We start from the raw sequence: 109,735 nt of genomic DNA, 5'->3' as shown, positions 1-109,735 counted from the left end.
AAAAAAGGCACCCTAACAAATTGGTTCTATAAGAACAAAATCAGATACACAGACGCTACCCAATATTTCAAAAAACAAATGGAAGAAGAAACAAAAAAGTGGTACACAGACCTGGGCAGGGATAAAGGGAAAAAGTTTATGCAATTCCAGAAAGTTTTCAAAACTGAACTATGGCACAAACAGGTTAACCTAAACGGAAACGAAATAAAAACAATTAACAAAATACTGGCAGGACATGATCTTTCCGAATACTGGCTTCATAAAATGAAAATAGTCGAAAATGGAACCTGTGAGAAATGTCAAGTCCCAGAAACAGGACGACACAAAATTTTTGAGTGTCAAAAATATAAAAGACATAAAGACATCTCTCTAGACACTTTACACGAAAAATGGATGGAAACAAGTGGAAATACCTGCAAAACAATTTTAGAGTTCATCAAAGAAAACAATATTACGTTATAGTACTTCATCACACACATTTTCAAATAAAAATAAAATTAAATAAAACTTTTTTACACATTCCCTATATATTTGCCTATATAACTCACAACAAAGAGACTGCACTCAACACTTCAGCAAAAAGGATAGCAATAGGACAAGTACTCACCATTTATTTATCTATCTATTATAATTATTACATCTATTGCATTTATTATATTTATTACATTTATTCTATTTATTCTTTCTATTCTATTTATTATATTTATTACATTGTCTGTATAACGAAACGTTATCTCATGTTTTTTTTTCCTATTTATTCAATTATTTAAAACTATTTATTCAATTATTTATCTGTACCTTATTTATTTATTTATTTATTTAATTATTTAATTATTTATTCATTGGTTTCTGGTATTACATATATATATATACATAAAACATCACCTAACTGAACACTCCAATTTCAAACATCACACCACAAAAATAACAAAAAAAAAAACCCGACTTCACACGCATCAGGGCCTCCTAAGGTTGGGTACTCCGTTTGTTCTGGCAAACACGAGAAATCCAAAGACATCCTTTTCTATCACTAGAGGATAGAAACAAGATGCCAAAAGGACCAACTGAAAGGGCCTTGTAACAAAACCAGCACACTCACAGAAAACCCTTTTCAAACTTCACAAAACAAGCCACTTCAAAAAAAAAAAACCCTAACACAAGAACAAGAACCTGTACAAAAAAAAAAATAATAATAATAATAATAAATAAAAAAAAAAAACCTCATCCTCTCTCAAGAAAAAAAAAATATACATATAAATACATATACATACAAACACCACAAAGAAAAAAAAAATTGAAACCCACTAAACCACAAGCAAACTTAAAGAATGGAACAACACTATCTTTTGAATACAAACTGAAAAGAACACACAAACTATCAAAAAGAAAAAAAAAACGATAGGTGATTTCACGAAAACCAACACACTGTGCACCAATCAGAAAGATCTCAACCACAACATATAAACATCAAAGAAACAGCAATATAAACATCAAAGGAGAATGGATGATTTCCCCTCCAAAAACTGGTAGTTAAACCTCTGATTATACCTTCAAAAAACGGATCGTATAGGAGGCCTCAACCTACCAACTCTATTAAGAAGAAGAAGAAGAAGAACCGTTTTGGAAAGCCCTAACTTGAACCGTTTGGCAAGGTCCAGGATTAAAAAGTGCTGCAAACCGTCTGTGGTTTTCGTCATCAATGGTATCGATCGAAAGCCAATAATTAGGTGACAACAGATACAGTAATTCTGTCGTCATCTACTTCTACTTCCACGACATAAAACGTCGCCGTAGCTCATATCCATCCTTCTCCCCCATTCGACGCAATATACTTGGCATTGTTTCGCAAGGTTACAACAAACGCGTGACGCGCGACCATTTTCACGTTTACGTCGGCATGACTTGCGCTCCACGCCACTCCACACAGCAACGTGCAGGTGAAGTGGAATCAGCAAGCGAACTCCGTTGCTAAGGTGTCTACGTGCCTTGTAATCAAGCAACCCGACCGATTGAGTGGTGTCTCATTTGATCGCATGAAGCTTCATCAACAAGTTTCAACGTATTTCCCGATCCCGAGCAGATATTGCAGTGAGGATTATTAGCCGTTTTTTGGCTCTTGCTGAAATCTAAATTCAAACTGCTGGTGCAATTGTTTGGAAGATGAATTTTCAATTTCAATACATATCACCGAGCTCCCGGGTAATGGTAAACAACATCCTCGCTTCGACCTTACATTCCCGGTACACGCGCGCGTGCCCTTGAAAACTACACACCCCGTACGGAGCACCGAGGTAATAACAATACATCGATACCCTCTTATCTTAAGCTTCCCTTCCCCGACTCGTTCCACTATCAGCCGATGGAGTGGAGGAATAAACTTTCCGTTGGCGTTTTGGTATTTGCGTTTCGGCTTGCTAACCCACCGCCCAAGACATAACCCGAGAATCGAACGAATAAACATCCATCCCCGAACGAGAAACTGCGCAATAAAATCGCAAACATAACACACAGCAGCATGGCTGTGGCGCATAAATGCTCTTTCCATACAAGCACACATACACACACACATACACAGAGTCACGGGGTCTTTGTGTTCTGGGGATGTGCTATGTTTCGGCTCCAGCATGGGAGCATGGTGCTACAAAAATTGGCAAGTTACTGCGCAGTTTCCCCAGTTTCAGTTCTCTCTCTCTATTTCTCTCTCTCTGGCTGAATTTGGTTCCAAAATCGTTTCAAAACATGCAAAAACATGCGAACGAATGTCACATTGAACAAACGGCACTCAAGCAAAAGCCGGTCATTAACGTGTAAAGCATTTCCATTTCTACCTTCCCCGCCCGCTATAAGGGACGGCACATCCGGTGCGTCGAAGGAGCGTGAAACTTAAGACATTTTGCTCATTCCACCACCCGGCTGCTCTTCGCTAGTCCAAGGATACCGGAACCCACTACTCGGGGTGTGCAAATGTAAGGAAGAAAGTATAGCTGGTTTCCAAATATAGATTGGCTTCCCCAGGAACAGCCCCTACGCAGCCGGGACAAAGAGAGAAGCCGAGAGAGAACACAACAGGTTCTTTCCACCTTGAAGTGCCCTGCTGACGTACGTAAAGTTGGAAGGGATGGTAGCAAGCAGGGCAATAAAGCTGTAAAACCGACGTTTCAACGGTTCCTACGTTTTGGGAAGTTGCTGGTTGCTGTAGTTTTGTACTCTCTGTGTGTATGTGTGTGTTTTTTTTTTTTCAAAACTAGGAAGTCTTTCAAACTAACGTGATTGCCCTAAACGTACACAACACACGGGAGGCGGGAGTAAACAGGGTAACACAGCGCATTTTCAAATATGTTCCGTGTTCCGCGTGGGTTGAAACTAAAAATAGTAACACCCCGCGTCCGGATCGACGACGCACTATTGCCAACACTACTCTACCCGCTATGGGACCACTAGAGCGGGGGGAGTTTGCTCACACCGTCATCCAATCTCGACCGATTTCTCACGATGAAAATTCGTTTTCTACGATTATACAGGCAACAGAGGTTAAATAGAGGTTCTCCAGGAGTTAAGTGTTGATTTCACTTGACACTACTTTTCCACAGCCATTTAGAGTTGTGCTAAATTATGTGTACAGTGTACTTCGCTTGGCTTGATTTGCTAATTTCGTCATGGCATACTGAGCTGATTACAAGCAGCAAAGAGCGTGTAGGGAGTTTAGTATTCGAACTGAGATTAATATTTCAACTGTACCAACACAGCTACCGCGACATTATCTAGGGGATGCACATAAGTGCATTTTAAAAGTAAATCCTATATCAGCTGCTGCATCTTCCGATCCTTTTAAAAAAGGCATCCTTGTGCTTGTTGCTCGTCATATTGCACACTACTGATTGTCGTGTTATCAGTTAGCTAAGAGCATAAATATAGAGAATAATAGTAAAGCACCCATGGGAGCTCTAGCGGAGGGTCAACTCGGTGGGTTCACGTTGATAAGCCTGCATACGTGTTTGCTGCCTATTATATCACCATGCCCCCTTGGTAGTCGTTTTTGTTTGATATAAATCCTCCCTGGGGAATGAAGGGGGGGAGTTGTTTACAAGCAATCTTTTGTATGGTAAACATCTCGTCTCATCTCATAATAGACAAGGATGAAGAGAGATTGTGCTCTTCCATTTTTCCCTGTGTGGTTGCTGTTGTTTTTGCTCCGTACTAAAGTAATCGCAGTATTTACCAATTTATTTCCGAGCAGGCAAAACTACGCTTCCCTTATCATCCCTTGTGCCTGGTGCGCGCGTTCGGTTGTGGTTTTTTTCTTTGCTGCTGATGGTGGTGAGAACAACACAACACACGCAAAAGCGATAAATCCACATCCGTTACTTCGCAGTGCCAGTGTGTCTCTGTAATCGCCCAGTGCTTCGACCTGTGCGAACAACAACCATCCCGGGGTTCATACAAACAACACAAACCGCCAGATATGGTATCGATCGTTTGCGGCCGCGCATGCCGCCCCTCTTTCACAGGCCACCCATCGGCCCCACCACCCTCGGAGGTCGGAAATTCTTATCGCAATAGCTCATCAACGCACACGGTGCGCGGCCGCCAACAAACGCGTCACCCCGGCCGTGTGTCACGCAACACGGGAACCAAAAATAAAACCTCTTTAACGTGTACCACAACACACCACCTTGCCCTGCCGCACATCGAGGACGCACAGCCGACTAGGTTGAGAGGGTTTGAGAGGGCTCAACGTTCAACGGTCGCGTTCTGGTTTGCTGGCCCCGTCGGGTGGATACTGAAGAACCGTGTTCGCTTACTTTGATGGGGAAACAATTTTTGCTGTCATATAGACTACCGCGCGGCGACGTATCGAGAAGACGCCACAACGCTGCCTCTATGCAAGGGAAATATTATTGATTTTTGTGGGTTTTTTTGTTTGCTTCGATTTCTTTCAACACAAGCAGCCAAAGCCAATGACCGGGCGGGGCGAATGGTTTGATGTGTTTTTTTTTTTTGCTTTGTTGTGGAAATTGTATCGTAAAAACTGCGTCGTAAGTTCTTTGTCATGCTAAAAATTTTGAAATTTCTCAAGAAAGCCACCTTCAAAATAAATTCTCCCTACATCCGTTCGAACGACGTTGTTCGTTGTTCCGAAACGCTCCTCGCAGGAAGAGTTGGTCTTGCGCGGTCGCCACAAGAAAACATTCCCTCTATATTTGTAAACATTTTATCCAGCGCACAAAGAAATGCACTTTACGATGCACTCTCTCTCTCTCTCCTCCCCTCCTTCTTCATGCGGGCACGTTTTTCTTCCTTCGCGTTGGTCTCTGCTTTCGTGTGGTTGGTCTATTCTTAGCCTCGGCGAATCACAGAAACGACCGTACCGAAAAGACCGTTTGAATCGCAAACGAGGGACTGTGAATTGCTTGCTCAACGCTTTTTGCATCCACGATGGTAGGAGGAGGAGTCTCGATGCATTAGACTCGGCGGCGAAGGTAGTTAGAGCTGGTCGTTATGGAAACCACCCCGCGATCGTTAGGTCGAATGTAATCTACAGGATGATCGTGAAGAAGGTTTGTGTAACGTCGAGAGACGAGTTTATGAGAAAGTGGTAGATATAAATGTAACCCATTCAAGTACATGTGTGTTTAATTCATGTTATTGTACCTTGTAGTAGTGGTAAACAAATCAGCAAAGAACACCATACAATAGCTGGACAATAAATGACCAAAAACAGGTACAAGCAGTTTGGTTGGTTTATCTGTATTTTCTAATAATATCCTGATCCTTCCCTATTATCTTCTTAAAGGGATCGTGTTTCGTACTTAAAAAAAGCTCAATGAAACACTGTCCGTCCTGTAGAGGGCTCAAATGGTTTGTGTGTGTGTGTGTGTGTGTGTGTGTGTGTGTGTGTGTGTGTGTGTGTGTGTGTGTGTGTGTGTGTGTGTTTTATTTCACCGAAACCCTAAAACAACGGGAAACCTTTTTACGAGACGGGTTTAAATCTGTAAAACGAACTATCCTCGATGATGCAGGTACTTTCGTATATCTCTCTCTCTCTCTCTCTCTCTCCTTTGTTTTTTCTGTAATACTTAAATCCGGATGGCATTTTTGTAGTGTTTGTTTGTTAAGCACCTTCCCTTATATGGTGCATTTGGTTCCCTTGAATCTGTGCCTTTCACTTAGGACGAAAAGCATCAAATTAAATTGGAAAGAATTGGTATTTCAAACTACCTGAGCCACCGAGCGGGTTCGATCGAGATGAAGCAATATAGCAACATCAAGTCGCCTTCTAACGTTTTCCAAGGACATTCGACGCCCCAAGCACGAAGCAAAGCTTTGTTTGAATTCGAATGTGTTAGAAGTGCTGCTGGTTGTCTGCATTACACGCGGATTGTTGTTTTTTTTTTTTGCTTCTTCAAACACAGCCCGAACGTGACCGTCAGAGCTTTAATTGATTCACAGCGAAACGGCAAAGTGGCACGACGACACAACCACAACAAAAGTCACTCGGTTGGCTGTGTGTGAGGCAGCAACAACAGTAAGCCAAAAAACGTGCCAGGGCCAGTGAAAACACGAGACCCGTTCGTGGGCACGCTATTATTTGTGGTCGTCTTGTTGCTAAACAACGCCACCCAACCCATCATCACCAGTTGCCACCACCAAAAAACCACTGGACTGGTGTTTAATTGGATTCAAATTCTCTAATAAAATGGATCGTATTTACGTATTGCAACGTGTCGGCTGATAATTCCAGCATCGAAACTAGCACCGGGCTGAAAAAAGGGTAAATTAAAAGCGAAAACGAATGGTATGTGTGTGTGTGTGTGCAGCTAGAAATTCATTCAATTTTCAATATGAACCTAACAACAGTAACTTAAAAAAAAAACCCTCCCACCCAAATGGCGTATTCGTAATCGTTTGCCAACGTCTTTTGGGCGGGTTGACGTTGGTGTTTCGATGGGTTGAGAAACAGTCTTCCCCCCGTCCCGTCCCGTCCGATCGGGTATCGGGTTGTAACGTACCGGCCTTTGAGTGCGCTGTCGGTCATGTCTGCCATCGAAAGACCACCGCCGCCCCATCCAATTTCCATCATCTCGCGCACATATGCATGCAATGTGGCCTCGCTGGTGTCGTTGACTTGCAGTGCGCACCCCAAAGGGAGAGCAGCGCAACAGCGACGAACGAGTCGGTTTCTAATGATGGCGTGGTGGGGTTGCTGGTCATAGCGTGAAGGTTTCGGTGTGTGCAGAGCCATGGCAGCAGCAGCAGATACCCTTCTTCCAAACTGCTTTAGAAACACTTCTGAAAGCGAAACGAACCCCTTCTTGTGATGACGATTTCGTTTTGTGCACTGAATCTCTGTTATGGAACGTGAACATATCACAGCTGAAAACATTCAAGTCAAGTTTGTTAATAGGGATACCAAAAACTAGTGACGAAATACAGACGAATCAGTATAAAACGAGAATTCTAGCAGTTCAGAAAATGTCTTAAAACCATGACCTACCGAAAGTCATTATTGCTTTCCATCCAGCAAAAACAGGGACCTTTAAACCAGCAGTCATCATGTTTTAAATGAGACTTGTTTCTTAGAGGGGGTATAGCATGGGAACAAGGAACAACAGACACAGCACCGAAATAGTTGAAAGCAGCAGGGGAGGGTATATATAACAGGAAATGTGGCGAGATAAACAGAACGGCACAAAACGCTACTCCACACGCTAACCAAATCTCTCGCGAGAATATACAGGAGTGTAACAGAAAGGTACTTCCTTCGTGGAGGACACAAAGAAGAACCAGAGGCCCGATTATTAAACACAAATTGTAAAGACAAGTTGTCAAAATCGGAAGATTTGTATTATGACATCCGTTTGTGTTGTGTGTTGGAATTTTTTTTGACGAAACACAAACTCACAAGCATACTGCCAAGATATGTATTATGAAACACAAACGGAAATCCAAAATTGTCAAACTGCTTTCCGTCAGCTTTTTGTCACGGAAAGGCGCCAATCTCAGATTGTTTCACCGACAAAACACAACAACAGAGTTGTTTCTGTTGCTTTCACGACAAAATATAAGTATTTTATTTCATAAATAATCAAATTTTATCATTTTAAATAAAAATATGTGTACTGCCATATCCATACAAATGGCGATAAGCTGGAGATACTGGTAACGTGCTGCTGTTTTGGGTTAAGAAGCTGCTGGTATTTCCTTCCTCTGTTGTTCTTCGATGGTAGTCGAAAGATGAAGGGCTCACGCACCTGGTTTGCGTTCAACAGCATAGGATTCCAGCAACTTCTTCAGTGAGTGGCTGCTTCAACAACCAACAGCATACGCACATGAAATTATCACATCTAACTGCATACACTTTTAGTTATAACAAATATTCGGAGGGCTCGATCTCCGCCAGAATGTCAAGGAAAATTTCCTTTGACACTCGATTTTTTTTTTCTTAAATCTGAAATTAACAACCACGAAATGAAACATGTATAACATGGTTTGCACAAATGATCCGTATGCTTAACTCACGCTTGGTTATAAAGCTGTAACGGGTCGAAAACACTTCGAAGCAGTCGGCGCTGTTTTGCCAAATCTACCGTTGTTTCTTCTTCACTGCCGCTATCGTCACTTACGAAGTGGGATAAAATCATTTCGATGTTTTAAACAAGGATTGTTAGCTTGATAAACGATCGTGTCTTAAATAAACTTGTTTACGTTTTTTGTTTTGATTTTGAACATTTTGACACATCGACACAGCTTTAACGAAAGAAAAAATTTAACGAAACTTGTCTGTCACAAGAACGGTTTCAAAATGCATACCTATTTTCCGTTTGTCTTGACGCACTTGTCTTGTGTCATTTCCGTTTGTGTTTAATAATCGGGCCTCAGATGTCTTTCGGTGAGGTCCCAAAGCGATGATCGAATGAATGGGTAAGTCAACCGTACATGAACACATGCACGTTGTTTACGGCCTTTTTCTCGTTATTGATGATCATCATTTACATTTGTGGTACACACTTGAGATCAAACACGACAATCGGAGATGCCGAACCGCTGTTTCATGCATCTGTAGATTAGATAGAAGGAGTGTTTAAATGATTATTTTAGTCGTCAAACAGAAAGATCGGATACATTGATTGTAGAAAATGTAGAGAAAGCATGAGAAGAAAAATGCTTCGTTGATCGTTTGTTGAAATGCCATTCGCAAGTAAAGTAAATTTGAAACACGACTTACTATCTCTTATAATGGGATATTTTATAAACATTTATTTCTTTTCTTATACAAACGTAATACACACACTGCGCGATCGTGTCATGCTGTCCCGTCAGTCAGGCAACTATATTCCTGTTTGATACTACGTAAAGTAAAGCGAGGAGGAATCAGGAGTATTTATATTGATAAATAAAAAAACCATATATATATATACATTAAAGCAACATTTAAAGAACATTGTGAGCTTTCGGATGTAGCTATTATACTTTATTGATCCATGATATCTTTTATAATGCTACTTACCTCTTAAACCATGAGGTGGTCCGGGATAAGCTTCGGAGATGCATCTACACTAGCCCAATGCTGGCCTTCCACATCCAGGCCGTTATTTCCGATGCTTCCTTACTTCGAACTCGAAGCATTGGTTCGTCCACAGCGGGGTACACCCGAGGAACAGATTCGTTGCGACCGCTCGTCGAAGGAGACGGCCGTTTCAAGTGACACACAACACTCCGATGATTTCGTTTGATTGAATCGGTAAAGTAGTTCTTTTATCAATACATTTGGGTTGGTCCTCATGGCAGGGAGGGATGGATATTGGATCAAAAATTGGAAAGGACGCCATGAGGGCCGGGGAATTGGGGATTTTTTTCTTTAAAGGGATAAGGGACTATTATCAGGGAAGGTATGAATGCGGGAAGGAGGGGTGAGAAATGAGAAATATTCTTTATTTCTTGTTTTATCTATCGATGGATATTCTTTTTTTTCGATAGTAATTGTTGTTATGTTGGTGGCATCATACAAATGCTCTTTTGTAAGTTGTTGGTTGTTTTCTTTTTTTCTTTTGATTGTAGGATTTTGCGAAGTAGAGCATTAATGTGCTATTTTTTGTTTCTTTTTGTTTTGGTACTCTACTTCGATCTTTTCGTACAAAATTTGAAAAATGGAAATTTTACAACTGAGTTTTGTGTGTGTGTGTGTGTGTGTGTGTTTCTTTCTAATGTTTCTTCCTCGTCCGTTTTCTCGTGCTCTCTATATATGCTGCAAGATCTGCTATTATACTGCATATTTTTCTTTGTATTAATCAAAAACACCATTCATTCTACGCTTTCGTCTGCTTCCTGCTCTGCCTATTGCTTTCTCGGATTTCTCCTGAGCGTATCATTACTTGCTGCTTCTTTGTGTTTCTGGTTCCCTAAAAAAGATTTTGCTTTGATTGTAAGGGGGGGGGGGGGGTTGGTATATGGATGCCGCGCAAATATTCATATGACGACTGAGTGGAGAAGGAGGGAGAGTTTGATTTAGAAAACACGGTTTATGGAAAATTAATACGAAACGAGTCCAAACACTCTTCTCTCGCTCTATGTTTGCAATGCGAAATCCTGCCCGTTTGTTATTTCATTAGCGTTTTAGTGTGTTTCTGTTTATATTTATATATTCCATGATTTTTTGTCTAAGAAGATTAAGAAAAACGCAAAGAAACGAAAGAATTTTAGGCACAAAGAATCTACCACAAATGCATCGGGGATGTTTGAGAGCCAAAATGGGTGGGTGGGAAATAAAATCACGCTACTCTATTCACTGCCACACCACGCGGCGCGGCTAACGTGAAGTTGTTACAGAAAGGACGAAAGCGTCTCTCACGCCGAGATCAGGGTGGTGTTTGCTACTATCGAAAACAGGTTGGGATTTCTAGATTATTTGGGCTGCCACTCACAGACGACGAGCACGCAAATGGACCGTCCGTCGTCGGCATTGGCTTGTGGAGCTGTTACGAATTTGGTCGCTTTTTTAGACATTTTTCCAAGCAAAAGGATTGTTTAAAGAGAGAGACGGTAAATTTGAACAATTTGTGTATACATTTCAGCCGATTATTAAACACTACTAGTTGTTATAAACACATCACACCTTACAGGGCGGCGGCAGAGGGAAACCGAGCGCACAATTTGTCTCTCCTCTGTGGGTGGTAGTTGCGCAGTGGGTGAGCAGTTTGCCTTCTCGCCCCACCGGCAGACACACAACACAATGTATTTGGCGCTACGTCGCCCTCCTTCGCACTCTCCTTTTACGCTCCCTCTCTCGCTGCTTTACGGCGCGAGCACGGGCGCGGTTTTGTTTCGATTCTCTACATGCACTTTTTAATTTGGTTAATTTGACATTGAAACTTTGGAGCAATGGTTTTTTTATCGTTATTCCGTGTGTGATGAGTGTGAATGTGTTGCTATTTGTGTGTAAAAGTGTGGTTCTGCGATAACACACCGACTTCGGTGGCCAGCCCCGACCGTGGCACGTAAACGTGTTATTTATTGAAAAATGTGGTACTTTTGTATGGATAATATTTGAATATGACTTTGGTGGATTATAATTTTTAGGTAACAAAAGCAGTTTAAATGTATGCAAAAGGAAAGTGAGAGAGAAGCAACAACAACCTAAGCAGTTATTGCTCGTTGCGAAAGGTATTGCAAGACCAAAATACTAGCAGTTCAAATTGAGAATGCACGTGGCCGCCGGTTGGGCGCCTAGCCCTGGTGTTAGCAACAGAAACCATAACCTCTAACTGTGTATCTGTGGGTGAGCGCATTTATTGCAGGTAAGTTTTTAAAGTTTATATGCTACAGATTTGACGTCACCAGGCGGGAGTTCTCTTCGGTAAAAGGTATGTATGATATCACGGTCAAAAGGAAAAGGTGATGAGCTGATGAACAAGAGTGTGATTTGTTGTGTGGTATTATGCCACCATAATTATTTGCTGCATAAAGATATCCCGTCTGCAAACCCCATTTTACGGCATTTTGGTGCGTATCCTCTTTTTCGTACAAAGTTTCACATTCAATTCGCTCCAATTTTCTGTGTGTTTTTCTTCTTCTTCTTGTTACAAAATATGATTGCAATGATGATCAAGTATAAGGTTTTATATGTGTAGTGTTGATTTTCCTTGTTATTGTTGTTTCATACAATTGTTGTTTCTTTAAATTGATGATGATGGTTGAGCTGCCTTTTTGATCCCGTCTCCCCTTTGAGCGTACAACACTCGGTCTTCCCTCCCTTGTCTATTTTGTTTTACCTATATTTTCACAACTATGTTTTCTTTAAAATGCACACACACAGCCACACATATACATACAGATGTACGGGCAGGAAGTACAGGCTATACAAACAGATGTTGACACCACGTGCGTGTGGTGTCTGTCGCGTGTTGCAAAGAACCGTACATTCCCGCGCACCCTGTATGCTGTTGAGGGACATATGGCGAGGATGCACATCCCCACCAACCCACCCCCTCTGTGCTGATTGTGTGTAGTGTTTGGATCTTCACTTTCTCGCCCAAGCGGGAGTCGGATCAAGCAGACAGCAAAACCGTAAATCAGTTAAAGGGGGATCACAGAACAATTACAAACATTTCTAAATCTTGATTTTACGGTTATTTTCGCAGTTTTGTTTTGCTAGTACTTAGCTCGAACCCTGTGTCTCGAACTTCGAGGCTCTACTACACTTCCTGTTTAGTTTTGCACACACGCACACGCAATGATATCAAATCGTTTTGTTTGCTGCTTTTGACTGTACAATTGTTTCCTTAGCCTTCTTCTCTGACTCCTTCTGTGTTGTTTTTTTTTGTTTACTCTCACTTCTTACTCTCCCTTTACCACTCTCTATCTCATTCTCTCTCTTTCTCTCTTTCGCTGCATAGCCACTGCTGCAGCTGCTGCTCTACTGTCTTCACTTATGCTTAGTACCACCCACTAGCAGTTTCGAATTTAACATTAATATTATACTTCTAAGACTCGGTCGGTTTTTGTTGTTGCTTGCTTTTATCGTTTCAAATACACTTGGCATGCACAATATACACCGTCGTCATGTGGAGTTGTATGTTTGTGTGTGTGTATGTGTGTGATGGGTGGGTGTATCAGTTTTGCTCTATTTTACTGCACATAAGATACGTATATCATCCGACCCACCCATCCGTTTTGTTGGTACTATTGAATCTTCTCTTCGTATGTCTATTTCTCTTTACGGTTTAGGCTAAAAATTGGTTGCAACGGTGTATGTATGTGTGTGGTGGTGAGCGGGTATAATAGAGTTCTTTTCTTTTGAGGGCTCTATCCGTAGGATTATAGTATGTTGGTTCGGCCGAAAACTGCCCACCTTTCCCTGTAGCGCGTTAAGTGTGCCCATTTTTCCAACGAAGGCAAAACGGCCCGCTATTTTGTATGGCCGCTTCTCTCATCAATGGAAATCAATGTCTCAGTGCGATTCTCCCACAAAGGGAGTGATGCACTACTCCCTCCGGACCGGGGACAGCAAGCCCGGGCACGAAGCGCCTGCGAAACAGACGGTTTAATACTTGGTCAATCGTTTCGTTCTTTTTCACATCGAACATCGAAATCGAAATCGACTTTCCCCGCGTATGTGGCAGATGTTGTCACTTTCTCGTACGCCAACAAACCGCTTCACCGCTAGGAGCCCGGAAGGACGACGACGATCCCCTAATTCAAGGGGGAGTTGGGAAACAGTCCGTTACGGGACTGCAAATTGGGTAGGCCCTCAAATTCAGTACCACGAAACGTTCGTTCCCTTCCAGCAGTGTACCTCCTTACGCGCTCTGTAATATACAGAACGAAGTACTCGAAGCCTTAAGGTTCTAAATTCTAAATACAAAACAAAAACCATAACGGAAAAAATGCTTCATCTGCTTCGCAGGTTTCGGGCCCGGTCTACCTTGGTCTTGTGGGGTGTGGACCATGCTGGGCCGAAGAAAGCCAACAGCACAGTTACGACACACAAAAACACACACTAAGGTGTCGGGGGACACACCACAACGCAACGACAGTTCTCAGCGCGCTCAACGACGCACTCTCCCTCTCTGTTTCTCTCATTCAACTTATCAAGCGAGTTTCTCCATGAGAACCATCATTATTTTCTAGTGGCACACAACCGGATATTCCATTCAAAATGTCCTTTTTCTTCTCTTCTGGCTTGGCGGCTTCGTTTGGTTTTAGTTTTTTTTTCAAATCCACACTCTACTAAAGGTGTATATTTATATAATAGTGTTGTCCATTCTCTCTCCTCTACACACATACACCCACGTGCGCGCTAGACTGTCTCTCTTGGTTGCTTTGGTAATACGTGCGTGTACCATATTACGTTCCGAGTGATAAAATCATTATAGTTTCTTCTCCTCGTCCCTATTTGGTTCGCGCAAATGTTTGTGTAACGCCTTTTTACCTACAAGGGTTTTGTGCTCGCGATGGACACTAGCCTGTTACTCGCTCGCCCAAAATAAGGAAAAACGGTTACAACGAGGAACGTTGATGAATTTAATAAAACAAATAGATACGGGTCCTCTCCATGCCGATCCAATCGTTGTGTGTGTGTTGTTAAAAGCAGAATTTCATGGAAAACGATCAACTGTTTTTTTTTGTATTTTTTTTCAGTCCTTTATAATATCTTTGAAAATGAGATAAATGAACTAGAATGGTTGGAAAAATAAAAGAATATGTGTATGGAGATGAAGATATTTTCCAATGCAAACGATTAAATAGAATGGCACACACTCAGGCTTAGCCATCAATATTCAGGTACCGGCAATTCAGGAATTAAAAAAAAATATGTTCAACGCAAGGAATAATGAAATGAAGATCGACCTAAAAGTTCCAGTTTTACATATCGAGAAACTCGACTACAAGCAAGTCCGCCTTTTAGTGGCAATACACTATTGATATGTTTTGTAATGAAAGTAATAGTAATGAAATGTAATTAAATGAATAGTCATGAAGAAAGGAAGGAAAATGAGCAAAGCAAATAATAAAAGAACTATATAAAAAAAAATATTTTTGTACTTTTTTACTTGATTCGTTGCGATGAATATTCTGTCAACACAAGGCAAGGATGTTGTTGAACCGGCATGGAGATGACGGTAAGGAGAGAAAACAAAATGAAAGCGTAAAAAAAAAAGACGTAAGAACTATTACATCTATGAGGCGCGTGTGTGTGTAAATGAAAGAGGATGTACGAAAATTATAGTTAGAATTATAAGATAACAAATAAAAAAAAAGAAGCAAAACATTGTATGATCCGGACTGGTCACTAAGAGGGGCGTCTTTTTTCTAGCGTGTCTTTTTTATGGTAGCGGTATTGGTGGTTGCGGAAGCATCACCACACTTCAAACGAGCTGGACGCGAGGATGCTGGGCGCCGGGAAATGATACTTCTCTCCCTGCTGCCAAGATTCTTCCTTCAAAACCCATCTTCCAATCGATCTTTTCAGTTTTCTAGGCAATAGAAAAATCGATACCGTAACGTAGATTGTTTCTCAAGCATTCTCAGGCACAAAATTTTGTCATTCACAAAAGCCATCTTGATTTCGTTGATGGTGTTAATCGCTTCGAGTGATTATGCTACATTAAGATGTTTGTATTGGCACACCGAGGTTTGTTAAAATGTATCAATTTGTGTATGTATCACACACTATTTGATTTAACGCGCAACGGTGTATCAACACATCCCAATCTAATAGCACAACTTACGAGCGATCGTGAAAAAAACACTTAGATTGAACTGATCGTCTGTTCGCGTCCCAGTATCGTTTGAAATGTAAAATGCTCCCTCGTCCGTTCCCGCGGCAAAAGTTCATAGTGCGCCGAAGGGTGCAATTTACGCGAGAACTGCAGACTGGAATGGAAACCGTAGCAGTTCCCCCCCCTCCAGGCACGCATTTGGGTGTAATTTGAGTTCAAAGCTGCCTGTTTCTTATTTTACTAAAAATGCTTCGTCTGTCTGCAGTCTCTTGATCCTTCTTACTATTTTTTTCTGCACTATTCGCTCTCACAACTCGAGATAAGCTTTACCCCTACCGCAAAAGACAACACTGTTAACCGCCGACGCACACCACCTCCATCATGGTTTAGTTTTTAGATCACAATCAATTGAGATCACGGGGATGTTGTCTCACAGCTTGTGCGTTGGACAACAAATGGGCCCGAAAAATAAAAGAAATTATTATTTTAATTGTGTATAATCAAAGTATTGCAATCGAATGAACAAACTACGACTACGGGAGGATAAAGGACGCAGTAGCTGGGGGTGAATTTTACCTAACACTTCCAGAACTTTAGGGTTGTGTAGAAAAGGACCACACACGGGTGGAAGAAAAGCTTGGAATTTGTTCTAATTTTTGTGTTGGAGACAGGAAGCAGAAGCATATTGGGGGGATGAAATTGCACTTGATACTATATCACCTTTTTTGATTCGTTAGAGGAAAGAAGTTTGGGGGAAAAATAATTTTAAATAAAAAAAAACGATAGAGCGAAGAAAGGAAAACTAAGCCTTCTAAAGGAATGAACCAAACGCCACCCAAATGTTTGAAAGATTGTTTGTTTTAACACAACAGCAACGCTCTTTTACACACCGTTGTTTTGACCCTTTACGAACTTATCTTCTCATCCTTTTGTTCGGCGAGAACAAATTAAATTTCGTTGTAAAATTGAATTTCTACAGTGTGGCCTAACAATGTTAGGAACGTAACTGGGGGAGGAACACGATGGTATGTTCCATAAAGACCCGCACACACACACACACACGCACATACGCGCACCTGCTCCAACTATCGTTTTACATCACAAATTTGTCCTCCCAAAGGAACTCCCGCGCTTCCGCTCGGGGGGGCTTCGTAAGTTCCTTCAGTTCAGCATGCATTTCCTTTCTGTCTGTTTTCAGTAGAGTTAATTTTAACACGGACCACAACACACAGACACCAAGCAATTTGAGTAATAACAACACACTTAGTGCCTCCAATTCATTGCAGATGGGGGGAGGGGGAGGGGGGGGCGATGGTGATAATCAAGAGAAAGGGAGGATATGGGAGTTATACTCCAGGACCTAAAGTACACCAACACAACAGTTAGTCGTTAGTGCCGACTCTGCTCCTTCATTGCATACTCATTGCATGATCGTTGCATCTCTAGAGCCCATCCAATAACACCCAGCACCACCCGCTCCTTACCACCACGTATTCCCCCCTAGTGTAAAACATACAGCGCTTAGTGTTGGTTTAAGTTTTTGTACTGCGATTGCTGCTGCCTCTACTTTGCACTGTGCATCGAGCAATGCGTTTATCCTGCCCCGTTCTTCGATGTGTTTGGGACTGGATGGGGTTGGTTGTGGGTTTTGTAGCGGAGTTGTTCTTTTCTCTCTCTTTCTCCCTCTTCATTTTGGTCACGCTGCACGTATTATTTGTATCGTCCAATTAGTGAAATCCCGATGGGCAAAATTTGATATGCGAAAGGTACGCATATCACACAAAACAAGACAATCTATGTAGAGCTTTAGATTTAGATTTAGAAGAAAAATGAAATTTGCATCTCAAGGGCGCGACACTAATACGAATACGATTTTTGCACATGTCGATGCAAAAAAGGTATTGCCGTACCAAAAGGAGCCAGATACATACGTATGTACCAAGTTGTTGCACCACTTCATCTGGGGTTATAGTTATTTACGGAATGAAAAGATATTGCCCAAAAGGGTAGATTTTTTTCTTCTTCTGAAGTAATTTTAAATATTTACAGGTACTTCTGCACAAATGCAAACGATATCTATAATTTCTGCATTGCAAAACAAATTCGATGGACATTTTCAAAGTCAGCCAAAAAAAGTTCACTAAGTTCTCAAGGCTGAATATCACAAATAGAGCAAAAACGGGTATACATTTTGCCATGAAAAAACGAAATGTGGAAATTCCAATTTAATAGTAGCTGTACCCGGTACCACATTCTGCACCTTTTTCCCGCCACGATAGGAGGCGAGATGATGGTCAAATGATTCTACGTTACAGCTTTCAAATTCGCCAATTTTCACCAGTTTGGTGGTTTGTGAGCTAATATGCCCTGGTGTGTTTACATCTCTTTCGCCCAAACAAACGCCCACTTTGCTGCCAATCCCATCGAGAACCTAAGAACCAACCAACTCAGGATTGCCTCAGTTAACGACACAGCAAACAACACATTACGACTGTTTTCTCTCCTACAGTTTTTACCCCCTCGGTTCGACTCTTCCGCTGCTGTTGATTCATCTACATCTTCTGTCTCTGAATGTGTGCAAATTTTGTTTGTGTTTTTTAAATGTATATATATATATATATATCCTTTGTACAATTGAAACTGGTTTCCTTCCTCACGTCAGATAATATAAACACACCCGCGCGCGCAGCAACACTCCACCATGTATCCTTCATTCTAATTTTACACACACCGAAGTGCACCGTAATACACCTGTGTGTGTAAGTGAGTCTGGTTGCTGTGCGTGAACGGACGCGCGCGGGAGATCCTCTCATCTTCATTAGCATAGAAAATCTGTTTCTTAAAATTCAAATTTATATCACCGTTTTTTTTTTCTTAAAAAGAGAAGCAAAAACAAAGAAGACAACAATCCATTACCCTCTGCTGTCCACTTATTATCGTCATATTATCGATTACGATCCGTTGGACAGTTGTGTGCGTGGGTGTGTGTGTGTGTGTGTATGTGGGTCTCGGTACTTTCCAAACTGACTGACTGACTGGAAAAAAACTACTTATATACTAATTTGTAAGTGTCCAAAATGAAAGAGAAACAGGAATATCCCCTCCCGTGTCCCATTATCATAGTGTACACGCCCTGGGTGGTTTATGTTTCCAACTTTGCCAAATTATGCTCCATACTCTACACATCGCTGCTGGGCGGTGGGCTTACAGAAGTACAAATTGAAGGGAACAGATATTCGCTAATGGGCGATAATAGTACGAATATGGAAGGAAGGTACGTTGCGGCAGAGAAAGGCTCTGAAACACGTTGGAAGTATGTTTGCATTGTCCGGCTATTAGCCAGGAAACAAAACAAAGGGAACAATTGTGTGAATCCCAAAACATGTATCGCCTCGCTTCGCTTGAGCATAACTGTTGTGAACAATACACGATGCACACACACTCCACCACCATCACGGAGAACCTTCCGCTCGGAATGATGCGCACGGATGTGTCCAGGCATTAGGATTGAAGGGATCGCCAAAACATTATTGCCTTCGTTGTTCGCCCCCAAGGGGTCGTGTAGTAGTTTACAAAACAGACAAAAAGGAAAAAAGTTATAAATGTTAATCAAAATTTTAACAGTCGGCTGCTTAAGCCGACCGAAAATCACAATGCTTGGCACCAACTCAATTTGGCGTACAAAGTACACGCACACAGGTAGTACAACTAGAATAAAACGCACTAAAAGTATAAAGGTTATATCTTATGCAAAAGATAATTAAAAGAAGAAAAAAATTCAACAATGTTTTCGCTGCACAAACGTCTGCGGCCGACATTCTCTTCCCCCGTCCTTAACAAGGAGGCGAAAGAGAGAGTATGGCAACGTTATGCAACGACGGAAAACGTCGAAGTTTTAGCTGCATTGGTACAGCAGCCAATATCCCAAACACCATGTGTTTGCGAAAGAAAAAAAAACCCACCACACCCACACACGATGATGATTGCTTCCTTTCAGAGGCTTGAGTGTGCCTATTGCTGTGCTCTGGAGTACATTATCAGGACTTGCCTCTTCTAAAAAAAAAAACCATACGCACTTTTGGTCTCTTGTGTGCCTCGCGTCTCACCTACTACTGGCACTAATAGCTGGCCCTACTGATAAATTTCCGTGTTTTATCACTCCAACCATGCACCATGCACCATCAGTTTTCCTCTCTTTGTCCTAACCCTGTCCTTCCGCGAGACACTTGCACACAAATGACGAATGCTTTTGTCTATATACCGAAAGCTCTTCTTCATTGTCTCTCGCTCTTCCTGCTCTATCGTTGTGTACTTTTAATTTCGCACTACCCCATCATCCGTGTTTAGCGAGACACACACACAGCACACTGCTATTAACGCATGTCCTTTGCTGTTGCCCTCAACTTCAACCTCGTCTGCCAGTGGGGAAGGGTTGTACCATTTATCTTTAGTTCCCTTTCTTCTGTCATTTATAATTATCGTACGACTTTTATCGCGACATCGTAATGGATCGTTCAAAATAAAAGTTTTAACTTGTGATCATTATATACCGCGAAATCAGAACGTTCGAAACAAAAAAAAACACATATAGTCATAAGGATTCCTTTACATACATACACGTAAGACTACTCCTACCCTCTCCTATCCTTCCCTACCACGCACTCCTACCTTGATTTCCTCCTTCTGCGGCTGCCGATGATTCTCTCCTTTCTTACTTCCTCGCAGTCAGGCGCAGGCGGTAGATGCAGCATTTACAACCTCAGTGCAAACGACGATCGTACACTGATGATGATGATCGTGTCGACAAATTTGCGGAAGGCGACATACGGCGGCGACGGCGGTGACGGTTACGATAGCAACCAACGCAACCAACATCGGTATCTTCATGCATTAGCAACAACACAGCACCACAAACGGTGCGATGAGCACACTTCTCCCATTCTCTCTCTCTTCAACGTTGTATATCGATGATAGAAAGAAACCACAAGCCAGATTTCGACAGGAAATTACACCTTCCCAAACCGTCCGTTTACTAGCGCTTGAAAAGGGTTGACCCCCTTTCAGTGCAACAGAACGGGGTTTGTATTCTCACAGCATGTGAGACGGCCGGGTGTTCCCTAAAAGGAAGAAACTGTCACACAATGACACAACGGCACATCTGCAGGATGACCCTGCGCGCTTTGCTCTCTAGGGATGAGTGGTTGTGTCGTGGAGCTGATGGAACCACTCACTTTCTTCCAACCATATATCCACGAACGGGCATTATTTCCCTTCTGCGCAATCCTTTGCAGGTCACTGAATGTTGATTTCTCGCCAGTTTCTCTCACTATCTTTCGGTCACAAATTAGAGGGGGATGAGGATAGTTGGGCACATTTACTGCTGCTTCACATCTGTCGCTTTCGCGGGCAGCTGGTGTTGCTGCTTAGCTTTCCTCCGTCGATTTCGTTTCCGCTGGCGCACCACCGAGAGCGGTGGCGCATCGTCAGTTCGCCGTATCGTCGACAGCTCCTTGTCGCTAGCGCCTTCAACGCTCGTCGTCATCGTTATCGTATTATCATCATCTTGCTCTCGCGTCACTTGCTCGAGACTGTTTCTGCTACTGCCACTGCCGCTACTCTGTCTGCCATTGCTGCTGGCTGTTACGGTGACGACGGGTTGTTAAGCCTGCACGTTGAGAATCGTTTTCAGATTGTGCGTGAAGGCAGCGGCATGGCGATTGCTTGCCTTGGCCGCAGCCGATGCACACGATTTCATCGCCTTGCTCCGCAGTCGCGTCTGCTGCTGCTGCTGGCTGTGGTACTGCTGCTTCAGCCCCACGTTGATGGAGGAGGATCCTGCCGCCCCCTTTCTATTAGCGCCACCGGCCATCGAAGTGTGGACGGATGAACCGCCTCCGACGGCGCCGCCACTCGCCATCATCATCATCGACGAGAAGGAACTGCTAATGCTAGTAGTGCTGCTGCTGCTGCTGCTACCATTGCCGCCACCGACGGTCCAGTGGACTGGTGGTTTCGGCAGCGCGGTGGGTGCGGGTGCATCATAGCACTTGCTGCCCGCAAAGTGGGAAAAGTTTGGCGGCGAACCTGATACAGGTCCGGCGGCCGTACCAGCTCCCATCGGCGAGGACATCATCATCGGGAAGCTGCCGCTACTGCTCGGACTGGAGCGCTGATTAAAGCTGTTTGAGCTGTTGCTGCTGTTGTTGCTATGGCGACCACCACCACCTCGTCCACCGGTGGGTGAATACGACGGTTGCCTTTGCTGCTGCTGTTGCTGCTGTTGTACTATCGGTATTGTGTTGGACGAGGAGAAAATACTACGGAAGTAGTTCGCACTCGGTGACCGCTGACTGCGGCCTCCTCCACGCTGCTGCTTGCCATTGCTTCCGGTGTTGCCACCATGCTGCTGCTGCTGCTGCTGCTGCTGTTGCTGCGTCGAAGGGCTCAGCTGCTGCGGGCTGTGGTTGTGGAAGTACCGCTCGGCATGGTTACCACTGCCAGCATTGCGGCCGTTACGATTGTGCGAGTTTGTCATCGCGCCTGGAGTAGTCTCTCGTTCTCTTCACAGCTCTCTCTTGTGGGTGGAGGTATGGTTCCTGCCGTGTTTTTGCACTTTCACTTTTTCGACCGTTTCGGACGTGACGTCTATTTACACACATGCATATACACACACGACAATTGCGCGTCGACTCCGCTCGCTATCATGCGTTACAGAAACAGAAACAAAATGAAAATTAATCACTTACAGGCCTTGCTCGCTACGTAACTTTACGACTGTAGATGTGTATGGTATGGTGCGTGCGAGTGTGTGTGTGATCGCTCTTACAAACGCACTTTCTATTTTCCTAATTCTCTCTTTCGATTAGCGACAAAAGAGCAGAAAAGAAACGCACTTTTTGCTTCATTCGTATATTCGCTTTGTCCACTCGCTTGGCTTCTCACTCACTCTCCCAACGGTCGTATCGATACTGATTCGCTTTCTCGCACGCGGGGCACACACACTGCAGCTGCACACACATACACACATACACAATACGAAATTTATGGTGGCAACGGTCGACTTATCGCTGCTGCGTTACTTTCACGAAGGGGGAACTCTACTTTGCGTTCAAAATGCAATTCTAAACGGTGTGCTACACGCTTTTGTCTTCACTCGTACCTGTTTCGCTCCTGCCGTACAGCCAAACACAATTGTCTTGTGAAAATGTTACCCTCGAGGTACACCGAATGCGCCTTCATATAAGAACAAATGCACTGTGCATCGACGACGAGTGCTCCTAATGCAGGCACGCAAAATGCTCACGCGTCGTGTACGTATACACACACTCACACACCTCTTTGCTTTTTTCACTGAACGATGAAAAGAAAACTAGCGCATGTAGAGCACTGTTGCGTTTCGCACTGTTTCGCGATTAGTTGGGGCAATTCGCTTACTATCACAGAATATATTGAATGGAATAAGTAAAAGCCACCACCGTTTACACCTTTTCTGAAACACACACACTGAGGGTGAGGTGGGCTCGCGTTTCTGTTCGATCTGAGCACGGCGCTTCCGAGAGATGATCGTTCAACCAGCGCACATCCGCGAATGAGAGAGGAGAGAAGGCTCGAACGTCGCCTTTCGCCTAGCCCCTGTGGTTCGTCCGTTGTTAGCGCGTCTACCCCTCTAAGGGTGGAGGGGACGGGGCGATGTTATGCTTTGGTCGTTGCACAGCACAAACGGTTGCTATGTGCAGCTGCCGTCGCTCTTTCACAGCACTGTTGTTTCTGACCCCGTTTGCCTCTAGCCCGTTGGGAATATTCACACAGCCGCCGCTGCTGCTGCTGCTGCTGCTGCTGCTGCTGCTTGCCTGCTGTTTTGTTTCCCCCTGTGTATGTGCGCGCTGGCGAGATTGTAGACACCGATGTGCCTCGCGAAAAGGGACATCCACACAAACACGCGCGCGCGAGCGAACACAATACTCAACAATGGGGGAAAATACTTATTGCTTCTGCTTCTCTCTCACTCTCGCTCCCTGTCTGTCTGTCGTTTGCTGAACGCTTTTTTGCAACGATTTTTTGCTTCGTATTCCTTGCTTTGTATTCAAGAAAATGTGCCAAATACGCGAGCTGGTGGTAGTTTCATTACTACACTACTAATAATTTTAACTGCTAAAAAATAACACTATGTTTGTTTCTCTCTCTATCGAGCGATTTTCGTGCATTATCCACGGCACAACATCACACAAGCTGCTTGTTAGCTTCCCTCAGCGCTTCACTGCATAGACACGGTTCCGTCTTGTGCCCAAATCGACGCCTTGGACCTTGGAGCCTCTCGTCTACACAAACGCTGGAGCGAATGTCCGTATTGCTTCTGCAACGACGACAATAACAAAATTGCGTGCGTACGTGCGTGCGTGTCTGTATGCTCACAACGCGACAATCGCTTTTCCTTACAATTATTATTGGTGTATAAGTGGGCGCCGTTGTTATACTCTGCAAGAGAGAAGGAAAAGTATAAATTTACACAGTGTCATTACCAAAGAAGGTACGAAAACTGAAGGGAGAGAGAAAGCTGGGTGAAATGAGAGAGCACCTAAAAACAAATTCATTTGTCAAATACATTGAATAACAGTTGCCTTTCTGCCATGTTGTAGATGGTAGCAAAAAAACAGTTTTATGTAACGGAAAAACGTAGCAAAATGTGTGGTTTTGGCTTGAAAATACACTTCCTGCTAACACCCTACCACTAGATGTGTATTTGAAACGTTTCGCGCATTCACACACACCAACAAGCAACGGTGTGTAGCCGTTGTACATACGTGTGGCGTACAAATGAAACCACAAGATGGCGGCGGTGTCCTCACACGATACAACGCAATACACTTTTTTGCCTTCAACAATGTGTAACGTATTGGGTGAGTGGTGCAAAAAGCATGCTGTCGGGTGGGGGTAATTCCCAACCATCGTAAAATTCAGTGTACTGTGTTGTAACACACAAAAAATGCTTTCAGTACGGGTGAAACCCAACACTGCGAACACGAACAAAGTCGCGCACTACTACATCTATCGACTCGTTTTCGAAGGGGTTGTTATAGTCCATGGCCACACGTAGGGGAGCGAGCCAGGGCACGTTAAAAGCAAAGTAGTGCGATTCTAATCTTTTTTTTTTGTCTACTGCTTAGCATTGCAGTACCGAAAAAAACACGCACAAAGAACTACACGCACGAATTCATAGCTATCGACACATTCAAGCACAAATGGATTGTGCGTACGTGACGATCCACAGCAAACACAAAAAGAGAGCTCTACTATTCGTTGGGCGTAATGCGTCATGGATGTGAAGTGTTGCGCACACAATGAAAAAAAAACGAGGAGCAGCCATCAGACTCTGGAAAATTCCAACCTAAACGTAACGATAACTAAGTGCCAGCAAACAGTAACTCACGGAAAAGGGGTATTTTTCCACTTCACAAACACGGCTACCAGGGATTTTCTCTTCCTGCACTCGTGCGCTTTGCCTTTAACTTTTCTACTTCACACTTCTGCTCACTCACACACTCCTCGCGCACTTCCACTCTCTGACTCACGGTCTCTGACGAACGATCCGTTCACATCGAGTTTGTAATTCAAAATGATTCTTTCGGGTGCTGCCCCAGTTCAGACGGTCCAAGGCCGTGAGCTTTCGTGAGCTTTTCAAGAAAGTTGGATGCCAAGCAACATATTTCAAGCAAATCCGCCATGTCGATTTCGAACGTTTGTCAAATGTAGTTATCCACATTGTCAGGGTAGAGAAATGTGTGCTTCATTTTCGTCATAGAAAAGGTTCAATCGATAGTTTTTTTAATTTAAAGGTTGTTAATCTGTTCTATAATTCTCGAATTAGTGTGAATCGTTGGAGGAAATAAAAAAGGTTCATATTTAACGTTTGATGAAAGATTTACAGATGTTGCAGTGTGACCAGATTATTTTGGCGGTTTTCGGTAGGCGCATCAAAATTTTATCGGTAGTTTTCGGTAGGTTAAAACTCGAAACTTAACTGAGTTAAAAGAAGTAAACGCGAAAGAAGTGTTAAGCGAGATGGAGGGGGGAGGGGGGTGCTAATGCGCAAAATGAAAGTTCCATCTCACGAGAATATGCATCCTTTATCTGGGACATGGATTAGATTTGGTTCAGCGGTTACACAAATGAAGGTCTTTCTGAAGTGTCGATGTGAAAATTGTACTGGGAATTCTAAGCCAAAGAAGAACTAAGATGCACATTTTTTTCTCAGTGGTGGCAAGTTCTTTTTCTCGGGGCTCCACCCGACCGCTTAGGGCCGCAGCAGTGCTCCATTGGATACAACTTTATCGTACGTGCTGTCATTAGATTTTCGCTGGATTATTTAGATTGATTTAATTGTTTGGCTGAGTTTCATAGTTCAATGATTAAAAAATTGAGATTTTTTCCTTCAAATCCTAGGTATAGATATACATCAGTATTTCTGGTCACTTTGCTCACAGGGCAAGGCGAGCTTTTTGGCGGCCACCGTCGCAAAACCGTCGCAAAACGTCAAAACCGACGTCGCCAGCGAGCGAAACTCGCAACGATTTCGAGGCGCTGGCGACGGTCGTTTTTGACGTTTTGCGACGGTCTTTGACCTTTCGAGCGAGCTTTTGCCCTGCGAGTCAGTGTGGCCAGATTATATTGGCAGATTTCGGCAGGAGCACTGTTGAGAACGCAACCATTTAAACTTAATCAATTATTTTAACGATCAATTTCGTTTTACCCTACTAGCAAAGATAATGAAAAAGTGTGCGAATTTTATAAATAATGTGTGTGGTTTGAGGCAAGATTGAGTGAAGCTATGAATTAAAATATGCTTTTGTTTGCAATAAAAGTGATAAAATATTTATAAATGTGTTATGTGTCAAAGTTTTTCTTTTGATTCGGATGCACCAAGTCCGTGTGAAGGGAAGCGCATAGCGTGCTAAGAAAGAAATGATCGGGAGGGGGTTTCAGTCCAGCGCAGCGCAACTCGCTGGAATCAAGTAGGGTACCAGTTCAGCGCAGCGCAAGGCGAAAGAAACTGAAAGGAAGGGGTTTGAGGAAAATACAATGCAACAGCGCGAGCGTTCTTTTCGGTGGCACTCACTGGCGCTCTGCCTCGTGCATTTTAAAGGCATGCAATAGAGCGCATTCTCTCCGTAAAGGCGCTCCATCCGCCATTTTTAATTTTCAGCCCAAAACAACGGACTTCGGATCCGATCTTGGGCCGGACCCCCACCGTGTGTTTGTACCTACCCCTCGACTGAAAATTTAATTCTCTTTGTCTGTCAGGTGAGCTTAAACCGCGGACAGTGAGATTCAAATCCCATTTTTAAATAATTTTCTTTGACGAGCAATTCTCGGAATCCCCACAACTGACACGTTCTACTTATTAGGAACATTAAATTTTAACGGATAAAACTAAAAACTGCCAGGCAAACAAAAGTGCATCAGCGCGATAAGTAACAAATGAGGATAGCGATCCTTGAAACAGCAACCCAAGCGCCACAGATTAAGCTTAAACGACTGAAAAATCAAATATCTGTGATTTTCAGTAGGATAAATGGAAAATCGGTAGTTTTAGGGCGGTCATCTGTGAATCGGTAGGAATACAGATAAATCGGTATTTCTGGTCACTTTGAGATGTTGTTGGCCTTTTCTGCGCGCCTTCTTTCGAGCCACCGGCTTTATGATTAGGCTTGGCTTTCCATTAGATTATCTCCTTTTCCACTATCAGTTCAGCAAAGGTTATTGCTTATTTCGTGTTACACGTTAAAGAAAATGAGTGCCAGTGTCGGAACTAATGTAAGTTGAGCACTTTAATTCGCAGAGTGGACATATTTTCCCACAATGTAAACTAATAAAACTTTCTCCCCAGAATGCCGGATCGTTGCTGTTGGACTGCTACTGCTACTCGGTTCAATCGGGCGAAGAAACGTTCATGAGCTATGTGACCAAGCATAAAGCCGACCTTATCAGTGCGGTTCAGCTACTGCCGAAAGAGGAAGCAACGCAGGAGATAGAGCTGGCTCTCTGCTTTATGCAGCACTACATGCATCTGGAAGATGACGGCCTGCTCGATCAGCCCAATGCCCAGCACCGGGTGCTGATCGATCGGCGCAAGTCGCTGTTCGAGATACTGCTGGACCTGCACTCGTCCATGCGTGCGACATGTGTCGGCTTCAAACTGTTCTTCTACGGAGAAAACCCGATTACAAGCGAATTTATACAGCTGCTGCTTCAGTACCCCCTCTTTTCTACCGTGGATGGCGAGCAGCTGTCGCTGACCGCAGAAATTCCACTGCACATGGCCTACTGTACCATGGTTGTGTTTGATTCTTGCGATCTCGAATCGGCCAGCGATCGTTTGGCGCTGGCGTGGACTACCAACGCGGTACCGTGGGCCATCCGGAATGTGCTGGTGCAGGAAAACGTAAAGGACGAGTTCGTACAGCTCGTTAAGGCGAAGCTGAAGCCTTTTAGCGACAGCCAAAAGCAATACCTGCGCGCACCGTTCGAACAAGCGCTCGCTGCGGCCAAGAGCTACGGTGCCCAGCTGGTACAAAGTGACTCCGATGCGAATGACGTTAAACCAATGCTGGCATTCGTCCCGGGCGTGCAGTACCTGCTGTCGAACAATCCCACTGCCGTACAGCCCAGCCCGATAGTGGCAGTAAACGCTTTCCGTACTGTGAAGGAAGCCCTTACGCTCGCCAACAGCAACAACGGAGGCTCCGTATCGCTCTGGACCGAAGAGCTGTCGACAACGTTCGAAGCTGCGTATGGATTGTGCAGCCAGACGTTGTGGGTGAACAGTTACGCCGAGTTCAATCCGGAAAGTCCGTACACGTTCCGGGCGGAGGATTTCTGCTACGGCTCGGAGTATGCCGTGTGCGAGAAGAAGGTAAAGACCGTGTTTGCACCCACGGTTGCCACACCAACGAACGACGCGGAGAAGAATCGTACCGCGATCAAGAGCCTGGGCACGTACGTGGCAAACAAGCGCAACTACCGTGGCAGCACGCTGCTGGTGAAGTGCGGCATTCGCTACGAAACGCTCTGTTCACCGGCCGAGCTGGAAGCTTACGGTGAAGGGCATCGCCTGTGCGTGGTGGAAAACTTCTGGGACACGTACGTGTCGCTGGATGCGTCCGACCGTCATCTGCTGTTGGATACGGTCCACAATCAGCGCAAAGTCGTTTGCATTCCGTACGGTGTTACGCTCGGTAACTGAAGTCGAGCACATTCCACCCCCTTTTTGTGGAAGTGGAGCATGTTTTTGAAAATGATATTTCGGTACGACTTTAACGAACGATGTCATTCCAAGTAAGTAAAGGGCACTCTCACTTTGAAAGGGTTCTAGCTTTTCTCATATTAAATGTCAATATCGTTCTTAACAGGAAACCATTCTTTTGAATCTTTCAATAAAGTGTTATTGTTTTATACGAATAATCCCTCAATGGTGGGCCATTTTCTACCAGCAATGAAAAAAGATACGGCATAGGAAGCGATCACAAAAGTTCACATTATGATGCTGCATTTACCTCCTCCATGCTCCATGCGTGCCATGCTCGAAGGTCACTTTTCCATTCGCTGTAGGTCTGCAATTAATGTTGAAAGCAACAGTTGGAAGTATGTTAAACATTGGCGGGTAATTATGTACCCAAGTGCGAACTGTGCAGACGCACAACATTTTGGTACTAATTTATGGAGTGTCAAGGTAAACAAATGGCTACAGCCACAAACGCCAACGAAGCTGGTAGCCATTTCAAATCGTTTTGTGATGCAGCATGGAAGAGAAAGATTTGTTACATACAAAACACTCGATAACTAAAACTCAGTTTCAGTGACGGTTAAGCAAGATGTAAAGCAAGCACTTTGTACCTAAGCCGCACCAGCATCCCAGCTGAGCTGAACAACGTGCCCAATGTGAGATGGGTTTTTTTAGTCATCGTTTAGCTTGTAGCATACAGTATAGCTAATTGGCAGTCCCTCAGCTGCACATCGGCACATCGGCTATTGCTTGGGGCCTACCGTTGATGATGCTAAGCACTTTTGGCACGCTCATTAATCCATCGATGGCTGGCGTAGCATTCGGGCATGCTATTACAAAACAAAATTCGCCTTTTTATTACAACACAGTTTCTGCAATGACTTTAATGTAATTGACAACGACAAAACTGTCTATTTGTTTCAGGAGTGGGTAAGTATTTTCCTGTTAAAAGTAAACTAAAAAAAATGTGTGAAATTAACACACTACGAATGGCATTCGATCTCCGTTTATCACACCTTTTTTGGCCATCATAGTTTAATTTCTTTGTTTGTTGATATTTCGGTAAGGACATTTATATGAAGCGTGAATACCTTCTGGATGATCTTGAAATATGTGTGAATAAGCTAAGGCGCATAAGCAGCTTACACAGCGTGTATCGTTTGTTCTGTTTTTTTTTGGTAACATATAATTAAGTTTTTTATTACTAAAAAACCGTTAAAATTTGGCATGGTGGACAAGCTAAGCTGATGCTACGTCTCCGTATCCGGAATCCATTCCCGGGCCGACCGTAGGGTGAACAGCCGACGGTGTCGTCGGAATTGTTTTTTCTTCAGAAACTCGTCCGCCGTACCGTGCACGATGTCCCACAGTCCAAAGTTGCCGTAACACTGGTTAAAGCTATTAGAGGTGAAAAAAAATTGTCCCACGAAGGTTAAAAGCCGCCCATCGACGATTGTGGCTCGTAAAGTGAATTCTTCTTTGACCGTTTTTTTAAATCTTGTGATTTGTTTTGCCCACACACGAATTCTACTTACTTCAGATGATGGTAGTCATGAAACTCGGAGCTGGCCAGAAACGGCAGATGGTAGTCGGAATGGTCGGCCAGGGTGTCGATCGTTACGTACGTGAACCAAATCAGTATCGTAAAGACGTGACTGCGCATTATTGCCGACCCGGCATACACGGGCAGCAGATCGCTCAGGACAAACTCCACCGGATGGGAGTACATCGCGGCCAGCGCAACCGGTGCACCCCACTCGTGGTGCTGCTTGTGGAAGTGTCGGTACAGCAGCCGGCTGTGCAGCAACCGGTGCGTGTAGTAGTAACCGATCTCCCAGCACAGGATACACACGAGCAGGTCCTGTGCGATGGTGTAGAGCGGAGGAAGTATCCGCACCGGGGGTATATCGTCGGTCATCCACAGTTTGCGACTGTGAAACACTAAGTAGCTGGTCGGTATGCCGTACAGGAGCTGGTTGCGCAGCACGGTCAGGACGAGCTGCCTGAACCGGTTCCACGGCAGGGGCTCATTCTTGCCTGGCTGTATTTTGTACCTCCGCAGGCACTGTGGTCGCCCGGTTAGGTCCATCGTGACGAACGCCAGGCCCACGATCCAGAACAGACCGTACACGTAGGCGATAAGAAACCATATGTACAGCACATCAGGATCTTCACCTGGTGTTGCGTGGACAGCGACATAGCACAAACATTGAATTAACAGCGAATCATCTCATCTCCCAGTTCGTGCACGATTTACCTATCACATCAAGCAGACAGTTCCACGTGCGTTCGAGGTAGTTGAAAGCGATCGTCGGTGATACACTCGTTGACATGTTTGCCAGCGTCAACGGGGCCACCTGCAGATGCGTGTCCGAAAGGTTTGTTGCGTACTCCATGCTGTTGCTAGTCGCCAAAACTTCAATATTTCGCGGTGCAGCAGCTGATCCCAACGTTTGTCGCACTAGCTCACCTACTAGCCTGCCAGCCAGCTGCACGATCGTACGTCTGGGGCTTTACTGACTGACTGACTGCCGACAGTGGAGACAAATTGATATAATCGAAACATTTGTCGCACATCCTTTCCTCCGCGTTCGCAGAAACGCTGAAGGTCTCGATTGTGTGTAATATTGACCTGCCTTAATGAAAGTGCTCTGCTCGATTACAAAGAAAAAGGAGAAAAGATCGCACAGAAACCAAGAGTTCCAAAAAATCCATGATCGTGAGGGGGGGTTTTCCCCGCTACAGATTTATGGTTTGTTTGAAAGGCATCGTAAAATTGCTTTATATCGTTCCGACGAAAGATTTGATCGTGCTTTGATAGTGATCGCCATGTTTTTGGGGGGAATTAATTACACATAAACTAAATTATAGTACCTCAAAGTTAAACTATAAATGTGCCGTTTGGGCTTTATTTAGCCGGGACTAGCTCCCGGGCAGATTTGAGACTAAAAATTCGATAGTGCCTTTGGTATTGTTTCTTCTTCCGAAACTCGTCATTCGTACCGTGCAGCCGATCGCACCAGCCGTAGTTGCCGTAGCATTGGTTGAAGCTGAAAGTAAAGAGGAAAGAAATTTAACTGTAAGAATGCAGCATACCATGTGAGTGACGTGCATTAGTATTAATGAATTTACTTTTCCCTTTTAATGCCCTAAACTTCAAAAATCTTATGCTCAAATCCTACGCAAAATTCGTGTCCCAGATAACGGAAGTTTCTTCGGTGAAATTCAATCAAATGACAGGGATAGGGAGTTCCATAAACCGGTACCCAGAGTCAGTGCTATGATCGCGCTGGTTGTTACTAGCCCCTACTAAAAAGCTTTTTTAGATGTACAAGTCAGCGTTTTGTGCCCAACCGCTCAATCAAACGAGCTGTTACAACATCAAATCCTATCCAAGGGTGGCTTTGTCTTGTAATATGCTCAAGCTAGCCGAAAAAGTTATTTTAGCTCTCCCAGATATGAATGCAAATGACTGATGATGCAAATCAAATGGACCATCGATACCGCACTATTCAGTGGCGGCTGTCGCTGGCTTAGTGGGCTATCTAATGACACCCTTTCCCAACGTTAATACGATAAAGCGTAATAGCTGTAAAACTTTTGGTACTGTGAATAGCTGTAAAACTTACGTCATATGATGGTAGTCGTGCGATTCCGAGCTGCCCAGAAATGGCAGATGATAGCCGGAATGGTCGCCGAGCGTGTCCCACATCACGAACGTCAGCCAGAGCGTGAGCGTAAATATGTGACACTTCATAAGGGCCGGCCCGAGGTACACCGGGAACAGGTCGCTGATGATGAATTCGAACGGATGGGCGTACATGGCGGACCAGGCAACCGGGGCCGGCCACTCGTGGTGCTGCTTGTGGATGCGCTTGTAGAAGAAGCTGGTGTGCAGCAGCCGGTGCGTGTAGTAGAAGGCCACCTCCCAGGCAACGATGCACACCAGCATGTCGCGCAGGATAACGTCCAGCGTCGGCAGGATCCGTACGTTCGGCACCTCGTCGGAGATGAGCTTGCGGGCGTGATAGGAACAGTAGGTCATCGGGACACCGTACACTAGCTGGTTGTAGGCGACGGTTCGGATGAGCTGTTTGCACCGTGCCCAGCTGAGCGGCTCGTTCGTGCCGGGTTGCGTTTTGTACTTGCGCATGCAGTGCGGCCGATTCGTCAGGTCCATCAGCACAAACAGTCCACCGAGCAGCCAGAACAGACCGTACGAGTACAGCATCGAGTACCAGACGTACAGGTTGTCGGGATTATCCCCTGTTGGACAGTAAAGCGAAGCAAAGCTTTTAAAATATGCACCATTTTCATTTACACTTAGCTTTCTATATTAGGTGATAGAATGTAAGTAAGGAAGTAAAATGCACTCTTTATCACCAATCATACCGATAACATCTAGCAATGCGTTCCATTTGCGTTCGATATATCCATCAGTCACGCCACCGAGCTCAGGCGTTGTAAATTCTTCAAACCGAGTTTCTACGGTGAAATTCACCTCCGTTAGCGTTATGTTCATTTTGTACACTGTCTATCTTTACGAAACATGTAAAAATGTAAGTGATTTTAATTGTCTCCTATTCGCATTACACTGTAACGATTTCCACAGAAAAATCAATCTCGTGTCTCACAATAGTTTAAAGTCAAACGGTTTTAAAAACGTGACCGTGCCCGCCAAAGCGATGCTGCTCCAACGGTGGTTGAGGAATAACTTCAATTTGAATATCTTCAACGGGCAGGTTTTGATGCAGATGCTGTCGAACATAATGAACAAACGAGAGAGAAGAAAAAAAAACACAATCCTCCGCTGCCCCGAAGGTGCATGTGAGAGATCGGACGCTTTTCGGCCGTTGTTATGTCCTTTGCTTCGCTTGTGTTTCGATGTGTCGTGCGCGAGATGAAAGCGTTAGACGAAAGCATTATAATTAGGACCATTATATTACAGCATTCGACCTTGTCCGATCAGCGTGCTCTTCGTCGTCGCCGTCGTCGATCGAATGGCACACGGCTCACGGTGAATGCGTTTTCGAACTTTTGGCAGTTTCGCGGTCACATCGTCCAAACCTACCACAATAAGTTGGGCGTTAGGTCTGTCACGCCTTTCACATGTGATAGCGATGTGCTGGCACTGGAATTGGTTCGATGATAATGAATGCATCTATGACGATAGCGTCGTTGGGGTTAGAGATGGATTTATATGTTCGGAAACGAACGGAAGGCAGAGCACGCATTCATATGTCACACGGTGAACGGTAGTTGCGGCGTTTGTGAATGTGCACGGTTGCGAATTTTTCACTGAATTGTGTCATTGTATCAAATAGTAATAAGTGGTAAATGTAAGCCATCGAGGGGAAACAAGGAATAGTTTTGTACTCAAAATCTGTTGCCCTCGGCACCACTAATTCAGGATTTGTATTAAACAATAACTTTGGAATTGTTTGCTTTTTTTCCTTTCCTTGAATTGTTAAATTCTTTATTTTATAATTGCAGAATAGATTAACAAGGCAAAAATATCATAAAATAATTTAAATGTAATGATTGATATCAATTTGACTTTAATTTGATTTATGTAATAAAGTTCTAAGACATCCTACGTGATTCAGCTAGTTAAATATGTGTTAACATAAATATACAAATTTTTGCACACAAAACAGTCGACATGAGCGTATTGTTGTAAATATAACATTAACATTAAATAATTTTTAAATTTGTAGTTTACTTACGAATGCAGTTGAGTTAAAAAAAGTATTAATTGAATCGATGTGTTTTACCACCCCTGATCACTGAGCTTTCGGCCGAAAAGCTCTTGCGCTTCTAATGTAACGCATCGGACTATGTAACGCCTGCAGTGCTGTAACGCTTTGTGCTACAATTCAACGGTTTGAATCGGTTTGAAGGTTGAACATTGCTTTACGCTGCTAATCTGCTGCAACTAAATATGACACCATTTACGATATTTGATTGACTGTGTACTATGAATCGTTTTTCGTCTACATCAACTAATATTATTATGGATTATGTATTATAGTTTGCCTTTTGCCTTGTGACTCTGCTCGATTGGTTTAGTGAAGAAAACGGGCTTTAATGAAGAGACATACCATCTAGTCGTAATTTGTTTGAACTCTTAACCTTGGTTGACTTGCCGGTTGGCTAGACGGGACGGAATAGTAGACGGCAATATTGCAACACTTAAACAATAATCTCAAAAGAAAGGAAAACAATCTCAGCAAATGAATAGAGTGGTTTCCCTGCGTTATCCTACATTTATTCTGCTTACTCGAAAGATGCTCTGCGTATCACTTTTAAAAACTAGTACTGGAGTGAAATGCTAACAGGATAGATATCACTCAACCTGCCACCCGGATGTATGATGTGGGGGTATAATTTAACTGAGCCAGTGCTTTAGCAAAACTGACATTAGCAAAAAATAAATTGTAGCGCATGATATCCAATGGATGCAAGCAAAAAGATTGTTCCGTAGGGGTATTAAAAGCCTAATGCTTTTTGAGCAAACCTGCTTCCTGCTATATGGCTGCTATTAATTTTGTCAATTGTTTTTTTTTGCTCCATTTGTGCCGTTAGAGTCAAGGACATAGAAATGGGGTTTGAAGAATAAACAAGTCATTCGTTTGGCGGGAAAATACCAAATATTGTTTTTTAGACTACTGAACTGCGTGTGGGACAAATTTAAGCAGAACGAAAGAATTTCCATTCCCAAAACGCCTTCGCAACTATTCTCGTAGCTTCCATGAAAGAACATAGAAAGCATTAAAATAGCAAACACAAAAAAATATAATCATCACATCTCAACCCATCTGTACTACTTACCGTTCGCATTATTTTGACCGCTTATCCCCCTTCTGGCGTCGATCGTACGGCCGGGTAATGGTAGGCTACGGTCCAGCAATAAAAAAGGACCTACACACACGCTCCATACACTCCATGTTTCGGAAGTAAATAAAAAGCTCTACCCTAAAAGTCGCTAGTCATCGCACTTTATTAACCGCGAGCAACACTTGTTTAGGGCTACACTTCTTGTAAATGTACGAACAAATCGCTCGACAACACAACAACGCCAAAAACCACGGTTTGCTGGAACGTACTAATAAGAGCGGGTAGAGGGCCTGTTTTTCGCCATCGTTTGAAATTGTCATCATGTTTGTGATTAATGAAAATTCGTGTCGCTTTTGATGAATTCATTGGGTGGGGAGGATGAACAAAAAACAAAAACAAAACAAAGCAGAATGATTTCCGATTAGCATCCTATCACCCCACTTGGGAGAGTTGTTTTCGAAGGATGTGTGTATATTTGTATGAATTTGTATTGATGACCAGCAAAGCAAAAAGAACAAAACACACGCCCAGACAGGAAATGTTGGGCTGCACCTTTATGAGTTAGGGTTTGTTTTGGTGCGGTTTCAGTGTTTCGTATATTGTACCACCGCTTTTGCTGAACATTGTGTTTACCCACGAGCCCACGAGACATTGTCGTTATTGGTTAGCAGTAAAGATGCCAGCCCATCTCTTCTAAAAGTTACTTAAAAATCAGTTCCTCCAAGGAAAACAAAACATACCCCACGAGGAGAGGAAGAAAAGGTATATAATGTATAACGATAATACTATGCCGTAAATAATACAGTTGGCGCGTACCACAACGGGACGCTGCTAGACTACGCACCACAGACGCGCAAACCACACGCAAGCACACTCTAGCGCCTTTCAAAGCACGCTCTGTGATGCCGATTGGTTACTTGTTTTTTTTAAAATTATGTCCATTTAAATTCCGCTCAGCTCACCGGAGAGGTTTCGCAGGGTCTGTCCCACCCCAAAACCTTGCGTTTTGAACCTTGAAGGGATGGCTTGGTGGGTTCGGTTCGGTTCGGCAAACTCCTGCTACTCCTTCTGCCTATAGCCGTATCCTAACGGGCGGCTAATGCTCCGGGACGAGCTCGCGGGCCGATTTGAGGCTGAAGATGCGATGGTGCCGCTGGTACTGCTTCTTCTTGCGGAACTCACTGTCCGTGCCGTGCAGCCCGTCCCACCAGCCGAACAAACCGTAGCACTGGTTGAACCTGGGTACAAATCCGTCCGTAACGGTGTGACGCCACCGTGATTAGTTTGGTACGAGCAGAATCCGGGTGCACATGGAGAAAAGAAAGAAGGTGGGGAAAATTAAAACGGAGACCAAAACACAAAAATACGTTAATTAGAAAGTATTTCACACGACCACCGGAGAGGCGCATCGTTCGATGAGTTAAGCATTGCGAAGCGTATGCGTGTTGCGTATGCCGCACAAACGCACAAACGATGGCGTTTGGCTACTGGGTCACGGCGTCACAGTGATTTTCGATCTCTTCTCTCGGCGTTAAAGGTTCATCAAATCCTACTCACGGCTCGATGTTAGGCGTGAGTGTCATCACACTGCTAAAAGGCCCGATTTCCAATTATTCGACCTTTTCGGATGTTTATACATTCCCATGAACCACCGACCAAAGGGTTCAAAGGCTGTCGATCATTCCTGCACGCACAGCTACGGCGTGTTGTGAAATGTTCGGTGTATGACTCTACATTCGTTCCCTCACCCGCTGGAACTGACCTTACGGAGGCGTGTTTTTTTTTCTATCTCTCCTCCGGCAACCCTTCTGGAGGTTAACTGGTCCAACGCCAGGCTAGGGCTAGGCCAGGCCAAGAGTGTTGGCCAGAGAGGCTTGCACGTTGGAAGCCTACCAAACGGGCGGTTTGGACATCTGGTCGGGCCATCGGAACGGGTGGTATAATAAATTAACCAAAATCCGATGCTACATCTGTACGGGCCTGCATCAACATAATCGTACCGCGATGTAGTTTCAAATATTCAATACAAAAAAGCAGTTGAATGGTGTTAGTTGGCCTTAGTTTGGGGCCATGCTTGTGGCACGCAACCGGTGTGCGTATTTTATGTTTTGTTTTTCCCACTTTGCCATGCAGGGAAAATAGAAATCACTTCACCGCTGATGTGACACTGAGTTGCGGGCGGCCAAGGTTGAGTGGACCGGAAAGGTACCGATCTTCGAAAGCAGACACTGAGCGGAGGACAACCAAACACTCACACGCAACCACTATGCAGATGATGACAAATAGTAAACAATTAAGTGTAATTAAAGAATCCGTTTCATAAGGATGGAGCAAAACATCCAACCTGAAACGGTTAGAACACATCGAGTGATACGGTTTTGCATAGAGGCTTTGTTGATGATGTGATAGACTCTCACAAGAGAGTGTCACTTCCGCTTGCGACCGTTGATTGGTGAGCATGTTTTTGGATGGATGTGCGCCACTTGATTGGCTTGGATTGTCTCAAGTGTAGACAACCGTTTTCTGTAGTGCTTTTGGGAGAACGAAATGGTTTTTGTCAATACATTGAGCGATCGCAGTGGAACTTGAATACGATCGTGATATAGTTTTTTTCTTAGGTTTGCAAACCTTCAAACCGATCGAGCACTGTCATGATTATGCAAATTGTGTTTTGAGTGGCACAGAAAAAAATGGGAATAAGAACTTTCAATTTTTGGACACCATTAGTCGCTAGACATTGATATTCAGCGCTCGTTACCTTTGGCAGACCGCAACGTGCACTGGGAAGAATACTGAGCGGAGTTAGCACAACTTCTCGCCGTATCCAAAAGGGGATATTGGCAGGATACCACTTACAGTTTGCCCGATCACTAACGCGTGTCGTAACGTGCTGGTGGCGTGATCTATAACGCTTATCACCTGATAGCCCAAGATTGGCACCGTCGTTTCGTTCAAGGTCATTTGAGATTGTTTGATGTACAAATTCACAACACTTCTCGTTAGTGCGCGATTTTTCGTTGTTGTTGTTGTGTCCATGCAATGAACCTAACAGTATGCCTGCCCACCACAGTGAGAAAGTTACCGAAAACAAGATTTTAAAAAGAAGGTCAATGGAAGACTCCAAAACCAAAAAAAAAGGTACCATTCACTTTCGACGGTCGCCTGGCATACCGGTCCTACAGCAGGACGGGTTATGCTGGACGTTTTGGTCCCGAAGTAACCCCATAATCGGGGCAGGGTCAAGCTTCCACACCGACTTACTTGAGATGGTGGTAATCGTGCATCTCGGAGCTGCCCAGCACCGGCAGATGATACCCGGAATGGTCCACCAGCGTGTCCATCATGACGAACGTGAACCAGACGACGATCGTGAACACGTGGCTGGTCATGAGGGCGGGCCCCACATACACCGGCAGCAGATCGCTGATGATGAACTCGAACGGATGGGCGTACATGGCCGCCCAGGCAACCGGGGCCGACCACTCGTGGTGCTTCTTGTGGATGCGCTTGTAGAAGAAGCTGGAGTGCAGCAGCCGGTGGCTGTAGTAGAAGGTGATTTCCCACGCCACTATGCACACCATCACGTCCCGTACAATGATGTACGGCGATGGGAGGATGCGCGGATCGGGAATGCTGGCGGCAATCAGCTTGCCCACCCGGAAGGACAGGTAGGACGTCGGCAACCCGTACACCAGCTGGTTGTAGGCGACCGTTTTGACCAGATTTTTAAGCTTGGCCCACGGGAGCGGCTCGTTAGCGCCGGGTTGATTTTTGAACTTGCGCAAGAACGACGGTTTGTTGGTCACGTCCATCAGCACGAACAGCCCGCCGACGAGCCAGAAGAACCCGTACGTGTACGCGGTCAGGAACCACATGTAGAGCGTATCGACATCGTCACCTTATGCACCGATTGGATAAAAGAATTGGGCGTTAGACAATGCAGTTGCACACTTTCCTGCTCCCAGGCACTTCCGGGCCATTCGTCGCTTGTGTCGTACCGATTACGTCCAAAAAACCGTTCCACTTTCGCTCGAACCAACTAACTTGCGGTCCGGCAAACTCCTCCACCGGGAGCAGCGTCACGTTAGCCGCTAGCTCTAGTAGCGTTTCCATCGTTGCACTTTGGTAGGGAATGGCTTTTCGACCAAACAACACAAGGTTCGTTCCTTAACCACTAAACAGGCCGGTGCGCTGCTGTTGGCGTCTTGCGCTCAACTGAAGCCTTCCGGCGTGAACCGTACTCGACGCACCGCCGACCGAACAGTATTTGTGACGCATGTGTGCGCGCGCGCGCGCGCATGTGCGGGGTACAGATAAGTGGTGGTTAGCCGATTCGCCGCACTGCCTTGTACAGGCGCGGTGCGTATGGTCAACGAACGCTCGTCGATCGAAGCAGGCGGCGGTGTGGTCCGTTTCGTGAACAGTTCGGGTCTTTGTGTTTGCTTTTTTTCCTTTCTGCAGGACGTTCTCCCGTACCTTGTAGGCTACGGCTGCCCTTAATGTGCGAGTGGAACCATTCAAATTGGTGTGCGACAGCACGGATGCAAGGTTGTGCATTTTGGATCTTTTCCTCTGAAGCTTTTTGGAAGTTAAGACACATTGAGGTTTAGAGTGGAACTTAATCCCATCAGATATGTTATCTAAATTTTTAGTAGTTTTGACCAGATATTCCATGTGCCATTTTCTATGCCTTGGGCCTTAGGGTCCTTTTTAAATATTGATATATTTTTCCGAAACGCTCGCACATAATGCAATGATGCATACCTACGTATAGTGCTCTAAAGAAAGTGTTAAAAACACGATTTCTTATAAGCTTTTTTTCAAAAATGTTCAATTATTTGCTTAGAATATTTCGTAGCCTAAGGCTGTCAAAAGTTGACAGAAAGAATGTGATTTTGAAATGGGTAAAAAACTGTTATCTGGCACAGTTTCGATCCATCAGTAACGTTAATGATCATTTTGGCATGAAGGTAGAGCGATCAAACTGTTGCGGAGAGGAAAATCCTTTCAAAAATTCGCCATTAGGTAACGACCTAGTCTAAATCCCCCTCCAATAGCATAGAGATAGATATCGATACCAATCGGAAGTCGGGAAGAAGAGAGGTACGTTAGAAGATTGAGTGGATGGAGAGTGGTGGATTTGGCGGATAGCCCTCTCAAATCTACCGTTTGCCATAGGTCAAGATCTTGCCGCGCCGTCTTGTGCAAGACACTTCGGCTCATTTCCGATTGAATTATCGGACCGGAACGGTTGGAGCGGTTCAAACCGCGATCATTCCACAGTTAGGATGTGCGAATGCTTAATTGGTCCATCTCTTCTTTTTTTTTTTGCAAATTCGGTGCGGTGTTTCAGGATTGCAACATAGTGGGGCTGTTTAATTATCAGCTCGAGGATGACGCGAGTCAATTGTGTTCGAAAAAAAAAGCAGGGCGCCTTTTTTGCACCCACCCAGACCCAGGCGGTTGATCGATATGTAATTGGCATCACCGCTTCACTACGGTGTGTCATCGTCGGGGTGGGCCGGACCGTGCCCATTCCGTTTTTATAGCCCATTACGGTAGCATCCGTCATAAGGAAGCTTCCATTACATGATGTTTTGCTTTGCTTAGGCATGCTTTGAATTTGATTAATCTTCCCCGGCCGGGGCCGACCTACGCTGGAAACAAAGACCGGGAGACCTTTGAGCTGTGCGTTACGTGCGAGCGACGTGGAACGCGTTTCGTGACAAAGCTCTGTCGAAATACTGCTTTTCGCTTGCAGTGCGGACCTCTGGGCTACATGGGCGCATTTTCATCTCGCACTGATCTTGTTTGTGTTTGAACTCTGAAAGACGTCCGAAAACTGCAATGGAAAACAAAAGCATGTTTAAAATGACTGTTTTGGGATTCAGTGTCACCCTTGCCCACGGTTTGCTCTATTTTTTGAAAAGGGGAAAGGTGAATTGTGTTTTAGATTTCTCCCTCTTTCTTTCGCTCTTTCTCTCTCCCTCTCTCGTCATCTTCATCTCAGCAACTAAAACGATCCATTCGACCTTAAACACTCTGGGGGGGGGGGGGGGGGGGGGGGCTATAGTATCAAGATAGCTCGCTTGATACAGCTTCGGCTAGTCGCCGGTAGAGGGCGTGCAATTCGCTTGGCGAAAACTGCGCTGCGTGTTCGCTTCGTTGCTGACCATTCCTGCCAACGGTTTGCTCAAGGTTTAGCCAACGGAAGATCACGGTTAGCAGTACGGCTATACTAAGTCGAGGGTTTTAGTGCGTATTTGCAAAACTTAGGCATTTCGAGGGCAAATTCGGTGCCTTCGGACAAAAACCTGCCACAACATCTATTAATCTTTTTAACTCGTAGGGAAAGCGACAGGTGACTGAACAAATCAACACAGCCGTAGTAGAATTGTGAAATTTTGTGAATCACCGAGTGTTTGGAGTTAAAACAAAAACACACACAAACATACACTATGATGCAATGACCTGAATCAATCAAGAGCTCAAGGGACGATCGGTCGTAAACTAATCCACCCTTTGGAGAAGGGTGACAGTCGATGAACGATTGTGCCATACTGACGGGTTTACATTCCTGTTACTGTGGCACCACTACTCTCCCCGTTACATGGTGCAGCGCGTAGCAGGTGTTAATTAGTGTTACTACTTCCTCGTAAACGAGTGGCCTTTTCGGCGATTCTCAGCATATTAGCACCCCAAATATTGACTCTCTCCATCGCCGGGCGGTAGTTTGGCCGCTCGGCGAGAGATCTAGCATCGGAGATAAAGCGCAACAGCGGACCGGCCGGAGGGTAAAGATAAAAGTGAATTGGAATAGCCGCAACCGTCGGGCTGTCATTTTCGTTCGAAACAGGTTCCGCGGCGGAGAATGTGTCAACCGGGATTAGTCCATGATCTTCTCGTGCTTTGCCATGAATGCAGGCGCTCGTTTCCGTGTTTACTTTTCATGCCTTTTCCCGCAAGTTCGGTACATTATTTTTCCTTTTTTTCTCTTTTTTGAAGAATTGTCTGAATTGAAAGAATATTGTGTTAAAATTGAGTAAACAATGGAAAATGGCCTTAAGTTTGTTTAACGTATGCGCAACCCAATCCACGATAAGGTTATAAAGAGTTCAAAAGAGAAGAGAGATCATTGATAATGAGCGAAGTTGTTGAACATTCGATGCAAAAGACTGGAAAGGGGAAATAGAATTAAGAACAGGTTTGTAAAAGCAGAAGCCACGTTAGGATGTACCGAAAACAGATAACAGATCAAATTTGCTTTAAAAAGACTATATCGTTTTTTTTAAATTGGTTGTTAAAAGAAATTGTAAACAAACAAGTAAAACCAAAATCAAAAAACTGTTAAATAAACACATTTAAAATGATTTCTTAAGAGCGTTATACGTAGATTTACAATATTGCGTTACCTGCTTATATTTAGGAAAATACGAAAAAATATCCAAATGCAAGATCACAGATTTTTAAAAATTTGGAGACCTTTTTGAAAAACTGGTTTCTAGAAAAAAAAAAACGAGTTTGATCATTTTATAATGAATTTGAGGAAAATGTTAAAGTTCGTTGTTCGTGTTCAGAACATGTTGACTTGAAATAAAATCTTAACATAAAAAAGCTAAATTGATACCAACTTTTCTAACGTATTACAACGTATACTAAACTAAGTAACACTTCTACCTGAAAGAGGAATAGAGAAAGAGAAATAAAGAGAGAGAGAGAGAAAGAGAGAGAGAGAGAGAGAGAGAGAGAAATACAGAAAGGGGCAATTTGGCAAACTATTTGATATAAAGGAATGCAAATAGGAAACAATAAACAGCACAGGTCGAGAAGATTCATACGACGGTCTAAACTAGTTTCGGCTCATAAGACATGCTAGATCAATCGCATGGCCCAACACTGTGGAACGATCAGCTTTTCTCTGCACGCATATTTGCACTAAAATAGAGGCACAATAAAACATATTGTAAGGTTGTAAACCTTATTAGCTCATCTAAAAATCAATAAAATAGTACTTTCAATCAATTTTACAATATAATTTGCATTTTCTTGAGAAACTGGCACTATTCATCGTTAAAAAAATACATAAAAAAACACAAACATTGGAATGAAATGAAATGTTGAGTTTTTACAAGCAAAAGTATTCAACTAAGCAGACATTTCACAATGTTCTCGTAGTATAATGTATGTAAAAAGGTATAAAAAGGAGCGTCTTAGTATTAGTGTAAGCCTTAAGGATTGGCACATAACTCGTTTGAGTTCAAATGTAGCATGGACCGAAATTAGTCGTCCCCTTCCCACGGTGTGCCTTTGGTCGAACATCTTTCCCCTTATTGCCAGGAGAGGGGCAACACAAAACTATGCGTTGTAGCGTATGGCATGAGATACTGAAAACTGGAAACAATTTTAACTATGCAAAGGCTAGAGGAATAAATTAATGATTGCAAAAGCACACTTTTAACATAATTTAAACACGCCAGGGTTATCGTAAGGTCAAACCCAAGTTTTACTCTGTAACAGTCACTGACTGTTTGACACTGTTTGGCACACTGCACGTTTCACCGGAACTTCACTGGGATAGGGAAGGGAATCACAAAACAAATTAAAAATGAATAACTGTCCACTTTCCATACGGTTGAATACATTTGTCTCACGAAATTGGCAAAGCAACTGCAATTAATCAAATATAAAGCCGTACCTTGAAGATGCACATTGGTTTTGCGTCATCTGCGTGAATGTAGCCAAATGACACATTACCTCGCTCAATTATGATGCGATAAAATGGCAATAAATTAAATATACTTAAGATTCGTTCGTCTCGCCGTCTGCCCCATCGTTCCCTATTGTACGACGGAGAAGCGTTTGACTAGTACCACCATTTAGCATGTGACTAGAACCGCAGAGTAAAGTGTGAATTCTCTGCCCGCACACTAACCACACTGTCACTCCACGAACCACTGTTTACGGGCACGGTTTGACGGGGCTGCAAATATTGATCTCTAGGTCACATTGTGTGCGCCCGTTGGCTTCCCCGTTGGCGACCGCGCCTAATCGACACTTTGGAGACCGGTATGCGGACCCAAGGACACGGTGCCACGAAAACTCACTGAACGATAGCTGCGATATCCCGCACCTATCCCACATACACACACGCACACACATACACGCTCGCACTGTTAACACACCACCGTGAAACGATCACTGGAGCACCCGCGCCCACTTACTTGAGATGATGGTAGTCGTGCATCTCGGAGCTGCCCAGCACCGGCAGATGATACCCGGAATGGTCCACCAGCGTGTCCATCATGACGAACGTGAACCACACCACAAACGTAAGCACGTGGCTGCTCATAATGGCCGGCCCAACGTACACCGGCAGCAGATCGCTGATGATGAACTCGAACGGATGGGCGTACATGGCCGCCCAGGCGACCGGGGCCGACCATTGGTGGTGCTTCTTGTGCACGCGCTTGTAGAAGTAGCTCGAGTGCAGCAACCGGTGGCTGTAGTAGAACGTAACCTCCCAGAACACGATACAGAACAGCAGATCGCGAAACACGATCGGCAGCGTGGGCAGGATGCGCGGATTCGGGGGCTCGAAAAAGACGAGCTTGCGCAGCGCGAATCCAAAGTAGGTCGTCGGGATGCCGTACAGGAATTGATTGCGCAGCACCACTTTGATGAGATATTTGCACCGGCTCCACTCGAGCGGTTCGTTTGCGCCCGGTTGATTTTTGTACTTGCGCAGGGCGGCGGGCCAGTTGGTCAGGTCCATCAGCACGAACAGCCCACCGACCAACCAGAAGAAGGAGTACGTGTAGACGGTCAGGAATCCGACGTAGAGCGTCACGTTGTCATCACCTTGAAGGTCGCCACCGGTACAAAGAGAAATCGTAAGAGAGAGAGAGAGAGGGAAATAGAGAGCAGATAAAACGTTAGAGCGGAGGTCGATATCTATCAACCGGGTCAGGCCCAGGTTGACCGGGTGACGATTAGGTAACGTTCGGATGACGCCACACCGCCACGGATGCGCCCAACCCTACCGATGCGATCGAGCAAGCTGTTCCAAGTCTGGTTGAACCACAGCACGAGCGGTCCATCGTTATCGCTGTCGGGAAGCTGGTGGACACCCGCGAACGACACGTTACCGTCGCCGGCGGTGGCCATCCAGGGCGGGACGAACGAATGGTTCATCGTAGGGGAGGCTGTTGCGCGTCGGGGTGCCAGCAGCAGTGGAGGGGCACGCTAATCAGTCCGTCCTTCGGTAGCCTGCCTGTAGAAGATGTCGAAGCTCTTCGATTTTGGGCTTTGCACGTCCAACGCCTAGGACGATCGGCGGTTAACTGACTGCGCGCCGTCGATCTGGGGACGATAAAAGGCTTCTAGTAGGGAGCGTGTGTGTATCGAACGCTCGCAAACCACCGTTCCAGTGGAGATCACCCCCCAGGACGGGGTGGGTGTGTGTGTCCACGTTCACGTCACTGTGCTGTGCCGGCTGCGGCTAAGTGGTCTGCCAAAATATACTCATCACTTATTGCTAGTTGACTGTGGCGTGGAGACAAACATTACTTACACGGGGATGTGTTCTTTCGTAGTACCCCTTTGTTTACCACCCACCAGGCCTGATCTGTCTCTTTCACTGGCTCTCTATCTCTCTCTCTCTCTCTCTCTCGCCCGCTTTTTCTTTCTTCTTCAGCATGTTTCGGAAGTTTTTCGAACAGCGGTCGTGCAAGTGACTGCGACTACCCATCTTCGGCTCGTCATCTTCGCCAGCGCAGCGATCCTCGAATCTTCAGTCAGTCGAAGCATGTATTTGCATACCCAACATATGGAATATCAATGACTTGCTTCACCGCAAAAATTGGGGTTGAGCAGCTTGGCTTTTGGGAGTCAGCTAAAGGACACGATCTTCCAGCCACTGTGATGTCTGGTGGCCGTGTTATACATACATACATACAAACGGAAGATCGCACTGTTTATGCAAAAGCAAAACGAACAAACGAGAATCGCGAATCGTAACAAAATGCGGAAAAAGCGAGCCTCTCCAGTTGTTGACTTTGGCGACTGTTTGGTGAGATAATATTTACTTCTCCAAATATCGTCAAAGATCATCGTGCGTGTGTGACGGGCAAAACAAAACAAGTCCACTGGGCTGATTGTTTTCTATGTACCCGGGTCGGTTGTGTTGAATGATGGAAAGTTCAGTAGTTTGCATACACACACACAGAGAGGGCCTCTGACCCCACTCTGACTCGGAGTTAAACCTCGCCCCAGGTCGTCTATACACCTGCTTAGGGTGGCTTAGGATGGGAACACATGCTGGATGCTGTTTCGGCGGTGAAATTTACGATCTGCGAGCGAGTAGGCCTACAGATCGATTGCGCTTTTTGACTGACGACTAAGAAATGTCGCCGAATGTTTTGTGTGATGCGATCGGACCGTCGAAGGTCAACCGGAGGGATGAGTAATGGCGCCGATCAGTATCAAGGGTTGCGCGTACTAATCGCAATAAATGCCAAGACCCCTTCCTGGCGCAATATACGTTGCGTGTACCGGTAAAGCAGATACGGTTTTATCTCTTTAAGCGGCTGTTGTTTTACCTGCTAGCACTGTGGCCAGAGAATTTCGATTGATGGGCCATTTTGATCCGTCATTTGAAATGATTTGATGTTGTTTCATCGATCTCCGTTGGGCGACCGACGCTCCTTAATTGCTCTCGAACTTGGTGCTTGGCTACGTTTTTCGTTCGTGTTTCCTGCCGCACATAACCCTTTATTTCGCCGTGGCTATTTAAGGGACGTGACTCTGAGTTTTGCGTGGAAGTTTCTACACACTTCGATTTTGTGCTAAAAATACGAGGTCGTGAGGTTAAACTGGCTTTGCTCGATTGGGCGGCTTTCGGTGGTCAATTTTTATTTTCTAGGTCATGGCAACAAGATTGCGAAACAAAAACTACTCAAAAATGTTTCTAATTAATTCTGTAACATGATTGAAGCTATTTGGAGCATTTTTAAATTGACTTAAGCATGTCAAACATAAAAGTTCAAGTCATCGCGGGTGCTCGAATCAATCAAATTCATATTTTGCAATTCATTTTTTTTTCTTCGTTTGGCAGAACGGAGAGCAATGTGTTTTGTTTTGAAAAGAATTTGAAGTATGCTTTTAGGTCGAATGATATGGGAACACTCTTCCGGGTGTTCCATTTTGGAATGTTGGTAAAGAAAATAATGTATGTGACATTTGAAATGTGTTATTGCCACGTTGAGTGTATTTTGAATAAACGTTAAAATGCTGCTCTTAAACTCTAGGTCGAACCTGAGTTCTCAGATGCACAGTTTCTTAAACTCAGTTAGACTCTTCGTTTACAGATATGTGTATTCTTTGAATAAAATGCTTCCATGGGATAGTATTCTCGGAGAAACATTTTATTTTGATCTATACGTATACTTTACTCGAACGGTCATGCAAGAATCGATCCAGAAAGTAAACGCCATAAGCTGTAGCATGCAATGAAACGTAAAGATATGAATCATTTAATGCAATTTGAAGATAAACGCACTCCAAAGCCTTTGAAATATAAAAATACAGCATCAATCAATCAATCAAACAAACAAAATGGCAACAATGTGTAAACTCAGGGTCAAACTGTCACCTAAAAAAAGTCGCACCTCGCTTTAATTCGCGCTATGATACCGGTCATTAGCTAGAATAAATTATGTGCAACCGGTCAGACTCCAGCTGAGTGTTTGATGGCTTAACCGTCACTGCTAATGATGGGTAATCAAGACCGCACAGTTCGATAAAGTGGACATAAACCGCGTATCGAATCATTCCTATCGCGCACCTGATATCTAGGTCACAGATGATTAAAGCTCGCAGAATGGAGTTATTAAAAATAGATCAGTCTTTTCGAAATGCATCCCTATCGTTGTAATCATTGGTTGGGATGAATGAAGTGGTAAGAGCTCTAGTAGTATTATTATGTTGGTTTTATCTAAATAATACATGAAACATGAGTTTTTAAATTTTTTTCAGTAAAACTATATGTCTAAAATGTCTTTCTTTTTATGGTTAACCTGTCCAACAATAAATATAAACAAGCAAAAAAAGGTCTAAATCCGTGTGTGTATCCAAGCCATTGTAACATTTCCAATCCATTAGAAGCATCGAAGACAACTCAACCCAGCACAAAGCTTAAACGACAGGCTGCATTACAACCTCCAAGTTAACGAGAGATCGCTTTTCGATCAGATTAGGCTTCACGTATTTGTGTACCATAGGCTTGATTATTACGAAAGGAGGGTCAGCATCTAAGAAAAGCTATGTTCGTACGGATGCTGGCCTTGGCTACGAAGAGAAGAAAAGAGAAAAAGGAAGACACAAATCTAACGTGCAAATGGGGGAACACTTTTTGGGAAACATTTTTTGTACACCAAAAACTGCTTAACTGTTTCTTACCATTTCTTGTCTTTTCCTTGTGGCTCGGATCTTGTCTTTTTAGTGGATCTTTGTGTCGCCCACATTTTTAATACTATTTAATAACTCAACCGAAGCCATAGTCACAACTCAACCAACTGAAGCCTATTAATATGTTGCAAACTATTAGATCCCATCAACGTTCTTTGAAGTATGTATATTCCATTTTTGTTAACATTGCAACACACCGACAAATGTCACCTTGAAAGCTACACCCACCATTGTCCCGATGCAGGTGAACATCACCGCGAGTCGAGAGAAAAATAGCAATGTCATTAGTAATTTCTTTCCAATCATCCATCATCGAAGCCGGTTGGGTATTTTGACATTTTGCAACGATGTTTTCGTGCCACCACCACGACAGAATGCCGTCCCACAGCACCAATGGCAGACACCAACGGGCTAGCCCCCGTCCGAGGTCTTCCAAATGCACCTTTCTAAGCTGCGTTCCATCGCTCGGACGGTTTGCGTTTGGAGTTTGGGTAGCGTTAATGATCGTCAAGATTTTGGAGAAAACTCCATAAGAAAAAAAAGAAGAATTAGCTGAAAGTGTTTGTACACACACACGTACACACACAGTGATTGATTTGTACTATGCAACATGTTTGGCCGCAAGATTTTATTCACTTGGGTGGAGAATTGCAAGCTAGAGCCGCTTTGGCTAAGTTGAAGACATTAATGCTATAAATAACTAGACTATTGTGGAATAAAACTATAACCCTTACACAAAATGGTAACTCCCTCACACACTGGACGTGACATCTCAGGTCATTGTTCACTGTGTCAGGCGTACAGTCAGACGAGCACAAAAGTAGTAAACAAGAAGTGCGTCCCATCCTACCGAGGACGCTCACTTGTCCGGCACTAGCTCTCGCGCTGACTGGAATCCGACGATGCGGTGATGCCGCTGGAACTGCTTCTTCTTCCGGAACTCGGAATCGGTACCATGGAACCAATCCATCCATCCGTACAGACCAAAGCACTGGTTGAATCTGTAAAACAAAGGCACAGAAAATAATAGAAGGTCATCCACATGCAACATCGAAACCGGGAGGCACTCGAGAAGCCCAATGCCAAGGATCTGCTCACTTGAGATGATGGTAGTCGTGCGATTCCGGGCTGGAAAGGAACGGCAGATGGTAGCCGCAGTGATCCAGCACCGTGTCCACCATGACGAACGCGAACCAGATGGCGGTCGTCGCCACGTGACACTTCATGACGGCCGGGCCGGCAAACACCGGCAGCAGGTCGCTGATGACGTACTCGAACGGGTGCGCGTACATGGCGGCCAGGGCGACCGGGGACGTCCACTCGTGGTGCTTCTTGTGCACGTACTTGTAGAAGAAGCGCGAGTGCAGCAACCGGTGGCTGTAGTAGAACGTGATCTCCCACAGCGTGATGCAGACGGCAAAGTCGCGCACGACCGTAAACGCCGACGGTAGGGCACGCGGCGGTGGCACACCGTTTCGGCTGAGATTGAACGCAATGTAGGCCGTCGGGATACCGACGACGGTTTGGTTGAACAGCAGCGTTTTCACCAGCTACGAAGAAGGAAAAAAAATGCACACACACACACACACACACACAACCACACACGTATACACTGGTTTAGTAAAGGATCACGCACGTCTAGTAGCCGCATCGCGCATACCTTTTTGAACTTTTCCCAATCCAGCGGCTCGTTCATGCCGGGCTGGTTCTTGTACTTGCGCATAAACTTGGGCCACTCGGTCAGATCCATCACCACGAACAGCCCGCCCAGTATCCAGTAGATGGCGTTGGTGTAGAACGTTAGCACCCACACGTACAGCGTTTCCTGGTCATCTCCTGTAGCGAGCAGAAAGCATCACCATTTAGCACCACATTTCCATAACACGATTACGATCATCCGCATAATCACTTCACAGAGCACAAACTCGTTCAACAGGCCCTCAGCTAAACCACACGCACTAGGCCTTTAGCGAACTTACCGATCGTGTCGAGCAGTGCGTCCCAGCGGTCCACAAACCATTCGCGGGTACCATTACCGTAGCCCAGCGCTAGCGGAGCGGGCTCGTAGAACTCCATCCCGGGTCGGATTGCGTGGCGGTACTGAGCTCTTGCGTTGCGCTGATCGGCCGACGGCTCTCGTCAACTGCTGCTCGAGGAGGAGCTGTCGGGTTAAGGTCCAACTGTGAGTGTTGTTTTTTTTTGCAGGTGTGCGTTTCGGCTGGAGATCCTGTTGGGGATGGGGTGAACAAATAAGCGGCCGCGTTGCCACGCCGTGCCGTGCTGTTCGTGGCGCGGTTCAACGAGAACTACCGGCCTATTCTGGTGAAATGGTGAATATCTATTGTGGCGCGGCACGCAATCTGCGCACACAGACGCACGTGAAGTATAGGCGTCCTGCGTTGCCCTTTCCGTTGCGCAGGAGCCGTAACGAGCTGTCGAATTCTACCGTAACCCTTTACCACTCGAGCGGGCACTGGTGCTGGTGGACACCACCGGACGTTGAAATTATCGCGGTGGGAGAATAATGAAGTTCACACCTATGAGCGATCTCGGCGAGGAGGCACTCGTGTAATGAGGCAATTGAATGATGACGAACGCGCCCGTCCACCAGCCCATCCCGGTGACTGTGTGTGTCCGCGGGGAGGGCTGTGGTGGGCATTTGTAGCAAGCATTACGCCAGGTACAGTCGCCGCAATTCGCCATGTGTGTGAGATTGCGCATCATCTACACGGGCGGTGAAGGTCTCACTGCGCGAGCAAGATCGGCACATCGACGCGGAGGAGATGCGTATGTGGCGAGTGTGGCAAGGATCGGAACATGGTACTCTTACATCTGTCTGTGTGTGTGTGAGTGCTGCCATTCGCTCCCGTGCCATGTTTCGGTGATCTCCTGACCACGACCATAAACAATGCGTATGGTTTTGGGGGGATAGCTTACCAGCATGTTTACCATTGTAAAATAGCGCGGCACAACAATAACCTGGCACGAAACCGCAACAGCTCTCAATTTCAACAGCTTTCAATTTACTAACTCCAGTACACGCTGGTCGGTGTGAAAGCTGCACACAGTTGGCCAACGCGAATTGGGGGGGGCGCGTTTGTTTGGCGTCCACGCGCTTCGGAGTTTAGGAAACCGATATTTTCGGCGGTGGGAGTCACTTATGTTTACGGTTCGCATTGTCAGGAGGATATTATTTAGGTGCAAATTTCCTTCCATTTGGTCAGCCGACGCGTTACCAACACGGCACCTCGCAGTTACCGATTGGAGGAGGATTTCTTTCTTTATTCCGTTGATTAGCGGCTTGGTGGGTGGAAATGGTAGCAAGTTTTGCCAGCCATGTAAGATTTCAGGGCGAACTGTATGCGATTACGTGTGTTATAGATTTTGTTAGCGAGCCAGTACCTTCGCATTAGTGAGAGTGTATCCAGCTGCGTTCCACAAGCGTCACGAGATTGACAAAAATGATTGATGAATGGAAGGATTGACAGAGTGCTACGGGCTGTAGAAATAACGAAAGAAGTTAATTATGGTTTCTATTGTATTGTAGGCTTAACATTGTCTTTGGTTCGGTATCAAGTGCTAGCCTTGATTAGCCAAATACATTAACTATGTTCTTTATTAGTCCCTTCTTTATTTCTTGTATGCTGTATTGCTCACAGCACCTTACAAGCGCTTTCCAAAACCAATAACTTCATGCTAGAGGAGTAGACGGATTAAAGGTGATTGTCGGCTTTATTAATTTTGAAAACGAAAACATCCACCGCCGATGCTTCACCACGTGCTTTCGATTTCTGGTTATGTAAAAGAGTTCAGAACTGGTTTTTTCTTTCGTTGCCTTAGATCTAAAAATACTTCACCCTGCCCGGAGACTGCGCCAGATGTGGCGGGAAGGTGATATAAATATACAAATTTTGCATTATGTTAGATTATTTGCACCGGCAGCCTTGAGCTCATTGTGCGTGTTTGCTGTATCCGCGTTCTCTGCGTGGCTAAGTTTAGTGTAAGTAAAAGCTAAAGCAACAACGATAATAAATGTAGTTTAAAAAAGTGGGTTCGAACCCATTCTAAAGCTCTTATTGCGTTGTAAGGAATCACAAGTTTCCGGGTTAATTGTGTTTAATTTTACGGCTTTTTGTTACACCTTCAAACGATAACTTTACCTAACCTTGCCGATGAAGTATCATTGTTATCTGACAAATTATGGGAACATAAAAACAGGCAACTTCACACATGAAGCAATTGTTGGACCATGAATTACCTCGCCGAGTCGCAGAACAGGTTCTGGCGTTAGCTGTACCGTACCTTCATCATTCTAGCACCAGTTGTTGTAACCGCTTGTAATACTCGTTTTCGACCATCGCCCCATCATTAAAGCTCCTTCATTCGAAGCCGAAAAGGAAAAAAAAACAACAAAAGATTTCAATGCCCGCCAAAACTTTCAAGCCAACGCGAAAGAGACGAACCCGCTTTGTACTCACTATTGACTATTGCCTCTTCGCCGCTCTGCGTCTTCACCCTGTTTTGGTCGTTTGTACCGCGTAGTCGAACATCAATATTTTTATAGCCAAGCTTTGAAACCACCTGTGCCCGCTCAGTACCGTGCGCATCCTAGTAGACATTGACCCAGCCAAACGTGCTCGCACACACACACGTACACACGCACATGGTAACGCTGCTATGGCTAGACGGTGACAATCAACGATGGCACCGACAGTGACGTATTCGTGGTTCACTTTTTGGCGTTGCGGGAAACCGGTTTCCAAATTTTTGATGTAGTGCGTGAGAGAATCAAATTTGAAAAGTGTTTGTGAAAACAAGAAAAAAAAGAGGAACAAGACAGTGCAAACCTCCATTACCGTCACAATCTGCAATGGCTAAAAATGTACGGCTTTTGACGAGCTTCGTTTACGGTGGTGTATTTGTGCAAACAAAATGAAACAATTTGCTGCTGGCAAAGAGGTCTGCATGAAGTCTGTCGCTTTGACTCATCGTTTCACATTCTTTCTTTCCGTTCGCAGCGCGAAATCATTCAGCTGCACGTTGGGCAGGCGGGCGTACAGATGGCCAGTGCCTGCTGGGAGCTGTACTGTCTCGAGCACGGCATCTATCCGGACGGGCAGTTTTGCGACTGTTCGCTCAACGAGGACTGCAGTGCGTTCTTTAGCTGTGACCGGTCGGGGCAGTGTGTGCCGCGCGTGCTGCTGGTCGATATGGAACCGTCGGTGGTGGACGAGATACGGATCGGCACGTACCGGGATCTGTTTCATCCGAGCTCGCTGCTGACCGGGTGTGAAGATGCGGCCAGTAACTTCGGCCGGGGCCACTATCGGCTCGGCCAGACGATGATCGAACCGGCGATGGATCGGTTGCGGAAGCTGTGCGAGCACTGCTCCTCGCTGCAGGGCTTTATGATGTTTCACAGCGTGGGCGGCGGTACGGGGGCCGGCCTGGGGACGCTGCTGCTCGAACGGCTCGGCGAGGACTTTGGCAAGGCGTCGCGCATGGAGTTTGACATCTTTCCGTCGCCGAAGATATCGCCGGTCATCGTGGAACCGTACAACGCGATACTGGCCTCGCACGTCGCGATGGAGCACAGCGACTGCACGTTCGTGCTAGACAACGAGGCACTGTACGATGTGTGCGATCGCAGCCTGAGCGTGCGCGAACCGACCTACACCAATCTGAACCGGCTGGTCGCGCAGGCCGTGTCGTGCGTTACCGCCTCGCTGCGCTTTTCCGGCGCGATCAATGTGGACCTGCTCGAGTTCCAGACGAACCTGGTGCCGTTCCCGCGCATACACTATCCGCTGGTGACGTACGCACCGCTGGCGCCGGCCAGCACGGCCCGGCACGAGCAGCCGACGACGGCCCAGCTCACGTACGAGTGCTTCGAGCCGGGCAGCCAGCTGGTCAAGTGTGATCCACGGGCGGGCCGGTACATGTCGTGCTGTCTGCTGTACCGGGGCAACATTGCGCCGATCGAGATCAATCGGGCGCTGCTCGAAATGCGCTCGAATCGCTCGATCCAGTTCGTGGACTGGTGCCCGACCGGGTTCAAGATTGGCATCAACTTTCAGCCGCCGATCGCGGTGCCGGGGGCCGATCTGGCCCGGTCCGATCTGGCGTGCTGCATGCTGGCGAACAATACCGCCATCCGGACGGCATGGACAAGGGTGGCCGACAAGTTTCAGCGGATGTACGATCGGAAAGCTTTTTTCTACCATTATCTGAGTGAAGGTAATTGTTGTTTTTAGTTTTTCTTTGACAAGAACAGAGAATGCATCACGCACGATAATTTGATAGATGTGAGTTAAACTTTGTTTCTACCCTTGTTTCTCCCCACGATAGGTTTGGAGGAGCAAGATCTAACCGAGGCTATCGAAAACATTCGCACGCTTATCAAAGATTACGAGGAAATTGAAAAATAAGCCGTACATCTCGTTACCGGCACGAGCGCCGGCCGCTTAAGTAGTCTTGGGCACGAAAGCATCCGCTTTAAATGTGTTGACCACTGTCCAACCAAGGCTGCATTGCCACTTCGCAGCTCTTGTGAGACGCAACCCAACCCATCATCATCATCATCAGCAATGGTGCGGTGCGTGCTGCTGTTTGCCGTGCTCGTTGCATTGGCCTTACCCTTGATGTCGTCGGTCCGGGCCATCTGTACCGCGTCGGTATCGGCCGACCGGGTCGCGGCTTGTGCCTTCAATCCGCTGCTGCTGCTGGTGGAACGTTCCGGCTGGGTACTGTCGAGGCAGAACTGTGGCGAAACGATCGGCCCGGAGGCGTTCACCGTACCGCCCGTCCTGTACTACGACTACACGGAACCGGACCATCTCTACACGGTTGTGTTTGTGGCGACGGAAAGTGGACATCCCGATCCGTTCGACGGCGGTGAGCCGCGGTTCTATCTGCAGTGGCTGGTGGTGAATGTTCCTGTGAGTACTGACAAATGACACGATAAAATCGATTGATTTGCGTCATTGGCGCTAGAGAGAAAATAGCTGCTTAAGGGCTTTTTTCCTTTTGTTTCCGTTGGATACAATTGCGCAAAACGTGAAAAGGGGTTAGGCTCACAAAAACACACACAAACACACGTCGTCGGTATTAGTTTAAAGCACCGCGAAGCTGTAAGGGCATCCCCGAAATTGAGACATTCTACCGTGTGCCGTTTCGGAGGGTTTCACCGTATTCCATCATCATCGCCTTTAATGAACCGCCGAATGTTGCGCACCGCCCGCGGTGCTATCGGGCATCGCAACCCGGATCGGGCGCTGGCCCGATGTCATTGCCCGCCCGGCCACGCTCGTAACCTGCCCGAATCACAATGTGTTAAGTGCATCGCACCGAACAGATCATTAAAACTGGAAAGTGTCGCTCCCTGTCTTTCCCTGTCGCCCCCGTCCAAACCGTGCGGCTCTATGCTTGTGTAACTGTCCTGTCGCTGTTGACCGAGGGCATTATGCTCGGTCGCCAGTGGTGGCCACGCTCGGACGAGGGGTAAAAATTTGCCGAAACATTTAGCTAGCAGCCATGCACTGGCTTTTGTTTTGGTGTTTAATGTTTTGCTTGTGTTTGTGTGTGCGCATGTGCATAGTCGCTGATTATGGGTGGTATCATAAACGATTCAATTTACAGGCCACCAGTCGACGCTGCCTTTGAATCTGTACCCTTTTACAATGGCAGTTTTGCGATGCTGTTGCATTACAATACAAAGCAAAAGCAGTTTCCAGCTGCAAACAAAATTACGCAACGAAAAGCAATTGATTATTCGTAATACTTTGCATAGTTTGTTCGTGTGACGCTAATGCGCTTCCGCTAGTGGACAAGTGTTAATTAGCTGCTTTTATCTAATGTGACGCATTAGGCTGTTCAAGTTTTTTTTTTTTGCGAGTAAGTTTTTGGCGAATGTGTAAATTGTAATTAAAAAAGCAAAATTCTATTCTCCAACTCCCATCCGATTATCGGGTGTTAAGTAAGTTTTCCAGGAAACGCCTGCCTGGGCAGATCGTTTTTGTTGCGGTTCTCACCGCAATGATCGCGTCATCATCGTAAATGGATATGTACGACGCAAATCGTTAAAAATCCAGCCAATGGATCATCACACTGTCCAAATAGTGGCACGAGAACAAACACAATCGGCAGAAGCACACGGTGATGGTAGCTCACATCATGTATGTTCAGCGTGCGGAAAATGCCACACACGCTATTTGCCGTTGAAGTTGGAGGAAAATATAATTTTCTTCTGCGCAAACGCTACGCTACCGCCACGTGCATGAATGGAAGCGAAAGTGTATTGGAAGCGATGTTTGAATGCTGAGCAATTTGACTTCGTAATGACCTTCAACTTGGCCCCGAACAACGTTTCACCGAAAAAGATGTGAAATGCGGTCAATAGATGAATTTACATTAAGCACTGCTGAATCGAGTTTACTTCGGTGGAAGCATTGTGAATGGATGTAAGCAATACAAATACAGTATGAACAAAAAAACTGTACATCTCGATCGTAAGATCGATCAAGTAATTATAGTACTCGAACATAGCCACTGTTACTGTCTGTAAGGCTAAGAGCGCAAGCATTTTGGACGCATAGACCAGTTCACGCACTGGCAATACGCGAAACGGAGAGCCACACAACATCTCGCTCCTTGGGTAAAGACCATGATGCTGAGCTGTTTTCGTTTGGATGCTGGTCGGCGCAGCAAGGGTTTTGTGGTGAAACCGCTCAAGGAACTTATTATTTTCGAAGCATTTGTTTTCTGCGCAACCACTCGAGCCGCGCCGCCACTCGAGCCATTCCGCCCGATTGTCGTCATTCGTATGGCGTCAGCGCGCCGGCCCTGCGGCCTCACCTTTACCTCCGGCAACTTCCGGTCGCGCGAAGCTTCCGTGACACTTTGGCGCTGGAGCTTTTTGTTTTGCTTTGACGGCGCGGGTAGGAGCGGCCCGTTCAACGACGATCAGCAAACTTTGGCCAATGTATGTATGCGCGCGAGAACATCGAGTACAAATGCGATGTGTGTCAATATTTGTTTCTGCACCACTTGTTTCTTCCACGGTACGGGGTCGCCTTTATCGCTAGCCACTAGTGGGGTGGGGGGAGAGCAATTTCAAGCTGATCGAATGACGATCGTTCGTGAGTGAGAGTGTAAATGGCACAGATTTCGCGATAGGTTGTCGCTGCTATCTTGTGTTGCGCACGTTGGCTGTACTTTTATCTTTAGAAATATATTTGTTTGCAGTGACACGGAGTTTGAACATTACACATGTTTATGAAATATTGATGAGTTTTTATTTTGCTTGGATACGCAAACACTGGTATCAAAATATGAATGAGTTTAAGTTTGATATCACCTTGTATCGCGAAAAACACAAACTACAAAATTAAATCGTAATAAATAATTCAATTTTTATTCTCATACCGTGTCCTTGCATGGATGGCCTCTAGCTAATCGCATGTTGGAACAAATTATTCGTCTGTGCAGATTGTCATGGTATGCAGCGGTATTTAAAGCAAATGTCTAGGTTGCTAAAGATGAATTGAACTGGTTTAGTTTTTAATCGCTGTATTTTTATCTATACAGTATATGAAGATCTATACAAAATGAGAGAAAGTAATTCGGTCCTAGAGTTTGTCTACGATTGAAGTGTGGTTTACCATGTTACCAGACTATTTTATAAAATATAACAGACTATTAGTTTCAACAATCAATATTCTATCCCCATGTACTGAGGTAAGCGGGCTAATCTGTTACTCTTCGCATTACACTGGTGAATCAATAGGGTGGTGGATCTGCTAGAAACAATTCATGTTTTTTTTTATTCTATACGCTTAAACACATTATTATCCAAAGTTACTACAATTAATGTGACGGATGCAGTTTGATATGCTTGAAAAAAACAGGAAATTATCAAAACAAAGCGGTAACAATACTACCTTTGCATTTAGACATACATACAAAGCTGCAATCGATACTGAAATAACGAAATAGTATAGTGGATTTTTATTCAATCTTACCCTTGCGATTACAAACCGAAAAAAAGAAGCTCAAATCGATTGTTCACCGCAAAATCGTGGTATTGTTTCACATCATCAATATTTTGATTGTTTAGTACAACGTGATGCTTGCCGTTACAAATTCAAACGATACGACACGTTGCGCATGTCCGTTCCACGGCGCATTCCACTGTGCGTGTGCTAAAAAGAAAAACGCCGTGTTGTATGCAATATGAATGCCGCGTTAGATAGCGTTACATGCTGCCATAGTGCGAGTAACACATTTTGTGCGCTTCAAAGGATTACTTGAAACATACATATTTTTATGATACATTTACACATTTTTGGGATAGCAGTGATTCTACATATGTTTTTATTTGTTTATGTTGATGTTTTATCACGAGTAGTTAGACGAAGAGAATAAGCTTTTGATAACAGGAGTAAGCTGAGCATGTTTAATATATCACTCAGATTTAATCGGTTGTATTTTTATAATTTGCATTAACTCTCCGCTGTGTTGTAAACACCTCTATACTACAACCCTATCTGTTCTAGGAGTCGTCCCTCGCGCACGGCATGACATACATGGACGGTGACACAATCGTGGGTAAGTGGATTCACTTTCCTGCCAAAACTCTTCATCTTCAGCTTTTAATTCACCGATCGCACGCCATCCACTTGACAACATTGTTGCGGTAGCACGATCGATTCAAACCGCGTCCTCCTGCGCTGCTTTGCTAATGCTTGAACTTGTTTCCGTTGTATGTTCTTTTTCCGTGTGCATGTGTGTGTGTGCATAGATTATCTATCCCCCGGACCACGATCGGCCAACGCTGATGATGATGATGATGATGGGCACCCGACACGCTACGGATTCTATCTTTATGAACAGGTTTACGGCGCGATCTATCCACCGACACCGAGCACTAGGGAGTACTTCAATTTGGACGGCTGGATCAGCACAATCTATCCCGAGGCTGCAGTCTGCGGTCCGGTTGCATCGATCGGGTTCGGAGTTTAGGGGGCGTGCGGCATCGCCAGACGAGCCGGTACGTAAATAAGCGCCCAAGTCGGTACGGCAAACATCTGTGCAGGGGCCCCCACGTGCCACTTACTGTCGCATGATGTAGATCGTGTCGTTGGAAGGAATCCCATGTACCCAGAAGCACCAGGAAAGTGTACCGCTGGTCCAGATTCGGTAGTTTTAATTTAGTACCGCAGGTGAAAGAACTGGTAACGCCAAGATATGGTGGGCGCTGGACACTGTACGCTCCGCTCGCCACTATCGATCTCGATAGGAGCAATTTATAAGATCAACTGTAGCATAATTTAGGCACAAGTAGTACCAGACACACCGCACACGTGTGTGTGTAAGATCCGGGTCGGGTGGAGCGATGGCTAGCGGCAGCAAATATACGAGTGCAAAACTGCGATCACAAAATTCCACACTGTCCGAAAATATGTTCAGCCTTCACCCGCTGCACAACAAGCACCGTGCAAAAGCAAGCGGAAGATGCGGATAGTTCGGATTTGGTTGTGTAGGTTTGGGCAGTTTCGTGCACATTTTATGTGCGTTCTGCGCCTGTCGCATCGCAACACCGCAGACGACAGGCGCAACCATGTTGTCGTCACCCTTCTGGGCTTTATCGCGACCCTGCGCGCCTCTCGATGCGTTCATCAGATATCGCCGGGTGCGGAAAGCAAGCGGAAAACAAAAGCATAAAACCAGCAACGGGGCCCCCAAACCGTTTGGCCTGCGCATGCCTCGGGACGGGTTTGGGTCGCGATTTGGGGCTTCTTCTTTTCCTAAAGTTCCCTCGCGTTACTTGCCCCGATCGTGCGCAATAACAGTTGTCAACATTATTTTCGTGCCTAGTCGGCGGTGGGCTCGGCGGCGCTGTTCTTGTTTTTTTTTTCTGCACGGTCCAGCGTCCCGGTCTGGTGGGGCCGGCCGGGGGGAGGGGAAGGCACAATGCAGCTGGCCAGGCGTTGTCATCGAGTTGTCGCATAAAAACTTGGACAGCGTAGATAAGATTTCGATTTCGAACTGGTCAACCCATTCGGTCGGTGCGTCGGTGCAATCGGGCGCATGTTCAAACAATGCCATTAAATCTTGGCCAGAATCGAACTCGCGTTCGCGCTCGCGTGGTACGGGCGGTGCCAGTGGTCCTGTCCAGCGGTCGTCCCGCGGGCCCAGAGTGACAGTAATTGCGTGAGCGGTCGCAATGAAGTCATTTCCATTTTGAAGCACGTGCTCGGAAGTCTGTGGCGATTCCGTGGAGCCTTGGCCTCTCCATCGTCCGGTCGGATTATCGGATGCTGCTTGCCCGGTGAAGCTGTGCGTTGGAAAGGTGCGAAACGAAGCGACGATCCACTGTGGTCGAAGAGTTAATAAGGCATCAGGGCAATTTTGCGGAAAGCCTCCTCGGGTCGGCTGGTGTCGTGCGATTTGACGTAATTGATGATTAGCAAAAAAACACACACACACACAAACAGTGCAAAGCGATACAGGAAGGGAGTAGGGAGCAAAAGAGCTGTTCGCTGTTCGCGGTATCGACGATCGGATTGCTTATCGCGAAATATCCGTTGCGTGAAGTGATGGCGTTTTGTGTGTGGTTTTATTGAGCATGGAGTGGCAGGTCCGGACCACGGTATGCTCGAACGGTGCGTGTGTATGATTTTTATGCATACTATTAGCATGGAATGGATGCTTGACACCTTTCTCTGTTTTCTTATTGTTTATGGGCATGGTTTGTGCATTGCTTGTGATAAGAGGATGATTGTGAAAGTATTTATGTTACTTGCAGCCAGCTTCGTGACAACACATGTACAAAAATACGTAAAAAATCGTGAGCTTTTTGGTAGGTAGAGTTGCTTATTTTTAACGAGGATTTGCTGCTTAAATTTAATTATGTTCATTATACACATGAACTCAATGACAATCCTAAAGTTTGTATAGTTGCGTCTTAGCATGATTCATCACATGAAACCTACGCTAACTACACGCCACAAGATAGCCTTCACGATTGGGGCTGAGCATGATCGTAAAATAGTGCGCCTGTGCGCTTAACTCGCTTAACCATAAAAGCTTAACCCTGTACATACAGTCGGATTTCTGTGCTATCCAAAGCCTGGCGCCTTGTCATCGTCAATAATTCGCAAGCTTTCCGGAGCACTAAGCCGCTTCAGGCGAAGAAAAAGAGAGAAAAAAACGATCCCATAAAGCACATTACCACCGCTAATGTGGAGTGGGTTTTTATGGTGCGCGATTGGCAAGCTGCTGATAAGCGGGACGCGCACATTTACCAGCCGCTCGTCATAAACGTGCTTCCCCAGCACTTGTCAAAGCTGCTGATCGGTCCTGATACGTGCGCTACCGGATGAGTAAGCGACCGGTGCGTAATTAGCACGGCTAACCCATAAGCGAAGGACCCCACCGGCCTCTTCAGCCGCATCTTGAGGCGCGCCGCTTCGTCAAACGCTCCAAAACAGGAAAATCATGCTCCTTCGCTCGTTTTTCCTTGAGTGCGTGTGTGTGTGTGTGTTTTGCTTCGTTTCATTTAAATCTTCCTCTTTTCTCTTCCCGCGGCACTCTGAAGTACCATTGCGCTGTGTTCCACTCGAGTGGCTCGTTGACTGTTTTGATGTTTGTAACGCGCATGAAAGGAAAGGTTAGGCGGCAGACGCTTGCGGTACGCGATAGGTGATGTTTTTTTTTTTCTTTCTAAAGGCCCGATGAGCAGAGGAAGGGTTTATTTGCCCTTTCTCCTTTCTTTCGAGTGGCAAAATTATTCGGTACTTGAACGTCTGCCGTACCGTGTACCGCTGTGGAGCACCGTCTTTCTTGGCTGGTTTTACAGTTGTCGATCTTCCTTCACGGATTTGAATTATGCAAAATGCAAAAGGTTTCATTCATAATGATCCAGGCAAGATCGGTGTGGTATGGAAACGATGGCATTTGTTTAACGGCCAGTTGTTGTTTTCGTTGCACAGTTCAGCACGTATTGAGCAGAGTGTATTTAACCTGCCATGAATGAATCGGAGCGAATTCTGATTAAAAACATGTTCACATTGATACAATGGGGCATACTCCATACAAATGCTCCATTTAAATCCATTGCGAACAGAAACGTATCATTATTGTATTAATTAAATGTATTCACCTAAGTACCTGGCGAGTATAATTTGTGTAATGCCACAAAATCAACCCTCCCCAGTGAGGTAGATTAGCAGCACATAAAATAACTTAATTTGTTCTGTCCAAACCCTGCCCTCCCTTTCGACCGCACGCAAAGCCAAAGGTCAACAAGCACATCATAACAGCGTGCAACGGCTTAATGAAGACATAAAACCTGCAGTTCCAGGAATGGCGTACCGATTAGGCAGACCGACCACAAACGCCCTTTTAGCCTCACCCTGTAACGATATTTATTTTTCTGGCTTCATTTAAAACTGCGTTTGTGTGTGTATGATTACTATCAACCAGGCAGGAAAGGTTGCCAGAAAGCGTTTGGGAGGGGATAAAATCTGTTTTGCTTCGTTTAAATGGCGCCATGCACCGGTCCCGGCGGAGGCTTATGCGCCGAAAAAAGGATCACCACACGGATGCGTGTGCGGGCAGGAAATGGAAGGAGAGCACTAGGGGGCAATATCATCATTGCACTGGCACTGCCCAATGAAACATGCCCGCCGGTTGTGTGCAGTCACATTTTTGTAAGCGTTATTTAAGCGGAAAATTATAATGAATTTTCTCCCCGAAGCGCGCACTTGCACATAATATCATATCATTTGTGAGGCTGCTGGGGCGCGGTGGTGAGAGTGGGGGAAGGGGATAGCGGGTCCGGGTAATTCGTTTGATCGCAGCCCCGTTCATTATGCAACGCGAGGGTATGTAATTTAGTCAACGCGGACCACTTTGTGGGTTCTGGTCGTCGCTCGTCGCCACCACGCAGCGACGGGGATTCAACCAGTTTGTTTGATAACGCACCAGGCGGTGTTGGTTGGTGGAGCGTGGATGGGGATGGGGATGGTTTGTGTTACTGTCCGACTTATCATTATGGTGCGCAAAAGGGGAGCAAAGGTGCCGAACGAACGATCGGTAACGGACGGTAATGATTGTCATTATCCGCCGGGTAGTTCAACACGCACGCTACGGGGACAGGTGGGCAGTAGGCAGTAGGGAGTGAAAGGCGGAGGGCGAAGTGGGCTAACAGGCCCAGGATACGCTAATCGAATGGCGTATCAATCACATGTTTATAAGCGACGGAACGATCGAAGCCGAACGCAAGGGGAAAAGCGAAAAGGAGAGAAAAGTAATAAAGTAATGGATAAAGTGTCAGCTTATTGAAGTATTGGAAGCCTGTTAACTAGGAATTAAAGTCGTGTTTTTTTGTCGAAATATCTATATTTGTTGTAAGCAAACATAATGAGCATAAGTATAAATCCTATTCCTCCAACAGCAATATGATTTTCAACAAAACTTTAAACCGATTCGGCTTCGTTAGTTATCTAAAATTCATGATGCTTTAAAGGTCGTTCATAAGTCGGCTCAATCTCTCTGGAAAGCACCAAGTTTGATCGATAAATAAGCGTGCCATGGAAAAGCGTAGCATCGCTTTAATGCTTTTCTTTCCTTTCCATGCACTCCTTACGGCACGATACACTGCCAACCCCGGTACTGCACATCGGTACACATCGGATGCAATGTCAGGCGGATTTATGTTCCATTGCGACGCTCAATTAACATGCTCATACTCACGAGCCTGCCGTACCGCTGCCTCCCTGCAGCTTAACCTTTTCACCATTCAGCTCTTCCGGTGTACCACGGCGGGATGACACACCTCCCGCTGCCCCCTTTTCCCAAGCATCGTGTGTGCCGTCCTGTTTCTAGACAACAACATGGCCACCGTAATTTCGCCTCACGTGCATCGGTGCACCGGTTTCACTGCCTTTTTCCCCCCTCATGATCGTGCTTGACAGTTTGTTCGCTGTGCCGTACTGTGATAGCCTCTCTGTCTCTCCCGTTCTGTTCGTTGTTTTGTGTGTGTGTGTGTGTTCAAACCATGCTTTGGGATTGCAAGCCAGAAGGGGGATGAGGAATGGGGTGCAAAAAATAATAATAAAAAAACGGCACAACAAAAATTAAAGACACATCCACGCTCGCCTACGCGAACGTGTACGAGCAGCGGGCGCGAGCGCGCGCGCCATCGTCCGTCCTCTAGCACTTCGGGCAGTCCTTGATGTCACACATGCGCCTCCCCATCTTCCGCCTATCACCCCTATCGCAAGAGGGGGTTAGTTTTATGAATGAAAGCTTGAGTCACTCTAGCGCCTTTTTTGAAGCCATCCTCCGCTCGCTTTTGGTTGGATTTTGCCTCTTCTGTCCCGTCAACGCAGAACGATGATGACTAAAACGAATGTGTGCGGCTTTTGGAATAGGTTGGAGGGTTCAAGCACGAGGCTAGTTCGTGCCTCGTTTATGCATAGAGTTGATGGGGGGTTTTTTTGTGAATGAATTGAAAATTAGTAGAATGAATTAAGCTTGTGCGATTGTAGTTTATTCACCTTATTCCAGTCAGCTCGCTGTGATCCTCGAACAGAAGTTCGCAGAAGTTGTTAAGGTACTTGACTGCAACTAAGGTTTTTGAAAAAAATCTGTAAACGGTACGAATCTCTTTTTCATTTCTATACCATGTTAGCGTAAAACTACTCCGTGCGTTCATTTTATTGGAATTTGTATTATACGACAAAAAGCACATACACTTCTACTCCAACAACTGCTCCACCGATTTGCCCATTCATCTCCAACGCTAAGCCGTTGCTGTATGTGTGTGTGTGACGGGGTGTGCTGTTTTTCATGTTTATGTCTCCCCACCCTCCCTGTCTGCTTGCCACACTGTCTTTGAGTTTTGGGGTCGCACAAGCACAGCGATCGGTCCGCGCTTGTGTAGAGAGATAATTTCATTCATAAAACCGAGCGCGCCCGGCTCGTTCGTTGGTGGCTGCGGGACGTTGGAGCGTGCGGAGCGTTGGAGACATCACAGAACCAGTTCCTAAAAGCCTGCCTCAGACCATTGGAACATTGGATGTGGATGTGGCAGAGGGAAAGAGCTGTGTGCGCAGGAGAAACGTCACCGGGCGAGGATGGTTGACCCGCGCGAAAGCACGTTAGTCGTCGGATTATGTTGCCTGGCGAAGCGTTCCAAGCCGAAGACACTGCCAGACATTGCCAGTATAGTGTGGCAGCGTTTTTTTTTCTTTTTGCTTTCTTAACTTGTTAATGAACTACAGCTCGTCATGAACGAGTGAGGCTCTGCTGTGTTGGGCTGTGGTAAGCTGTGGACCAAACAAAAAAAAAATGAACCAAACCGTTCGGTTTTACACTTGACGACCTCGTGTGTCGCTCGTTATGAGCGTTCGATTTACTCTAAATCTTATTGCCGTGGAGCGGTTTGCTTGGGGTTCGTAAATCGCCCGAAAGGTTTTATGCGGACGCAGGCAATGCCAATGATGGTGCAATAATCAGGACGAATGGCTAAAACGGGGGATTTTTGTTGGGCAGAAGGGTGTACGATGACAATGAAAAGGTTGACTGGTTTCATGCAAAAGGGTTGAGCAAGACTAAAATCATCATTTGATGCAGTTGATTGGAAAGTATTATTTCAAATGAAAAAGGTAGGTATTGAGAAGAAGGTCGAACTATTATTATAAATTTATAGCAAAACATGTTACTTAACTTAAGTAGTGTAAGCTGATAGGATCCCGAATCTCAAGGCTGTGCAGCTTTACTCTACGTTAGTTATCCATCTGATACTTGATATGTAATTATTTAGAGCAATAAAAGCCTCAATCGACATGTTCATTTAAGTTTATCTCCTTCATAAAGTTAAGCATTCTACTATTCGCACACGCCGTACCAATGTCGCGTCAGTGGAAACAATCGCCATACGCCCATAAAGCGTTTTAAAACTCATAAAATACCATAACACAACTCCAATACGTCTCCAATTCTTACGGGTACCCTCTGTTGTTGTTTAATGATTCTTTTCGCAAGGTACGACAAAACAATACTATACCGGAGATCGGTTTCTTTTAGTTGCATTTTAGGTTCCCATCACTGTACCGAGATGGACCAGTTTCAACCCGATGACATTTCGACACGCTTGTAAATGTTTCAAAATCGCATGCGCGCAAGAGTATTTACTCCAAAAGCATTCAAATGGGACACATTCAATAAAAACTTTGCGACCGAAACGACGGCTCATGGGCAATTTTATTATCCTGTTGAGTTATACGACGCTGGTGAGGCCGCAACGTTTTACGACACTTTGACAACTTTACAATGCGAAAATGCGTCAAAACTGGTGCTAAGGATGTCCGAACATATTTGTGGCAAACGAAAACTAAAATCACATAGACTGGAATGACACATCAAATGGTGCTTTCCGTTGCACATTCGCCCATCGATTCGCATATTTCCCGACCCGACCGTTTACAGGGGCATGTCGGCTCAGTGCAGACCGAAACATTCCTGGCGATGAAAAAAAGGAGTATTATTCCATTGTGGATGATTTACTGACTTCCCGCCGGTACGCCGCCCCTTGCAACGAGATCGTGGCTAGACTGTGGCGGGCGAGTGAAATTTGCATTTCGGGCCCACAAATGGAAATTCTAATATTCCAAGTGTCAAATGTCTGGTACGCCCCTTGTTACGGGTCCGCACGAGGTGGAGGGTTTGTGCCGGGCTTTGGTTGGCACGCGTGCCTATCCAATTGTGAAACGACAGAGCTTTTAAGCTTGTAGAGTGTCTAATAGGTTGGTGTTTTCGTTGTAAAATATAGTCTGATTAATGTAAATTGAGATTGTTTCATTTTACAGTAAATTGTACCGAGTAGCTCGTTTAAATGCGGACGGATTTCTAATGCAATTGGACGCGGACCTCCAAGTGATCTAGAAATATTAATGGGCACTTCTTCCATGGCACGCGCCCTAGCATTGTGATGGCGACGACCCAACACGTAGCACGAGCATTGGGACGAGCATTCGCGCAAAGGGCTCCAAAATATTTCCTCATCAATTTATGATTATCGCAGTCCGCCCGCCGCCTCTTCTCGCTATGATTGTGTGCGCGGGTACGTTTCGTCGTCGTTCTCTCCCAGCTCTCCCAGGGGAGAGTTTGCTTAATTCAATTCAATTTTATGACGGCAATAATGCCGCTGATGCCACTACTGGCCTGCACGGGCGCTGCAGTGCGCGGGGTGAACCCTTAAACCCGACGGAGTTTTAATTTAAGCACATTGTCTTGGGGCTGACTTTTCGCAGCCCTCTTTTTTGCTCTCGAACGCAGCACCGAACAGGGCTTGCAGTTGTAGTGATTGCACCGGGACGCTTTCTTACCCAATACTGGTTCCGTTTTGACCGCCACTACCCCCCACTTTTTAGCCCGTTAGATTTTCCCCCGAGGATGTTTTATCGTCCCTTCGGTTTGAGACCGTACGTGGAGACAGCGCGCGACGACATCGACGATGTACGGACGGAAACTCGGAAACACCCGCCGGTAATTGGATAATGCTCGGCTGGCTCGTTTATTAAACTCGATAATTGTGGCTTTTTTTGCTTCTCCCTTGCGCAAGTCCGATTGCTCGATTCGATCAGTTTCGTTGTAGCTTGTGCTCTTTCCCCTCCCCGCCATCCAGATGCAGATGACAGATGAAGACAAAAGCAATAGCCGTTGGTGTGTTTGTCGGGACGCGCATCGAATCGCGCATGCTGTGGTACTGTAAGCGTACGGATAACGCTTACGTACCGTCGGGCGATCGTCACCGATCACCCGCTTGCGAGTAAGCAATGAAGGAAAAGGTTCTATCGCCCTTTTCGAACTGCTGCTGCTGCAGCCGCTTCCAGGGGCGCGTTTTCGCGCATATCACACGAAGAACGGAAATGTTTAAGAAATGACACAGTGCTTTACGGCGGTGCGGCACAAGGGGAGACAGCACGGTTGGATTGCCTTCAGGACAATCCAACCCGTCGGAAGGAAGCGTCCGTGAAAGCTAGGGGGGAATTATAACGAGTATCACATCTTCATCATCATCAGTGGCCCGTTCGCTTGCATTAGTCGCCGCGCAGATGGGACAGATGGCAAACTCACGCCGGGGCCGCCGAAGATAGGGAAAGAGACTCCCTGCCAGCTTACACGGTGATTCTTAAATCCTTCGGCCGGAGACGGTGGGGCGATAGCGACTGCAACGTGAAACCGCGCTAGCGCTGGCGGGCGACCATTTCCAGCTATTTATCTCCGTTTCGCGCTTTAATGTGATTTACTTGCAAGGGGCAGGAATTAATTAACTGCGATGCAATCGCTGCAGTACCTCCAACGGTCTCTAACCGTCTCCATCCCCGGGGGCTTCCGTTGCGTGTAGCGTAGCGATCGGGGTCGGATAGCTAGGCGTGAGCCGTCCCTTTGCTGGGTGCGAAACAGACACCCAGTATGGTAGAAGAACTGGTGTGGTGGAGAAAGAATTGCTCGCATCGCTGTGAGCCTTTGATTAAGGAGGTAATGATGTATGAAAATTATAGACTCCATCAAGATACGATCGTTTCGGAAGATCGTTGGCGAATGGTTTTTTGGGGCAAATTTTTTTCTAAACCGTTCTCTCGATCCTTCAAACAGTTTTGCGGCCAATAAATAGCAACACACATCCGATACATCACCCGGCTGACTAATCTGCACCGAGCGCTTGCATAATACACGTGGGCGCACTTTAATTGATGCCTGCGCGGAAGCTCGCCCCAGATGGGAGGAACTATGATGATTGCTCACCGTGCGGTTCGGCGAACGGCGAAGGCAGCAGAACGCCACCGGAAGCACGGCTTTAATTTCGACGCGTTGTTGTTACCTTGTGTCACAGGGGGGCCAGCGCGATAAATTCAGACACAGCGCTAGATTGGCAACCACTTGACAGCTGTTGATGCTGTTAGCTTTGGGCTTGACTCATCATTCGAGCCCAATCCGGCGCTCTCGCCCCTCTTGCTGAGTAATCCGGTTTTCTCGGTAAGACGGTGTGTACAACAGCGTGTGCCTAAAACTGCGACCTGAAGGATCATTGTGTGTGTGTTTTTTTTCCCTTTGCTTTATCCGCGTATGTTGAACGTGTGTGTTTCACAAGTGTAACAAAAGCCTGTTGGGGCGAAGATTTATGTACACGTACGTTCATAATCGTAAATCATTGGAGCATCACTCTGCGATGGACCAAGAGGTGAATGACGGCAGGATTTTATTTCATTTCAACTGTTTCAAAGGGACGGAAACCATTCAGTTGTTCAGTTTCTAGTATTATGTGTGCGATACAAGTATGAGAAAAGTTCTATTTTTGTGTTGTCCTTTTGGGCGGGTTCGTATTCCGCTTTGCGAATTGTACCGACAGGGAAGCTTCGCTCCCAAGATGACCATTCAAAGCAGCGGGTGTGGAATCGGCGAGCGGTGCTCTGTCTCGACACACGCAACGGAGTTTGCGCTTAGCTCTTTCCGGGTGGTCACAGGGATCTTGCGCCATCCCGAACGCAGCAGCAGATGATTGACGGCACGCGCACGTACGCCCACGAGCGAAACGGCGCAGAGTGCGCAGACACGCAGCGTGCCGCATCAACTCTCGCGTATCCCGCTTGTGATTGGCGATTCTAGAGCGGAAAGTGTGAGCGTGTGTTCAGTTTGTGGTCGTTCTGCTGGCTTAGCTTCGGCGTCGGGAACCCGAATGTGACCGTCCACGGCCCACTGCTCGATCGCGCCAGCAGAGGGCGGCCGCGTATCGAATCCAATTTGGGCGGAAAGTGTGTTTTAATTGGATCCATAATTTAATGTGTCCACGGGGGTGTCGGGGACTGTCGTCTGGCCGGGGTGCATCATTTATTTTCCTGCTCGCTGGCCGCGCGGACTGCACGGCGGTGTGCAATCGGACCAATCGATGGAGCATCGATCGCTTCTGCTCCGCAGACGCAACCGCTCTGCGCGGTTATAGGGCGGCATGACGAATCGATGAAATGTCCTGCGGCAACAGCTCAGCACAGTAGCAGAAGGTGCCGGCCTGTGCCGGAACGGTCGTGATGAAGAAGAAGCAGAAGGATAAAAATGGTCATGGCCTGTGTCGATGATGCTAATTTTTCCAGGTCCTCTACCTTACAACGAACAAACCAAAAAAAAATCACTCTCAATCTTCATTTTGAGGGGAATGCTTTTGTTTCCTCTTTTTTATATAAACCCAATATCGCTTCACACCGTCCTTCAGTGGATTCTTTTGACGCCTTTCTCCATTGCAGGCGAATACGTTTCACTGCCTGGTGGTTTCCGATGGTGCGAAAAGGAGCTGTCTAAAAATGGCAATCTTCACACTCACGCCTGCATCCTCCCTGTTAGTTACGGCTACTGCCACTGGGGGCGTTTATTACTGCCCACGCCTGCCACGCACCAGATGGCGCTGACCGGCGCAGTGGCAGCGTGGTCGGCCGGGCTAGTGCATCGAAAGTTTGGAGGATTTTCTGCATTTCTTGGCTCGATTTATCGCTCCCCCGTTTTATCACGGTGTGCAGCACGGACGAACGGGCGCTGTTCCTGGTGCCTGTGGCGGCGCTGACCAATTTCAGAATGCTTGTTTTTTTTGCGTTTGTACGGTGCGGTAAAATTAATTATAACAATATCGTTTTATTACTCTCCAAGGTTCGGTAGGTGGCTCGATGCACAAACAAAGTCATAATCAGTCTGAGGCATACTGTGTGCTCGGCCTTTTGGATGGACGATGTCATTGGATGCAACGCAACTGTTTTATGAGATGGTATAAATAGGCTGGTCGACCGAAAACAAAACCACAAAAAAAAATCGTTTGCTTAAACGCCTGGCACGTGCGTGGGCCGATCTGCAAACCATCTGTGGCGCGCCATGCAGCCATCTGGAGACATTGTAGCCTGTGTATGTGCGAAGCTAACTGGTTAACCGATGTTTTTTCGGTGCAAAACATTTATCTCGGCTAGTGCTGGCAGTGACATGCACACACACTCACACACACAAGTACGCAGGAACCCCCTGGAGAGTTGGTGGGGAGCAGCGGGCCGGTTGCTGCATTGTGAGCTGCATCGGTGCAGAAACACACCCGGAAGAAGGAGGAGCTTCCTTCAAGGCAGACATAATAATAATTTTTGACACACCTTTATTGTGTTTCTCAACACCCAGCCCACCAGGTGTGGTGGTGCAGCCCGGGCCGGGACGGCTCCACACGCTACAGCAAACATGCAGCCACACACACAAGCAAACATTCATTTGTCGTAGCGAATGCAAGAACACAGCACACGATGAGGTGGCTGGAGGTGGGTCTGGTTTTGTGGTTCTGTGATTTGATATTCACAATTCATTGTACACACGTTCACCCTTGTGCTCCCCTTTTGCGGGGTGGGTTTGTCCTGGGACACGGGCAAGGGTGGCAGTGTGAGGCAGTCACGATGTGAAAACGCGAAAAAAAGAAGGATGTGGCCAGCAATGTGGCCCGGTTCCTGCGCTGTTGCAGCAGCAGACGCAATGCAATGCCGGTAGGAAGCAGCATGTGGTTTGGTGCTGCTCAGTGCAAGCGTTTGCGCGACGTTTGCGACTACGCGGTTGTTTATATTTATCACTCACTTGTGCTTGCGCGAGCGCGAAGGCAATGGGCCGCTTGGTGCTGGGGCATGGCTTTCGTTATCGGGGTAATATTCCGGATCATGAATATTATCTGACGGGCGCAGCAGTTAAGCGCCTATCGGTTGATCGAAAACGACAATGTTTAACCTTGAGGGAGGGATGGAGTTTGATGTTGGTGGTGCTTGGCGCTGCTTCGAACACTCGAAACCGCACTATCGAACCATCTTTTAATGGTGCATTAAATAAGAGGGTACGAGATCTAGAGCGCTGCAGAGTGTATGACAATTTAAAGTATACAAGGTTCATATTTTTTGGTTACTTTTATCAACAACAGGCAGAGCAAAGTCTTGTTACTGTTGAGATTGCATTAGTGTTTACGCAAATGTATAATGAATCCTCAAAAATTATGACATTCGTATTGGGATAGTGTAAGGTATGGCAACCGTGCGCTACAATTCGCAGACAGGCATGCCCAATCGTGCTGAAGTGTTATGAATGAACCGAGCGAATCCATTCACGCGAAACGACGAACCTGACTTGCAAATCACCGTCCCTGTCTACTGCCGCTATGCTGAAAGCATTTTGTTTTCTTCCTCTTTCGCTCAATTACTGTCAAACAGTGTTACACGAACCAATATGGTAAATGAGGCAGCAAATGGCAAATCAAATAACGCAAATCGGCCCCTAACGAGCAGCGAGAAAGGGAGCTTTTGCTAATGTAACCGGTGTGCTGGATTTGCCAGCGAAATCGTGTGGCTGAGTGTGAGATTGTTTAGAACGTAGACTGTGCACCAAAAAGGATCGTGACAGGATTGACTGTTTCATGTCGATGCGAATGGACAGGGAATCGAGCATTATTCTAATGTTGATGCGGGCGGGATTAGGTAGCATGATTAATGAAGTGGCATTATTACGAAAGTGACTGCTGGTGTTGTGTGTGTATGGTTTGTTGCTTCCATGAAGGATTGGCTTAGCGCGATCGCAAAGCAACACAGTCATCGATGGTACAATCGCACGATACCGTGCGCTTTGCGGGATGTCGGGTTCGTCGCTTATGATTGAAGTCGTTTGATTTGAAGTCGTTTTGCTTAATGTTCGCCCGGTTTGACGCGGCTGTTGTTGCTGGCTGATTTCGATTGACTGCAGGCACATCTTTTACGGCTCGCTTGCCTTGCCTGTGTCACTGCGTGTATCCTTTTCGTTGCATGATTGCGCGACCGTTCGTATTGGGACGATCACGAAGCGTACGGTTTCGTGCGCTAATAACATAAATAAACGACCGGAAATGACACGTACTTCTTCGGGGTCTTTGTTTTGGAGGGTGCAAAGCGGCGGGCGGCTGCGGTGAATTTCGTTCTCTCATCTTTTTTCTTTCTGAATTTACAGCCGTCACTATGGTGGCGTGTACGTTACTCGTGCAAGGTTTGCTCGCTGCCAGAGATTTATTGTAATTATATGCACGAAGAAGGACAATTAACTTTGCTCCGTCCTGGTGCGCCTCTCGCGCTTATGCTTATGCATTGGTGCACTAGTTTCTGTAGCAATAGCGTCTTTTGCAGCAGGGGTATGCGAGAGTAAATGCAGTTCGATTGTGATAGGTTTAAGGTGGGCCGGTGAGCAAATCGAGCCAATGCAATGAAGGAGCGAATCAATGCAAACGGATGTCTTGTATTTCATTTGCATTACATGTGTGCAATCATGACTGGCCGACTTCAGTGATGATGAGAAAAACTAGCTGAGAAGTTAATATAAAAAAGGAGATCAATATTAACTTCGTTTGCTATACTTGCAAGGCTGATTTTCATTGCACTTCAAATATGAATCAGGAGAGTCCCTCTACAAACGGTCATTATGCGGCTATTTCAAATTCATTTTTTTAGAGCACCATAAAGTAAATTATTTATCATTACGATGTTTGTTACTGCCATAAACAACGCTGTGCCCTGATTTTACCAGCAGCGAATCACTCCCAGCGCTTGGGGCTTCCGCGAACGGTCGTAAAACAAAGACAAGCTGGCCCGGGAAGCTTTTTTTTTCTCACGTAAATTAACATACGTTAAATGTCTGCGGAAGCACTGGTTACAGACAACCACACACACACTCATATGATGGTTCTTAACCTCGTTTTCGAAACTGCACCAAGTGTGTGTGTGTGTGCACTTAGCCTGGCGACATCAAGTCGAACAAATGGCCTAAAGCTGTAACGACTCATCGTTGCAGTTACCGAGGGGGTGGGTGTGTCTGTGTTGCATTGATACTCTCACGGGGCCCCGGGAGCGCGTACATGTGTCGTTTGGAAACGTTTCCCATGACGTCCGTTCAAAGATGCTGATGATGATAATGATGATGAGCGTATAGCTTTCGGTTAAGTAAGTAGCTTCATTTTACACCCCAAATTTCCAGCCCCATACCAGCGGAAGGGAGTCGGTTTGTTAATATCCAGCAACCACCAAACGAGCAGCAAAACCAGCGTAACCAATGCACTAACGCTCAAGCCTGGCCGGGTCTTGGCGGAGACGCTGGAACACAGCAGTAGCACGCTCGTCCAGCATCACAGGCGATGCATCGGCATCGAGTCTGCCTTTTTCCAGTCGCCCATGAAGTGGCCGGCAGGACCCGGAAGACAACAGACTGAAGGGGAAAATAAACAAAGTTTAAAAATTTCGTTAACAACCAGCGCTCGGCAGAGAATGGCTCTCGTCGGCTTACACACTCGACCAACGCAGTGAATGCGTTTTTGTTTTTTGGGATGGGAAACTGTGCCCCTGGCGATGGACTCCGAACCGAACACGGCCAACCAACCAACAGCTGTACTTGAATAAATCGAGCTTAGAAGAGACCGCCATTCAATCAACTCGAACTCGCGTGTCTTAAGTGCAGTGGACTCAAGTTCAAGAACAACAGGACCGAATTGCGCTGACTACCGGGGAAGAGATTGGGGGGGATGAGGAATGAGGAATGGAGAAAAAAAACTGTAAAAAACTGTTATTGTTGATAATTTCCCAAACTGTTTACATCATCGGTGGCCGTTAATAGGTTATTTCCTATTATATGACCGTAGCTGCTACCTTGCCGTGTCCTCTTTTGTGTACCGGCCAGGTATACTTAACCCTCTCTTTAGTGACCGTGAAGCTTGTTATTTGAGCTTTTGCCGTCCGGTGTCGAATGGTTTGTAGGCAGAACAATGGAACAAAGCAAATGGGTTTTGTATTTTAAATATTATTTTTAATGTATATTTTAAATGTTCATAAAATGAAACAACTTATAACTTACAACAACTTACAAACAAGAGCCAAAAACCGCTAATATACTACAAAACGCCCAAAACCACATCACAGCAAAGTGAAATGAAGCTGAAAGAAATGTTTCAGTGGTAAAGATATCTCGTTCAGCCTGACTGTAGCGAGCAATCTGCACCCAGCCACATAAACAGGGCAGGGTAATTTACATTCTCCCAGCAAACTCGTTCCACGAGCGCCGCCGCTCGACGCGGCTCCCACACTTGTTAGCGGGCGCATCTTGAGCCACCTTACCCGTCGGCACCACGGGCCCATCCATTCATCCCGCAAAGGGTGTGCGCATGACCTGCGCTGAAGCGTTTAACTTTAAATTATGCGCACATGAGTAATTTCGAAATTTATTGGTATAATTTAAATTTTCAATTGTTCTATGGATGGCCATTAATCATTGTCAATTGCATCATTAGAAGCGGACTGGCTGGCGCTGGACAGGTTTTAACGCGCGCGGTACGGCCGGTGCCACCGATGATGGCATCACCGGGTCCCGATGGTGAACGCGATCTCCGAGATTATGCCTCGCCGTGCTCGTGTGCTCTTGTGCGTCTTGGGGCGGCAGTTTTCGGCCGCTGCGGCGATGTCAAGCACTCCTGACCTCTGACTCCTGAGCCGTACATCGGGTGAGGATGGAAAGGCTTCGGTACGTTCGGACGCCATCAAGAAGGCCGATTAGTGGCTTCGGTGAATGTGGCGCACAAAAGGACACGAGGTTCGGTCTTTGTTTTTAGCTGTCCCGGGGGGTGCCACTCTTCCAGCCACTGTTACGAGTAAACGGGGAGCTCACTGTCTCTTGAGCGTTCGCGTGGTTACTGTTTTGGAGTTCGCAGCTTTCAAATGGGGGAAAGAAAAGGAAACACTGAACAAAAAAACAAAAATGCAGCTAAGCTTTGCGGAAGGCGTGTGAACTCTTTGCTTTTCCCTTTGTTTTGTGCCACATCGTTCCACTTGGCTGGAGCACGTCCACGCTCGTTTTCGAGGGTCGCAAATCACGCGCAAGCTTGGGGGGGGGGATGATGATTTCCGATGTCAAGTGGCCCGAACCCGAAAATTGATTATGGTAATGTTATGTGAGAAAAGCGAGGTGCGCGTCAGGGCCGAACGCTGATGAAGCGTGAAAACGGGGCGGCCTGAGGGCTTACGCATGATCGCGTACGCGGCTTGAAATCGATCCCTCCCGCTCCAGTGTGCGCCAGTAGTAGCTTTGGCCACTTGTTGCGCTTTGCTTACTTTGTGTGCGCTTTATGTCACTTAAGTGGAGTTCCTTTGAATCAACACGCCTTGGAGAAGAACCGTCTGATGAGAATCAGGAATGCAAAAAGAACATGATCCGCCCCGAAGTCCGTCGAAAAAGTTATGTTATTACCTACAGTTTCTCCCCTCTACGTGTGCTTGTAATGAGTCTGCGAGGTGAGGCCCCGGCTTCGGCCCCGGGATCGGATGTCTTCAGCGGCGGCAAATTAAATGTTGTTAAACACGCTTGTCTACAGCACACTTAGCGGGCAGGCGGCGGTCACGACGGCGTGTAGCGGCGAGTGCACTTGTTACCCGGCCAACGTAAGAACACGTTCGAGGTGTAGCAACCGATTAAGGCTACTCTACGGGGCAGGTGGGTTTTTAGCATACGCGATCCAGCACAAAACGCTTCCCTCGCACCCCTTGCCCCTTTTTGCGGTATGGTATCAATTTTATGCGCAAAATTATGACCGGACCCGATGATGGGACGTGGCGTTTAGTGGCCGTTTCCGCACTGTTGCTGTTGTTGGTTTTGTCAACCGAAAACCACTTTACCCGCTCGTCCTTATAAGGGGATCGGCTTGTGAGAAGAGGATTTTACATTGGATGTGTGTATGTGTGTGTATGTGAGTTTGTATCGTAAAGAGGGAGGATTCATTTGCTTCGTTCGGTATCGATGGCTAGGCATTTGCCTTTTGGACGTGGGCCTAGGAGTGGCCGAAGGAGTGGTCTATTAGATGTAAAGCGGGCCCGTGCGCTTGCATGCGCTGGTAATGGCAATGGAACGGCGAAGCAGAAATGGACAAATAAGGACCTGGCGTCAGTAAATTGATCGCCACTTTATATTGCCGGGTTTCGATGACGCATTGTGCTTCATTCATTAGCTCCGGTGTGAAACTAGATGTAAGCACACTGTACAGTGTAGTGTATGTTGGCATTTACATGTGCCTCGGTCACAGTGTTGCGGTGTAAGGAATGAAGTAATTATTCTGAAATTATACTAGAAACAAGTAACGTGAAGGATAGGAGAAATTTAATTAAAATGATCTTATTGTGATCGGGTAAACCTGTTCAGGTGTCAGGCTTGTAATGTTGTTGCCAAGGCAACGGTTGAACAACATGCCTGTTAAGGGTTTTATTAACGTATTCTTTTATGAAATTCACTTGAAATTAATGGACAAAATCAGAATAATTTTTAAAACGTAGAAGATATTTGCTTAAGGTTTCAGTATCGTTTATCAACAGACAAAAAACGGCAAAAAGATAAAAGAAATTGGAATCCAATAAACGGTGTATGAAAACGAATCCAATTTTTTTCAACAATATCTACAATACTATAAATACTTCATGAAAGCTTCACTTTTGGGCACGCTCTCGATCGTTGTGGCGATAATTCACTTAAGATAAGTCATTGCGCAATGTATAAAAAAAATCTGTTTCCTTCACTACACGTCTTCTCTTCATGTTGCTTCACGATCATCTGTGCTGCCCGTATACGGTGTGCAGCAAAGCCTTCCCGGGCACAACACACCGATGATGCTGCTGCTGCTGTACGGCATCAGAAACCAATCTGAGGAATCTGTTACCGTCCGGGTACGGGATCGAAACACAACCACACGCCAAGAGGATCGGGAGTTGTTGATGTTGTATGTTCCATTCAACGTTTCGTTCCTCAGGGGCAGTCCGTGCTGTGCAGTTCTCTCCGTGCAGTACCACTCCACAGAGCGTCCGAGACAAACCGATCGGGCCGCTGGGGTCGTGACCCGCCGACGGTATGAGTGCGCTACCGGACGAACATTATTTTACAAGAAAATATTGTCAAAGCCGTCAAGGTTGGAGGCTTTTTATTTATTTATTTATTTATTTGCATAATTATGTACGTTATCGGGCTGCCAGTTTCGATTTTCTGCGCTTCGTTTGCCCAAACCTTGAAATGTTAAGCTTATGTGTTTTAGTGTTATTGAAAGAAGATCATACAACACGCTCTCTTCGTCTCATGCAATCATTGCTATGGGTTTCTCTTTCCCAATTGACTTCCATTTCGAACCTTGGACCGTCCGTTTAGGGCAATAAAGTTTAAAATCTGAATTCGTGGGGAAATTTCCAACCGTTCATGTTCATTCTTTTGAACTTTTCCCCTCTCGAAGCCCTCAGTCGCAACCACAGAAGAAGATGTTCCGGTGCAAAAAATCTGCATCTTAAAACGGTACAATAGTGCACGGTATCGTTTGCTGGTGGGCGACCCCGAGAGCTGCATCGATACCACCCTCCACTGTGCCGACCAAGACGGCCCGACCCGTGAGAGGATGTAAACCTTACTTAGACGTCACAAAAACAAACAACCGTCCGGTCTACTGCAGCTGGTTGTAAAAAATGATGTTTTATCACGATTTCAATTCTGCGAAAGCTAATTGATAATTGCACACGTTTGACAAATTGAACCGATGCCTATTGACTTTTAGGTTATGCTTCGGTTCGATGGGTTTTGATCCGTCGGCCCCATGGTGTCCCATCCGAGGTATCCCATGTCCGGACGGTCGGTCAGCCTAGCTGAATGGGCCCAGTACACGGACGGTTGGGATGGTGGAGGCATCTAGACACGCTGCTGGAACGCACGTGGGCTTCGGAGGAGGAGGAGGGATATGTTTGCATAGTTGGATAGTGAATTATGATGGTAGGCATACGGTGCGCGTCCCGAACGCGTAGTCACTGTTCGGCGATACTGGCGCGGGGTGCACTTTGAACATATTTTTACCTCGACCGGGGGGAATGGAATTCTGTGCTGCTAGGGCTGCAACGGGTACACCGGGATAGTACCGAAAAGGGTCACTTGTTCGGTGCCCATGCAGATAGGGCTTATGTCGATATAGTTTTGCATATTTTATGCCGGCACTGCTGGGCAGCCCGGCGTGGAAAGATAAATGGTACGATACGTCTTGCGGGCATGATTTGAAATGATGGAGTCGTATGAATGTTGTTTTCGGATGTTAACAAATGGCAAAGATCAATCGTGGTGGCGGGAATGGTGGTGAGAATAAATTGTACACGTACCGGAGCAGAAGGGTTTGTCTAGCTAACGGTGTGGCCTAGTTTTTTTAATTCTTGTGCTTGTTATAAGTAAAATATTATCAAGTAATAACTTTTTGAAGATACAAAAGATGCATACGATGGAAGAAATACAGACGATCATGATAAACATTGGAGTATAAAACTAATTAACTCTATCAAATGATGTTCTTTGATAAGACTTCATCAAACCGTGCCCTTCTGCCTGCAACGTCAAAGAAAAAGGCGCAAGTAAATAAAACTGCTCATCAGTCGGCCCCATATGTGATGGCAGACTCCCCCTCCCCCCTCCCGCCTCTCCTGTGTGTGAGATTCTTCCGTCATGTGCTGAGCCTGCGGCGATCCATCGTGAAGGTAATCTGTCAAAACTAAGGAGGAAGAAAATAGCCATCCGACCGAACGGGCACGTTACACGGTTCCACCCGATGGAAAGGACTCCCAGGCGCACTTTGTGCGCAAACAACTCCCTCACCATTGTTTGTATGTGTGTGTGTGTGTGTGGCAGAGTGCTTGAATTATTTATTTATGCCCCGCGCTCTACGCGTTCGGCCACGGGAATCACTTTATTAGCGTGCACTTTGGCTTCGTCTGTTCTGGCGTTCTGGAGGGGCGAAAAGGCCAGCCAAAGAGCCCCAACAACTGCCTGGCGCTCTTTACAGCTCAGACGGAGGGAAAGGAAAAGACGGGGGAAAGGAAGATAGCTTTAGCCAGCGCTATGTTTTGGACGATCGTATGTGTGTGCAACAATGGACGCGGTCAAACGGAGTCCTTTCCATCGACTGGCTCCGGCAATAAGTCCGGCACAAGAAAAAAAATTATAGAAAGACACCCTCAAAGAAGAGGCGAAACGGGAAAACGTTACGTTTCGGCCCTGTGGATAAGTCATAATTCACCCAAACACCGCACCCTGGCGGCGCACGGACGATGCGATCGAAATGAAAAGCAAGGATCGCGAGCCCCGATCGCTGTCTCGTGCGCGCCACCATCACATCGATCCACTTTTCGCCCGGAGCCAAGAAATCGGAATCGGATATGACATATGACCTTACCTGGTGTGCCGGCACCCTTCCCAACCTATCCCCCATCGACTGTTTGCACTTTTCTGCGCACCGCGCACCGAGGGGAAACGATTTTTGCGCAAACGATGCGCCGCACAGCGCTGGTTTTGCGTGCCGTGTGCCCATATAGGCGTCTGCAATATATCCACCCGCAACCGGGTACGGGGCACGAGACTGTGAAGTGATTTTTCAATATCACACAGTACCACATGCGCATAGGGTCTGATAGGGAAGCGGGATAGGAGGGAGGGAAGCAATTTAAGGAAAATGATCCACAAGCGCGATCTTGCTTAGGGAGTAGGCAGGGTAATAATCTTTCTAACGTGCAGACGATTGGGACACTATGGGAATCGGGAATGGTGATGTAGAGAAAATGTTTTGTGTTCATATTTAGATAACAAATATTCAATAATGCGTAAGCCTTTTTGTTGTTGTAATTACAAACGTTTTAATTATTGCCAGGCACACATTTGTTTCAAGTGGATTTGTTTAGTAAAATTTGTCCTTTATTTAATTAAAAATTCCAATTCACTTTATGAATTGTTTAAAATGCAACAGCCCCTTTTGTCCGTCCCATGTTCCATAATGCTTGGGGCAGGGTTTTAGCAAACGATCAAGCAAAATGCGTTCTTCCGCTTCATCACGACCGATCGGGACCGCCACGAGATCATATGTGTAATTATATAACATTTATTTTTCGCGCATTATCCTGTTCCGCTCTCACTCCATGCAGCAATCGTGCTTTGTTTGCTCATCAATCCATCACGATCGTTCGCTGATGCGTACGGTAAACCACCAGCTAAATTCACTGCACCGCAAATTGTGCAGCATAACGCGCTCGACAGCAAAACTCCGAAACGCACCATGAACCCTGTGTTTGAACGTTGTACCTGATCACACATGAACTGCAGCCTCATCAAAGCATCAAAAGCATCGTTAATAATGTGCTATTTGTTTCGGTGATTTTGTTGCCTAAACAAACACCGCAATTGTCGCTTTTTGCTTTTGGGATTAAAGGCCCATGTTTTTTTTTTAACTTGTGCCTTTTTTCATTGCATACCATTTCGTACGTTAAGATTGCTTTGCTCTGCTCAAGAACATTTACCGAAATGTAATTCGTATGTGTGCTTAGAGCATTTTGGCAGCGTTAGAAACGATTGCCAGGCGTTGATGCGTGTGAAAGGCGTGAAATTAGATCCGTTCCCGCCGTGAGCAAACAAACCATTAGGGTGCGATAATGATAGGCACCGGCGGGCCAAATGTCGGTGAAAAGGATTGTTGCAGAATTAGTTAATTGGTGTGTATGTGTGGAAGTAAGTACCTAAACTGATGAGCGAGTGATGAAGTTTGGGCAGGATTTATCTTTTAACACAAACTTAAAGTGTGGGAACGATACGCTTAAGCGCGATAAACAGCTCGAAGCGTTTGATATTCTTCTTCGGTTTGTAAGATAGTTGCATGTTTGTTTGTAAATTGTATGCTTATTGATTAATAGCGCTTTCGAATCGGCAATTAATAATGTAAACAAATTATGCATTATGCGCTAAACAATGGCAACCACAAGCACCGCGAAGACAATTAATAAAGAAACAAAGCGTGTAAAAGCGTGATCGGAGCGTTGTTCTTCCGCGCGGGCTGCTATATAAACAAAATAAATAAAAACGACAAATGATTGCCAGCCCCAGACTGAGGCAGCATCTCAGCTCCCTCTCCGATGTTGCGCCGTTCTGCTGGGAATGGCTTTCCAACTCCAAAAGCTCAGCTGGCTCCGTGCCGTGCCCGTCACGGGGGCACACCCTGAAAGTGCGGGAAAGGTGTATGCGGGCCCGATCCGAGCCATTATATCTACCGGAAATTGTTGTCAAATCAAATTACAATATTTTATGTCTGATATTTCTCCGTTGCGATCGTACGGTCGCGAAGCAGCGCAACAAAGATTGTAGACAAAACCCGAGTGTAAAAAGAATTGATAGTAAAGGAATGACGACGACGACGACGACGATGATGATGATGATGGTTGTGAGATGTCGGGAATAAATAGGACGCCCCGCGTGCGAATCGAATAAAATGTCCAACCCAAGGCAACCCAAGGACTTCATCGAGCAGGGGAGGGGGGCAATGGGAGAGGCGATTCATCGAGAATGAATAAAGCGAGGGATGAAAAAAAAACAACAACAACAAATATGTGTGAACAAAAGTCACAATATTCACGGTCTCCGTATCACAAACGACCGCAGCAAACGGTACGGCAGCATAAGCTGAGATGCTGGTTGTTTCGTTTTTTGTTTGTTTGTGTGACTGGTGAATTATTAATGATTTTTCTTTCGCCTAACTTCATGCCGTGCGTCGAGCAGGGTTTGAAATTGGCAACAAGCCGGTCGGTTCGTCGCTTGATGCTGCTGCGCAAAGCTCAAATCTTGCAGCGTTCGGATGAGTCAGCGGGTTCGCGCTCTACGCCGCTCTTCCTATCTTCCGATCGATCAGTCAGTCTTCAGAATCTTGAGCCCGAGATAGCACACGTCCATCTTGATTCGCCGGTTGCTTAGCGTCCATTATCCGTGCGTACCGTGCACGAGATCAGCGAGATCAATAAGATCTTCAACCCGTACGATCTCCGAGATGCCGAGTGCGATCTTTCACATTTGATGTCGCTGTCGGCTACCAATCGAAGGGGCGTGTCGTATCTTATTCTGCCCGTACGTACAGACGGTGGCTTCCTGTTTGTGCCGGGAGCTACGGAAAGCGGCCAGTCTACTAGAATGCGCAGTTGCATCCGAACACTATGCGATGGAATGCAACCCGAAACTTGCGAAGTAATGCTGCCAATTAGTGGGGTTTCTTCCACCGTTCCCTGCTCATTTGCTGCATTGTGGTGCCAAATTGTAACTGCTGAACATTGCTGTACAATCACGTACACGATCATTAAGCGCCGCTTTGTGTTCGGGCAACAAGCGGCAGTAAAACTGCATCCAATCAACGACGATCAAGACTGCAGCGAGATCTTTATCGCTGATCGCTCTATCGCTCGCCGGAGGTGCGAACCATGACGCCTTCCCCTGTTGTCCACTCTCTCCGACCGGGCACGTCGAGATCTCGTTTCACGATCGATTAGCGCACGCACGGTTGCGTTTCGGGATAAAGATCTTAAAACGCTCATTAGGAAATCAATCAATCAATTATCGCAATTATGATATTTCAACAAACGGGGCACGGAATGAATAATTACCAGCCCAGGGCTTGGGTCGAAAAGCACCTCGTGGTAGTGTTTTTCGTGGAGCCGTTTCCGATGGAGCCGCCCAAACCGAACCGAAAGCCTGCCGCTGCTACGTGTGCTCTAATGGACTTGTTTGCGAGTGAGCTCGTCAATTCCCACACCCTGTCCGTTGGTTGCTCGTATGTGTCGCCTCCTCCTCCTACCCGGCACAGACAGCGAAGCACATCAATCTATCCATCGGTGGGTTTGGACGGTTACCACAAACGGGATGAATCTGAGAGCGGTCCGTTGGGTAAAGTTGATCGGTAGTGATTTTGGGTTCGCTTCGGGGTTTAGCAGCAGCGAGACGTCGCTGGTTGGCCGGGTTGGGGGTGAGCTGAAGCCTTAAATACATGCGTGAGATGAAACCTGATAGCGAGGTAGCTGAAAGCGCGAGCCAGCTAACGCTCCCGTCAAAACGGACCTAGCCCAGGATCTCCCGAACGCGCACGGCAACCTATCGCCAACTGCTAAATCGATCACCTCGGCGTACTACCTCGGCGAGATGTTTTCGGGCTGGGACTGGGCACTTTCTGGAAGTGGTCCCGCTCTGCTCCACGTTACCCAAGAACGCTAATTAGCATACCGTGGAGGATCGCTTTGAAAGGCATCAATCATCGTTTTGGGTTATTCGAAGCAACCCCATCTCTGCTCCGCCAGACACAGAAGGAATTGAAAAGCGTGGCTTTTGGCCCGTGGCTAGATTTTGGGTTCCTCCCATTCGACGAGAAGTGGGGCTAGTTGGGATCTCGCATGGTGGCTGAGATTGGTTGTACCTGGGCGTGAGGGTGTGCTGTACGATGAAAAATTTTAATTAATTTCTACCATTCGCTTGGGGCCTTGCTGGGGTATCTCTGTCGGTCGCTCATTTCACCCAATGTCGTGTGCCGTGAGGGACCTGTCGTACGGTCGCCCGTAGCACGGGACAAAACCGGATTACATGCCTGTACAAGGGCATTAGAAAGCTTTATCTGATGTGTGCATAATTTTACCGGCTATCGCCACAGTCCACCGCTGGCAGGCTAGATTAGTGGCGGAGTGTAACTGACACCTCGATTTAGAGCAAATTCAATCTCCCGTTTGGAAGCCGTGATTGTAATTAGTCCCGCAGGTTTACTACCAGACTTTAGATTCCTTTGCGTAATGAAGCAAAAACACAACCGCTTGGCATGGATTAGCGTTTCTGCTAATGTGTGCATAATGTAACAAACACGGCATTATCTTTCTCACTAAGAATGTAAAGAATGCTACCCGTTAGCGTACCCTGTGGCCGGGTTCGTTAAAGTGCCACGCACGAGGCCAGTTAAACATAGTATTCTAATCTACTCGCAATCAGGGTCGAGGCTGGAGAATCGACACAATAAATCATCCATACCACCGTTAACCCTCTCCCCTCTTCGGTCAGCGGTCCTGCTGGCAATAAATTCAATCTGCACTGTTTTGTTGCTATGGTCCCCGGGAAAGTGACCGTTGGTGACCATTCCGTGCCGCACACTGCAGCAGCTGATGTAAGGGCTACTGGGCAGCAAGATAAACCACGGCTCATCGCCGGACGTTTGCTTTCCAAGCAATCGCGATTGAACGTCCGCGATCAACCTGTGTGCGTGTGTGTGTGTGTGTGCGTGTGCTAGCATTCATTAATATGCACCGGTTAATGATGCGGTCCGGCGCGGTACAGGAATGACAACTTTGTAGCTGCGCGTGTAAATCTATCAACCTGTCAATATTCATAACGAACTGTTCAATCTTTTCGGGTGCCCGTGCGCATCAGATGACACTTTTACTGCCGCTGCCGAAGGTGCTGGAACGCGAGCCGGTATTCCGTTAGCGTCCCGAGACGCGGGATTCCTTTTTTTGCCTTCCTTCCCTGTTATTACCACCGAGTTCCTGCGGGTCGGCAGTGGAAAGATTGATTACCAAATGCCTTTGGAGAGTTGGTGGTGCACAAGCGCGAGGGGGAACAAATTTCGTTCCGGCTTGCTTCGATTTCAAGTGTCACTGTTGCCCCGGTTGCAGCAGACGAAGAAGATCGCCCAACCGTGGTGGTAGGAGCAACGGTGGGGAAACTGTTGCGATGCATCTTGTGCAGCTTATCTGGCCGAAGGCGATGCATACCCTGTACTCCGTTTTACAGTCCCTCAGCGCAACAGTACAGACTAGGGATTTTGTTCAGAAGGAAGGGGTTTTTGTCTTAATTCCATTTGCTGCCCGTCGGGTCCCGTCCGGCTGCCCGGGCCGGCCTGTGTTGCCACAACCCGACGAGCATGCGCTTCGGATGTCAATTACTTTTCATTTCGTGGACACGTGGACAGTAGGGGTAGATTCTGCCCGGGTAATGGTGGCGAAGGTGGTGGCGCTGGAGCACATGATGTGTTAAAATTTGTCCCTCGGGCGACACTCCAGCGAGTATGGGGAGAGATCGTTTAGAGCTGGTTTTGAGGAACACGGCAAATGCAGATGTAAATGAGGAAGGGATAGGATGAGGCGAAGGAGGAGAAGCGGAAAGGATAAGTGAACAAGCGTCATAAACCTGTGACACTTAAGAGCTTATTATGGACCGCTTTGGTGATGTTCGGAGGGATGTAATTTCAACGTATTATTGAATATTATGCAGGTAATAAACGCTGTGTGAAGTTTTAGCCGAGCTTTTGGCCTACCGGCTGTGTTAGTTTTTCTCTAATTGGGTTTAAATGTAAGTAATTGAAGCATTGTTGTGCTGCGGTTGAGCGCCTGAAGCATTTCTAATTATTATTTTATTTTATTTGTAAGAAAATGTCTATTTTTTCATTAATTTCGAAGACAAAGAAGGCAATTCCTATCAAGACAACAGACATGATGCATTCAATACAAACGATCCTCCACCACGTGATAGCGCGGCAAGATGACGTCAAAAAAGGCCAGTAATATCTATTTGCTACACCTTGCCATTACGTCTAGCGCCGCTGTGCCGTTGTGCCGGAATTGAATCGAGCACGGTCAATGACGCTGACGGGTACTATTAATACTTAAACTCGATTGCCTAAATTACATCCCCAACCGTAGTAATGCCGACGTATCGCTTCCGTCGAATCTTTACTCCGGTCACGTTTTTAGCGTGCTTGTTCCGTGTGTTTATTTTCGGTTTACCCCTGTGGTCCATTAGGCTGGCTGTGGCTGGTTTAATCACTTACCCATGCCGTCGTCGCCGTCATCGTCGTCAGCACACGCTCAAAAACCGATGAATGGCGCTTGCGTTCCATCTTGTGCCTCTTGTGCCAATAATAACAACCAGAACGACAACCATGCAGGTACAAAACGTGCCGATGTCCAGAGCAATCAGACCGCGTTTTTCCGCATTATCCGGCACGAGTCCTTGTGTGTTTTCCTCCCGATGACGTCAATCGACCGCCACAGCCCGGCTCGCGTGTAAGATGCTCCCGCTGCATCGTGCAACACGTTCCCGCATGGGGTGCGGCCGGTGAGTGGTGATAGCGGAGCGGGCAAGCACTTTCTAAATTGCATCCTTTTCCCGGAAGGCAGCGGGGAAGGTACGTGTAGCATTCGTCACGGTCAGGGTTTTGGGCATGTCAAGTGCAACTGTGTGTGCTGGCCGCCACGGCCCGAGAACCTTTTATGCCTGGCGAGATGAGGGTGAGAAGGTAGTGAGCGGAGGAGGCCTGTTCCGGGCCGAACGAGCGCGTCTGGGTATCCCGGCCGGCTGTGTTGTAGTGTGTGGGTTCATTCATAAATTCTGATGCCCCTTGTATCAGTGTGCTGTCAACGGTGAGTGTCGGAGCGGCGTAGTGTTTGCCTTTGGAAGCTTCGTATTTACCCCTCCGCAAGTCTATGCGTACACGAAAGCACACAACTACAAGCACGAGCGTAAGCGGCACCGTGTTTGTCGAACCAAATGACGTCAATAAAATGGCCGACCCCAAAAGTTCAGTACCGCTGGTGGTAGTGGTGGTAGCAGTCGAAGGCATGCGTCTCTAGAACGTACTGGGTTTCACCGCCAGGCGTCTACGCTCCTTTTCGCACCACTCACGCTGTCCGCTGTCCTTGCTAGCCAAACCGTACGACTTGAAATTGAAGAATGAAATATCGATTTTTCCCCTCCGTAGCTTTTTTTACCACAGATCCGCTGTCCCGTCCCGTACCGAGCATCGTTGAGTTGAGGGGAGTTGCGGGTTTTCGTATCATACATATTGTGTATTCACACAAACACATAGAGGCCTACAATGCTTGCCAAGGTCATTGCTACTTGTTGATATGGAACCGTCAAGAACGTGCACACACGCACGTACGCGAACCATGTACAAAATCCTGGACGGCGAGACTGCGCAAAAGGGCTCAAGTTCAGGGATACGTCCAGGGACTCTGGACCGGCCGGTAGGCCTGCTGAGCCGTTTAGCCGTGTGTTTCTGTGTGTCTTTATACCGGGAAAACCTTTGTATTCGTAGATCTGCTTACCCTGTGACGTAAGTCCCTATGTCCCTTTCGCTGCGACCCGAGACGTGCAAATTACGAGGCAATTACTTAGTTCATTCCATAGGCAGGAAGTACGTCAGATCGGGGTTTGAAGGCTAAAAATAAACGAAAGGGATAATGGTTCTTCAAAATGGAACCGCTATAGTATTTTGGAAAAGTGACTAAATGCGGAAACTGGGGGAAAAGAAAAGATTATAAGAGTATTGATGGTTCTCATCGACGATGAATGTTGAGATATTTTAAGCACACGAACAAATATTGGGCATTCATAAGTTTAGACACTGGCAAATGGGGTAATAATATCAAGATAGCATGTATTTAGTATGAACATATTATTTTTACATTCTAAACATGAATACATTCCTCTAGATACTAAGATACTAAGGGGCGTTCTCTATATTTACGGGTGGCTTTATATCTAGTTTTTAGATATATATATATATATGTATTTATACAACTATATATCTCTATTTATGGTAATATTTTGCATGGCTGTAAAGGATCTGGCCAAATTTAAGATTAACACACAATTAACGTGTAAAATTAAAGAACTGAAATGTCAAATGGAGATACTGTTGAGCTGTATTAAATCTGGAATGTGTCTGTTATTCGTACGGCTGGTAAAAGTATTTTTGATTAACCAACATGGAGCCAACAAGTTGTCAAACAGCCGCATAACAATGTCCTGTGGAGCCTGCGTTAACGAGCACCATCTCTAGCTGGCGCTGTGTGCAGTAATAATTTCGGTAAAAATGCATTCCAACCAATAAAAACGGTCACCGGTGTGATAGAATTAACAAAAAACAACAAAAAGTTCCAATCACCGCCGTTGCGGAAGATGGGTCCAGCAGGTCCCGGCAGTGGCTTTGGTGCGGCCATGTCGTAAAGCGGCCGAGTTTTGATTAAAGGAAAGCAGCGAAAAACAAAGATTAGACAAATTAATGTACGGGCACGGGTTAACGCTGCACGCACAGCCGAAACGAGCGGCAAATGTCCTACTGGGAGCTGAAATCGTTAGTTCCGGCCCGACTGCCGGTCGGTATATGTGCTTATTAAAAATCATTTTACACCCGCTCGACGACCCGGTTGATGGTTGTCATCGTTTTATGGCTCGGTTGAGTTGGTTTGTTTTGCTCCGCCAGGTGAATGTGTGTTTTCTTCTGCTGCTTGAATGTAGTCGATTGAGTGTGTGGAGAGGTAGGAAAAGCTTTTGAGGAATTCTATAAGCTTACTCTTTTTGGGGAAAGATGTAACATTGAACCACCTGTGACTCAATTGATTGGAATGGTTGCCAATGGTCCTGGGTTTTCTATGAAGTTCCAATTTCGACCGGACCAACCATGGCCATCACTAAACAAACAAGCGGTTCACAAACCGCGAACGTCTTTTGCGGTCTTCACGTCGAAAGCAATAAACAGCTAGACGCCTTGAAACAATTCGTTAGCACCACAGGTAGCTCATATAATAATAATGAAAGAAGAATGAAAAACAACCAAACCAATGTTGCGACATAAAACCAATGGGTGCATTGGAAACGGGGGGGGGGAGAACAAAACCCCAAAAAGCCCCAATCCGACATCCGTTCCCGGCATTGAATGGGCAGCGAACATTGGTCCCTTGGACATTGGGGCCGAAGAGACCCCCTGGAGACACTTTCGAGGCAATCGAAGCGAAACCGCATCCAACCACTGCTTATCAGCGGCGTTGGTGTCGTTTTTCCTTCTCTGCCTTTTACGGCTAGCTAACCGCCAGGATTGCCAGTGCGCCGGAGTGCCAGAATCAGCAGTTTTATGAAAAATTTCAGCTCATTTAAAGCCAATTAAAAACAGTCAAATTGTGTTATTAGTCCAGCTGATTCACGATACGGGATTGGGCAATCGCTGGCGATGGAGCTGCGGTAGGAAAAGAAGGTGAGCAAACGACACATTGAGATATGGATCGCGTGACGGAACGTGCGGTGCCAACTGTTGCTTATCGTAAGCGAACGATCTTGCGGGGACAGTTTTTTAGGGACAAGCGGCAAACGGTCCCTCCCCCCAAAAAAAAGATAAAAGAGACTTACAGCGACGAAGTGTTTGTAGTTTCGGGTCCATTAAGCCCTTGATTTTGGTCGATAGGGGGAAAAAGATGAAACAAACCCGACCCGATAGGGCATCGGTGTCGCAAGATGATCGATTATAGATCAAACCCAATCGTTTCCCTGAAACAAGTGACAATAAAATACTCGCACGACATGGTTTGAAGTTTGATGATCGGACGCGGTTACAAGATAGCCTTCCCGGATAAGGGATCTGATCGAAGCGAAAACAACCCATTTTGTGCTGAAGGATTAGCCCTTGCATCCCCTCCCGGAAAGGGTGACAACGTTGGATCTTGCGGCACGATGCGTCCCCTTCAAGGTGAGACGGGGCTTTAATTTGGAACCGTAACAAGCATTTCGACGTTGTTGGCGGCGTGTTAGAGTGTGGTGCTGCGGTGCACGTTATGCACGTCCCGGGCTAATTATGACATAATTTACGGCTTGTTGCGGTTTGCAGCGAACGATCGGGCACTGTGTTTGATTGTGAGTTTGTGTTTCGTTTTCATTATGCATTCCTACCTCTCCACTTATAACACGACCGTTTGATGGCTTGTGGCCACGAAAAAAGAAGAAACAAACAAGCAGGCGCGAGCCAGACCGGCAGACAATCAATGTTTTCAAATAATCAACACACCTGCCGGCCTGTCTGAGGCCACAGGCTCGGTGTTGATGTGGCTGTACCCCAGGGACAAGCTGCCAAATAGCTGTCGAACGACCATCAAACGAATGCTGACAGGCTGCTCTACGCGGCTACGTGGGGTTTGTACTTTGGTTTGCTTTACCGTTCTGAAGCAGATCCCAGCATTCCCGGATCCGTCGTTTGTCGCTTTCTTGAGTGGGGGGTGAAGATGCACCTTACCGCTCGGTAAGCTGCGCTGTAACCATTGGAAGGCAAAAGTGCCGTCGACGGGTAAAACATCACCCAAATTTGCATACTAATCGTCGCCGTAATTAGATGACGAAATGTTAATGAACCCCGCGGGATCCGAATTCCTCCGGTGCTTGCTACCCCTCTTCTCCCGCACCTCCTCCACGCAACGCCAGTAGGAGGAGTGGAGAAAAAGCGGTCAAACCCGTACCGCGCGCGCTCGCGTTATCGGTTGTTACCGGCGATAACTGCCGTTGTTGTCTGTTGTTTTATTGGGATTTCGATGATCATCGAAAATATTTCGATCGGCGGATCGGTCTGGCCCGGCTCCGACTTTAGTGCGTTCCGTTCTTCGGTCGTCCTGCAACTCGGGCAACGGGGCTGTATTTTATTTCGATATAATTACGCAAAATCGACCAGAAATGCATGTTTTCGGTCGTGCTTGAATGCTGCAAGTTATCGTTATCGTTTGTTCGCCAGGTCTTTTGGCGGGCGGAACGGGGTACCGGGTCCTTTGCTGCGACGAGAAGGGGAAGGGCAGCTATTTGTTTTATTTGTGGAATAATTTAACCCCCAAACCGAAGCTGCACCAAAACTGTCCCGGCCATTAGATTCGTTAGTTTAGGATTGGGGCCAGCGCGTCTCACAAGGGGAAGAAATCGTGGCATTAAGCAGCTCACGATGCAGCCGGGAATGATTGCCGTATTGTGGTTGATTAAATTTACGATGCACTTTGTTTGTTTTAGTGGCGGAAAATGGCAGCGAACTTTATGGGACATTGGAATATTGGGGTTTTTTTTTGGTAAATGAACGGCGCAACGGTAAAGGTGCTAATAAGCTCAGCTCGTTCTGGTGGCTGCAAGAGTAACGATTCCGTCTCTGCTGCATTCAGAGCACTTGCTAGCATGTTTGGTTGTTTTTCATCACATTCCAAAGCACGTGTTTAAGAAGATGTTGTGTTTGGTTCATTATTATTCATAGTGCCATATTCGAATGGGTTTGAGCACTTTGTGACGTTTGTGGAGCGTTGTTATTTGTTCAGTTGTTTTGTTGGTATTCTATAAAACACATTTGCACTGGCTAGCAATGATTCAGTCTTATTGAAGTATTGAAGCAGACAACAAACAAGAGGTGAAATGTACCGTCGCAAACTGACACCTACGGTGGTCGTGGTTCTATTGTGCCTGGTACGAATTAGGACTAAGTTGAAGAGAGTTTTCTTATTCCAACAATTACAGTCTAAATTTAGTGATTATCTCTCTGTTAGACATTCGTTGCAGATGCACTAACCATTCAGGAGCTGCGGGCCCAAATAGCCCAACAGCGCATTCAGCAACGGTACGGCGTAACAGTGGCGACCACTAGCGCAGCAACTACTAGTGCAGCAACTACCAGCGCAGCAACTACCAGCGCAGCAACTACTAGTGAGGCTACTACTACTACTGCTGCATCTACGACACAAGCATCCGACAGCTCCAACACAACGACCACTGCCGAAGCAACGACTACCACCGAGGCCCAAACGACTTCCAGCTCGGACAACTCGACGACGACGGAAGCAGCGGCTACCACTACCGCGGCTTCCGAAACCACGGCCGACGCATCAAGCACCGGCACGACGAGTGTTGAGGCCGGACTACGAGCCCAATACCGTGATCAAGTACGGCAGCAAGCGATCGAACGTGCCTTAGCCAGAGCTGCCGCGTTCGGTTAGGCGCTTTCAGCCGACCACAACACTGAATTAAAAACGTAACATTTAAAGCCCCCCTAAAAATACAGAAGCTCATAACCGAAACCGAAAGTACGTAATCTAATCTAAATAAAACTCAGCAGGAATTCTTACGGACGCTGCGGAAACGGTGCAGACGCACGGTCGTAATCGTTCAGCGCGGACGGTGAAAATGTGAAATCGAAATACCGACCGGAAAGGACACTTGCTGAACAGGGTAGCCACGGTCGAGATTGGTTTTGCCGCAATCTCAGAACATACAGAATTGGTTGCAATCTCTCCTCTTCCACCCAGCGCCTTCTTCCACCCTCAGACCCTCCATATCCCGCGCAGATGAAAAGTGCCCTCGTCCCCGGAGCGTGCTACATTCGTACTCTGCCCCGAAAGCAAGATGATAGCCCGCAATAAAACACGATGAAGTGAATTTTAATGAATATTATTTATGTACGCTGTTTTTATTTATACACATTTTAAACACAGAAATCAACATCGTATATGCAAATAATAAATAATCATAAAACTGAGTAACGAAAATTGTTCTCCCCCCTCCCCTTCCCCCCGTTTTCAGCAGCAGCCCACAATGAGCCCCCACACCCCTCTCGCACAATGTGAGCGGGGTTTTATACGTTTTGCGTTTTAAAAGCATTTCCTCTTTACTCGGGTTTTTGTGCCTTCGCATCGGGTGTTGGTTTGCTCCGAACGGACGAAAAGCTCATTTTTAGCATTTAGCAGTGCCGGCGGGTCGTGTGGAAAGAGTAAGGGTTTAATCTCTTCCATCCCTTTTTTACCTTTTTTTTGTGCGTTTTTTGTCCGATGCGTAACATTCGGGTTTCGCGTTCGAGAATGGGAAGAGTTGCTGTTGCTGCATATCGAATGTCGTTCTTGCGCTGCTCCGATTGCTCCGATATCTGACATCCCCGACAAGGGGCCCCAGGGTCGAACCGGTCGAAGGTTCGTAATGGTTTCTTAACCCCTGGTACGCACCCTAACAGGCTGTTGCTGGTGTTGGTGGTGGAAAATGAAGGACCAGCCGGTTCGTTATGAAACGTTACAAATAATAGTACAAATAACGTGACAGCACCATGCCGAAAATGTAATAAATCATACATACAATGCTTAAACTTTACACTGACGCGGAGTTTTGAGTGAATGTAGACTGAAGAAGAGTAAAGGTTGTTTCAAGTATCGTTTTGGGGGGAAAACAAACTGGTTAAACGATTTCAATTCCCATAAACAACAAAAAGCCAACGTCGTTGTAAATAAAAGCAAAAGCGTCCTCATTCGGCACGTGCACAATTGCGCTTTTGCGCACCTTATGCTTTGCGCGCTCCAATTGCACCGCGCCACTTAGCCAATTTCGAATCGAATGTGTATTGAATTAAGCAAAAGCCACAATTGTATGCAAATTAATTAGCATCACGCACCTTAACCACCTTGCCTTCCCATATGCACTGCGCACACAAATACACTGGCTTTCTTTCCTTTGCTTTCGTTCCCCCCTTCCCACAATCGCGTATAGACACTGCATCGTGCCTCGTGGAAGTGCATTTGGGTGAAGCGTTTGCTTTGTTTTAGTCCCGCTGTTTTGTGTGTGCTGTTTAAGGTCGTGTTTCGATCAGCTTCACTCACTTGGCAAGGGAAGGCATTTATGTCGTAAGAAAAATTTATGACATCACGTAAAAAAAAAGGATCAACAACAACAGGGAAGGAGAACGGCTGTTCCGAGTGTTATATGCAGGCATGTTTAACGCAAAACGAACCGTTTCTCTACCCCCCGTATGCCAACAGTTTCCTTGACGACCGTGATTGAGATGTTGTATCGTTGTTGAATTTGGAGGCCCCATCGCTTACGTTTCGGGGGAAGTGTTGGAGTGAAAAGGCATTGGTATTGTTTCCAATGAATGTCTTTGATATGGTTTGTAGAAACGAAGCATCTACAAAGCAAAAAGGTGGTTCTGTGTTTAGGTGCATGAGACTGAAACAACAAACAAACTAAAACTCACATTGGCCAACAAAAAACTTTGATGCTTTGGTAGGGTTAGGGGGTTTTGATCGCCGTATGCATTCTATTTCATTCATCTCCAACTATGTGTTCCGGCCCCGACATCAACGATCGACGCTTTCGATGAAGTGTTCTTAACCCATTCTGTCTCCCCATTTTCTTTCCCCCCTGCACTGGTCAATCAAGCTCGCGAAGCCATCCGAAAAAAAAACAACCGAACAAAGACAAATGGCGACAAGACCGCATCAAAACGGTTGTTGGTTCAGGGGGAGCGAAAGAAAAATAAGCCACCGATCGGGCACAAAACTCTACAAATCTCACATACCGTTCGGAAAGCAACAGTAAAACAACAGTCCGTTAGTAGCCTGAAGTGGTCGGAAAAGATTGGCCAATAAAATGATTACCTTAAGGCAAGGATTAGTGACGGATGTCACTCAGAGCCGTTCGTTGGCCTTGGGACGCACCAGCGAGCCTTGTTGAAAATGCAGCGGCTTAACTCCGGGATCCGTCGAGGTATCAAATTCCCAGCAAAGAGAGGGGACTTCCACTGTCCGCCCAGTTATTCCGCGGGGGAGTGAAGTGCATCGGCACCGAGATTGGTCTGAGTGAGTGCTCTCATCGCCACCGATACAGCTCAATCAGAAAGGAGAAAGGAGCTTTGAAAGGCACGAGATAAAAAACAATGCGGTTGTTTTTGAGGTTGTTTTTATAAAAGGGGGGGAGATTTAAATATGTTGTATACCCCTTTAACAATCATCAACAATAATTGAAGACGATGTTCTTATTAATATTACTTTCTAATATACTATGCGATGCTAAGAGGCAGAACAACATGTTATCGGCTAAGATTTAACACTTATTGCATCCAGTTGTATCTCCAAAAAGAAAGAGTGGTTGGAACCTTCCCTTCGGCTTTTTTACCCTTAGCAACCCAATCGGCATACGAAACAAACGATTAATGAGGCGTCATTTGTTTTCCCTTCGATTAGCTGCTTACAACATAATTACAAGAAGCTTAGTACCACAGTACGTAGCAGCAAGAGTGAAAAAAAGAACCACAGTCCAATCTCCAATTACGGACACCAAACAAATGCACTGGCAAACGTTCTGAAAATACGATCGCTAGCCTTCGTGCGCCATGTGCTACTAAAAATGTGACCCATTTGCTACCGGTTTTCCGGATCACTTTCCTGGGCCCTGGGTGAAATGTGTGCACACCCTTCGGCAGCCAATTAAAACCACTGCCGCCTGCAAAGGGGTTGCAGGAGAATGCTAGAGAGAACGCTAGAAATAAATTTTTGCAATCAACGCGCTACCGTGGCCACTTTCCACCATGTTCACCATGGTGTCTCAACGATGAGGTCTAGTTTGTAACATAAATTAATGAACCGATTTCTGCGTGACTGGTGCGGTGGGGCGTTAAGGTCAGTAGTGCGGGTGCACCCAAACCTTCGCCATCCCGGCGGAAGGTGCGACTGATAAATGCGGCTTAATTTAATCGAATTACTTGACCGCACCCCCTTTCCCACCTTCCCGGCAACGACGTGCTGCAATGTCACGAATGCCGTTTGCGTAGACGCAGCCAGAGGGCAGAACGTTTACGTATCGGTTAGTGTGTGTGAGTAGTTCGACGAGACCGTGTTCAGCTTGTGTTTCGTGATTTTTCTTAACTTTAGAATAGAAAAAAAAACACAAAATGAAAATAAAATACTCATTTTAAAGGATTCCTAAACATCATACATGACCTTTTTGTAATGTTTTTCTTTTCGATTTGGTTCAATTTTCACCACAATTTGCATGGAATCTGCGCGTTAATCTTCCCCGCGGAAGGTACGCTGTCGCGAAACGGAAGCATTCTTGACCACCTTCCGTCTCTCTCTCTCTCTCTCTCTCTCTCTCTCTCTCTCTCTCTCTCTCTCGCTCTTTCTCTCTGTTCTCGGTCTGGCGCGACTGTCGAAAAGTGTCGCAGTTGCCCGAGGACACTAGCAGCGTGGTTGCGAAAAGTGTATCACGCGCGATGATTAATGGCGCGCCGGTACGCAAACTGACACCCGGCCGCCAATGAGGTTCGAATTGGCAATAATTCAGCAGTCGCAGTAGCAGCGGCAATGGCGATGCTGCACTTGCACCGAGCATGCAATCCAGAGCGCTTCGCGATCACTATTCGGGAGGAGTGTCATCTTGGGCCATGGTGTTGCTATTAGTGGATCGAGTAGCGGCGAATTACATCTTCCCGTGGGTCTGTAGGTGAAGAATGCACTGCTACCGAGCTACTCACAGCCAGGTGGGCCAAGGGCCAATGTGAGTTAAAGTTTTGATCGTGTTGCAGTTTCGAGCCATGTAAAGAGTTCATTTTATTTTAAGGTATGGACAGCATCATTTAATTTAGTTTTTTTTTTCTTTCGTCCGATTTCACACAGCAGCTTCTCATTGATAGGAGTTGAAATTTTAGCTCAGCAAGAAGCTCGCATCGATAGAGCTGCATGTTAAGGAAAAATTTGTTTTGCACTGTCCTGTCGCGAAACGTTTCAACTTTTATTGCCATGCCCATTATTATTCGCAACACTTCCTCGCCGGCTGTTCGCTTCCACCGCCGCAGCATACCTGCATGCAACTGCATTCAGAGCTACTGGAAGGAAGCAGTCCAAAAAGTTTGCACCCTTTTGCTCGCACCAGCATCATCGCAAAAGGTGTATGGCCGAAGAAATGAACAGAATACACTCACGTGTGTGTGTGTGTGTGTGTGTGCTTTTTTTTAACATAAATTCCTGTCTCTTCCTATACGGCGCATTTTTAAGGGCAGCCCAGTTTTGCCACATAGAATGCGCTTTTTCATAACGCGTGATGGGTGTTGTGCGAAGTTGGCTTCTTCTTCACTCCAGCCCCACTCCATCGATAAATAAATATGTCCAGAACTGTAGCAGTCATTGGCACCTTTACGGTTAGCCACCTTTTGCTAGACGCCCGGCTGGGGCTCGTTGAAGCTTTTATTGCCCGCTTCTTGAGTTGCTTCTTTTTCCTGCCATTATTTCCCCATGCGCACATAACACAGCCCAACAGCATCCAGCCGCGGAGAGTGGTCAAGAATCGAAAACCCACTAGTGGCTGCCTGTTTTGCCTGGTATCGTGGTACTGGTTCGGCAGGTATGCTACCGGTGCTCGCCGCGCAATTCTAACAAGCAACTGGGCGGGAAGGGATTGGTCAGCTGGAAGGATAAAACAAACAGCAACTCACTAAACAAACCTCGCGCGGACCAGTTCCTTGGACGGGCAGGACCTCCCCATCCCCCTTCCCTTTTTCCAATCGGGCAGAGCACAAGCGATGAAGCGAACACTCAAAGATCAAAACGGAAGGTGCAAAAGGTGCATCCGAGCAGGAGGTTGATTCGCAAATGCAATAAATTTAGCATATTTCCGCTTCGATTGTACATCACCTCCGAGCGGGCGCGGGGGGCGCTGTGTATCAACCGGGGGCTGCTCTCGGCCGCCTTTTGCTGCTTCTTTGTATTCTCGCTCGTGTTCAGTTTTGAAGCATTATTTTTTTTAGTGTTGCTGAAATTCAAAATGCTGCTGTTGCTGCCGCTGCTGTCTGTTTTGTGCAGCACTCATCTTGAGCGTTTGCCATCACCGTCGACGAGCCCGTTTAATTTGCGACTTCTGTTTCGGTTGGCCCGGGATTCGCTGTTGTTGTTGTACCCCTGTACCGTCCACCGGCAGACGGATGGGAAGATCGATCGATCGATCGCACTACGGGTAAGTGAGTATGTTTTGGCGTGTGGCGGCAAATTGGTTACACGTCGTTCCAGTGCAACCTCGTCGGAGATGGGCTAAGAGAGAGAGAGAGAGTGTGTGTGTTTTCTGCAGCGGAGCTCGTTGCTATGTTTCGCATTATGTTATGCGTAGAAAAGATAAAAGCCGTTTTGTGTTTATTTTTGAGCTACAAGCAACCTTCACGTGTGACAAGCCAATTATTGGGCAGCTGGGTTGTTGCGTAAGGGCGAGAATGTGTAGCGAATGTTATTAAAAATGTATGCCGATAGAACATGTTTCCCGTTTTCAGCACGGCTTCAGTACTTGCACAGATTAAAAGCCAGCAAGCCAGCGCGGAGGGGCAGCTTGGAGATGGGAAAATGGAAAGCAAACTCTTGTTCCAGTGGACAGAAGAAGCGTTTCACATAAAACATAATCCTAATTGGAAAGCTTATTTCAAAAAAAGAAGCTAAATGCAACCAGTTTTCAAACCCCAATATTGTGAACATTGGTGGCAGAGAAGCAGAATACAATGGCTTATCAACGCAACAATACACAACGGGCCCATTTTCCTGCCCAACAGCAAAGCAAAGGATCATAAATTTTCGCTCATTTAAGCATATCCAGGCACAGGCATTGGGCTTTTCGGTCACAACCACATTTCTCTACACGGTGCGCTGCGGGCCACCAGGGAAGTGAGAAGTGAATCGAAGGGAATCGCTTTTTTATTTTTCTCGATCCTCATAATCTACATTATTACCCGTTTCGACCCGCGGGGGAACCATGGGTGACAATATGACAATCACTATTCTACTCGCAACAAACCGGCATAAAGTTGTGCATGAGAAGACGGCTGTTGCCACCGCACTGCATGTGATCTTCTTTTAGAGCATCGTTTGTTTGGAGCGACTGTGAATCAAGAGCGGGGGTAAAGAAGGCTTGCTTTAGACACTTGGAGAGGGGAAAAGCCAAACAGAAAACCCGATGGAGACAGGCAGCGTAGCGTTTGTGTAATTGAAAGCAACACGATCGTGGAAAGTGATCCTCAAATATGACATTTACGGCTGCTGTAAATTATATCTACTTCACTTAAAGGAAGATGCCTCATTGTTATGCTCCACATTTGCCACATCCCTTTCCTCTCCCTCGTAAAGCGTGTGTTTTCCTGTGGACTGTGGAATGTTTCTTCATTTCTAGAGACGAATTCGAACGCTCCGTTGTCAAACGCTGCTGGTGAGCTGGCGACGTGAGAAAGCAAAACGACGTTTTAACGATGAACTAGAGTGGTGTGTGACACTCTTAAAGGACGATAAAACCTTATTTGTTTACCTTCCAACGTCGTTGGCCACGCTGACACTTCGGGGCAGAAATGTCAATCTCAAGCGGAGCAAACCGTAAGCACGTACACGATCGCAAAAGGACACACGCGATAATCACACCCGATTATGATTGAACGTAAATTTTGATTATAGCATCGCATTGAAGCAAGCCCTGCTTGAGGTTCCGTGCTGCTGGACCTGGACGCGCGCGCTCGTCCCTCCCGTTGTGAGCCTACCTTCCCATACTGATCGTGTGTGTGTGTGTGTGTTTGTGTTACGGGAGAAGTTCGGTCCAGAGCTTTATATCTTTTCCCTCTTTTTTCACACCTTCCGAACAGGCCCATTCCCATACAGATTCGGTTTCGAATTCGCTCGTACGCCATGCCGGCATGCCAGATTGTTGCCAGCATGCCGACTCCCCGACATTGCTATGAAGAGGATGGCGGGGGAGATGCCTGGTGGACGGTGCTATCAAATAGTTGAAAAAGATCCCGACATGGCGCGATGCGACCACACGCACGACAGAAATGAAACGAAAAAGAAAAACACACACACACACTCCGTTTGCCGATCACGCGGGGGAGCATCTAAATGAAAGGAGAAGAGAGTGAAGAGGACCGAAAGAAAACAACGATCCCATGATCGATGGGGAAACAGAACAGCAACACAGAAGGTGGTTGCGCGGGAGAAGCGGTTGAAGGGATTAAAACGGCTAGCATAATGACGCGAGGCACGGTGGTCACCATAATGCCGAACCAACAAACCCATACGGCGCATGGGAACCGCGCGTTCGTTTGGTGGAAGAAAAAAAAAACCGGGCGAAACAACAAATTATTATCATCTGAATATGCTCCGGTGCTTGTGTGCTGGGTGTGTGCACCCTTTGGCGTGTGGTGTTGGGAGGATGTTGCGGATGGTCGCCCTTCTACCGCTCGCCTTCTTCTATCGTCTATTGTTCAAGTACGGACGGCCACACCGCCCCGGTACAGAAATCAAATGATGTAAGCTGGCATTTGCTCTGCCAAACACATAAATTTAATTGGTCTACGCGCGAAGAGGTATTAAAAGGTGACGCGAGACAGAGAGAGAGAGAGAGAGAGAGAGAGAGAGAGAGAGAGAGAGAGAGAGAGAGAGAGAGAAATAAAAAAGGACAAACCCTCCGAACAACCATAGAGAGTTTGGCCCTCGACTAATGCCACCCGGGCGCATCAGCGGTGCATCATTATGCAGGCGAAAACAATGGCACACGATTCGCGATCGCACAGCTTAGGTGAGTGTGTGTGGTTCTTTGGCCTTAAAATTAATTTAGATGTTTACGCTGACACGCTCGAACAAAGCGCTGGGAGGGATAGTGCATTGGAAACAATTCAATTAATTGCCGTTTCACGAGATATTAGGTACGTAGAGATAACGCTTTTGGGCTTAACTTTCCCATCGGCGCAAGCAACGAATCTTGTTTTATTTTTTCTGTCCATTTTATTGCATGTTCACAATACGCAACAACACACCCCCGAAAAACGTTCGAGATGGAAACGCATTCACACAACAAACGGGTATGGCACGGGTGATTGAAATTTCGGCATTATTATCTTAAACATGCAGCCGCGATGCGCCCGCGGAATGTGGACACAGAACAGTGACCTATAAAGCAAGCGATGCAGCCAGCGCCACGCGTCAAATAAAAAAGGAAACTTATCAGAAAACAACTCCATCTCCCTCCCCCACCGATTCTCGGCGAGCCTGATTTGCATTCGAATGGGCTGTGCCGTGGTTGCGGGAGGATGCGACCGGTACGATGACTCGTACCGCTTCAGACCGGATCATCCGGATCTGTGACGGCGCGAGGGGCAGCTTAGGCCGGGAACGGCGGGTCCGAAAACAAGGCCCCGTAAATCGATCCCGTTCGAGCCGATCCGATCGTGTTAGCCGATATCTGAAATCTACGTCGATGTCGCGGGTGATAATGTGGCTGAAGGTGATAATCTCGATCGGCTGCGTGCGAGCGTGAGGAAATATATGTTAAACATATAATTTAAGAGCCGGAAAGTATGCCGGCTGACCGCACTAAAACTGTCCCGATGTTTCAACATTGTGCCATTGAAACGGGTGGTGGGCCGTGGGGGAATAGTTTGGGGGGAGGAGGAGAGAGAGAGATTATCCATTGCAGCGATGGACACTGGGTGGAGCTGTTTTCGGGTTTGCACACTGCGGCCAAGAAGATGATTCAGCCATCGCTGTGGGGTTGAAATTCCGCAGATGGCATGTTGGTGATAAAATCGTTTGTTGATTTTTGTGATGTCAAGTGTTAAGTATTTAAAGTGTTTGCCGCTTAACAGTTCTAACCTTTCAAAAGGATAGTGCTTTATTAAAGGTTAGGGACACTCCGAAGCCAGAGATGATTCACGTCGAGTCTATTAGAAACTGAACTGTCAGATATTAAGATGATCTAGTGGATCATTTTATAGGTTTTTGTCTAATTTAAACTAGTTAAAAACTAGCTCTTGTGCCAAAAATCAAAATAAAATATTCAACATTCAAGAGCGTGCAGTAGCCTTAATATCCAATTTCTTAGACTTCCTATTGCCGCAACAGGAATAAAATATTCCAAACCAATTTTTTCTGCATTCCTACGCATGCGTGTCGACACGCGTGTCCCGCTCAGCCGTTGCAGGAATCTGGTTACCCCGTTGCACTCTACTTTTCGATAGTGTCTGTTGCATCAATTAAGACATCGACCGTCACATGAATTCGCATTAAGCATTCCTGCTCCCCTTTTGCCCTCCGTTTACCACCAGCCAGTGTGCTGGTTTGATTGCACCCAAACAAACGATCGCCAAGACCACGATCGCCAAATGGATCGTCCGGCTCTGGTGTGTGTGTGTGTGTGTGCGCGCACGCGGCAGATGCAAAATATTATCTTTCCATGTATAATTAATCTCCGGTGAGATAAATTAATTTATATCAATTACACGGCCACTCGGGTCGGTGCAGCAGAGTGCCGGAAAGGAAGTGGCAAGGGTGAGCAGAGGTTGCGAGATTTAAAAGCGTGTGCGAGGGCACGCACACGTACACATGTACACGTAGCGAGAGGAGGTGTGATGTGCCGGAATTTCGAGCGGTGGCGATTTGGAGCTTTAAACTGTCGTGCTAACACGCCCGGGCCGAACCTGGGCCGCCCAAATCACGCGTCGCTTCTGTGCGCAAGGTGGGTGCAGCAGGCAGGAAAAGGGAAGAGAAAAACCTCCCAACCACCAAACCCCGGACGGTGGCAACGACTGGCCGGCGCTGCCTGCGCTGGCTGGTCGCTTGCGAGGATCGCTCGAAAGCGCGATCAATTATTTTGCCTCTCCTCGCTCATTATATTTCACACCGCTGTTTTAAGATATGAATTATAGATAAGCAATCGCGACGATGCGAATTTATCGCGTACTCCCCGTGCCCGTGCCGGACGGTCGGGCGGAGTGGCGTTTGGCTTCGTGCGCCCTGCGGATGTCGCTGCGTGTCTGCGCGATGCGTAAATGCGGGCGTGGTGTAAGCATTGCGAACTGTGGGAAAAATTAGAAGTGCAGCATGTTGGTGTAGTAACAGAGAGGAGATGATCTTTTGGAATTGTTTGCCTTGTTTCTGCAGTTTTTTGTTTGGGGCTTCATTTGTTGGGTTGATTTTATTTTTTCCGTTAATTTAATTTTATCTTAAATTTTTTTTTAATTTTATTTTAAATTTCATTTGATTTAAATAAATAAAATCAACGGTCCATGTATGGTCATCGTACACCATCACTGTGCTAGCATAGCACTGCAGCCAAACTGCAGCACACACGATTGCAGACGCACAAAACCAATAATAAAACATGAAAAGAAAAAAAAACACACACATCCACATCACCCAAGTCCCGGCTGCACGGTTGGCTCGGCACCGCGTGACCACAGGTAGCAGTGGCGATTCATTTTCGCGTGACAAAATTTATTTAATTTTAATAGCTTCTGTTTCGTTCCAAATCAAATAATGATTATCGTGATGCGATCATGCTCCATCGCGATCGAGGGCGGGAAGGGTGTGAAAAGCGAAAGCAGTCAACACGAAGCAGCACCAGCAAGCACAGTGCAGATCGGTGGGCATGAGTTTGAGGCTGCGCGCAAAACTTAATGGCGGCTCCGATCGAACAAAAAAAAAAAAAAAAAAAAAAAACAGTGGTCAAACGCAGTCGGGAGCGTCCATCGGCACTCGCATCGACAATCGCAGCCGCAATCTTGACACGTTTGGCGCGCCCAAGCATGGCCGACGTATTGTGCAGCGAAAATGGGATCGGGATGATGTTTGCACCGATCGCGATAGTCATCGATACCCGGGCGGTTTAATCGTTCCGGCGGCCCATTGCGTGGCCTGAGGGTGGACCTTTATTTTTCAATTTAATTGCGTTAATGAATTGCTCTTCCAGTGGGTTTTATAGGCTTCGATCGATCGGTTCGGTCCCGTTTGAGAGGGCGAGAAGCGGGTGTAAATGTTTTGGGGGAGAAGAGGATGTGATGCTTTTTTTGCACGAATTCTACCCAACGGATTAGGCACGATCGTGATCTCGCCAATCGTAATGGATAAGTCGAAGAGGACCGATCGGTACTACAGGGAAGTGCAATTGGAATGAGTGACACGCACGCAAACGATTCAAACGGTTTCTGGTTCGTACTGTGGATTTTGTAAATAATTTGAAAATAAAAACGTTTCTTAACGAGCTTGAAAATACATCGTAAAAAATGATGAGTATATTAATATCTTAATTTCCTTTTCATAAATTCACTTTCGTTCGAGTAGTTCTTTTTATGTAACTTATGTTTCGTTAACCAGGACAATAAAGATAAATGAAGGCTTAAACAAAGCTTAATTAGAAAACCAAACACCGAGCGCACCGGACGTGGATCGCCATTAGGCGCGAAGCTTACCAGGCACTTTTTTGTTCTCCTTCTCGACCTGACCCGATCGAATCGAGGCACGATTAAGGTCAATTGGGCACGGGATCATTTCATGCTCATTTATCATTTTCTAACGATCCGTTGCACCGCCCTTCCACCATCCTCGTCCGAAGATTCGGTCCGGAGTGTTACCAGCGCACCGAGCAGGCAGTAGGGTTTCGAGTTTCGGTTTGTTTTGGGGTGTTCATTGATTTTGTGGCCACCACAAGTGTGGATGGCAAATGTGTGTGTGTGTTCCGATGGGCCGCCGATAATTGTTGCGCATTCACGCGCATTGGCCTCGCTCCGGACCGGGCATTAAAAGGGGCTAATTGAATTTATGCCTCTTCGACACTTTTCTGACACTTTTTTCGGTGGCATGACGATACAGCGGAGAAAATCTAATTGGACTAATCGTGCAGCTTAGTGCGCAGGTCTAGGATGCTGTTTGCTGGGGAAGCAGAGGGAAACGAGAGGCATGGGAAAGTATGATTGAGTCATTCTTCAAAGTTTCCGATGGCTGATGACTGCTCTGCGGCAATCAACTCTTCACGAAGCGATCAATAATTGCTGAACTTTTCTTTTCTTATTGGGTGAGGCATTTTTATAAATGGTTCAATAACAAGGGAAGGGAAAATTAAGTAATTATTTAAGGATCCTATAGTAATGGCGGCAAATTTACAGCAAGACAATTGACTAGTTAAGGAATTAAACCACAAATGTAGCGAGGGGTTTGTTTTTATTTATTTAAAATTCATTTGCAGGCATTTATATTGAGCAGGACACACTTGTTCTTAAATCCTTAAATTTCCTTTCACCATTTTTTATAAATATTTGTCTTACTTCTGGTGATCGAAATCATGCAAACTACCACGGTAATAATACAACACTCCCTTTACCCATTCGGCACAGCGCCTCGCTAGGCAGGTTAATTTAGTAGATTTATGGCTTTATTTAAATGATTCCATTTCAGCTTGATTAATTAATTTATAATTAAAAGCATACAAAGGGGCCACGTGCGGGACGGCCGTGACTCGAGGCTCATAATGAACACCGGCTATGGCACCTTTCGCGTTTCCGGCTACGGGTCGGGCGAAGGCAAAGGAACGTGATAAGAAGAACAGAAACACGTACCACAACACAGCCCCAAATGGGCCCGGACCGAGTGAAGACACCGAGTGGTGGACGTTGTTAACATTGTCCGGTACATTTGTTTCCATTTTCAAAGCGGTCACTCGTCACAGTATCCCTTCCAGGGCGCTGGGGTGGTGAGGCAGTTGGCCACGCTGTTCGTGGCACACCTTCCGGAAGGCTCCCGCGGGTTTCGCTGGTCGTCGTCGGGGCTAGCATAAATGGAAGCGTTAAAGGAGTAAGCCAGAGTGGTACAGCGACCGATGCCAATACCACTACTGCTGCCGCCGAAAAAGGTATCCAATCCATTTCCATTTTGCATTGGTACGAACAGGCTTCGGTGTGAGGCTGGCAGTGTCTCTGGCCCCGGACAGTTTGCACCATCACCGAGCGGATGTCGTTTGGTTTCGTTTGTTTTTGATTTGTTTCTTTTTCGCACCCGCTTAGGGACACCGCCGTCCTTTACTAAAGTGGGTCCAGCGTGGATAGTGGACCGGCAGAATGGCACCCCCCCGTCCCGTCCCGTCTCCCCCTCCCGCTCTGCCGTTCCCTATTTATGGGTTTATATTTTTACACACGCGTATATTGGTATTTGTTATTCAAAACGCAATTCGAAAGATTTACGAGCGCTAATAGAGCAATAAATTTTCCCGCTGTGCATAATTCAAATTTTAGACTACTTCGTGTCTCGTTCACGCCTCGAAAGGGGCCGGAGCAAAACTGCAAGCTAAAAATGTGTGCAAGCGGCCCCTGGCCGCCTCACCACCGGTGTCTGCTTTGTTGACAATTGTCTGATAGACACCGGTAGAAGCATGACCTCCTGGAAGGGTTTCGGTAAAAGGGGAAAACAGCATAAGCGGTTGAGTGGATAATTGCAAAAACGGATACAATGTTGGTGGAACATTGTATATGCGTTATCGGTATGATTTTAGTACGATTTTTTTGTGATCATTTTATGGCTCTTTTGTATTGCATTTTTTTTAATGAAACGTTAAATTTTCTTCTAATTAAAATTCTTTAAAAGAAAACTTGTTTCATACTCTATTCAATTCAGCACATTGATTTTTACCCTGGAGAGCCAAGCGAGTACCCACTTAAGGGTTTCAATTTTACCACGAACGTGTCGCAAGCAGTAACGCTCGGTAGTGCAACGCTTTTGTGAGCATAAACCTGTGACCCAACAAAGTTATGGTGTAGCACAATCAATTTTGTCACATGTTTCGAAACCCTGCGCACGCTTGCGCCGGTTCGACAATTTATCTACTTGCCTGTATGTCTGGCAGGAGTCTCTCCCCGATCGGGTTGAGCCTTCAACACGCACCACCAGCCACGATCAGGCAGAGCAAGAGACGGTTTAATAGCGTAAAAAAAAACCAGCACAAAGTGTCTATTGACAACCGTTCCCACCGCACCTCATTCTCTGCGCGCAACGTTCGAAATTCCATCAATTCGGTCGAAAACGGGATCAATATCGGGAAAAAGTGTTTACCGCTTTAACTATATAGACCGCCGCGGAAGGTGTGTGTGTGTGCTTGTGTGTGTATGTGTATGTAAATGGGAAAATATTTAGCCACCAATAACAATAAATTTATTGACTCCAATAATTAATTGACAACATAAATTCTTACAACTCCTTTATTCTCGCCCATGCTACACGGTTCGTCCGTGGTATCGCCATTGCCAGTGGACCGATGACAACGGGCTGGAGTGTTTTTGTTTTCGCTGCCCATAACAACCAGCCCGAAAAAGAAAACCAACAACACTGTGCCCTGTACCCGAACCGGAGCGTTTATGCTCGCATTCCAGTGCGGGCGATCGGAAATCAACCGGTTTTTGGTTGTGTAGTTCGAGATGTGTGATCGTGTGTTCCTGTTAGATTGAATAGAACGAGCAAGCATTTGGTTGGAACGGACGGATCCAAACGGGGAGATGGCGGCTGTGGAATTCAAGTGGAATGCGTATGCAATACGTGTGATATCACACACCGAGTCGGGTTCGTGTGGTTTGAGCGGAGCATGTGAACCATGCCGTTGTCGGTGAAGATGTGAAAATTTCACATTGATTTTTCTATTTTGAAAATCAGCGACTCAAAGTGTTTTAAAAACCATTCCCGTGCCTTGGAAAGATTGATGCGTTTTTCAAACACGAGGGCCCCGATACTGGCCGGAATCTTCGGTGCGATGTGTGTTGAGAACACACTATCACTATCTCATAGATCCACGAGTTATTTAGCACCATAAATCGAATTGCGATCGAGATGGAACACTGGTTCTAGATTCCTTTTTCGCGCCCATCGTGCCTTTTGGGCACTCGCCTAGCTCGTTCGATTGGCGTGCGGCCGGCGTGCGGCTCGGCTAGGCTTTACAAGCGGGATTGCCGTGTAGGGTTCGTCGCTTTTACCATCGCCAGACTTGTTCTAGCGAAACAGACGAGCAAGAAAGATAGCTCAAAACAGCATAAACACACACACATAAAATCGTTCACTCCCGTTCCTTCTTACAAAGGAATTAGCTTTCCTCCGTTCCCGTGGAAGCCCTCCACTGAAAGCGACTCCCGAATGTCGAACACATTCAAAATATT

At 46.2% G+C, this 109,735-nt stretch overlaps 7 protein-coding genes across 13 annotated transcripts; 3 read left to right on the top strand and 4 right to left on the bottom strand.

The window, feature by feature from the left end:
- Window positions 1-10,049: 10,049 nt before the first annotated feature.
- On the bottom strand, window positions 10,050-25,331 carry LOC121591158 (homeotic protein Sex combs reduced-like). 2 transcript variants are annotated; one of them, XM_041911579.1, is made up of 3 exons: window positions 25,147-25,331; window positions 22,879-24,194; window positions 10,050-22,417 (listed from the first exon to the last, which is right to left on the bottom strand). In XM_041911579.1, exon 3 carries the CDS (start codon window positions 22,252-22,254, stop codon window positions 21,379-21,381), a length of 876 nt encoding a protein of 291 aa, XP_041767513.1. In that variant the 5' UTR covers window positions 22,255-22,417; window positions 22,879-24,194; window positions 25,147-25,331; the 3' UTR covers window positions 10,050-21,378. The 2 variants fall into 2 exon arrangements, with proteins under 2 accessions (XP_041767513.1, XP_041767514.1); XM_041911580.1 differs by having other exon boundaries at window positions 24,156-24,194.
- Window positions 25,332-27,373: 2,042 nt separating this feature from the next.
- On the top strand, window positions 27,374-28,976 carry LOC121587825. The gene is made up of 2 exons (XM_041905005.1): window positions 27,374-27,530; window positions 27,604-28,976. Exons 1-2 carry the CDS (start codon window positions 27,507-27,509, stop codon window positions 28,957-28,959), a joined length of 1,380 nt encoding a protein of 459 aa, XP_041760939.1. The 5' UTR covers window positions 27,374-27,506; the 3' UTR covers window positions 28,960-28,976.
- A 1,051-nt stretch (window positions 28,977-30,027) lies between these two features.
- Window positions 30,028-31,890, bottom strand: LOC121587826 (fatty acid hydroxylase domain-containing protein 2-like). Its single transcript, XM_041905006.1, has 3 exons — window positions 31,256-31,890; window positions 30,534-31,173; window positions 30,028-30,396 (listed from the first exon to the last, which is right to left on the bottom strand). The coding sequence occupies exons 1-3, from the start codon at window positions 31,392-31,394 to the stop codon at window positions 30,249-30,251; spliced, it is 927 nt and encodes a 308-aa protein (XP_041760940.1). The 5' UTR covers window positions 31,395-31,890; the 3' UTR covers window positions 30,028-30,248.
- A 1-nt stretch (window position 31,891) lies between these two features.
- LOC121589964 lies at window positions 31,892-41,890 on the bottom strand. Its single transcript, XM_041909259.1, has 7 exons — window positions 39,834-41,890; window positions 39,097-39,733; window positions 36,939-37,073; window positions 33,668-33,755; window positions 33,391-33,532; window positions 32,628-33,264; window positions 31,892-32,048 (listed from the first exon to the last, which is right to left on the bottom strand). Exons 1-7 carry the CDS (start codon window positions 39,946-39,948, stop codon window positions 31,907-31,909), a joined length of 1,896 nt encoding a protein of 631 aa, XP_041765193.1. The 5' UTR covers window positions 39,949-41,890; the 3' UTR covers window positions 31,892-31,906.
- Window positions 41,891-45,052: 3,162 nt separating this feature from the next.
- On the bottom strand, window positions 45,053-51,785 carry LOC121589958. The gene is made up of 6 exons (XM_041909252.1): window positions 51,279-51,785; window positions 50,960-51,135; window positions 50,398-50,849; window positions 50,162-50,300; window positions 45,876-46,077; window positions 45,053-45,693 (listed from the first exon to the last, which is right to left on the bottom strand). The coding sequence occupies exons 1-6, from the start codon at window positions 51,373-51,375 to the stop codon at window positions 45,053-45,055; spliced, it is 1,707 nt and encodes a 568-aa protein (XP_041765186.1). The 5' UTR covers window positions 51,376-51,785.
- A 2,189-nt stretch (window positions 51,786-53,974) lies between these two features.
- LOC121589562 (tubulin alpha chain-like) lies at window positions 53,975-56,019 on the top strand. 2 transcript variants are annotated; one of them, XM_041908564.1, is made up of 3 exons: window positions 53,975-54,181; window positions 54,318-55,536; window positions 55,648-56,017. In XM_041908564.1, exons 1-3 carry the CDS (start codon window positions 54,170-54,172, stop codon window positions 55,725-55,727), a joined length of 1,311 nt encoding a protein of 436 aa, XP_041764498.1. In that variant the 5' UTR covers window positions 53,975-54,169; the 3' UTR covers window positions 55,728-56,017. The 2 variants fall into 2 exon arrangements, with proteins under 2 accessions (XP_041764498.1, XP_041764497.1); XM_041908563.1 differs by having other exon boundaries at window positions 54,166-54,258; window positions 55,648-56,019.
- Window positions 55,887-94,446, top strand: LOC121589563 (cell wall protein TIR3-like). Of its 5 annotated transcripts, none has more exons than XM_041908569.1 (3): window positions 55,887-56,237; window positions 93,546-93,656; window positions 93,687-94,446. In XM_041908569.1, the coding sequence occupies exons 1-3, from the start codon at window positions 55,887-55,889 to the stop codon at window positions 93,990-93,992; spliced, it is 768 nt and encodes a 255-aa protein (XP_041764503.1). In that variant the 3' UTR covers window positions 93,993-94,446. The 5 variants fall into 5 exon arrangements, with proteins under 5 accessions (XP_041764503.1, XP_041764500.1, XP_041764505.1 ...); XM_041908566.1 differs by having other exon boundaries at window positions 93,546-94,027; window positions 94,112-94,446; XM_041908571.1 differs by lacking the exons at window positions 93,546-93,656; window positions 93,687-94,446 and adding exons at window positions 59,853-59,904; window positions 60,098-60,742.
- The last annotated feature ends 15,289 nt before the right edge of the window (window positions 94,447-109,735 follow it).

The sequence above is a fragment of the Anopheles merus genome, chromosome 2R (genome assembly GCF_017562075.2).
Source record: "Anopheles merus strain MAF chromosome 2R, AmerM5.1, whole genome shotgun sequence".
Taxonomy (NCBI): Eukaryota; Metazoa; Arthropoda; class Insecta; order Diptera; family Culicidae; genus Anopheles; species Anopheles merus.
Note: the sequence above shows the minus strand (reverse complement) of the source record. Positions and strands in the feature narration are given on the sequence as shown.

Excerpts from the sequence above, each read along its gene's own strand:
- LOC121591158 (XM_041911579.1), bottom strand. The coding sequence starts at position 22,254 with ATGACAAACTCGCACAATCGTAACGGCCGCAATGCTGGCAGTGGTAAC.
- LOC121587825 (XM_041905005.1), top strand. The coding sequence starts at position 27,507 with ATGAGTGCCAGTGTCGGAACTAAT. Across the intron at positions 27,531-27,603 it reads GTGCCAGTGTCGGAACTAAT|AATGCCGGATCGTTGCTGTT; the intron begins GTAAGTTGAGCA and ends CTTTCTCCCCAG.
- LOC121587826 (XM_041905006.1), bottom strand. The coding sequence starts at position 31,394 with ATGGAGTACGCAACAAACCTTTCGGACACGCATCTGCAGGTGGCCCCG. Across the intron at positions 31,174-31,255 it reads CTGTCTGCTTGATGTGATAG|GTGAAGATCCTGATGTGCTG; the intron begins GTAAATCGTGCA and ends ACGCAACACCAG. Across the intron at positions 30,397-30,533 it reads CATGACTACCATCATCTGAA|CTTTAACCAGTGTTACGGCA; the intron begins GTAAGTAGAATT and ends CACCTCTAATAG.
- LOC121589964 (XM_041909259.1), bottom strand. The coding sequence starts at position 39,948 with ATGGAAACGCTACTAGAGCTAGCGGCTAACGTGACGCTGCTCCCGGTG. Across the intron at positions 39,734-39,833 it reads CGGTTTTTTGGACGTAATCG|GTGACGATGTCGATACGCTC; the intron begins GTACGACACAAG and ends TCGGTGCATAAG. Across the intron at positions 33,756-36,938 it reads GCCCGCGAGCTCGTCCCGGA|CATCTGCATCAAAACCTGCC; the intron begins GCATTAGCCGCC and ends TATGTTCGACAG.
- LOC121589958 (XM_041909252.1), bottom strand. The coding sequence starts at position 51,375 with ATGGAGTTCTACGAGCCCGCTCCGCTAGCGCTGGGCTACGGTAATGGT. Across the intron at positions 51,136-51,278 it reads CGCACTGCTCGACACGATCG|GAGATGACCAGGAAACGCTG; the intron begins GTAAGTTCGCTA and ends TGCTCGCTACAG. Across the intron at positions 45,694-45,875 it reads CAGCTTGCTCGATCGCATCG|GTGATGACAACGTGACGCTC; the intron begins GTAGGGTTGGGC and ends GCGACCTTCAAG.
- LOC121589562 (XM_041908563.1), top strand. The coding sequence starts at position 54,232 with ATGAAACAATTTGCTGCTGGCAAAGAG. Across the intron at positions 54,259-54,317 it reads AATTTGCTGCTGGCAAAGAG|CGCGAAATCATTCAGCTGCA; the intron begins GTCTGCATGAAG and ends TTCCGTTCGCAG. Across the intron at positions 55,537-55,647 it reads CTACCATTATCTGAGTGAAG|GTTTGGAGGAGCAAGATCTA; the intron begins GTAATTGTTGTT and ends TCCCCACGATAG.
- LOC121589563 (XM_041908566.1), top strand. The coding sequence starts at position 55,887 with ATGGTGCGGTGCGTGCTGCTGTTTGCCGTGCTCGTTGCATTGGCCTTA. Across the intron at positions 56,238-93,545 it reads GGCTGGTGGTGAATGTTCCT|ACATTCGTTGCAGATGCACT; the intron begins GTGAGTACTGAC and ends TCTCTCTGTTAG.